Consider the following 130,589-nt stretch of genomic DNA (forward strand, 5'->3'; position numbering starts at 1 on the left):
AGGGAACTTAGGGGTATAAAGACAAGGAGGGCAGCTGGCCCTGATGGCATCAAACCCAGACTGCTTAAGGACTGTGCAGATCAGCTCTGTGGGGTACTCCTGCATCTTTTACCTGAGCCTCAGTCTGAGGAGAGTTCCACTTCTGTGGAAAACTTCATGTGTGGTTCCAGTTCCAAAGTGTGCGCACCCTAGGGAGCCTAAACACTTCAGGTCAGTAGCTCTAACCTCTCACCTAATGAAGACCATGGAGAGAATTGTCCTCATTCACCTTCGACACCTGGTAAATAGCTGGATCGAAGCCCTGCAGTTTACATATCGACCGGGCATTGGTGTGGAGGATGCTGTCATTTACCTGCTACACCGATCACTTTCACACTTAGAGGGCACAGGGAGCGCTGTAAAAGTATTGTTCTTTAACTTTTCCAGTGCTTTCAATACAATTCACCCATCACTGCTTATGGGGAAGTTGGAAGGAGCTGGTGTCGACTGTCATCTGGCTGCATTGATCACTGATTACCTCACCAACAGAGGTACGTGTGATGCTAATTGACTGCGTGTCTGATGTGGTGGTCTGCAGCACGGGGGCCCCCCAAGGTACAGTTCTCTCTCCTTTCCTATTTACACTCTACACATCAGACTTCAGTTATAACTTGGACAGCTGCCACCTCCAGAAGTTTTCTGATGATATGGCCATTATTGGACGTGTGTCAGAGGGGAACGATCTGGAGTATAGAGAGGTCATCATCAACTTTGTGGACTGGTGTGACATGAACAAACTGCCTATTAATGCCAGCAAGACAAAGGAGATGGTGATCGATTTCAGGAAGAAGGCTACTCAGATTGCACCAGGAGAATGTTAGCAAGACTGACATCAATTGTGGATAACCCATCTCACCCCCTATATGCAACAGTGGGGGCCTTGAGCAGCTCCTTTAGCAGACGACTCTTACACCCACAGTGTAGGAAGGAGAGATGCCGAAGGTCATTCATACCTACTGCTATTAGATTATACAATACTCACAATATGTAATATACCCTATTATCTTGCATATATTTTATTTATTTATCTTATGTCTTTATCTGTCTTAGCACTACCAGTGTTACTACCTCTGCCCTTTTCCCAACAATGTGAATAATCATGTGCAATAACTTAATCCCCTGATCTCTGTATGGGTTGTATGGGCTTATATGTTTGTGTGTATGTAAGTTTTTAAGTCTTTTCTCCATTGTTTTATTGTGTTACTGTTTTTTTTTTCTTTTTTTCTCCCACTTCTTGTCCAATGCTTAAGATTGTGTGCTGCTGTAACAAGTGAATTTCTCCGATGTGGGATCAATAAAGTCAAAGTCAAGTCAAATCAAATATGCCTCGCCACCCTGTCCATGAATATCAGGAACAGGGGTGGAGACAAGGCAGAGTCCAATGCCCACATTGAACAAGCTTGGCTTACTGCACAGGATGCGAAAACAACTCAAACTCAGAATACAAGGACTGTACTATGACCCCATACTCCTGGCGCACCTCTCACAGGATCTCTCGGGGAACATGGTCATACATCTTCTCCAAATCCACAAAGCATGTGTAAAGTGGAGTAGCAAACTCCCATGCCCCCTCAATCGCCTGTGATAAAGTAAAGAGAGCTCCACGGCCCTGAAAAAATGTGCATTGGCCCTCCAAAACCCTAGGTTTGACTATTGGGTGGATTCTCCTTTCCAGCACCCTGGCATAGACTTTCCCAGGGAGGCTGAGGAGTGTTATGCCCTGATAATTGGCACACATTCCCTGGTCCACTTTTTTAAAAGTGGGAACCACCACGCCAGTTTGCCAATCCAAAGGCAATGTTCCCGGGGTCCATGCAATATTGTAGAGACATGTCAGCCAAGACAGCCCCACAATATCGAGTGCATTCAGTAAGTCTGGGCAAATATCATCTACTTCAAGGGCTTTGCCACTGTTTAGCTTTTAACCACCTCTGTGACTTCAGCCAAGGAAATGGAAACTGACACTCCAGACCCTTCTGGCCCTACCTCCTGTCCAGGAGACACATCTCTTGGGTTAAGGTGTTCCTAAATATGCTTGACACTTCAGAGTTTAACCATCCTTACTGAGCACAGCTTGGAGCACATTGTCCCCCTCTTTAGCTGTCCAAGTGTTTCCCAGAACCTCTGAGGCCTCCCAGAAGTCATTCTCCCTGGCTTCTCCAAACTCATCCCATGATCTGCATTTTGCCTCTGCAACTGCCACAGCTGCAGCTTTTTTCACCTGCTGGTACCCATCCGCAGAATCAGGAGTTCCCTGAGCCAGCCAAGCTTGAAAAGCCTCCTTCTTCAGCTTGACAGCTTCTCTCACCCCTGGTGTCCACCAATATGTTCTCGAGTTGCTGCCATAATAGGCAAGCTTTTTGACCACAGCTATATGCAGCCACTTCCACAATGGAAGTCCGAAATTGGGCCCAGACTCCATTCCCCTACCTCCCCCAGAACATGTGAGAAGTTCTCTCGGAGGTGAGAGTTGAAATCCCTCTGGACAGAATCCTCTGTCAGCCTTTCCCAGCACACCCTCACTATACATTTGGGCTTACCAAATGTCTGGCAGCTTTCCCCACCATCAGATCCAACTCACCACCAGATGGTGATCAGTTGACAGCTCAGCCCCTCTCTTTACCCGGGTGTCCAACATATATGGCCTCAGGTCAGACCACAAAGTCGATCATTGACATTTAGCCCAGGGTGCTATGAGCATAACATCACACTGCTCAGGTTTAGATCAGGCAGGACGTTCCTCCCAATCAGGTTTTTGTTGTTGCTCCAGGTTTCCCTATTGAGGAGTTTGGTTCTGGAGCCCACACTGTGTGTAGAGGTGAGCCCAATTATATCTTGCTGGTAACTCTCAACCTCACGCACCAGCTCTGCCCCCCCCCCCCCCCCTCTGTTTCTGCTGCCAAGCTCCATGATGCCAGGGGCTCCTTCACCCCCTCCCTGTGCCCAATGGGCATTGCACCACACCCCTACTCAGGAAGCTGCAGGTGGTTAAATTGAACATTTATAGATAAATGTGGTTGTTATGGAGGTGGAATTTGAGGCTGGTTCACCTGTGCATGTTTTGAAGAAGTCTGTGATTTACAAAGAGAAAATAGCGCTCAGGTGTGTGCCCCTGGAGAGCACAACAAATAACAGAACAGAAAATATGAACTGACAGAGATAATGAGTTATAGATAGTTATGAAGTTAAATCAAATATGGATGAAGATGCTAGAGGGAGGTGGAAGTGGTCAGAGATTTTGTGGAAGAGTAAAAGCAGGTGCAGTGTTCATGTGGGCTAGGGCTTGGCAATTAATCGGAAATGAATCGAATTTGACATGCAAAATTTCTAATCAACATAATCTTGTCTATATCGATTATATAGAGTTTTTATTCTGTTGTGTCCCCACTGTGTGTTAATGTACTGTCCCTTTAAAACCACACTGCCAAGCTGTAGTCACGTGATTCTGCCCCTATCTGCCACAAGGTAGAAACCTAAACGCAGAAGCAGACCAAGCAACTCGAGCAGCTCATAACAAAGAAAAACACAGCGTCTGTGGTTTGGACATGTTTGGATGTGTTTGACTATAATTAAGACAAAACTGAACAAAAAGAAGTCAAATGTAAATGCTGAGAAAAAAACAAAGCACAATCACACAGCCAAATATAAACAGTGTTCAAAAAACAAGAGAGGAACAAGCTCCCAACGACATTGGAAAACATATCCCAGCTTTAATACTGGAGCATATTTAAAGCACGAGACTCGTCACTGAGCTATTAGGGTCAAAAATGCAAAGATAAAATAATCGTTCATTAATCTTAATCAAGGTAATTAATCATGATATTGATTTGCGCTCATATCGCCCAGCACTAACGTGGGCTAAGACAGCATCCTTGCTTTGCCAAGCAGGGTAGGTAAGGCCAAGATCTCATACAGGATGAATAAGGACGAGCTGGATCAGGACAACATCAGGCACAGCAGCAGGAACAGGGCATCTTGAAACATGAGAGAGACTGGAGAAATAAGGTGGGGAGAAATAACTGGGATTAACAGGTTCACGGTAAAACAGGGGAGGAACTGCCCTGTAAGAAGCATTCAGGGGCAGGTCAAAGTAAAGAGGCAACAGACAGAGAGAGTTTATGATACAAAGTAGTGATTATTGTGATTATTCGTAAAACCAGCTATGATACCAATATTGATGTAATATCTTTAAAGTGGTAGATTAACCAAAAGCCTGTTTGAAAAGGTAGGTTTTTCAAACAGGATTTAAAGACTAAGAGTGTGTCTGAGCCCCAAACAGTAACAGGAAGACTATTCCAGAGTTAAGGAGCTTTGTGGGAAAAGGCAAGGGTAATAGAGGGTGAATAATAGAGGACCAAGCACTGATCTTTGCAGAACAACATATTTAATTAAAGTATTATGTGAGGATTATAATTAAGAGAAATCAGATGTGATTTGGGCTGATTTTGGATTCTCAGTCAAATGGAATCAAACATATCATTAAAAAAACTATTGATATCATTACTAAGGAAATCAGAGGAGACAATGGAGTTGATTTCATTTTTGTCTGCTGATTAGATTTGACACCGTGCTAGGAACAGAGTTGTTCTTGTTGTTTTCATCACCTTCATCTCATCACGTCTCCACAGAGACTCTGTAAACCACAGAGGTGCTGGAGAGGGAATAAACCGCTTGGTATGTGTTAGAGAGGAGACGTGGAGACGCCTGATCCATTCACCTTCACAGTCAGAAACCTGAGACTGTGATTCCAGGTGATTGTCCTCCACTGTCTTCCAGGACACTGACCAGCATTGTGTCCACTAACCACAAAAACACTGTCCAGTACTCAGTCTACTTTCAAGCGCTGTGCCCACCAGAACACTGTCCAGCGTTTCTCACAATCTCAGTGCACTTCCCCTTTAAGGAAGTATTGATACGCCGCTGGGACTGAGGAACAGCTCAGTGTAAACTCTCAGGAACTTGGGTTCCTCTTAAGGTGGACTGTTGTTTGTTGAGGTGGAACGGTTTTGGAAGTGAGAGTACACAAACAGCAGCTCATACAGCGCGTGTGACACTGGGGGAAAGTAGCTCGCGGTTATTACTATTGTTATTAACGTTCTCATAATTAAGAACACAAAAATAAATGGACAGGAGAGTTTATAAAGTTACAGCCTCCTTAAGAGGCGTTCAGGGGGAGGAGCAGTGTGGGCGGAGAGGGAGGGAGGGAAAAATGTTAAAAAAAAAAAAAAAAAATCACGTGTTTGAAGATCAAAGGAGATCCGGCGTTGGCTCGAGATAGAGAGTTGTGTGTGTGTGTGTGTGTGTGTGTGTGTGTGTGTGAGAGAGAGAGAGAGAGAGAGAGAGAGAGAGAGAGAGAGAGAGAATGTGTGTAGCTATGAATCTGATCGGCTGAAGTAAACAGAGCTGTGGAGGTTGTTTGGGAAATATTTTTGGGGTTTTTGTTGTTGTTGTCTGGGGGGGTGGGTTTAATCCCGTTTAGTCGAAACGTGCCTGTGCCCGGATTCTGGATGAACGGCTCGTGGCCCGGAGGCGCGCGGTGAGATTATGCTGATGTCCGCGCGGAGAAGATGATGCCGCATGCCCGGGCTCGGGGGCTGTTCGGCGGCGGCTGTTCCTCGCTACTCCCGCTGCTGGGGCCGGTTCTAACGTTGGTTCTGGTTCTGGCTCCGGACAATGTCTGCGCTAAAGACGTGGCCTTCGTGGAGGTGGTTCTTTTCGAGTCGAGCTCGAGCGGGGACTACACCACGTACACCACCGGCCTTCAGGGACGCTTCTCTCGGGCAGGAGCCACCATCAGCGCCGAGGGAGAGATCGTACAGGTGAGCACACATTTCTCCACTCACGCGCCGCTTTCTCTCTCTCCGAGCTTCGGCTCAGTGCCCCGTGTCTTTACCGCAGTGGCCTGGCTCCAACTCCGGCTCCGCGCAAAATGGCCTCGCGGCTCGGGCTCCTCTCTAAAGTTTCTGAAGTTGAGGAGGAGCAGAAGCCCAGCTCCTGCGGACCGCCCGGAGGCTCCAGCCGCGGTTATGGCCAGGGCTTGGTGCTGTTTCAACTTCAGACTCTGCTTTTGGAAATAAGGCAGAAAACAAAATTTAACCTTTACCTTCCAACTGCGCGAGAAACGAAGTCGCGCAGGAGGCAGCGCGAGGTGAAGCGGCTGGTTCCAGGCCTCTGTTCGTTGTAAAGCGGCTTTAGTGTGGAATTGGGCTGCTTTTGCTGGGACTTGTTTGTCGGGAGAGGTTCTGGACCAGGTTCCAGTTAGAGCTCGTGAACTGTGTGAATTGCTGGTTCTGATGAGGAACATAAACCTGAATGTTTAAAAAAAAAAAAAATTCCAAACGCTTCAAAATCATCAGAAACATAAAACGAGAAGAACTCTGCCTCGAGGCCACGGCAGATCTGAGCTTTGTGTTTCTTTTGAAGTCTGCGCAGGACAGAAACAGGACCATGTCACTGAAGAAAAAGGAGAAGGCGGAGGGAGATCTCTGCTCTCATTGTAAAAGTGTGTAAAATGAAGTTCCAGGAGAGGAAACGGAGCACAGCACAGTTTTAACTTCTACAATTAACATAGAACACGGCTGAGTTATGATCCTTAAATAAATAAATGTACTCTATGTTCCACTGAGGACACCTCCACAGTCACAGGTTTCCTGAGATCCACATATAAACACATTAAGATGTTTGAAATAAAATCAGGGCCATAAATATTTAGAGAAATGATGTTCACAAATAATCTCACAGCGACAGATCAATGTGAACGAAGGAAAAACTCTTAAGTTAAGGTTTGAGGTGGTAATAAATACTGAGCTGTAGAATTGTGAAGATGTGCAAAAGGGTTTCTTTAAATGGAAATTCTTTTCTGAGAGACACATATTTGTGTCCAACAGCAGAATTACAAACTGAGAAGTTAATTACTTTTAATGACTAATCAATCAGCTAATGCCCACTGACTAACCAATCGGAGCGCTGTCCACTGAGTAACCAATCAGAGCTCTGTCCACTGAGTAACCAATCGGAACGCTGTCCACTGAGTAACCAATCAGAGCTCTGTCCACTGAGTAACCAATCAGAGCGCTGTCCACTGAGTAACCAATGGGATCCCTGTCCACAGAGTAACCAATCAGAGCACCGTCCAGTCCAGTAGTTTGTTTATGTTTTGGTTTCTTTAAAGTACAGCGTTAAAGACTAGTATCGAGTCGAGGTCTAAACTTCTCACAGGTGTCTGTTCAGCTTCTTATTCACTAAATTTTCATTCAAACTTTCCAGATCCACATTCAATAGTGCCTTTATTTCTTTTTTTTTTATTTCTCAATACACACACACCTGCAATCACAGAAACACACACACACACCTGCAATCACAGAAACACACACACACACCTGCAATCACAGAAGCACACACACCTTCAATCACAGAAGCACAGACACCTTCAATCACAGAAACACACACACGCACCTGCAATCACAGAAGCACACACACCTTCAATCACAGAAGCACAGACACCTTCAATCACAGAAACACACACACACCTGCAATCACAGAAGCACACACACCTTCAATCACAGAAGCACAGACACCTTCAATCACAGAAACACACACACGCACCTGCAATCACAGAAGCACACACACCTTCAATCACAGAAACACACACGCACCTGCAATCACAGAAACACACACGCACGCACACACACCTGAAATCACAGAAACACACACACGCGCGCACACATCTGCAATCACAGAAACACACACACCTGCAATCACAGAAACACACACACACACACCTGCAATCACAGAAACACACACACACACAACTGCAATCACAGAAACACACACACACACACACACAACTGCAATCACAGAAACACACACACACACAACTGCAATCACAGAAACACACACACACACACACACACCTGCAATCACAGAAACACACACACACACAACTGCAATCACAGAAACACACACACACACACACACACCTGCAATCACAGAAACACACACACGCGCACACACACCTGCAATCACAGAAACACACACACGCGCGCACACACCTGCAATCAGAGAAACACACACACGCGCGCACACACCTGCAATCAGAGAAACACACACACGCGCGCACACACCTGCAATCACAGAAACACACACACGCGCGCACACACCTGCAATCACAGAAACACACACGCGCGCACACACACCTGCAATCACAGAAACACACGCGCGCACACACACCTGCAATCACAGAAACACGCACACACACCTGCAATCACAGAAACGCACACACACCTGCAATCACAGAAACGCACACAAACACACACACCTGCAAACACAGAAACACACACAAACACACACACCTGCAATCACAGAAACACACACACACACACACCTGCAATCACAGAAACACACACACACCTGCAATCACAGAAACACACACGCGCGCACACACACCTGCAATCACAGAAACACAAACCCGCGCACACCTTCAATCACAGAAACACACGCACGCACACACACCTGCAATCACAGAAACACACACGCACGCGCACACACCTGAAATCACAGAAACACACACACACGCGCACACATCTGCAATCACAGAAACACGCACACACACCTGCAATCACAGAAACGCACACACACCTGCAATCACAGAAACGCACACAAACACACACACCTGCAAACACAGAAACACACACAAACACACACACCTGCAATCACAGAAACACACACACACACACACCTGCAATCACAGAAACACACACGCGCGCACACACACCTGCAATCACAGAAACACAAACCCGCGCACACCTTCAATCACAGAAACACACGCACGCACACACACCTGCAATCACAGAAACACACACGCACGCACACACACCTGAAATCACAGAAACACACACACGCGCGCACACATCTGCAATCACAGAAACACACACACCTGCAATCAGAGAAACACACACACACACACACACACACACACCTGCAATCACAGAAACACACACAACTGCAATCACAGAAACACACACACACACAACTGCAATCACAGAAACACACACACACACACACACACCTGCAATCACAGAAACACACACACACACAACTGCAATCACAGAAACACACACACACACACACACACCTGCAATCACAGAAACACACACACACACAACTGCAATCACAGAAACACACACACACACACACACACCTGCAATCACAGAAACACACACACGCGCGCACACACCTGCAATCAGAGAAACACACACACGCGCGCACACACCTGCAATCAGAGAAACACACACACGCGCGCACACACCTGCAATCACAGAAACACACACACGCGCGCACACACCTGCAATCACAGAAACACACACGCGCGCACACACACCTGCAATCACAGAAACACAAACCCGCGCACACCTTCAATCACAGAAACACACACACACACACACACCTGCAATCACAGAAACACACACACCTGCAATCACAGAAACACAAACACGCGCGCACACACACCTGAAATCAGAGAAACACACACACACACCTGCAATCACAGAAACACACACACGCGCGCACACACACCTGCAATCACAGAAACACAAACACGCGCACACACCTGCAATCACAGAAACACGCACACACACCTGCAATCACAGAAACACGCACACGCACCTGCAATCACAGAAACACACACACCTGCAATCACAAAAACACACACACACACACACCTGCAATCACAGAAACACACACACACCTGCAATCACAGAAACACACGCACGCACACGCACCTGCAATCACAGAAACACACACACACACCTGCAATCACAGAAACACACACATGCGCACACACACCTGCAATCAGAGAAACACACACACGCGCGCACACACCTGCAATCACAGAAACACACACGCGCGCACACACACCTGCAATCACAGAAACACACACACACACGCACACCTGCAATCACAAAAACACGCACACACACCTGCAATCACAGAAACACACACACCTGCAATCACAGAAACACACACACCTGCAATCACAGAAACACAAACACGCGCGCACACACACCTGAAATCAGAGAAACACACACACACACCTGCAATCACAGAAACACACACACGCGCGCACACCTGCAATCACAGAAACACGCACACACACCTGCAATCACAGAAACACGCACACACACCTGCAATCACAGAAACACGCACACACACCTGCAATCACAGAAACACGCACACACACCTGCAATCACAGAAACACAAACACGCGCACACACCTGCAATCACAGAAACACGCACACACACCTGCAATCACAGAAACACGCACACACACCTGCAATCACAGAAACACGCACACACACCTGCAATCACAGAAACACAAACCCGCGCACACCTTCAATCACAGAAACACACACACACACACACACCTGCAATCACAGAAACACGCACACACACCTGCAATCACAGAAACACGCACACACACCTGCAATCACAGAAACACACACACTTGCAATCACGGAAACACACACACCTGCAATCACAGAAACACACACACGCGCGCACACACCTGCAATCACAGAAACACACACACGCGCGCACACACCTGCAATCAGAGAAACACACACACGCGCGCACACACCTGCAATCACAGAAACACACACACGCGCGCACACACCTGCAATCACAGAAACACACACACCTGCAATCACAGAAACACACACACCTGCAATCACAGAAACACAAACCCGCGCACACCTTCAATCACAGAAACACACACACACACACACACCTGCAATCACAAAAACACAAACACGCGCGCACACACACCTGAAATCAGAGAAACACACACACACACCTGCAATCACAGAAACACACACACGCGCGCACACCTGCAATCACAGAAACACGCACACGCGCGCACACACCTGCAATCAGAGAAACACACACACGCGCGCACACACCTGCAATCACAGAAACACACACACGCGCGCACACACCTGCAATCACAGAAACACACACGCGCGCACACACACCTGCAATCACAGAAACACACACACCTGCAATCACAGAAACACAAACCCGCGCACACCTTCAATCACAGAAACACACACACACACACACACCTGCAATCACAAAAACACGCACACACACCTGCAATCACAGAAACACACACACCTGCAATCACAGAAACACACACACCTGCAATCACAGAAACACAAACACGCGCGCACACACACCTGAAATCAGAGAAACACACACACACACCTGCAATCACAGAAACACACACACGCGCGCACACCTGCAATCACAGAAACACGCACACACACCTGCAATCACAGAAACACGCACACACACCTGCAATCACAGAAACACGCACACACACCTGCAATCACACAAACACGCGCACACACCTGCAATCACAGAAACACGCACACACACCTGCAATCACAGAAACACGCACACACCTGCAATCACAGAAACACGCACACACACCTGCAATCACAGAAACACGCACACACACCTGCAATCACAGAAACACGCACACACACCTGCAATCACAGAAACACAAACACGCGCACACACCTGCAATCACAGAAACACGCACACACACCTGCAATCACAGAAACACGCACACACACCTGCAATCACAGAAACACGCACACACACCTGCAATCACAGAAACACGCACACACACCTGCAATCACAGAAACGCACACACACCTGCAATCACAGAAACACACACACCTGCAATCACAGAAACACACACAAACACACACACCTGCAATCACAGACACACACACACACACTGCAATCACAGAAACACACACACACCTGCAATCACAGAAGCACGCACACGCACCTGCAATCACAGAAACACACACACACACGCACACACCTGCAATCACAGAAACACAAACCCGCGCACACCTTCAATCACAGAAACACACACACACACACACACCTGCAATCACAAAAACACGCACACACACCTGCAATCACAGAAACACGCACACACCTGCAATCACAGAAACACGCACACACACCTTCAATCACAGAAACACACGCACACACACCTGCAATCACAGAAACACGCACACACACCTGCAATCACAGAAACACAAACACGCGCACACACCTGCAATCACAGAAACACGCACACACACCTGCAATCACAGAAACACGCACACACCTGCAATCACAGAAACACGCACACACACCTGCAATCACAGAAACACACACACACACCTGCAATCACAGAAACACACACATGCGCACACACACCTGCAATCAGAGAAACACACACACGCGCGCACACACCTGCAATCACAGAAACACACACGCGCGCACACACACCTGCAATCACAGAAACACACACACACACGCACACACCCCTGCAATCACAGAAACACACACACACCTGCAATCACAGACACACACACACACACACACCTGCAATCACAGAAACACACACACACCTGCAATCACAGAAACACACGCACGCACACGCACCTGCAATCACAGAAACACACACACACACCTGCAATCACAGAAACACACACACACCTGCAATCACAGAAACACACGCACGCACACGCACCTGCAATCACAGAAACACACACACACACCTGCAATCACAGAAACACACACATGCGCACACACACCTGCAATCAGAGAAACACACACGCGCGCACACACCTGCAATCACAGAAACACACACGCGCGCACACACACCTGCAATCACAGAAACACACACACACACGCACACACCTGCAATCACAGAAACACAAACCCGCGCACACCTTCAATCACAGAAACACACACGCACACACCTTCAATCACAGAAACACACGCACGCACACACACCTGCAATCACAGAAACACACACACCTGCAGTCACAGAAACACACAAATGCGCGCACACACCTGCAATCACGGAAACACACACGCGCGCACACACACCTGAAATCACAGAAACACACACACGCGCGCACACATCTGCAATCACAGAAACACACACACACACCTGCAATCACAGAAACACACACACACACCTGCAATCACAGAAACACACACACACACCTGCAATCACAGAAACACACACACACACCTGCAATCACAGAAACACGCACACACACCTGCAATCACAGAAACACGCACACACACCTGCAATCACAGAAACACGCACACACACCTGCAATCACAGAAACACACACACCTGCAGTCACAGAAACACACAAATGCGAGCACACACCTGCAGTCACAGAAACACACACACGCGCACACACCTGCAATCACAGAAACACACACACGCGCACACACCTGCAATCACAGAAACACACACACGCGCACACACCTGCAATCACAGAAACACACACACGCGCACACACCTGCAACCACAGAAACACGCGCACACACCTGCAATCACAGAAACACACACACGCGCACACACCTGCAACCACAGAAACACGCACACACACCTGCAATCACAGAAACACGCACACACACCTGCAATCACAGAATTACGCACACACACCTGCAATCACAGAAACACGCACACACACCTGCAATCACATAAACACGCACACACACCTGCAATCACAGAAACACGCACACACACCTGCAATCACAGAAACACGCACACCTGCAATCACAGAAACACGCACACACACCTGCAATCACAGAAACACACGCGCGCACACACACCTGAAATCACAGAAACACACACACGCGCGCACACACCTGCAATCACAGAAACACACACACGCACACACACCTGCAACCACAGAAACACACACACGCACACACACCTGCAACCACAGAAACACACACACGCGCACACACCTGCAACCACAGAAACACACACGCGCGCACACACCTGCAACCACAGAAACACACACGCGTGCACACACCTGCAATCACAGAAACACACACGCGCGCATACACCTACAATCACAGAAACACACACGCGCGTACACACCTGAAATCACAGAAACACACGCGCATACACATCTGAAATCACAGAAACACACACACACACCTGCAATCATAGAAACACGCACACACACACACCTGCAATCACAGAATGACACACACACCTGCAATCACGGAAAGACACACACACACCTGCAATCACAGAAAGACACACACACCTGCAATCACAGAAAGACACACACGTGCGCACACACACCTGAAATCACAGAAACACACACACACACCTGCAATCACAGAAACACACACCTGCAATCACAGAAACACACACACCTGCAATCACAGAAACACACACACGCACGCACACGCACCTGCAATCACAGAAACACACACACGCGCGCACACACACACCTGAAATCAGAGAAACACACACACACATACCTGCAATCACAGAAATATGGGAAACCGTTCAGGAAATAATTATAATGTACTTTGTACATATATATTGGTTTATGGAGAAACTACTTGGTTTAATGGCACATACATTGGTTTTAAACTGTTGGTTTGTATATATCGGTTTGTGAGTATATATTGGATTATCAGTTTATACATTGATTTCCTAGCATATATATTGGTTTGTATATATTGGTTTGTTGGTATATATATTGGACTCTCAGTACATACATTGGTTTATTAGCATATACATTGGTTTCTTGGCATATAAATTGGTTTGTGGGTATATATATTGGTTTGTGGGTATATATATTGGTTTGTGGGTATATATATCGGATTACCAGTACATACATTGGTTTTCCAGCGTATATATTGGTTTGTTTATATCGGTTTGTGGGCATATATCGGTTTGTGGGCGCATATATTGGTTTGTTTATATCGGTTTGTGGGCGCATATATTGGTTTGTGTATATCGGTTTGTGGGCGCGTATATTGGCTTGTTTATATCGGTTTCTGGGCATATATCGGTTTGTGGGCACATATATCGGTTTGTGGGCGCGTATATTGGCTTGTTTATATCGGTTTGTGGGCATATATCGGTTTGTGGGCGCATATATTGGTTTGTGTATATCGGTTTGTGGGCATATATCGGTTTGTGGGCGCATATATTGGTTTGTTTATATCGGTTTGTGGGCATATATATTGGTTTGTGTATATCGGTTTGTGGGCATATATTGGTTTGTGGGCGCGTATTGGTTTGTGGGCGTGTATAATGGTTTGTGGGCGCGTATTGGTTTGTGGGCGTGTATAATGGTTTGTGGGCGCGTATTGGTTTGTGGGCGTGTATAATGGTTTGTGGGCGCGTATTGGTTTGTGGGCGTGTATAATGGTTTGTGGGCGCGTATTGGTTTGTGGGCGTGTATAATGGTTTGTGGGCGTGTATAATGGTTTGTGGGCGCGTATTGGTTTGTGGGCGTGTATAATGGTTTGTGGGCGTGTAATTTGGTTTGTTTATATCGGTTTTTGGGCGCATATTTATAGGTTTGTTTATATCGGTTTGTGGGAGCATATATTGGTTTGTTTATACCGGTTTGTGGGCATATATATTGGATTCTGTGCTGCATGGTAGAAATTTGCCGCTCAGTGCTGTTCAGCGAGTAGCCTGTTTTGATTGTGCTGCGCGATTTTAATGAACCTCAGTTTGGACAAACTTTTGACATATTCCAGATAAAACCGAGTGGCCCGGTGACCGAGCTCCGCGATTATAAATACTAAATAAAGGTCATAATAAAGATAACAAAGCTCAGACTAGCCGATTGGATTACGTTCTACAACAATGTATTATGTACACATCGAACAGTCCCTTTCGTTCACCGCGGCTCTGCGAATCAGGAGCTAACTTCAGCGTCGTAGAAAACACATTGTTGTAGAACGTAATCCAATCGGCTAGTCTGAGCTTTGTTATCTTTATTATGACCTTTATTTAGTATTTATAATAGCGGAGCTCGGTCACCGGGCCACTCGGTTTTATCTGGAATATGTCAAAAGTTTGTCCAAACTGAGGTTCATTAAAATCGCGCAGCACAATCAAAACAGGCTACTCGCTGAACAGCACTGAGCGGCAAATTTCTACCATGCAGCACAGAATCCAATATATATGCCCACAAACCGGTATAAACAAACCAATATATGCTCCCAAAAACCGATATAAACAAACCTATAAATATGCGCCCAAAAACCGATATAAACAAACCAAATTACACGCCCACAAACCATTATACACGCCCACAAACCAATACGCGCCCACAAACCAATATATGCCCACAAACCGATATACACAAACCAATATATATGCCCACAAACCGATATAAACAAACCAATATATGCGCCCACAAACCGATATATGCCCACAAACCGATATAAACAAACCAATATATGCGCCCACAAACCGATATATGCCCACAAACCGATATAAACAAGCCAATATACGCGCCCACAAACCAATATATGCGCCCACAAACCGATATATGCCCACAAACCGATATACACAAGCCAATATACGCGCCCACAAACCAATATATGCGCCCACAAACCTATATATGCCCACAAACCGATATACACAAACCAATATATGCGCCCACAAACCGATATATGCCCACAAACCGATATAAACAAACCAATATATGCGCCCACAAACCGATATATGCCCACAAACCGATATAAACAAGCCAATATACGCGCCCACAAACCAATATATGCGCCCACAAACCGATATATGCCCACAAACCGATATACACAAGCCAATATACGCGCCCACAAACCAATATATGCGCCCACAAACCGATATATGCCCACAAACCGATATACACAAACCAATATATGCGCCCACAAACCGATATATGCCCACAAACCGATATAAACAAACCAATATATGCGCCCACAAACCGATATATGCCCACAAACCGATATAAACAAACCAATATATGCGCCCACAAACCGATATATGCCCACAAACCGATATAAACAAGCCAATATACGCGCCCACAAACCAATATATGCGCCCACAAACCGATATACACAAGCCAATATACGCGCCCACAAACCAATATATGCGCCCACAAACCTATATATGCCCACAAACCGATATACACAAACCAATATATGCGCCCACAAACCGATATATGCCCACAAACCGATATAAACAAACCAATATATGCGCCCACAAACCGATATATGCCCACAAACCGATATAAACAAGCCAATATACGCGCCCACAAACCAATATATGCGCCCACAAACCGATATACACAAGCCAATATACGCGCCCACAAACCAATATATGCGCCCACAAACCTATATATGCCCACAAACCGATATACACAAACCAATATATGCGCCCACAAACCGATATACACAAACCAATATATGCGCCCACAAACCGATATATGCCCACAAACCGATATAAACAAGCCAATATATGCGCCCACAAACCGATATATGTGCCCACAAACCGATATATGCCCAGAAACCGATATAAACAAGCCAATATACGCGCCCACAAACCGATATACACAAACCAATATATGCGCCCACAAACCGATATATGCCCACAAACCGATATAAACAAACCAATATATGCGCCCACAAACCGATATATGCCCACAAACCGATATAAACAAGCCAATATACGCGCCCACAAACCGATATATGTGCCCACAAACCGATATATGCCCAGAAACCGATATAAACAAGCCAATATACGCGCCCACAAACCGATATACACAAACCAATATATGCGCCCACAAACCGATATAAACAAGCCAATATACGCGCCCACAAACCGATATATGCCCACAAACCGATATAAACAAACCAATATATGCGCCCACAAACCGATATATGCCCACAAACCGATATACACAAACCAATATATACGCTGGAAAACCAATGTATGTACTGGTAATCCGATATATATACCCACAAACCAATATATATACCCACAAACCAATATATATACCCACAAACCAATTTATATGCCAAGAAACCAATGTATATGCTAATAAACCAATGTATGTACTGAGAGTCCAATATATATACCAACAAACCAATATATACAAACCAATATATATGCTAGGAAATCAATGTATAAACTGATAATCCAATATATACTCACAAACCGATATATACAAACCAACAGTTTAAAACCAATGTATGTGCCATTAAACCAAGTAGTTTCTCCATAAACCAATATATATGTACAAAGTACATTATAATTATTTCCTGAACGGCTTCCCATACACCTGCAATCACAGAAACACACACGCGCGCACACACACCTGAAATCACACAAACACACACACGCGCGCACACATCTGCAATCACAGAAACACACACACACACCTGCAATCACAGAAACACGCACACACACCTGCAATCACAGAAACACGCACACACACCTGCAATCACAGAAACACACACACCTGCAGTCACAGAAACACACAAATGCGAGCACACACCTGCAATCACAGAAACACACACGCGCGCACACACACCTGAAATCACAGAAACACACACACCTGCAATCACAGAAACACACACACGCGCACACACCTGCAATCACAGAAACACACACACGCGCACACACCTGCAACCACAGAAACACACACACACACCTGCAATCACAGAAACACGCACAATCACCTGCAATCACAGAAACACGCACACACACCTGCAATCACATAAACACGTACACACACCTGCAATCACAGAAACACGCACACACACCTGCAATCACAGAAACACGCACACCTGCAGTCACAGAAACACACAAATGCGCACACACACCTGCAATCACAGAAACACACACGCGCGCACACGCACCTGAAATCACAGAAACACACACACGCGCGCACACACCTGCAATCACAGAAACACACACACGCGCACACACCTGCAACCACAGAAACACACACACGCGCACACACCTGCAACCACAGAAACACACACGCGCGCACACACCTGCAACCACAGAAACACACACGCGCGCATACACCTACAATCACAGAAAAACACACACGCGCATACACCTGAAATCACAGAAACACACACGCGCGTACACACCTGAAATCACAGAAACACACACGCGCATACACATCTGAAATCACAGAAACACACACACACACCTGCAATCATAGAAACACGCACACACACACACCTGCAATCACAGAATGACACACACACCTGCAATCACAGAAAGACACACACACACCTGCAATCACAGAACGACACACACACCTGCAATCACAGAAAGACACACACACCTGCAATCACAGAAAGACACACACACCTGCAATCACAGAAAGACACACACACCTGCAATCACAGAAACACACGCACGCACAAACACCTGAAATCACAGAAACACACACACGCACACACACACCTGCAATCACAGAAACACACACGCGCGCACACACACCTGCAATCACAGATACACACACACGCGCACACACCTGCAACCACAGAAACACACACGCGCACACACCTGCAATCACAGAAACACACACACGCGCACACACCTGCAATCACAGAAACACACACAACTGCAATCACAGAAACACACACACGCACAAACACCTGAAATCACAGAAACACACACAACTGCAATCACAGAAACACACACACGCACAAACACCTGCAATCACAGAAACACACACGCGCGCACACACACCTGCAATCACAGAAACACACACGCGCGCACACACACCTGCAATCACAGAAACGCACACGCGCGCATACACCTGCAATCACAGAAACACACACGCGCACACCTTCAATCACAGAAACACATACACGCGCACACCTTCAATCACAGAAACACACACACGCGCACACACCTGCAATCACAGAAACAGACACACGCGCACACACCTGCAACCACAGAAACAGACACACAAGCATACACCTGCAACCACAGAAACACACACGCGCGCACACACCTGCAATCACAGAAACACACACGCGCGCACACACATCTGCAATCACAGAAACACACACACGCGCACACACCTGCAACCACAGAAACACACACGCGCACACATCTGCAATCACAGAAACACACACACGCGCACACACCTGCAACCACAGAAACAGACACACAAGCATACACCTGCAACCACAGAAACACACACACGCGTACACACCTGAAATCACAGAAACACACACGCGCATACACATCTGAAATCACAGAAACACACACACACACCTGCAATCATAGAAACACGCACACACACACACCTGCAATCACAGAATGACACACACACCTGCAATCACGGAAAGACACACACACACCTGCAATCACAGAACGACACACACACCTGCAATCACAGAACGACACACACACCTGCAATCACAGAAAGACACACACACCTGCAATCACAGAAACACACACACACACCTGCAATCACAGAAACACACACCTGCAATCACAGAAACACACACACCTGCAATCACAGAAACACACACACGCGCGCACACACACACCTGAAATCAGAGAAACACACACACACATACCTGCAATCACAGAAACACACACACCTGCAATCACAGAAACACAAACACGCGCGCACACACACCTGCAATCACAGAAACACAAACACGCGCACACACCTGCAATCACAGAAACACGCACACACACCTGCAATCACAGAAATCAAATCAAATCAAATCAAATTTATTTATATAGCGCTTTTCACAACTGATGTTGTCACAAAGCAGCTTCACAGAATTCCAGTAAGACAAGATTTGACATGAAATGTAAAGACAAATGTAAAACCCTCAAGTGAGCAAGCCAGGGGCGACAGTGGCAAGGAAAAACTCCCCCAGCTGAGGAAGAAACCTTGGGAGGAACCAAGGCTCACAAGGGGTGACCCATCCTCCTCTGGTCAATCTACTGGTGATGAAACACGCACACACACCTGCAATCACAGAAACACGCACACACACCTGCAATCACAGAAACACGCACACACACCTGCAATCACAGAAACACGCACACACACCTGCAATCACAGAAACGCACACACACCTGCAATCACAGAAATGCACACACACCTGCAATCACAGAAACGCACACACACCTGCAATCACAGAAACACACACACCTGCAATCACAGAAACACACACACACACACACAAACCTGCAATCACAGAAACACACACACACACAAACCTGCAATCACAGAAACACACACACACACACACCTGCAATCACAGAAATGCACACACACCTGCAATCACAGAAACACACACGCACGCACACACACCTGAAATCACAGAAACACACACACGCGCGCACACATCTGCAATCACAGAAACACACAAACCTGCAATCACAGAAACACACACACACACACACACCTGCAATCACAGAAACACACACACACACCTGCAATCACAGAAACACACACACACACCTGCAATCACAGAAACACACGCACGCACATGCACCTGCAATCACAGAAACACACGCACGCACAGGCACCTGCAATCACAGAAACACACACACACACACACCTGCAATCACAGAATGACACACACACCTGCAATCACGGAAAGACACACACACACCTGCAATCACAGAACGACACACACACCTGCAATCACAGAACGACACACACACCTGCAATCACAGAAAGACACACACACCTGCAATCACAGAAACACAAACACGTGCGCACACACACCTGAAATCACAGAAACACACACATACACCTGCAATCACAGAAACACACACCTGCAATCACAGAAACACACACACCTGCAATCACAGAAACACACACACGCGCGCACACACACACACCTGAAATCAGAGAAACACACACACACATACCTGCAATCACAGAAACACACACACCTGCAATCACAGAAACACAAACACGCGCGCACACACACCTGCAATCACAGAAACACAAACACGCGCACACACCTGCAATCACAGAAACACGCACATACACCTGCAATCACAGAAACACGCACACACACCTGCAATCACAGAAACACGCACACACACCTGCAATCACAGAAACGCACACACACCTGCAGTCACAGAAACGCACACACACCTGCAATCACAGAAACACACACACCTGCAATCACAGAAACACACACACACACAAACCTGCAATCACAGAAACACACACACACACACACCTGCAATCACAGAAATGCACACACACCTGCAATCACAGAAACACACACGCACGCACACACACCTGAAATCACAGAAACACACACACGCGCGCACACATCTGCAATCACAGAAACACACACACCTGCAATCACAGAAACACACACACACACACACACCTGCAATCACAGAAACACACACACACACCTGCAATCACAGAAACACACACACACACCTGCAATCACAGAAACACACACACACACCTGCAATCACAGAAACACACGCACGCACATGCACCTGCAATCACAGAAACACACGCACGCACAGGCACCTGCAATCACAGAAACACACACACACACCTGCAATCACAGAAACACACACACACACACACCTGCAATCACAGAAACACGCACACACACCTGCAATCACAGAAACACACACACGCGCACACACACCTGCAATCACAGAAACACACACACGCGCACACACACCTGCAATCAGAGAAACACACACACGCGCGCACACACCTGCAATCACAGAAACACACACGCGCGCACACACACCTGCAATCAGAGAAACACACACACACACGCACACACCTGCAATCACAGAAACACAAACCCGCGCACACTTTCAATCACAGAAACACACACGCACACCTTCAATCACAGAAACACACGCACGCACACACACCTGCAATCACAGAAACACACACACCTGCAGTCACAGAAACACACAAATGCGCGCACACACCTGCAATCACAGAAACACACACGCGCGCACACACACCTGAAATCACACAAACACACACACGCGCGCACACATCTGCAATCACAGAAACACACACACACACCTGCAATCACAGAAACACACACACACACCTGCAATCACAGAAACACGCACACACACCTGCAATCACAGAAACACGCACACACACCTGCAATCACAGAAACACACACACCTGCAGTCACAGAAACACACAAATGCGAGCACACACCTGCAATCACAGAAACACACACGCGCGCACACACACCTGAAATCACAGAAACACACACACCTGCAATCACAGAAACACACACACGCGCACACACCTGCAACCACAGAAACACGCACAATCACCTGCAATCACAGAAACACGCACACACACCTGCAATCACATAAACACGTACACACACCTGCAATCACAGAAACACGCACACACACCTGCAATCACAGAAACACGCACACCTGCAGTCACAGAAACACACAAATGCGCACACACACCTGCAATCACAGAAACACACACGCGCGCACACACACCTGAAATCACAGAAACACACACACGCGCGCACACACCTGCAATCACAGAAACACACACACGCGCACACACCTGCAACCACAGAAACACACACGCGCGCACACACCTGCAACCACAGAAACACACACGCGCGCATACACCTACAATCACAGAAAAACACACACGCGCATACACCTGAAATCACAGAAACACACACGCGCGTACACACCTGAAATCACAGAAACACACACGCGCATACACATCTGAAATCACAGAAACACGCACAATCACCTGCAATCACAGAAACACACACACACACCTGCAATCATAGAAACACGCACACACACACACCTGCAATCACAGAATGACACACACACCTGCAATCACAGAAAGACACACACACACCTGCAATCACAGAACGACACACACACCTGCAATCACAGAAAGACACACACACCTGCAATCACAGAAAGACACACACACCTGCAATCACAGAAAGACACACACACCTGCAATCACAGAAACACACGCACGCACAAACACCTGAAATCACAGAAACACACACACGCACACACACACCTGCAATCACAGAAACACACACGCGCGCACACACACCTGCAATCACAGATACACACACACGCGCACACACCTGCAACAACAGAAACACACACGCGCACACACCTGCAATCACAGAAACACACACACGCGCGCACACACCTGCAATCACAGAAACACACACACGCGCACACACCTGCAATCACAGAAACACACACACGCGCACACACCTGCAATCACAGAAACACGCGCACACACACCTGCAATCACAGAAACACATACGCGCGCATACACCTGCAACCACAGAAACACACACACACGCGCACACACCTGCAATCACAAAAACACACACGCGCGCACACACACCTGCAATCACAGAAACACACACGCGCGCACACACACCTGCAATCACAGAAACGCACACGCGCGCATACACCTGCAATCACAGAAACACACACGCGCACACCTTCAATCACAGAAACACATACACGCGCACACCTTCAATCACAGAAACACACACACGCGCACACACCTGCAATCACAGAAACAGACACACGCGCACACACCTGCAATCACAGAAACAGACACACGCGCACACACCTGCAACCACAGAAACAGACACACACACCTGCAATCACAGAAACACACACACACACACACCTGCAATCACAGAAACACGCACACACACCTGCAATCACAGAAACACACACACGCGCACACACCTGCAATCACAGAAAAACACACACGCGCACACACCTGCAACCACAGAAACACACACGCGCACACATCTGCAATCACAGAAACACACACACGCGCACACACCTGCAACCACAGAAACAGACACACAAGCATACACCTGCAACCACAGAAACACACACACGCGTACACACCTGAAATCACAGAAACACACACGCGCATACACATCTGAAATCACAGAAACACACACACACACCTGCAATCATAGAAACACGCACACACACACACCTGCAATCACAGAATGACACACACACCTGCAATCACGGAAAGACACACACACACCTGCAATCACAGAACGACACACACACCTGCAATCACAGAAAGACACACACACCTGCAATCACAGAAAGACACACACACCTGCAATCACAGAAAGACACACACACCTGCAATCACAGAAACACAAACACGTGCGCACACACACCTGAAATCACAGAAACACACACACACACCTGCAATCACAGAAACACACACCTGCAATCACAGAAACACACACACCTGCAATCACAGAAACACACACACGCGCGCACACACACACCTGAAATCAGAGAAACACACACACACATACCTGCAATCACAGAAACACACACACACACCTGCAATCACAGAAACACGCACACACACCTGCAATCACAGAAATGCACACACACCTGCAATCATAGAAACGCACACACACCTGCAATCACAGAAACACACACACCTGCAATCACAGAAACACACACACACACACACACACACCTGCAATCACAGAAACACACACACACCTGCAATCACAGAAACACACACAAACCTGCAATCACAGAAACACACACACACACAAACCTGCAATCACAGAAACACACACACACACACACCTGCAAACACAGAAACACACACACACCCACACCTGCAATCACAGAAACACACACACACCCACACCTTCAATCACAGAAACAAACACACCTGCAATCAAAGAAACACAAACACCTGCAATCAGAGAAACACACACACGCACGCACCTGCAAACACAGAAACACACACGCGCGCACGCACCTGCAATCACAGAAACACACACACCTGCAATCACAGAAACACACACACACACACACACACACCTGCAATCACAGAAACACACACACACCTGCAATCACAGAAACACACACACACACAAACCTGCAATCACAGAAACACACACACACACAAACCTGCAATCACAGAAACACACACACACACACACCTGCAAACACAGAAACACACACACACCCACACCTGCAATCACAGAAACACACACACACCCACACCTTCAATCACAGAAACAAACACACCTGCAATCAAAGAAACACACACACGCACGCACCTGCAAACACAGAAACACACACGCGCGCACGCACCTGCAATCACAGAAACACACGCACGCACACACACCTGCAATCACAGAAACACACACACCTGCAGTCACAGAAACACACAAATGCGCGCACACACCTGCAATCACAGAAACACACACGCACGCACACACACCTGAAATCACAGAAACACACACACGCGCGCGCACACATCTGCAATCACAGAAATACACACACACACCTGCAATCACAGAAACACACACACCTGCAATCAGAGAAACACACACACACACACACACCTGCAATCACAGAAACACACACACACACCTGCAATCACAGAAACACACACACACACAACTGCAATAACAGAAACACACACACACACACACACACACCTGCAATCACAGAAACACGCACACACACCTGCAATCACAGAAACACACACACGTGCACACACACCTGCAATCACAGAAACACACACACGCGCACACACACCTGCAATCAGAGAAACACACACACGCGCGCACACACCTGCAATCACAGAAACACACACGCGCGTACACCTTCAATCACAGAAACACACACACACACACCTGCAATCACAAAAACACGCACACACACCTGCAATCACAAAAACACACACACACACACACCTGCAATCACAGAAACACACACACACACACCTGCAATCACAAAAACACGCACACACACCTGCAATCACAAAAACACACACACACACACACCTGCAATCACAGAAACACACACACACACACACCTGCAATCACAGAAACACGTACACACACCTGCAATCACAGAAACACACACACGCGCACACACACCTGAAATCACAGAAACACACACACGCGCACACACACCTGCAATCACAGAAACACACACACGCGCACACACCTGCAACCACAGAAACACACACGCGCACACATCTGCAATCACAGAAACACACACACGCGCACACACCTGCAACCACAGAAACAGACACACAAGCATACACCTGCAACCACAGAAACACACACACGCGTACACACCTGAAATCACAGAAACACACACGCGCATACACATCTGAAATCACAGAAACACACACACACCTGCAATCATAGAAACACGCACACACACACACCTGCAATCACAGAATGACACACACACCTGCAATCACGGAAAGACACACACACACCTGCAATCACAGAACGACACACACACCTGCAATCACAGAAAGACACACACACCTGCAATCACAGAAAGACACACACACCTGCAATCACAGAAAGACACACACACCTGCAATCACAGAAACACACACACACACAAACCTGCAATCACAGAAACACACACACACACAAACCTGCAATCACAGAAACACACACACACACACACCTGCAAACACAGAAACACACACACACCCACACCTGCAATCACAGAAACACACACACACCCACACCTTCAATCACAGAAACAAACACACCTGCAATCAAAGAAACACAAACACCTGCAATCAGAGAAACACACACACGCACGCACCTGCAAACACAGAAACACACACGCGCGCACGCACCTGCAATCACAGAAACACACGCACGCACACACACCTGCAATCACAGAAACACACACACCTGCAGTCACAGAAACACACAAATGCGCGCACACACCTGCAATCACAGAAACACACACGCACGCACACACACCTGAAATCACAGAAACACACACACGCGCGCGCACACATCTGCAATCACAGAAATACACACACACACCTGCAATCACAGAAACACACACACCTGCAATCAGAGAAACACACACACACACCTGCAATCACAGAAACACACACACACACCTGCAATCACAGAAACACACACACACACAACTGCAATAACAGAAACACACACACACACACACACACACCTGCAATCACAGAAACACGCACACACACCTGCAATCACAGAAACACACACACCTGCAATCACAGAAACACACACACGTGCACACACACCTGCAATCACAGAAACACACACACGCGCACACACACCTGCAATCAGAGAAACACACACACGTGCGCACACACCTTCAATCACAGAAACACACACGCGCGTACACACACCTGCAATCACAGAAACACAAACCCGCGCACACCTTCAATCACAGAAACACACACACACACACCTGCAATCACAAAAACACGCACACACACCTGCAATCACAAAAACACACACACACACACACCTGCAATCACAGAAACACACACACACACACACCTGCAATCACAGAAACACGCACACACACCTGCAATCACAGAAACACACACACGCGCACACACACCTGAAATCACAGAAACACACACACGCGCACACACACCTGCAATCACAGAAACACACACACGCGCACACACCTGCAACCACAGAAACACACACGCGCACACATCTGCAATCACAGAAACACACACACGCGCACACACCTGCAACCACAGAAACAGACACACAAGCATACACCTGCAACCACAGAAACACACACACGCGTACACACCTGAAATCACAGAAACACACACGCGCATACACATCTGAAATCACAGAAACACACACACACACCTGCAATCATAGAAACACGCACACACACACACCTGCAATCACAGAATGACACACACACCTGCAATCACGGAAAGACACACACACACCTGCAATCACAGAACGACACACACACCTGCAATCACAGAAAGACACACACACCTGCAATCACAGAAAGACACACACACCTGCAATCACAGAAACACAAACACGTGCGCACACACACCTGAAATCACAGAAACACACACACACACCTGCAATCACAGAAACACACACCTGCAATCACAGAAACACACACACCTGCAATCACAGAAACACACACACGCGCGCACACACACACCTGAAATCAGAGAAACACACACACACATACCTGCAATCACAGAAACACACACACACACCTGCAATCACAGAAACACGCACACACACCTGCAATCACAGAAACACGCACACACACCTGCAATCACAGAAATGCACACACACCTGCAATCATAGAAACGCACACACACCTGCAATCACAGAAACACACACACCTGCAATCACAGAAACACACACACACACACACACACACCTGCAATCACAGAAACACACACACACCTGCAATCACAGAAACACACACACACACAAACCTGCAATCACAGAAACACACACACACACAAACCTGCAATCACAGAAACACACACACACACACACCTGCAAACACAGAAACACACACACACCCACACCTGCAATCACAGAAACACACACACACCCACACCTTCAATCACAGAAACAAACACACCTGCAATCAAAGAAACACAAACACCTGCAATCAGAGAAACACACACATGCACGCACCTGCAAACACAGAAACACACACGCGCGCACGCACCTGCAATCACAGAAACACACACACCTGCAATCACAGAAACACACACACACACACACACACACCTGCAATCACAGAAACACACACACACCTGCAATCACAGAAACACACACACACACAAACCTGCAATCACAGAAACACACACACACACAAACCTGCAATCACAGAAACACACACACACACACACCTGCAAACACAGAAACACACACACACACCCACACCTGCAATCATAGAAACACACACACACCCACACCTTCAATCACAGAAACAAACACACCTGCAATCAAAGAAACACAAACACCTGCAATCAGAGAAACACACACACGCACGCACCTGCAAACACAGAAACACACACGCGCGCACGCACCTGCAATCACAGAAACACACGCACGCACACACACCTGCAATCACAGAAACACACACACCTGCAGTCACAGAAACACACAAATGCACGCACACACCTGCAATCACAGAAACACACACGCACGCACACACACCTGAAATCACAGAAACACACACACGCGCGCGCACACATCTGCAATCACAGAAATACACACACACACCTGCAATCACAGAAACACACACACCTGCAATCAGAGAAACACACACACACACACACCTGCAATCACAGAAACACACACACACACCTGCAATCACAGAAACACACACACACACAACTGCAATAACAGAAACACACACACACACACACACACACCTGCAATCACAGAAACACACACACGTGCACACACACCTGCAATCACAGAAACACACACACGCGCACACACACCTGCAATCAGAGAAACACACACACGCGCGCACACACCTGCAATCACAGAAACACACACGCGCGTACACACACCTGCAATCACAGAAACACAAACCCGCGCACACCTTCAATCACAGAAACACACACACACACACCTGCAATCACAAAAACACGCACACACACCTGCAATCACAAAAACACACACACACACACACCTGCAATCACAGAAACACACACACACACACACCTGCAATCACAGAAACACGTACACACACCTGCAATCACAGAAACACACACACGCGCACACACACCTGAAATCACAGAAACACACACACGCGCACACACACCTGCAATCACAGAAACACACACACGCGCACACACCTGCAACCACAGAAACACACACGCGCACACATCTGCAATCACAGAAACACACACACGCGCACACACCTGCAACCACAGAAACAGACACACAAGCATACACCTGCAACCACAGAAACACACACACGCGTACACACCTGAAATCACAGAAACACACACGCGCATACACATCTGAAATCACAGAAACACACACACACACACCTGCAATCATAGAAACACGCACACACACACACCTGCAATCACAGAATGACACACACACCTGCAATCACGGAAAGACACACACACACCTGCAATCACAGAACGACACACACACCTGCAATCACAGAAAGACACACACACCTGCAATCACAGAAAGACACACACACCTGCAATCACAGAAAGACACACACACCTGCAATCACAGAAAGACACACACACCTGCAATCACAGAAACACACACACACCTGCAATCACAGAAACACACACACACACAAACCTGCAATCACAGAAACACACACACACACAAACCTGCAATCACAGAAACACACACACACACACACCTGCAAACACAGAAACACACACACACCCACACCTGCAATCACAGAAACACACACACACCCACACCTTCAATCACAGAAACAAACACACCTGCAATCAAAGAAACACAAACACCTGCAATCAGAGAAACACACACACGCACGCACCTGCAAACACAGAAACACACACGCGCGCACGCACCTGCAATCACAGAAACACACGCACGCACACACACCTGCAATCACAGAAACACACACACCTGCAGTCACAGAAACACACAAATGCGCGCACACACCTGCAATCACAGAAACACACACGCACGCACACACACCTGAAATCACAGAAACACACACACGCGCGCGCACACATCTGCAATCACAGAAATACACACACACACCTGCAATCACAGAAACACACACACCTGCAATCAGAGAAACACACACACACACACACCTGCAATCACAGAAACACACACACACACCTGCAATCACAGAAACACACACACACACAACTGCAATAACAGAAACACACACACACACACACACACACACACACCTGCAATCACAGAAACACGCACACACACCTGCAATCACAGAAACACACACACCTGCAATCACAGAAACACACACACGTGCACACACACCTGCAATCACAGAAACACACACACGCGCACACACACCTGCAATCAGAGAAACACACACACGTGCGCACACACCTGCAATCACAGAAACACACACGCGCGTACACACACCTGCAATCACAGAAACACAAACCCGCGCACACCTTCAATCACAGAAACACACACACACACACCTGCAATCACAAAAACACGCACACACACCTGCAATCACAAAAACACACACACACACACACCTGCAATCACAGAAACACACACACACACACACCTGCAATCACAGAAACACGCACACACACCTGCAATCACAGAAACACACACACGCGCACACACACCTGAAATCACAGAAACACACACACGCGCACACACACCTGCAATCACAGAAACACACACACGCGCACACACCTGCAACCACAGAAACACACACGCGCACACATCTGCAATCACAGAAACACACACACGCGCACACACCTGCAACCACAGAAACAGACACACAAGCATACACCTGCAACCACAGAAACACACACGCGCATACACATCTGAAATCACAGAAACACACACACACACCTGCAATCATAGAAACACGCACACACACACACCTGCAATCACAGAATGACACACACACCTGCAATCACGGAAAGACACACACACACCTGCAATCACAGAACGACACACACACCTGCAATCACAGAAAGACACACACACCTGCAATCACAGAAACACACACACGCGCACACACCTGCAACCACAGAAACACACACGCGCACACATCTGCAATCACAGAAACACACACACGCGCACACACCTGCAACCACAGAAACAGACACACAAGCATACACCTGCAACCACAGAAACACACACACGCGTACACACCTGAAATCACAGAAACACACACGCGCATACACATCTGAAATCACAGAAACACACACACACACCTGCAATCATAGAAACACGCACACACACACACCTGCAATCACAGAATGACACACACACCTGCAATCACGGAAAGACACACACACACCTGCAATCACAGAACGACACACACACCTGCAATCACAGAAAGACACACACACCTGCAATCACAGAAAGACACACACACCTGCAATCACAGAAAGACACACACACCTGCAATCACAGAAACACAAACACGTGCGCACACACACCTGAAATCACAGAAACACACACACACACCTGCAATCACAGAAACACACACCTGCAATCACAGAAACACACACACCTGCAATCACAGAAACACACACACGCGCGCACACACACACCTGAAATCAGAGAAACACACACACACATACCTGCAATCACAGAAACACACACACACACCTGCAATCACAGAAACACGCACACACACCTGCAATCACAGAAACACGCACACACACCTGCAATCACAGAAATGCACACACACCTGCAATCATAGAAACGCACACACACCTGCAATCACAGAAACACACACACCTGCAATCACAGAAACACACACACACACACACACACACCTGCAATCACAGAAACACACACACACCTGCAATCACAGAAACACACACACACACAAACCTGCAATCACAGAAACACACACACACACAAACCTGCAATCACAGAAACACACACACACACACACCTGCAAACACAGAAACACACACACACCCACACCTGCAATCACAGAAACACACACACACCCACACCTTCAATCACAGAAACAAACACACCTGCAATCAAAGAAACACAAACACCTGCAATCAGAGAAACACACACATGCACGCACCTGCAAACACAGAAACACACACGCGCGCACGCACCTGCAATCACAGAAACACACACACCTGCAATCACAGAAACACACACACACACACACACACACCTGCAATCACAGAAACACACACACACCTGCAATCACAGAAACACACACACACACAAACCTGCAATCACAGAAACACACACACACACACAAACCTGCAATCACAGAAACACACACACACACACACCTGCAAACACAGAAACACACACACACACCCACACCTGCAATCACAGAAACACACACACACCCACACCTTCAATCACAGAAACAAACACACCTGCAATCAAAGAAACACAAACACCTGCAATCAGAGAAACACACACACGCACGCACCTGCAAACACAGAAACACACACGCGCGCACGCACCTGCAATCACAGAAACACACGCACGCACACACACCTGCAATCACAGAAACACACACACCTGCAGTCACAGAAACACACAAATGCACGCACACACCTGCAATCACAGAAACACACACGCACGCACACACACCTGAAATCACAGAAACACACACACGCGCGCGCACACATCTGCAATCACAGAAATACACACACACACCTGCAATCACAGAAACACACACACCTGCAATCAGAGAAACACACACACACACACACCTGCAATCACAGAAACACACACACACACCTGCAATCACAGAAACACACACACACACAACTGCAATAACAGAAACACACACACACACACACACACACCTGCAATCACAGAAACACACACACGTGCACACACACCTGCAATCACAGAAACACACACACGCGCACACACACCTGCAATCAGAGAAACACACACACGCGCGCACACACCTGCAATCACAGAAACACACACGCGCGTACACACACCTGCAATCACAGAAACACAAACCCGCGCACACCTTCAATCACAGAAACACACACACACACACCTGCAATCACAAAAACACGCACACACACCTGCAATCACAAAAACACACACACACACACACCTGCAATCACAGAAACACACACACACACACACCTGCAATCACAGAAACACGTACACACACCTGCAATCACAGAAACACACACACGCGCACACACACCTGAAATCACAGAAACACACACACGCGCACACACACCTGCAATCACAGAAACACACACACGCGCACACACCTGCAACCACAGAAACACACACGCGCACACATCTGCAATCACAGAAACACACACACGCGCACACACCTGCAACCACAGAAACAGACACACAAGCATACACCTGCAACCACAGAAACACACACACGCGTACACACCTGAAATCACAGAAACACACACGCGCATACACATCTGAAATCACAGAAACACACACACACACCTGCAATCATAGAAACACGCACACACACACACCTGCAATCACAGAATGACACACACACCTGCAATCACGGAAAGACACACACACACCTGCAATCACAGAACGACACACACACCTGCAATCACAGAAAGACACACACACCTGCAATCACAGAAAGACACACACACCTGCAATCACAGAAAGACACACACACCTGCAATCACAGAAACACACACACACCTGCAATCACAGAAACACACACACACACAAACCTGCAATCACAGAAACACACACACACACAAACCTGCAATCACAGAAACACACACACACACACACCTGCAAACACAGAAACACACACACACCCACACCTGCAATCACAGAAACACACACACACCCACACCTTCAATCACAGAAACAAACACACCTGCAATCAAAGAAACACAAACACCTGCAATCAGAGAAACGCACGCACCTGCAAACACAGAAACACACACGCGCGCACGCACCTGCAATCACAGAAACACACGCACGCACACACACCTGCAATCACAGAAACACACACACCTGCAGTCACAGAAACACACAAATGCGCGCACACACCTGCAATCACAGAAACACACACGCACGCACACACACCTGAAATCACAGAAACACACACACGCGCGCGCACACATCTGCAATCACAGAAATACACACACACACCTGCAATCACAGAAACACACACACCTGCAATCAGAGAAACACACACACACACACACACACACACACCTGCAATCACAGAAACACACACACACACCTGCAATCACAGAAACACACACACACACAACTGCAATAACAGAAACACACACACACACACACACACACACCTGCAATCACAGAAACACGCACACACACCTGCAATCACAGAAACACACACACGTGCACACACACCTGCAATCACAGAAACACACACACGCGCACACACACCTGCAATCAGAGAAACACACACACGTGCGCACACACCTGCAATCACAGAAACACACACGCGCGTACACACACCTGCAATCACAGAAACACAAACCCGCGCACACCTTCAATCACAGAAACACACACACACACACCTGCAATCACAAAAACACGCACACACACCTGCAATCACAAAAACACACACACACACACACCTGCAATCACAGAAACACACACACACACACACCTGCAATCACAGAAACACGCACACACACCTGCAATCACAGAAACACACACACGCGCACACACACCTGAAATCACAGAAACACACACACGCGCACACACACCTGCAATCACAGAAACACACACACGCGCACACACCTGCAACCACAGAAACACACACGCGCACACATCTGCAATCACAGAAACACACACACGCGCACACACCTGCAACCACAGAAACAGACACACAAGCATACACCTGCAACCACAGAAACACACACACGCGTACACACCTGAAATCACAGAAACACACACGCGCATACACATCTGAAATCACAGAAACACACACACACACCTGCAATCATAGAAACACGCACACACACACACCTGCAATCACAGAATGACACACACACCTGCAATCACAGAAAGACACACACACCTGCAATCACAGAAACACAAACACGTGCGCACACACACCTGAAATCACAGAAACACACACACACACCTGCAATCACAGAAACACACACCTGCAATCACAGAAACACACACACCTGCAATCACAGAAACACACACACGCGCGCACACACACACCTGAAATCAGAGAAACACACACACACATACCTGCAATCACAGAAACACACACACACACCTGCAATCACAGAAACACGCACACACACCTGCAATCACAGAAACACGCACACACACCTGCAATCACAGAAATGCACACACACCTGCAATCATAGAAACGCACACACACCTGCAATCACAGAAACACACACACCTGCAATCACAGAAACACACACACACACACACACACACCTGCAATCACAGAAACACACACACACCTGCAATCACAGAAACACACACACACACAAACCTGCAATCACAGAAACACACACACACACAAACCTGCAATCACAGAAACACACACACACACACACCTGCAAACACAGAAACACACACACACCCACACCTGCAATCACAGAAACACACACACACCCACACCTTCAATCACAGAAACAAACACACCTGCAATCAAAGAAACACAAACACCTGCAATCAGAGAAACACGCACGCACCTGCAAACACAGAAACACACACGCGCGCACGCACCTGCAATCACAGAAACACACACACCTGCAATCACAGAAACACACACACACACACACACACACCTGCAATCACAGAAACACACACACACCTGCAATCACAGAAACACACACACACACAAACCTGCAATCACAGAAACACACACACACACAAACCTGCAATCACAGAAACACACACACCTGCAATCACAGAAACACACACACACACACACACACACCTGCAATCACAGAAACACACACACACCTGCAATCACAGAAACACACACACACACAAACCTGCAATCACAGAAACACACACACACACAAACCTGCAATCACAGAAACACACACACACACACACCTGCAAACACAGAAACACACACACACACCCACACCTGCAATCACAGAAACACACACACACCCACACCTTCAATCACAGAAACAAACACACCTGCAATCAAAGAAACACAAACACCTGCAATCAGAGAAACACACACACGCACGCACCTGCAAACACAGAAACACACACGCGCGCACGCACCTGCAATCACAGAAACACACGCACGCACACACACCTGCAATCACAGAAACACACACACCTGCAGTCACAGAAACACACAAATGCACGCACACACCTGCAATCACAGAAACACACACGCACGCACACACACCTGAAATCACAGAAACACACACACGCGCGCGCACACATCTGCAATCACAGAAATACACACACACACCTGCAATCACAGAAACACACACACCTGCAATCAGAGAAACACACACACACACACACCTGCAATCACAGAAACACACACACACACCTGCAATCACAGAAACACACACACACACAACTGCAATAACAGAAACACACACACACCTGCAATCACAGAAACACGCACACACACCTGCAATCACAGAAACACACACACCTGCAATCACAGAAACACACACGCGCGTACACCTTCAATCACAGAAACACACACACACACACCTGCAATCACAAAAACACGCACACACACCTGCAATCACAAAAACACGCACACACACCTGCAATCACAGAAACACACACACCTGCAATCACAGAAACCCACACACGCGCGCACACACACCTGCAATCACAGAAACACAAACACGCGCACACACCTGCAATCACAGAAACACGCACACACACCTGCAATCACAGAAACACGCACACACACCTGCAATCACAGAAACACGCACACACACCTGCAATCACAGAAACGCACACACACCTGCAATCACAGAAACACAAACACGCGCACACACCTGCAATCACAGAAACACGCACACACACCTGCAATCACAGAAACGCACACACACCTGCAATCACAGAAACGCACACACACCTGCAATCATAGAAATGCACACACACCTGCAATCACAGAAACACACACACCTGCAATCACAGAAACACACACAAACACACACACCTGCAATCACAGAAACACACACACACACACACACCTGCAATCACAGAAACAAACACACACACACACACACCTGCAATCACAGAAACACACGCACGCACACGCACCTGCAATCACAGAAACACACACACACACCTGCAATCACAGAAACACACCTGCAATCACAGAAGCACACACACACAAACCTGCAATCACAGAAACACACACACACACACACCTGCAATCACAGAAACACACACACACACACACCTGCAATCACAGAAACACACACACACACACACCTGCAATCACAGAAACACACACACACACACACCTGCAATCAGAGAAACACACACACGCGCGCACACACCTGCAATCACAGAAACACACACGCGCGCACACACACCTGCAATCACAGAAACACAAACCCGCGCACACCTTCAATCACAGAAACACACACGCACACACCTTCAATCACAGAAACACACGCACGCACACACACCTGCAATCACAGAAACACACACACCTGCAGTCACAGAAACACACAAATGCGCGCACACACCTGCAATCACAGAAACACTCACGCACGCACACACACCTGAAATCACAGAAACACACACACGCGCGCACACATCTGCAATCACAGAAACACACACACCTGCAATCACAGAAACACACACACACACACACACCTGCAATCACAGAAACACACACACACACCTGCAATCACAGAAACACACGCACGCACATGCACCTGCAATCACAGAAACACACGCACGCACATGCACCTGCAATCACAGAAACACACACACACACCTGCAATCACAGAAACACGCACACCTGAAATCACAGAAACACACACACGCGCACACACACCTGAAATCACAGAAACACACACACGCGCACACACACCTGCAATCACAGAAACACACACACGCGCACACACACCTGCAATCAGAGAAACACACACACGCGCGCACACACCTGCAAGCACAGAAACACACACGCGCGCACACACACCTGCAATCACAGAAACACACACACACACGCACACACCTGCAATCACAGAAACACAAACCCGCGCACACCTGCAATCACAGAAACACACACGCACACACCTTCAATCACAGAAACACACGCACGCACACACACCTGCAATCACAGAAACACACACACCTGCAGTCACAGAAACACACAAATGCGCGCACACACCTGCAATCAAAGAAACACACACGCGCGCACACACACCTGAAATCACACAAACACACACACGCGCGCACACATCTGCAATCACAGAAACACACACACACACCTGCAATCACAGAAACACACACACACACCTGCAATCACAGAAACACGCACACACACCTGCAATCACAGAAACACGCACACACACCTGCAATCACAGAAACACACACACCTGCAGTCACAGAAACACACAAATGCGAGCACACACCTGCAATCACAGAAACACACACGCGCGCACACACACCTGAAATCACAGAAACACACACACCTGCAATCACAGAAACACACACGCGCGCACACACACCTGAAATCACAGAAACACACACACCTGCAATCACAGAAACACACACACGCGCACACACCTGCAATCACAGAAACACACACACGCGCACACACCTGCAACCACAGAAACACACACACACACCTGCAATCACAGAAACACGCACACACACCTGCAATCACAGAAACACGCACACACACCTGCAATCACATAAACACGTACACACACCTGCAATCACAGAAACACGCACACACACCTGCAATCACAGAAACACGCACACCTGCAGTCACAGAAACACACAAATGCGCACACACACCTGCAATCACAGAAACACACGCGCGCACACACACCTGAAATCACAGAAACACACACGCGCGCATACACCTACAATCACAGAAACACACACGCGCATACACATCTGAAATCACAGAAACACACACACACACCTGCAATCATAGAAACACGCACACACACACACCTGCAATCACAGAATGACACACAAGCATACACCTGCAACCACAGAAACACACACACGCGCACACACCTGCAACCACAGAAACACACACGCGCACACACCTGCAATCACAGAAACACACACACGCGCACACACCTGCAATCACAGAAACACGCGCACACACACCTGCAATCACAGAAACACATACGCGCGCATACACCTGCAACCACAGAAACAGACACACAAGCATACACCTGCAACCACAGAAACACACACGCGCGCACACACCTGCAATCACAGAAACACACAAATGCGCACACACACCTGCAACCACAGAAACACACACGCATGCACACACCTGCAATCACAGAAACACACACGCGCGCATACACCTACAATCACAGAAAAACACAAACGCGCATACACCTGAAATCACAGAAACACACACGCGCATACACATCTGAAATCACAGAAACACACACACACACCTGCAATCATAAAAACACGCACACACACACACCTGCAATCACAGAATGACACACAAGCATACACCTGCAACCACAGAAACACACACACGTGCACACACCTGCAACCACAGAAACACACACGCGCACACACCTGCAATCACAGAAACACACACACGCGCACACACCTGCAATCACAGAAACACGCGCACACACACCTGCAATCACAGAAACACATACGCGCGCATACACCTGCAACCACAGAAACAGACACACAAGCATACACCTGCAACCACAGAAACACACACGCGCGCACACACCTGCAATCACAGAAACACACACACGCGCACACACACCTGCAATCACAGAAACACACAGGCGCGCACACACACCTGCAATCACAGAAACACACACACGCGCACACACCTGCAACCACAGAAACACACACGCGCACACACCTGCAATCACAGACACATGCGCACACACACCTGCAATCACAGAAACACACACGCGTGCACACACCTGCAATCACAGAAACACACACGCGTGCACACACCTGCAATCACAGAAACACACACGCGCGCATACACCTACAATCACAGAAAAACACACACGCGCATACACCTGAAATCACAGAAACACACACGCGCGTACACACCTGAAATCACAGAAACACACACGCGCATACACACCTGAAATCACAGAAACACACACGCGCGCATACACCTGCAATCACAGAAACACACACGCGTGCACACACCTGCAATCACAGAAACACACACGCGCGCATACACCTGCAATCACAGAAACACACACACGCGCACACACCTGCAATCACAGAAACACACACGCGCGCATACACCTGCAATCACAGAAACACACACACGCGCACACACCTGAAATCACAGAAACACACACGCGCGTACACACCTGAAATCACAGAAACACACACGCGCATACACACCTGAAATCACAGAAACACACACACACACACCTGCAATCATAGAAACACGCACACACACACACCTGCAATCACAGAATGACACACACACCTGCAATCACAGAATGACACACACACCTGCAATCACAGAAACACACACACGCGCACACACCTGCAATCACAGAAACACACACACGCGCACACACCTGCAATCACAGAAACACACGCGCGCGCACACACACCTGCAATCACAGAAACACACGCGCGCGCACACACACCTGCAATCACAGAAACACACGCACGCACACCTGCAATCACAGAAACACACACACGCACACATACACCTGCAATCACAGAAACACACACACGCACACATACACCTGCAATCACAGAAACACACACACGCACATACACCTGCAATCACAGAAACACACACACGCGCACATACACCTGCAATCACGGAAACACACACACGCGCACATACACCTGCAATCACAGAAACACACACACGCGCACATACACCTGCAATCACAGAAACACACACACGCACATACACCTGCAATCACAGAAACACACACACGCGCACATACACCTGCAATCACAGAAACACACACACGCGCACATACACCTGCAATCACAGAAACACACACACGCGCACACACACCTGCAATCACAGAAACACACACGCGCACACACACACCTGCATTCACAGAAACACACACGCGCGCACACACACCTGCAATCACAGAAACACGCGCACATACACCTGCAATCACAGAAACACACGCACGCACACACCTGCAATCACAGAAACACACGCACGCACACCTGCAATCACAGAAACACACACACGCACGCACACCTGCAATCACAGAAACACACACACGCACACATACACCTGCAATCACAGAAACACACACACGCACACATACACCTGCAATCACAGAAACACACACACGCACACATACACCTGCAATCACAGAAACACACACACGCACACATACACCTGCAATCACAGAAACACACACACGCGCACATACACCTGCAATCACAGAAACACAAACGCGCACACACACACCTGCAATCACAGAAACACACGCACGCACACCTGCAATCACAGAAACACACACACGCACGCACACCTGCAATCACAGAAGCACACGCGCGCACACCTGCAATCACAGAAGCACACGCGCACACACCTGCAATCACAGAAGCACACGCGCAGTCACCTGCAATCACAGAAACACACACACACTCACCTGCAATCACAGAAACACACACACCTGCAATCACAGAAACCCACACACGCGCGCACACACACCTGCAATCACAGAAACACAAACACGCGCACACACCTGCAATCACAGAAACACGCACACACACCTGCAATCACAGAAACACGCACACACACCTGCAATCACAGAAACACGCACACACACCTGCAATCACAGAAACGCACACACCTGCAATCACAGAAACACAAACACGCGCACACACCTGCAATCACAGAAACACGCACACACACCTGCAATCACAGAAACGCACACACACCTGCAATCACAGAAACGCACACACACCTGCAATCATAGAAATGCACACACACCTGCAATCACAGAAACACACACACCTGCAATCACAGAAACACACACAAACACACACACCTGCAATCACAGAAACACACACACACACACACACCTGCAATCACAGAAACAAACACACACACACACACACCTGCAATCACAGAAACACACACACACCTGCAATCACAGAAACACACGCACGCACACGCACCTGCAATCACAGAAACACACACACACACCTGCAATCACAGAAACACACCTGCAATCACAGAAGCACACACACACAAACCTGCAATCACAGAAACACACACACACACACACCTGCAATCACAGAAACACACACACACACACACCTGCAATCACAGAAACACACACACACACACACCTGCAATCAGAGAAACACACACACGCGCGCACACACCTGCAATCACAGAAACACACACGCGCGCACACACACCTGCAATCACAGAAACACAAACCCGCGCACACCTTCAATCACAGAAACACACACGCACACACCTTCAATCACAGAAACACACGCACGCACACACACCTGCAATCACAGAAACACACACACCTGCAGTCACAGAAACACACAAATGCGCGCACACACCTGCAATCACAGAAACACACACGCACGCACACACACCTGAAATCACAGAAACACACACACGCGCGCACACATCTGCAATCACAGAAACACACACACCTGCAATCACAGAAACACACACACACACACACACCTGCAATCACAGAAACACACACACACACCTGCAATCACAGAAACACACGCACGCACATGCACCTGCAATCACAGAAACACACGCACGCACATGCACCTGCAATCACAGAAACACACACACACCTGCAATCACAGAAACACGCACACCTGAAATCACAGAAACACACACACGCGCACACACACCTGAAATCACAGAAACACACACACGCGCACACACACCTGCAATCACAGAAACACACACGCGCGCACACACACCTGCAATCACAGAAACACAAACCCGCGCACACCTGCAATCACAGAAACACACACGCACACACCTTCAATCACAGAAACACACGCACGCACACACACCTGCAATCACAGAAACACACACACCTGCAGTCACAGAAACACACAAATGCGCGCACACACCTGCAATCAAAGAAACACACACGCGCGCACACACACCTGAAATCACACAAACACACACACGCGCGCACACATCTGCAATCACAGAAACACACACACACACCTGCAATCACAGAAACACACACACACACCTGCAATCACAGAAACACGCACACACACCTGCAATCACAGAAACACGCACACACACCTGCAATCACAGAAACACGCACACACACCTGCTATCACAGAAACACACACACCTGCAGTCACAGAAACACACAAATGCGAGCACACACCTGCAATCACAGAAACACACACGCGCGCACACACACCTGAAATCACAGAAACACACACACCTGCAATCACAGAAACACACACGCGCGCACACACACCTGAAATCACAGAAACACACACACCTGCAATCACAGAAACACACACACGCGCACACACCTGCAATCACAGAAAAACACAAACGCGCATACACCTGAAATCACAGAAACACACACGCGCATACACATCTGAAATCACAGAAACACACACACACACCTGCAATCATAGAAACACGCACACACACACCTGCAATCACAGAATGACACACAAGCATACACCTGCAACCACAGAAACACACACACGCGCACACACCTGCAACCACAGAAACACACACGCGCACACACCTGCAATCACAGAAACACACACACGTGCACACACCTGCAATCACAGAAACACGCGCACACACACCTGCAATCACAGAAACACATACGCGCGCATACACCTGCAACCACAGAAACAGACACACAAGCATACACCTGCAACCACAGAAACACACACGCGCGCACACACCTGCAATCACAGAAACACACAAATGCGCACACACACCTGCAACCACAGAAACACACACGCATGCACACACCTGCAATCACAGAAACACACACGCGCGCATACACCTACAATCACAGAAAAACACAAACGCGCATACACCTGAAATCACAGAAACACACACGCGCATACACATCTGAAATCACAGAAACACACACACACACCTGCAATCATAGAAACACGCACACACACACACCTGCAATCACAGAATGACACACAAGCATACACCTGCAACCACAGAAACACACACACGTGCACACACCTGCAACCACAGAAACACACACGCGCACACACCTGCAATCACAGAAACACACACACGCGCACACACCTGCAATCACAGAAACACGCGCACACACACCTGCAATCACAGAAACACATACGCGCGCATACACCTGCAACCACAGAAACAGACACACAAGCATACACCTGCAACCACAGAAACACACACGCGCGCACACACCTGCAATCACAGAAACACACACACGCGCACACACACCTGCAATCACAGAAACACACAGGCGCGCACACACACCTGCAATCACAGAAACACACACACGCGCACACACCTGCAACCACAGAAACACACACGCGCACACACCTGCAATCACAGACACATGCGCACACACACCTGCAATCACAGAAACACACACGCGTGCACACACCTGCAATCACAGAAACACACACGCGTGCACACACCTGCAATCACAGAAACACACACGCGCGCATACACCTACAATCACAGAAAAACACACACGCGCATACACCTGAAATCACAGAAACACACACGCGCGTACACACCTGAAATCACAGAAACACACACGCGCATACACACCTGAAATCACAGAAACACACACGCGCGCATACACCTGCAATCACAGAAACACACACGCGTGCACACACCTGCAATCACAGAAACACACACGCGCGCATACACCTGCAATCACAGAAACACACACGCGCACACACCTGCAATCACAGAAACACACACGCGCGCATACACCTGCAATCACAGAAACACACACACGCGCACACACCTGAAATCACAGAAACACACACGCGCGTACACACCTGAAATCACAGAAACACACACGCGCATACACACCTGAAATCACAGAAACACACACACACACACCTGCAATCATAGAAACACGCACACACACACACCTGCAATCACAGAATGACACACACACCTGCAATCACAGAATGACACACACACCTGCAATCACAGAAACACACACACGCGCACACACCTGCAATCACAGAAACACACACACGCGCACACACCTGCAATCACAGAAACACACGCGCGCGCACACACACCTGCAATCACAGAAACACACGCGCGCGCACACACACCTGCAATCACAGAAACACACGCACGCACACCTGCAATCACAGAAACACACACACGCACACATACACCTGCAATCACAGAAACACACACACGCACACATACACCTGCAATCACAGAAACACACACACGCACATACACCTGCAATCACAGAAACACACACACGCGCACATACACCTGCAATCACGGAAACACACACACGCGCACATACACCTGCAATCACAGAAACACACACACGCGCACATACACCTGCAATCACAGAAACACACACACGCACATACACCTGCAATCACAGAAACACACACACGCGCACATACACCTGCAATCACAGAAACACACACACGCGCACATACACCTGCAATCACAGAAACACACACACGCGCACACACACCTGCAATCACAGAAACACACACGCGCACACACACACCTGCATTCACAGAAACACACACGCGCGCACACACACCTGCAATCACAGAAACACGCGCACATACACCTGCAATCACAGAAACACACGCACGCACACACCTGCAATCACAGAAACACACGCACGCACACCTGCAATCACAGAAACACACACACGCACGCACACCTGCAATCACAGAAACACACACACGCACACATACACCTGCAATCACAGAAACACACACACGCACACATACACCTGCAATCACAGAAACACACACACGCACACATACACCTGCAATCACAGAAACACACACACGCACACATACACCTGCAATCACAGAAACACACACACGCGCACATACACCTGCAATCACAGAAACACAAACGCGCACACACACACCTGCAATCACAGAAACACACGCACGCACACCTGCAATCACAGAAACACACACACGCACGCACACCTGCAATCACAGAAGCACACGCGCGCACACCTGCAATCACAGAAGCACACGCGCACACACCTGCAATCACAGAAGCACACGCGCAGTCACCTGCAATCACAGAAACACACAAACACTCACCTGCAATCACAGAAACACACGCGCACTCACCTGCAATCACAGAAACACACACACACTCACCTGCAATCACAGAAACACACACACACTCACCTGCAATCACAGAAACACACACACACTCACCTGCAATCACAGAAACACACACACCTGCAATCACAGAAACACACACACACACCTGCAATCACAGAGGCACACACACCTGCAGTCACAGAAGCACACACACACACACACACACCTGAAGTCACAGAAGCACACACACCTGCAATCACAGAAACACACACACACACACACACACACACCTGCAATCACAGAAACACACACACCTGCAATCACAGAAACACACACGCGCACACACACACCTGCAATCACAGAAACACACACATGCGCACACCTGCAACCACAGAAACACACACTCACCTGCAATCACAGAAACACACACACACTCACCTGCAATCACAGAAACACACACACCTGCAATCACAGAAACACACACACCTGCAATCACAGAAACACACACACACACCTGCAATCACAGAGGCACACACACCTGCAGTCACAGAAGCACACACACACACACACACACACCTGAAGTCACAGAAGCACACACACCTGCAATCACAGAAACACACACACACACACACACCTGCAATCACAGAAACACACGCACGCACACCTGCAATCACAGAAACACACACACGCACGCACACCTGCAATCACAGAAACACACACACGCACACATACACCTGCAATCACAGAAACACACACACGCACACATACACCTGCAATCACAGAAACACACACACGCACACATACACCTGCAATCACAGAAACACACACACGCACACATACACCTGCAATCACAGAAACACACACACGCGCACATACACCTGCAATCACAGAAACACAAACGCGCACACACACACCTGCAATCACAGAAACACACGCACGCACACCTGCAATCACAGAAACACACACACGCACGCACACCTGCAATCACAGAAGCACACGCGCGCACACCTGCAATCACAGAAGCACACGCGCACACACCTGCAATCACAGAAGCACACGCGCAGTCACCTGCAATCACAGAAACACACACACACTCACCTGCAATCACAGAAACACACGCGCACTCACCTGCAATCACAGAAACACACACACACTCACCTGCAATCACAGAAACACACACACACTCACCTGCAATCACAGAAACACACACACACTCACCTGCAATCACAGAGGCACACACACCTGCAGTCATAGAAGCACACACACACACACACACACCTGAAGTCACAGAAGCACACACACCTGCAATCACAGAAACACACACACACACACACACACCTGCAATCACAGAAACACACACACCTGCAATCACAGAAACACACACGCGCACACACACACCTGCAATCACAGAAACACACACATGCGCACACCTGCAACCACAGAAACACACACTCACCTGCAATCACAGAAACACACACACACTCACCTGCAATCACAGAAACACAAACACCTGCAATCACAGAAACACACACACCTGCAATCACAGAAACACACACACACACCTGCAATCACAGAGGCACACACACCTGCAGTCACAGAAGCACACACACACACACACACACACCTGAAGTCACAGAAGCACACACACCTGCAATCACAGAAACACACACACACACACACACCTGCAATCACAGAAACACACACTCACCTGCAATCACAGAAACACACACACACTCACCTGCAATCACAGAAACACACACACACTCACCTGCAATCACAGAAACACACACACACACCTGCAATCACAGAGGCACACACACCTGCAGTCACAGAAGCACACACACGCACACACACCTGCAGTCACAGAAGCACACACACCTGCAATCACAGAAACACACACACACACACACACCTGCAATCACAGAAACAAACACACCTGCAATCACAGAAACATACACACACCTGCCATCACAGAAACAAACACACACACACACACACACACACAATCACAGAGACACACACACACACCTGCAATTGCAGAAACACACACACGCAATTTCAGAAACACACACACACACACACACCTGCAATCACAGAAACACACACTCACAATCACAGAAACACACACTCACCTGCAATCACAGAAAAATACACTCGCAATCACAGAAACACACACTCAACTGCAATCACAGAAACACACACACACACCTACCTGTAATCTCTCACACACACACCTGCAATCACAGAAACATACACACACCTGCAATCACAGAAACAAACACACACACACCTGCAATTGCAGAAACACACACACACACACCTGCAATTGCAGAAACACACACACACACACCTACCTGCAATCTCTTTCACACACACACACACACACACACACACACACACCTGCAATCACAGAAACACACACTCACAATCACAGAAACACACACTCACCTGCAATCACAGAAACACACACTCACCTGCAATCACAGAAACTCACACACACCTGCAGTCACAAAAGTACACACACCTGCAATCTCTCACACACACACACACTCACACACACCTGCAATTGCAGAAACACACACACACACACACACACACACACACACCTGCAATCACAGAAACACACACACGCGCACACACCTGCAATCACAGAAACACACGCACACACCTGCAATCACAGAAACACACACACGCGCACACACCTGCAATCACAGAAACACGCGCACACACCTGCAATCACAGAAACACACGCACGCACAACTGCAATCACAAAAACACACGCGCACACACCTGCAATCACAGAAACACACACAAACACACACACACACACACACACACACACTCACTCACTCACCTGCAATCACAGAAACACACACACGCACACACACCTGCAATCACAGAAACAAACACGCACACCTGCAATCACAGAAGCACACGCGCACACACCTGCAATCACAGAAACACACGCGCACACACCTGCAATCACAGAAGCACATGCGCACACACCTGCAATCACAGAAACACACGCACACACACCTGCAATCACAGAAACACACACGCACACACACCTGTAATCACAGAAACACACACGCACACACCTGCAATCACAGAAACACACACGCGCGCACACACACCTGCAATCACAGAAACACACACACACATGCAATAACAAAAAACACACACACACACCTGCAATCACAGAAACACACAAACACCTGCAATCAGAGAAACACACACACGCGCACGCACCTGCAATCACAGAAACACACGCACGCGCACCTGCAATTACAGAAACACACGCACGCGCACCTGCAATTACAGAAACACACGCACACACACCTGCAATTACAGAAACACACGCACACACACCTGCAATCACAGAAACACACACACACAGCTGCAATCACAGAAACACACACACACACCCACTAACTCAACTGCAATCACAGAAACACACACGCGCACACACACACCTGCAATCACAGAAACACACGCGCACACACACACCTGCAATCACAGAAACACACACATGCGCACACCTGCAACCACAGAAACACACACTCACCTGCAATCACAGAAACACACACACACTCACCTGCAATCACAGAAACACACACACCTGCAATCACAGAAACACACACACACACCTGCAATCACAGAAACACACACACACACCTGCAATCACAGAGGCACACACACCTGCAATCACAGAAACACACACACACACACACACACACACACCTGCAATCACAGAAACAAACACACCTGCAACCACAGAAACACACACGCGCACACACCTGCAATCACAGAAACACACACACGCGCACACACCTGCAATCACAGAAACACGCGCACACACCTGCAATCACAGAAACACATACGCGCGCATACACCTGCAATCACAGAAACACACACACGCGCACACCTTCAATCACAGAAACACATACACGCGCACACACCTGCAATCACAGAAACACGCGCACACACCTGCAATCACAGAAACAGACACACGCGCACACACCTGCAACCACAGAAACAGACACACACGCATACACCTGCAATCACAGAAACACACACGCGCTCACACACCTGCAATCACAGAAACACACACACGCGCACACACACGCAATCACAGAAACACACACGCGCGCATACACCTGCAATCACAGAAACACACACACCTGCAATCACAGAAACACACACACGCACACACCTGCAATCACAGAAACACACACACGCGCACACACCTGCAATCACAGAAACACACACGCGCACACCTGCAATCACAGAAACACACACGCGCACACCTGCAATCACAGAAACACACACACGCGCACACCTGCAATCACAGAAACACACGCGCGCACACCTGCAATCACAGAAACACACGCGCGCGCACACACCTGCAATCACAGAAACACACACACGCACACACCTGCAATCACAGAAACACACACACGCGCACACACCTGCAATCACAGAAACACACACGCGCGCGCACACACACCTGCAATCACAGAAACACACGCGCGCGCACACACACCTGCAATCACAGAAACACACGCCCGCGCATACATCTGCAATCACAGAAACACACACACGCACACACCTGCAATCACAGAAACACACACACGCGCACACACCTGCAATCACAGAAACACACACGCGCACACACCTGCAATCACAGAAACACACACGCGCACACCTGCAATCACAGAAACACACACGCGCGCGCACACCTGCAATCACAGAAACACCCACACGTGCGCACACCTGCAATCACAGAAACACCCACACGCGCGCACCCCTGCAATCACAGAAACACACACACACGCGCGCACACCTGCAATCACAGAAACACACACCTGCAACCACAGAAACACACACGCACACACCTGCAACCACAGAAACACATACACGCGCACATACACCTGCAATCACAGAAACACACACACGCACATACACCTGCAATCACAGAAACACACACACGCACACATACACCTGCAATCACAGAAACACACACACGCACATACACCTGCAATCACAGAAACACACACACGCACATACACCTGCAATCACAGAAACACACACACGCACACATACACCTGCAATCACAGAAACACACACACGCACATACACCTGCAATCACAGAAACACACACGTGCGCACACACCTGCAATCACAGAAACACACACGCGCGCACACACACGCAATCACAGAAACACACGCGCGCATACACCTGCAATCACAGAAACACACACACCTGCAATCACAGAAACACACACGCGCGCATACACCTGCAATCACAGAAACACACACACCTGCAATCACAGAAACACGCACAAACACCTGCAATCATAGAAACATGCACACACACACCTGCAATCACAGAAACACGCACACACACACACCTGCAATCACAGAAACACACACACACACCTGCAATCACAGAAAGACACACACACCTGCAATCGCAGAAAGACACACACACCTGCAATCACAGAAACACACACACACACCTGCAATCACAGAAAGACACACACACCTGCAAACACAGAAAGACACACACACCTGCAATCATAGAAACACACACGCAAACACACCTGCAATCACAGAAACACACAAACGCACATACACCTGCAATCACAGAAAAACACGCACGCGCACACACACCTGCAATCACAGAAACACACGCGCGCGCACACACCTGCAATCACAGAAACACACACACACGCACACACCTGCAATCACAGAAACACACACACGCGCACACACCTGCAATCACAGAAACACACACGCGCACACCTGCAATTACAGAAACACACACGCGCACACCTGCAATCACAGAAACACACACACGCGCGCACACCTGCAATCACAGAAACACACGCGCGTGCACACACCTGCAATCACAGAAACACACACACGCACACACCTGCAATCACAGAAACACACACACGCGCACACACCTGCAATTACAGAAACACACACGCGCACACCTGCAATCACAGAAACACACACGCGCACACCTGCAATCACAGAAACACACACACGCGCACACCTGCAATCACAGAAACACACGCGCGCACACCTGCAATCACAGAAACACACGCGCGCGCACACACCTGCAATCACAGAAACACACACACGCACACACCTGCAATCACAGAAACACACACACGCGCACACACCTGCAATCACAGAAACACACGCGCGCACACCTGCAATCACAGAAACACACGCGCGCGCACACACCTGCAATCACAGAAACACACACACGCACACACCTGCAATCACAGAAACACACACACGCGCACACACCTGCAATCACAGAAAAACACACACGCGCACACACCTGCAATCACAGAAACACACGCGCGCGCACACACCTGCAATCACAGAAACACACGCGCGCGCACACACACCTGCAATCACAGAAACACACGCGCGCGCATACACCTGCAATCACAGAAACACACACACGCACACACCTGCAATCACAGAAACACACACACGCACACACACCTGCAATCACAGAAACACACACGCGCACACACCTGCAATCACAGAAACACACACGCGCACACCTGCAATCACAGAAACACACACACGCGCACACCTGCAATCACAGAAACACACACCTGCAACCACAGAAACACACACGCACACACCTGCAACCACAGAAACACATACACCTGCAACCACAGAAACACACACACGCACATACACCTGCAATCACAGAAACACACACACGCACACATACACCTGCAATCACAGAAACACACACGTGCGCACACACCTGCAATCACAGAAACACACACGCGCGCGCACACACGCAATCACAGAAACACACACGCGCGCATACACCTGCAATCACAGAAACACACACAGACCTGCAATCACAGAAACACACACGCTCGCATACACCTGCAATCACAGAAACACACACACCTGCAATCACAGAAACACACACGCGCGTACACACCTGAAATCACAGAAACACGCACACACACCTGCAATCATAGAAACATGCACACACACACCTGCAATCACAGAAACACGCACACACACACACCTGCAATCACAGAAAGACACACACACCTGCAATCACAGAAAGACACACACACCTGCAATCACAGAAAGACACACACACCTGCAATCACAGAAACACACACACACACCTGCAATCACAGAAAGACACACACACCTGCAATCACAGAAAGACACACACACCTGCAATCACAGAACGACACACACACCTGCAATCACAGAAAGACACACACACACCTGCAATCACAGAAAGACACACACACCTGCAATCATAGAAACACACACGCAAACACACCTGCAATCACAGAAACACACGCACGCACACACACCTGCAATCACAGAAACACACACACGCACATACACCTGCAATCACAGAAACACACACGCGCGCGCACACCTGCAATCACAGAAACACCCACACGTGCGCACACCTGCAATCACAGAAACACCCACACGCGCGCACCCCTGCAATCACAGAAACACACACACGCGCGCACACACACCTGCAATCACAGAAACACACGCGCGCGCATACACCTGCAATCACAGAAACACACACACGCACACACCTGCAATCACAGAAACACACACACGCGCACACACCTGCAATCACAGAAACACACACGCGCACACACCTGCAATCACAGAAACACACACGCGCACACCTGCAATCACAGAAACACACACACGCGCGCACACCTGCAATCACAGAAACACCCACACGCGCGCACACCTGCAATCACAGAAACACCCACACGCGCGCACCTCTGCAATCACAGATACACACACACACGCGCGCACACCTGCAATCACAGAAACACACACCTGCAACCACAGAAACACACACGCACACACCTGCAACCACAGAAACACATACACCTGCAATCACAGAAACACACACACGCACATACACCTGCAATCACAGAAACACACACACGCACACATACACCTGCAATCACAGAAACACACACGTGCGCACACACCTGCAATCACAGAAACACACACGCGCGCACACACACGCAATCACAGAAACACACACGCGCGCATACACCTGCAATCACAGAAACACACACGCGCGCACACACACGCAATCACAGAAACACACACGCGCGCATACACCTGCAATCACAGAAACACACACAGACCTGCAATCACAGAAACACACACGCTCGCATACACCTGCAATCACAGAAACACACACACCTGCAATCACAGAAACACACACGCGCGTACACACCTGAAATCACAGAAACACGCACACACACCTGCAATCATAGAAACATGCACACACACACCTGCAATCACAGAAACACGCACACACACACACCTGCAATCACAGAAAGACACACACACCTGCAATCACAGAAAGACACACACACCTGCAATCACAGAAAGACACACACACCTGCAATCACAGAAACACACACACACACCTGCAATCACAGAAAGACACACACACCTGCAATCACAGAAAGACACACACACCTGCAATCACAGAAAGACACACACACCTGCAATCACAGAAACACACACACACACCTGCAATCACAGAAAGACACACACACCTGCAATCACAGAAAGACACACACACCTGCAATCACAGAAAGACACACACACCTGCAATCACAGAAACACACACACACACCTGCAATCACAGAAAGACACACACACCTGCAATCATAGAAACACACACGCAAACACACCTGCAATCACAGAAACACACGCACGCACACACACCTGCAATCACAGAAACACACACACGCACATACACCTGCAATCACAGAAAAACACGCGCGCGCGCGCACACACCTGCAATCACAGAAACACACGCGCGCGCACACACCTGCAATCACAAAAACACACGCGCACACACCTGCAATCACAGAAACACACACGCGCACACCTGCATTCACAGAAACACACACGCGCGCACCTGCAATCACAGAAACACACACACGCGCGCACACCTGCAATCACAGAAACACACGCGCGCGCACACACCTGCAATCACAGAAACACACACGCGCGCATACACCTGCAATCACAGAAACACACACACCTGCAATCACAGAAACACACACACGCACACACCTGCAATCACAGAAACACACACACGCGCACACACCTGCAATCACAGAAACACACACGCGCACACCTGCAATCACAGAAACACACACGCGCACACCTGCAATCACAGAAACACACACGCGCACACCTGCAATCACAGAAACACACACACGCGCACACCTGCAATCACAGAAACACACGCGCGCACACCTGCAATCACAGAAACGCACGCACGCGCACACACCTGCAATCACAGAAACACACACACATGCACACACCTGCAATCACAGAAACACACACACGCGCACACACCTGCAATCGCAGAAACACACACACGCGCACACACCTGCAATCGCAGAAACACACGCGCGCGCACACACCTGCAATCACAGAAACACACGCGCGCGCACACACACCTGCAATCACAGAAACATACGCGCGCGCATACACCTGCAATCACAGAAACACACACACCTGCAGTCACAGAAGCACACACACCTGCAGTCACAGAAGCACACACACCTGCAATCACAGAAACACCCACACGCGCGCACCCCTGAAATCACAGAAACACACACACACGCGCGCACACCTGCAATCACAGAAACACACACCTGCAACCACAGAAACACACACGCACACACCTGCAACCACAGAAACACATGCACGCGCACATACACCTGCAATCACAGAAACACACACACGCACATACACCTGCAATCACAGAAACACACACACGCACACATACACCTGCAATCACAGAAACACACACACGCACATACACCTGCAATCACAGAAACACACACACGCACATACACCTGCAATCACAGAAACACACACACGCACACATACACCTGCAATCACAGAAACACACACACACACATACACCTGCAATCACAGAAACACACACACGCACATACACCTGCAATCACAGAAACACAAACACGCACATACACCTGCAATCACAGAAACACACACGTGCGCACACACCTGCAATCACAGAAACACACACGCGCGGACACACACGCAATCACAGAAACACACACGCGCGCATACACCTGCAATCACAGAAACACACACACCTGCAATCACAGAAACACACACGCGCGCATACACCTGCAATCACAGAAACACACACACCTGCAATCACAGAAACACACACGCGCGTACACACCTGAAATCACAGAAACACGCACACACACCTGCAATCATAGAAACATGCACACACACACCTGCAATCACAGAAACACGCACACACACACACCGGCAATCACAGAAACACACACACACACCTGCAATCACAGAAAGACACACACACCTGCAATCACAGAAAGACACACACACCTGCAATCACAGAAAGACACACACACCTGCAATCACAGAAACACACACACACACCTGCAATCACAGAAAGACACACACACCTGCAATCACAGAAAGACACACACACCTGCAATCATAGAAACACACACGCAAACACACCTGCAATCACAGAAACACACGCACGCACACACACCTGCAATCACAGAAACACACACACGCACATACACCTGCAATCACAGAAAAACACGCGCGCGCACACACACCTGCAATCACAGAAACACACGCGCGCGCACACACCTGCAATCACAGAAACACGCACACACCTGCAATCACAGAAACACACACGCGCACACCTGCAATCACAGAAACACACACGCGCACACCTGCAATCACAGAAACACACACACGCGCGCACACCTGCAATCACAGAAACACACGCGCGCGCGCACACACCTGCAATCACAGAAACACACACGCGCGCATACACCTGCAATCACAGAAACACACACACCTGCAATCACAGAAACACACACACGCACACACCTGCAATCACAGAAACACACACACGCGCACACACCTGCAATCACAGAAACACACACGCGCACACCTGCAATCACAGAAACACACACGCGCACACCTGCAATCACAGAAACACACGCGCGCGCACACACCTGCAATCACAGAAACACACACGCGCGCACACACACGCAATCACAGAAACACACACGCGCGCACACACACGCAATCACAGAAACACACACGCGCACACCTGCAATCACAGAAACACACACGCGCGCACACACACGCAATCACAGAAACACACACGCGCACACCTGCAATCACAGAAACACACGCGCGCGCACACACCTGCAATCACAGAAACACACACGCGCGCACACACACGCAATCACAGAAACACACACACCTGCAATCACAGAAACACACGCGCGCATACACCTGCAATCACAGAAACACACACACCTGCAATCACAGAAACACACACGCGCGTACACACCTGAAATCACAGAAACACGCACAAACACCTGCAATCATAGAAACATGCACACACACACCTGCAATCACAGAAACACGCACACACACACACCTGCAATCACAGAAACACACACACACACCTGCAATCACAGAAAGACACACACACCTGCAATCACAGAAAGACACACACACCTGCAATCACAGAAAGACACACACACACCTGCAATCACAGAAAGACACACACACCTGCAATCACAGAAAGACACACACACCTGCAATCATAGAAACACACACGCAAACACACCTGCAATCACAGAAACACACGCACGCACACACACCTGCAATCACAGAAACACACACACGCACATACACCTGCAATCACAGAAAAACACGCGCGCGCACACACACCTGAAATCACAGAAACACACGCGCGCGCACACACCTGCAATCACAGAAACACACACGCGCACACCTGCAATCACAGAAACACACACACGCGCGCACACCTGCAATCACAGAAACACGCGCGCGCACACACCTGCAATCACAGAAACACACACGCGCGCATACACCTGCAATCACAGAAACACACACACCTGCAATCACAGAAACACACACACGCACACACCTGCAATCACAGAAACACACACACGCGCACACACCTGCAATCACAGAAACACACACGCGCACACCTGCAATCACAGAAACACACACGCGCACACCTGCAATCACAGAAACACACACACGCGCACACCTGCAATCACAGAAACACACGCGCGCACACCTGCAATCACAGAAACACACGCGCGCACACCTGCAATCACAGAAACACACGCGCGCGCACACACCTGCAATCACAGAAACACACACACGCACACACCTGCAATCACAGAAACACACACACGCGCACACACCTGCAATCACAGAAACACACACACGCGCACACACCTGCAATCACAGAAACACACACGCGCGCGCACACACACCTGCAATCACAGAAACACACGCGCGCGCACACACACCTGCAATCACAGAAACACGCGCGCGCATACACCTGCAATCACAGAAACACACACACGCACACACCTGCAATCACAGAAACACACACGCGCACACACCTGCAATCACAGAAACACACACGCGCACACCTGCAATCACAGAAACACACACACGCGCGCACACCTGCAATCACAGAAACACACACACGCGCGCACACCTGCAATCACAGAAACACCCACGCGCGCACCCCTGCAATCACAGAAACACACACACACGCGCGCACACCTGCAATCACAGAAACACACACCTGCAACCACAGAAACACACACTCACACACCTGCAACCACAGAAACACATACACGCGCACATACACCTGCAATCACAGAAACACACACACGCACATACACCTGCAATCACAGAAACACACACACGCACACATACACCTGCAATCACAGAAACACACACACGCACACATACACCTGCAATCACAGAAACACACACGTGCGCACACACCTGCAATCACAGAAACACACACGCGCGCACACACACGCAATCACAGAAACACACACGCGCGCATACACCTGCAATCACAGAAACACACACACCTGCAATCACAGAAACACACGCGCGCGCATACACCTGCAATCACAGAAACACACACACCTGCAATCACAGAAACACACACGCGCGTACACACCTGAAATCACAGAAACACGCACACACACCTGCAATCATAGAAACATGCACACACACACCTGCAATCACAGAAACACGCACACACACACATCTGCAATCACAGAAACACACACACACACCTGCAATCACAGAAAGACACACACACCTGCAATCACAGAAAGACACACACACCTGCAATCACAGAAAGACACACACACCTGCAATCACAGAAACACACACACACACCTGCAATCACAGAAAGACACACACACACCTGCAATCACAGAAAGACACACACACCTGCAATCACAGAAACACACACACACACCTGCAATCACAGAAAGACACACACCTGCAATCACAGAAAGACACACACACCTGCAATCATAGAAACACACACGCAAACACACCTGCAATCACAGAAACACACGCACGCACACACACCTGCAATCACAGAAACACACACACGCACATACACCTGCAATCACAGAAAAACACGCGCGCGCGCACACACACCTGCAATCACAGAAACACACGCGCGCGCACACACCTGCAATCACAGAAACACACACACACGCACACACCTGCAATCACAGAAACACACACACGCGCACACACCTGCAATCACAGAAACACACACGCGCACACCTGCATTCACAGAAACACACACGCGCACACCTGCAATCACAGAAACACACACACGCGCGCACACCTGCAATCACAGAAACACACGCGCGCGCACACACCTGCAATCACAGAAACACACACGCGCGCATACACCTGCAATCACAGAAACACACACGCACGCACACCTGCAATCACAGAAACACACACACGCACGCACACCTGCAATCACAGAAGCACACGCGCACACACCTGCAATCACAGAAGCACACGCGCACACACCTGCAATCACAGAAACACACGCGCACACACCTGCAATCACAGAAACACACGTGCACACACCTGCAATCACAGAAACACACACGCGCGCACACACACCTGAAATCACAGAAACACACACACGCACACACACCTGCAACACACACACACACCTGCAATCACAGAAACACGCACCTGCAATCACAGAAACACACACACGCAGACACACCTGCAATCACAGAAACACATATACGCGCACACCTGCAATCACAGAAACATACACACGCGCACACACCTGCAATCACAGAAACACACACACGCGCACACACCTGCAACACACACACAACACACCTGCAACACACACACACACCTGCAATCACAGAAACACACGCACGCACACACACCTGCAATCACAGAAACACACACGCGCACTCACCTGCAATCACAGAAACACACACATGCACACACCTGCAATCACAGAAACACACACACACACACACACACACACACACACACACCTGCAATCACAGAAACACACACACCCACGAACTCACTCACCTGCAATCACAGAAACACACACACACACCTGCAATCACAGAAACACACACACACACACCTGCAATCACAGAAACACACACACCCACAAACTCACTCACCTGCAATCACAGAAACACACACACACACCTGCAATCACAGAAACACACACACACACACACCTGCAATCACAGAAACACACACACACCTGCAATCACAGAAACACACACACACACACACACACACCTGCAATCACAGAAACACACACACCCACAAACTCACTCACCTGCAATCACAGAAACACACACACACACCTGCAATCACAGAAACACACACGCGCACACACACACCTGCAATCACAGAAACACACGCGCACACACACACCTGCAATCACAGAAACACACACACACACACCTGCAATCACGGAAACACACACACACACCTGCAATCACAGAAACACACACACACACACACACACACCTGCAATCACAGAAACACACACACCCACAAACTCACTCACCTGCAATCACAGAAACACACACACACACCTGCAATCACAGAAACACACACGCGCACACACACACCTGCAATCACAGAAACACACACACACACCTACAATCACAGAGGCACACACACCTGCAATCACAGAGGCACACACACCTGCAATCACAGAAACACACACACGCGCGCACACCTGCAATCACAGAAACACCCACGCGCGCACCCCTGCAATCACAGAAACACACACACACGCGCGCACACCTGCAATCACAGAAACACACACCTGCAACCACAGAAACACACACTCACACACCTGCAACCACAGAAACACATACACGCGCACATACACCTGCAATCACAGAAACACACACACGCACATACACCTGCAATCACAGAAACACACACACGCACACATACACCTGCAATCACAGAAACACACACACGCACACATACACCTGCAATCACAGAAACACACACGTGCGCACACACCTGCAATCACAGAAACACACACGCGCGCACACACACGCAATCACAGAAACACACACGCGCGCATACACCTGCAATCACAGAAACACACACACCTGCAATCACAGAAACACACGCGCGCGCATACACCTGCAATCACAGAAACACACACACCTGCAATCACAGAAACACACACGCGCGTACACACCTGAAATCACAGAAACACGCACACACACCTGCAATCATAGAAACATGCACACACACACCTGCAATCACAGAAACACGCACACACACACATCTGCAATCACAGAAACACACACACACACCTGCAATCACAGAAAGACACACACACCTGCAATCACAGAAAGACACACACACCTGCAATCACAGAAAGACACACACACCTGCAATCACAGAAACACACACACACACCTGCAATCACAGAAAGACACACACACACCTGCAATCACAGAAAGACACACACACCTGCAATCACAGAAACACACACACACACCTGCAATCACAGAAAGACACACACCTGCAATCACAGAAAGACACACACACCTGCAATCATAGAAACACACACGCAAACACACCTGCAATCACAGAAACACACGCACGCACACACACCTGCAATCACAGAAACACACACACGCACATACACCTGCAATCACAGAAAAACACGCGCGCGCGCACACACACCTGCAATCACAGAAACACACGCGCGCGCACACACCTGCAATCACAGAAACACACACACACGCACACACCTGCAATCACAGAAACACACACACGCGCACACACCTGCAATCACAGAAACACACACGCGCACACCTGCATTCACAGAAACACACACGCGCACACCTGCAATCACAGAAACACACACACGCGCGCACACCTGCAATCACAGAAACACACGCGCGCGCACACACCTGCAATCACAGAAACACACACGCGCGCATACACCTGCAATCACAGAAACACACACGCACGCACACCTGCAATCACAGAAACACACACACGCACGCACACCTGCAATCACAGAAGCACACGCGCACACACCTGCAATCACAGAAGCACACGCGCACACACCTGCAATCACAGAAACACACGCGCACACACCTGCAATCACAGAAACACACGTGCACACACCTGCAATCACAGAAACACACACGCGCGCACACACACCTGAAATCACAGAAACACACACACGCACACACACCTGCAACACACACACACACCTGCAATCACAGAAACACGCACCTGCAATCACAGAAACACACACACGCAGACACACCTGCAATCACAGAAACACATATACGCGCACACCTGCAATCACAGAAACATACACACGCGCACACACCTGCAATCACAGAAACACACACACGCGCACACACCTGCAACACACACACAACACACCTGCAACACACACACACACCTGCAATCACAGAAACACACACGCGCACTCACCTGCAATCACAGAAACACACACATGCACACACCTGCAATCACAGAAACACACACACACACACACACACACACACACACACACCTGCAATCACAGAAACACACACACCCACGAACTCACTCACCTGCAATCACAGAAACACACACACACACCTGCAATCACAGAAACACACACACACACACCTGCAATCACAGAAACACACACACCCACAAACTCACTCACCTGCAATCACAGAAACACACACACACACCTGCAATCACAGAAACACACACACACACACACCTGCAATCACAGAAACACACACACACCTGCAATCACAGAAACACACACACACACACACCTGCAATCACAGAAACACACACACCCACAAACTCACTCACCTGCAATCACAGAAACACACACACACACCTGCAATCACAGAAACACACACGCGCACACACACACCTGCAATCACAGAAACACACGCGCACACACACACCTGCAATCACAGAAACACACACACACACACCTGCAATCACGGAAACACACACACACACCTGCAATCACAGAAACACACACACACACACACACACACCTGCAATCACAGAAACACACACACCCACAAACTCACTCACCTGCAATCACAGAAACACACACACACACCTGCAATCACAGAAACACACACGCGCACACACACACCTGCAATCACAGAAACACACACACACACCTACAATCACAGAGGCACACACACCTGCAATCACAGAGGCACACACACCTGCAGTCACAGAAGCACACACACCTGCAATCACAGAAACACACACCTGCAATCACAGAAACACACACACTCACCTGCAATCACAGAAACATACACACACCTGCAATCACAGAAACAAACACACACACACACACACACACACCTGCAATCACAGAGACACACACACACACCTGCAATTGCAGAAACACACACACACACCTGCAATTGCAGAAACACACACACACACACCTACCTGCAATCTCTCAAACACACACACACACACACACACCTGCAATCACAGAAACACACACTCACAATCACAGAAACACACACTCACCTGCAATCACAGAAACACACACACTCACCTGCAATCACAGAAACTCACACTCACCTGCAATCACAGAAACACACACACACAACTGCAATCACAGAAACACGCACCTGCAATCACAGAAACACACGCACGCACACACACCTGCAATCACAGAATCACACGCACGCACAACTGCAATCACAGAAACACACGCACACACCTGCAACACACACACAACACACCTGCAACACACACACACACCTGCAATCATAGAAACACGCACCTGCAATCACAGAAACACACACACCTGCAATCACAGAAACACACACACACACACACCTGCAATCACAGAAACACACACACACTCACCTGCAATCACAGAAACACACACACACACACACACACCTGCAATCACAGAAACACACACACCTGCAGTCACAGAAGCACACACACCTGCAATCAAAGAAACACACACACTCACCTGCAATCACAGAAACACACACTCACCTGCAATCACAGAAACACACACACTCACCTGCAATCACAGAAACACACACACCTGCAATCACAGAAACAAACACACACACACCTGCAATTGCAGAAACACACACACACACCTGCAATCACAGAAACACACGCGCACACACCTGCAATCACAGAAACACACACACACACTCACTCACCTGCAATCACAGAAACACACACACCTGCAATCACAGAAACAAACACGCACACCTGCAATCACAGAAACACAAGCACGCACACACACCTGCAATCACAGAAACACACGCACACACCTGCAATCACAGAAACACACACACGCAAACCTGCAATCACAGAAACAAACACGCACACCTGCAATCACAGAAACACACGCACGCACAACTGCAATCACAGAAACACACGCGCACACACCTGCAATCACAGAAACACACACACACACTCACTCACCTGCAATCACAGAAACACAAACACCTGCAATCACAGAAACACACACACCTGCAATCACAGAAACAAACACACACACCTGCAATCACAGAAACACACGCACGCACACACACCTGCAATCACAGAAACACACGCACACACCTGCAATCACAGAAACACACACACGCAAACCTGCAATCACAGAAAAAAACACGCACACCTGCAATCACAGAAACACACGCACGCACAACTGCAATCACAGAAACACACGCGCACACACCTGCAATCACAGAAACACACACACACACACACACACACTCACTCACCTGCAATCACAGAAACACACACACCTGCAATCACAGAAACACACGCACGCACAACTGCAATCACAGAAACACACGCGCACACACCTGCAATCACAGAAACACACACACACACACACACACACACACTCACCTGCAATCACAGAAACACACACACGTACACACACCTGCAATCACAGAAACAAACACGCACACCTGCAATCACAGAAACAAACACGCACACCTGCAATCACAGAAACAAACACGCACACCTGCAATCACAGAAGCACACGCGCAAACACCTGCAATCACAGAAGCACACGCGCACACACCTGCAATCACAGAAGCACACGCGCACACACCTGCAATCACAGAAGCACACGCGCACACACCTGCAATCACAGAAACACACGCGCACACACCTGCAATCACAGAAACATACGCACACACACCTGCAATCACAGAAACACACACACACGCGCGCACACACACCTGAAATCACAGAAACACACACGCACACACACCTGCAATCACAGAAACACACACGCACACACACCTGCAATCACAGAAACACACACACGCACACACACCTGCAAACACAGAAACACACACACACCTGCAAACACAGAAACACACACACACCTGCAATCACAGAAACACACACACACACATGCAATAACAAAAAACACACACACACACGCACCTGCAATCACAGAAACACACAAACACCTGCAATCACAGAAACACACGCACGCACATCTGCAATCACAGAAACACACACACCCACAAACTCACTCACCTGCAATCACAGAAACACACACACACACACCTGCAATCACAGAAACACACACACACACACCTGCAATCACAGAAACACACACGCGCACACACACCTGCAATCACAGAAACACACGCGCACACACACACCTGCAATCACAGAAACACACACGCGCACACACACCTGCAATCACAGAAACACACGCGCACACACACACCTGCAATCACAGAAACACACACGCGCACACACACCTGCAATCACAGAGACACACACGCGCACACACACCTGCAATCACAGAAACACACACATGCGCACACCTGCAACCACAGAAACACATACACACTCACCTGCAATCACAGAAACACACACACACACCAGCAGTCACAGAGGCACACACACCTGCACTCACAGAAGCACACACACACACACACACCAGCAGTCACAGAGGCACACACACCTGCAATCACAGAAACACACACACTCACCTGCAATCACAGAAACACACACACACCTGCAATCACAGAAACACACACATACACAAATACACATACACACACCTGCAATCACAGAAACACACATACACATACACACGTGCAATCACAGAAACACACGCACGCACACAAATATACACACACACACTCACATGCAATCACAGAAACACACACACACACCTGCAATCACAGAAACACACACATACACAAATACACAGACACACACCTGCAATCACAGAAACACACACACACACACCTGGAATCGCAACACATGTTTTGTAAAGGCAGTTGTCCTTAATCTTGTGGCAGGTTGTTGTGCTGAAGGCAGAGAGCTGGACAGTGGATGAAGTTTCTCGGAGTTAAATCCGGAACATAATGAGCGTTTGGTTTGGTCTGAAAATCCAGCCACAGATGACAGAGGAACAGGCGGAAAGTCTGGAGACGCTCCGCAGCATTCTGGGTTTAAAGAGCCGCGAGGTTGTGCTCCGTCTCCGTCTGGTTTTGTGGCGACAGCTGAATGTTCCACAAACAACCACTGGCAGCCTTTCATTTCCAGCCAGAATCCCGGCGTTCCCGAGAAAACAAACTCTCTGGATTTGATCCTCATGTTCCTTCACTTCCTCCATTCTCTGACCAGTGTCCGTCTTAACTCAATCCTGTCTCTAATTTAATCTAATTTCAGGGGGTCCCCTTGCATTGTGCCCTTGTCGGGGGGAGGGGTGTGGTCACCCTGGTGCTGTGCCCGTGTCGGGGGGAGGGGTGTGGTCACCCTGGCGCTGTGCCCGTGTTGAAGGGAGGGGTGTGGTCACCCTGGCGCTGTGTCCGTGTTGAGGGGAGGGGTGTGGTCACCCTGGTGCTGTGCCCGTGTCGAGGAGAGGGGTGTGGTCACCCTGGCATTGCCCCCGTGTTGGGGGGGTTGGGGTGTGCTCGTACTGGCATTGTGCCTGTGTCCGGGGGGGGAGGGGTGTAGTCGCACTGGCGTTGTGCCCGTGTTGGGGGGAGGGCTATGGTCGCCCTGGCGTTGTGCCCGTGTCGGGGGCAGAGGTGTGTTCGCCCTGGCGTTGTGCCCGTGTCGGGGGCAGAGGTGTGTTCGCCCTGGCGTTGTGCCCGTGTCGGGGTGAAGGGTGTGGTCGCCCTGGCGTTGTGCCCGTGTCGGGGGCAGGGGTGTGGTCACCTGCGTTCACCTCTCAGCACTCGGATCTTGGGTTCAAGTCCCATCTGGGTCTCCATATTCTCCCAGTGTCTGTGTGGGTTTCCACTGAGGTCTTCACTTTCCTCCCACATTCCAAAGACAGGGAGGTTAGGTGAATTGGCTTCTGTAATAACTGCCCTGGTGTGTGTGTGAGAGACCACTCTCTTTTTCGTCCCACAACCAGAGCTTCTTTAGAGCATCTGTAGATGACTGTACTCTCCCAGCTCTGAGCAAAAATCAGAGACCATGATTCTCAAACATTAAATCAGAAACCTCCACAAACGCGAATTCAACAGTGAATTCAAAACATGACAAACACAAATTTACAAAACAGCTAATGTTTATTAAGCACTGAATTTCAGTAACTGCTGCAGGATGTCAGAAGTGTGGGAGCATATTGCTGCCACACACAATAAAATAAAATTCCTCATTGTCCTTATTATGAGACAAGCATCTCGTTATGAGTAAAACCGACATATCTTTTGTGATAAGTATTTTGTTCGTATCAGACGTCTGTCTCCTTTCTGTGGACAACACCAATAGTGTTCAGACACCAGCCACTAAGCCGTGTTTCACTGGGTCACTCCACAGTGACCAGCGATGATCTGTTGGTCCAACTGTGTCTAGCACGACGTCCAAGTAATGTGTTGTGTGTTTGGGTTTATTTTTTTGAAAAGTGGCCGAATCGCAGCACCTCTTTCACCGATAACTAATCAGTGGCTCATTAGAGTTTCACCAACTCACAGCGCTCCTCTGTGCTCAAAAGATCTCTGTGGCGATTCGGCCACTTTCCAGAAACACAAACACACAACACATTACTCGGACGTCGTACTAGACACAGTTGGATCAACGGATCATCGCTGGTCACTGTGGAGTGACCCAGTGAAACACGGCTCAGTGGCTCGTGTCCACAGAAAGGAGACAGACGTCTCTCATGCTTATCTCATAATAACGACATACTGAAGATATTTTTTGTTGTGTGGCAGCAATACTCTTCCGTACAAAAGAGAGTAAAATCCAACATTTTCCTGCACCTACTCTCTCTTGAAATTGCCAGTTCTCACTGTCAACTTTTGAGTCTCCAATCCACCTACCAACGTGTGTTTTTGAAACGATGGAGGAAACCGGAGCACACGGAGGAAACCCACGCAAACACAGGGAGAACACACCACACTCCTCACAGACAGTCACCCGGAGGAAACCCACGCGGACACAGGGAGAACACACCACACTCCTCACAGACAGTCACCCAGAGGAAACCCACGCAGACACAGGGAGAACACACCACACTCCTCACAGACAGTCACCCGGAGAAAACCCACACAGACACAGAGAGAACACACCACACTCCTCACAGACAGTCACCCGGAGGAAACCCACACAGACACGGAGAACACACCACACTCCTCACAGACAGTCACCCGGAGGAAACCCACGCGGACACAGGGAGAACACACCACACTCCTCACAGACAGTCACCCGGAGGAAACCCACACAGACACAGGGAGAACACACCACACTCCTCACAGACAGTCACCCGGAGGAAACCCACGCGGACACAGGAAGAACACACCACACTCCTCACAGACAGTCACCCGGAGGAAACCCACGCAGATACAGGGAGAACACACCACACTCCTCACAGACAGTCACCCAGAGCGGGACTTGAACCCACAACCTCCAGGACCCTGCAGCAGGCCAATTAAAATCTTACAGCGGGCCGCTGTTAGGCCGGGAGCTGGAATTTGGACACCTCTGCTGTGGGGTTTTTCTCTTCCACACGTAACATTTCTGCAGTTTTGGATGGGAACCCAGTCTCTGTCTTTTTTTTCCTCTGTTTCTCTTGTTCTTTTCCTCCCTCAGTTTCTCTTTGCTGTATCACACTCTTCCTTTCAGTTTCTCATTCTTTCTCACAGTTTCTCTTCTATTTGTCCTTCTATTTCTCATCTCTTTTTTCTTTTCTCCCCATTTCTGTTTCTCTGGCCCTTTTTTCTCCTCTATTTCTCTCTCTCTCTCTCTCTCGTCTCCTATTTCTATTTCTGTTTTCTCTTCATTATTCAGCTCTTTTACCTCAGCTACTCCCTGTTTCTCGTTTCTCCTCTGTTGCTTTTTTCTCTCCCTCTGTTTCTTCTGTGCCGCTGTCTCCCTCCTTCATCTCCTCTCCATTTCTGTGCTCAGCTTGTTCCTCTCTTGTTTCATTATGGAGCTGAAACTCTTGTCCTGGGAAAGAGGCGTCCGATACCATCAGCAGCTGCATTCAACATCAAAGGATGCGCTGAACTGTGCCCAGCTTTGAGCCAACAGAGCGGGGTAGAGGGCATGGTATCTCCCCCTCTCAACTAGCCGGAGATGAGGCTCTGATAAGTGGATGGAAAGAGGGAGTGGGAGGGGGAGAGTTCTGAGTCAGAACTCAGACTGTTCTGGAGTTCCTGAGCTCATGGCCTCCTCACAACTTCTGTCTGTTTGTCCACCTTGTGTCACACCAAACCATTTACAACTCAAAACAAAAGCAAACAAAATCCACACAAAGTTAAGGGCCTCCGAGAGTCAGACTGGAGAGAGACAGATGGAGGGAGAGCAGGGCAGGAAGGGTGTACAGAAGAGTGTAGGCGGCGGGGGAGAGCTGGAATCGAGGAAGGTCAGCGTACTGCGGACGCCTGGAATGGTGGCTCTGTGTTGGAGGCTCCGAATGGACTTGATTTGAAGGTCATCACAGGAGACGGCAGAGTCTGGGACACAGTGCCATACCCCTTGTGCAGAACGGGGCGGCGATGTCCTCCTCCTCCTCCTGTGGACAATAAGAAAATGTCTGCATAGCGTCACTGGAAATGTGCAGTTAGGTCATGTATGAATTATAGATTAAATAAAACAGCAGATATATGGAAAGTTTGAAATTAAACAACCGGCCTGTTTTAATAGGGAAAAGGCCCATCTGCCGAACCTCTGTTTCTTAAAGTTGAGCTTTAAAGGCAGATTTTTTTTCACACAGAGTAACATTGCAGCTTTCTGTGATGACAGTCTGTTCCTCTTTTCATAGTCACTATATTTGAAGCGACGCTAAACAGTCTTTCACTATCCACGCTTTTGTGCAAGGCGCAGCGAGGTAGGCTCGAGCGACTTTGGCAAGAACGGGAAAATGAGCCTCATTGCTTTTCCTGTACGCTAGTGCTCAAGCGCTCTGTGGGATGGTGGGCTCTGACTGATAGCTGCGCCCTTGAGATGCGATCGGACTGTTGCTCTCCTGAACCTCCAGTATTTCACTGAACATGGTAGACAAGGAATCTATTCGTGATTTTTCTGTTGGCTTCTCTGTGTTCATCTGACATGGCATTCCTTCACCAGAACACGGCTCCCGTTTTGTTTGCGCGCTCAACACATGAGCTGCTCCCTTGCTTGCGTTTTGAATTCACCGGAGAAATAGCGGTTCTTGTATCTGGCATTTAAAAAGAACACATGGTCAACGTTAAATCTGGCTAATAAAATCAATTACATTATCTCTTATGTAAAAAGGCATAATTTAGTTCAAAATGTTCACCTCGGATCAAGGTGTAGCCACACTGTACAGGGTCTCTGTCTCTGGTGCTGAACCACTGCTCGGTTGCTTCCAAAAGGATATCTTTTAGCTTTTGATGTTTTGCCGCCATGATCCTTTTCAGAACAGTTCTGTAGAAAACGTTTTGGAGAAACGCCTCTGATGGAGGGTACTACGTCAGCAGTGGCAGTGGAGTAGGCGCTGATTTCTTTAGTTAGCTCCTCGACTGGTGAGAGCAACGACAACATGTTTTCAACCAGCCCCCACTGATTGGCAGTGAAGGCATCCGGCAGATCATATTCGACTCCGTAAGCACCCAACACACGTTTTTGTTCCAGTAGACTCTGTAACATGTAAAAGGTGCTGTTCCATCTTGTCGGAACATCCTGTTGAAGCCTCTTTACAGACTGGCTCAGCTGAGTTTGGATACTCTGAAGGCGTGAATAAGCCAGAGGTAAGTGTTTGATGTGGCCAACAATCCGTCTTCCAGTTGCCACAATATCATTGATGCTGCGTTGTGACAAAACCCCTTCATTCACTACTAGCTGTATTGAATGCGCCATACACGGCAAACTTGGTAATTCTGCATCTTGCAGTGCTTTGTTGATGTTTCGTGCATTGTCTCTCAAGATGACATGTATTTTACTCTTTCGAATTGACCACAACTTAAACATGCTGTCGAACTCTGCCATCAGAGCACTAGCCGTGTGAGAGCCTGTAAACTCTCGTGACTGCAGAACGCAATGTAACTCAAAGTCTGGATCAATCCACTGAGGTGTTAGACTTAACATGGAGGTCGGGCTGACGTCGGAACTCCATATATCACTTCTAAAGCTCAGTGATGTAATGTTATTTTGCAGGAGATGATCTATGTGTGTGTAAACCGCTTGATACAGCTCGGGAAGAGCAACATCTGAAAAGTATTTCCTACTTGGAATGGCATAGCGTGGGATATTAAGTGGCAGAATCCCTTGTCTTCTACAACCGAAAAGGGCTGGTTATCTAGCGCTACAAATTCCATCACTTTGGCTGTGATTACTTTAGCCTTTTGGCTGTTGCTGCTGTACTTTTTGTACCGGTTAAATGTGGTCTGCACGGTTTTCTGGGTTATTTGTTTTGTGCTAGCTGCCAATGCTAGCTCTGCTGTTGTACCGCGTGGTGTACTCTTAAGTGCCGTATCAGATTAGTAGTGTTAAATGACTTTGCTTTGGTTCCCCCAGGAGACACATTGATTTTACAAAACGCACTGGATGAGTCTGTGTCACATAAGGAAAATAACTGCCAGACTGACGACATGTTTTCTAACAGTTCAGATAGGAATTGCAGGGTCTTGGCTGATGGGGTTTTAAGGAGGCTCCTCCTGGATGAAACGCTATCTCGGGATTGGCTAAATTTGAGAAATATCGGCCGATTGCTGATCTCATATTTTGATTAAAAATCGGCCGATGCCGATACATAGCCGATCGTTACTTCCATCTCTATTGCATAACGCGGCATACATATTAATATATAAAATATTAATATTCTAAATATTTTTATAGGATGTCAGAATCTTCATAATTTACGTTTGTTTACAAAATAAGCAAGTGTTTACACATTTATTTGTTGTTTTTTTCTGAATGTTTGAACTTGTTAGATGTATACTAAAATAGAATTTAAATAAGAAATTAAATATGTTATTAATTTAATATAATCAATACTAATATAATATTTATTTTGTTATAATATTGTGTTTTTTCATATTGCCTAAAATATTGTTATCGTTAATATTGTGATATTATTTTAGGGCCATATCGCCCACCCCTAATCCATACAAAAAATAAAATAAATCCTCCTAGGATTTTAAAGAGGTTTCTGAAACTTTTAAGTTTAACTTTTAAAGAAATTCCACTCAAAAACCTGCAGTGCTGAGTCTCCTCAGTTCCCAAACGCTCCCACAACGTCAGTAAAGGAAAGGGTATGGGGCTCAAACTCACCTCTGTCTCCACCTTTCTGGAGCGAACTGCAGGCGTCAGACTCTAACTGTGTTTATATTTACAGAGTACAGTCGAGATTCAGGAGAATGAACCATTTTTACTGCACTTTATGAAATGACCTTCTTTCCCCGCAAACAGGGATCAGTAAATCTTCATCTATTTAACATTAAACCTGTCACCTACTGCTCTGAGTGTGAGTGTGGGTCTGTGTATGGGTTCAGGCGAGGTGTTGTGGGAAGAGTGTGTGTGTGTCTGCATTTGTGAGTGTCTGCATTGTGGGAGATGTGTGTGTCTAAGGGGAGGTTTGTGTTTGTTTATTTTGGGGGAGGGGTGTGTGTGTGTTGGAGGAGGGGTGTGTTTTGGGGGAGATGTGTTTGTGTGTTGGAGGAGGTGTGTGTGTGTATGTGCGTTGGAGGAGGTGTGTGTGTGTTGGAGGAGGTGTGTGTGTGTGTGTGTTGGGGAGGTGTGTGTGTGTGTTGGGGAGGTGTGTCTCTTGGGGGAAGTGCGTAGCACTGTACTCAGTGAACACTTGGAAATCATTAAATAAATTTAAAGTGAAATCATTAATATTCTGCCCTTTTTAATGTTAATTGTTTCTAATTGTCATTAAAGACAATTCTTAGGGAATTGAAATTAGTTTTTCCAGATGTTTGTGGAACAGCTGAAACTTTGGTTCCAGAGTGACTCCCGTTCCCTGTGTGTGTTTGTGTGGAGGGGGCTGTTGGTGTTTGCTGTGGATGTTTGTGATTCCAGGGAGCGGAGCCTGGTGTTAATCGCATTCCTTTTGGCCGGGCAGCGGCTTGCTCTGCATTCCTCGGCTCTGAAGCTTTTCCAAGAGCTTGACTTGCCGCAGCCTTCAAAGCGTAGGAGGAACTTCAAAGGCTTCTCTGGGCCTGGTGTTGAAGAATTTGATCTGAGCTCGGTTCACATTTAGATGCTTCTTGAAGCAGAGAAGGTCCCAGACACAGACTTCCTGAGTAAATCACCTCCCGTTAAACCAAGTGTGGGTCTTTAGTTCGGCCGCGAGGGGTGTTTCAGGAAGTGTTTTATTTACAGAACTGTAGTTTGATGGAATTAATGACCTTTCTCCTGGTGCCTTCAGTTCTGATGTCTCTGATGTTGTAGATAAAATATTGATGTTTAGATAAAAGTGTTTTTTTTTTCTGGAATGTTTTCTTGTTCCTGCCGTTCTCTTAACTTAGATCTGCAGCTCTCCCAGTTCTGTGCAGTGTATTGGCTGGTTCTGGACTCTGGTTCTGTAGTTTGTGGGAGGGAGAGTGTGAAAGGTAACCTCTGTGGAGCTGCTGATGGTGTGAGTGGGGTGGTGTTTACTCGCGCCACGTGTTTGAATATTTCTGGGATATTAAATGTCGGACTGTATGTTTATGCCGTTTCCCGGGAAACAACATGTGGCCCAGTTTATGTGAATGGTGCTGACGGGGGTCTCTGAGTTACCGAGCTGACGCTTCTCTCTGTTCCTTCATTTCCTCCCCCCACTGCCCCTACACTTCTGGTGTGGTTCAGCTCTTTGAGGTGTCACTGCACTGCTTCCACTGAGGTCCGGGCCGCCGTGGGGTTTGGGTTCGGGGCCTTGGCTGAGGTCCGGGCCACCGTGGGATTTGGGTTCGGGGCATTGGCTGAGGTCCGAGCCGGCGTGGGTTTTGGGTTCGGGGCCTTGGCTGAGGTCTGGGCCGCCGTGGGGTTTGGGTTTGGGGCATTGGCTGAGGTCCGAGCCGGCATGGGTTTTGGGTTCGGGGCCTTGGCTGAGGTCCGGGCCGCCGTGGGGTTTGGGTTTGGGGCATTGGCTGAGGTCCGGGCCGCCGTGGGGTTTGGGTTTGGGGCATTGGCTGAGGTCCGGGCCGCCGTGGGGTTTGGGTTCAGGGCCTTGGCTGAGGTTCCGGGCCGCCGTGGGGTTTGGGTTCGGGGCCTTGGCTGAGGTCCAGGCCGCCGTGGGGTTTGGGTTCGGGGCATTGGCTGAGGTCCGGGCCGCCGTGGGGTTTGGGTTCGGAGCATTGGCTGAGGTCCGGGCCGCCGTGGGATTTGGGTTCGGGGCCTTGGCTGAGGTCCGGGCCGCCGTGGGGTTTGGGTTCGGGGCCTTGGCTGAGGTCCGGGCCGCCGTGGGGTTTGGGTTCGGGGCCTTGGCTGAGGTCCGGGCCGCCGTGGGGTTTGGGTTCGGGGCCTTGGCTGAGGTCCGGGCCGCCGTGGGGTTTGGGTTCGGGGCCTTGGCTGAGGTCCGGGCCGCCGTGGGGTTTGGGTTCGGGGCCTTCGCTGAGGGTTCTGCACCTGTGCCTCAATGGGTTTTGTCTCGAGGAAAAAGGACAGGAAGTTGTCTCTGTGAGAAAGAGATAGCTCCTATTCTGAGATAAAATTACAGTCAGGACTGGCCCCACCTGCAGCTCCCCCAGCTGCCGCACTGTAACTCTATCTCTCTCTACATTTCTCTCTCTCTCTCTCTGTCTAGAGTTTTTTTCTCTGTCACTCTACAATTCTCTCTCTCTCTCTTAGCAGTTGTTCCTTTTGAAGTTATTTCCAGCACTTGGGAAATGAGAAGGCACAGGGCAAACTCCTCCTTTTTCTTCTTTTTCCTCCTCTCTTGCCCCTCCCTCTCCTCCCATTTTTTGGGGTATGGTGGGTGGGGGTTTCGAGGGCTGTGTGTGTTAGTTAAAGGGTGAGGGACATGTAGAGGTTTTTTTTTTTTTTTTGGGTGGGGGGGGGGGTTGTTTTAGTTTTGGGGGTGTGCTGATTAGGTTTCCTGGGGGTTATAATTGGTGGGGGTGTCAGTGAGGGTGGGGCTTTATAAAACCTGTGTGCAGCTGGTGTGTAGCATAGTGTAGCGGTGTTGGGTTAAGCCCAGTGGAGCGCAGAGCTCTTGGCCTGGTGTGAAAGACTCTGAGCAATGTTTGAAAAGCTCCAAGAGCTGCAAGGTCAAAGCACCGTAAGTGTCCAAGGCCTCAGGGGTGTGGGTGTGTGTGTGTGTGTGGAGGGGGAGGGGGTCTCCCTTTCCCATTCCCTTTGATCAGATACTCCACCACCCCCATCTCCTGGCAGAACTGTTTGTTATTCCAGGAAATCCTCCACTCATTTTGTGGTGGGGAGGGTTGATGAGTACTGGGTTAGATTTGGGGGGGGAATTGAGGGGAAGCATGTTTGGCCGGGGCTGGGGGGTGTTTAGGGATCTAGGGGCAGGGTAATTGTTGTATCTAAGCATCAGGAAGAAACACGGGTCAGGGCGAGAGGTTTGTAACTCAGGTTCATTTATTCATTGTCTGTAGCCCTTATCCAGTTTAGGGCAACGGTGGGTCTGGAGTCTACCTGGAATCACTTTGGCACAAGGCGGTAACACACCCTGTATGGGGCGCCAGTAACACACCCTGGAGGGGGCACCAGTCCTTCACAGGACTACACACACTCACACATTCACTCAAACCTGCGGACACTTTTGAGTCTCCAATCCACCTACCAACGTGTGTTTTTGGAGCATGGGAGGAAACCGGAACACCCGGAGGAAACCCACGCAGACACAGAGAGAACACACCACACTCCTCACAGAGAGTCACCCGGAGGAAACCCACGCAGACACAGAGAGAACACACCACACTCCTCACAGACAGTCACCCAGAGTTAACCCACGCAGACACAGGGAGAACACACCACACTCCTCACAGACAGTCACCCGGAGGAAACCCACGCAGACACAGGGAGAACACACCACACTCCTCACAGACAGTCACCCGGAGGAAACCCACGCGGACACAGTGGGAACAAACCACACTCCTCACAGACAGTCACCCGGAGGAAACCCACGCAGACACAGGGAGAACACACCACACTCCTCACAGACAGTCACCCGGAGGAAACCCACGCAGACACAGGGAGAACACACCACACTCCTCATAGACAGTCACCCGGAGGAAACCCACGCGGACACAGGGAGAACACACCACATTCCTCACAGACAGTCACCAGGAGGAAACCCACACAGACACAGGGAGAACACACCACACTCCTCATAGACAGTCACCCGGAGGAAACCCACGCGGACACAGGGAGAACACACCACATTCCTCACAGACAGTCACCAGGAGGAAACCCACACAGACACAGGGAGAACACACCACACTCCTCACAGACAGGTCTCTGCTGTTAATTCTTCAGTTCTGGGTGGTCAGCTGTTGATTAGTGTGTCCAGCAGCGGGTTTAGTTTTGTGTTCTGTGTCTTGATGGTGGGTTCTATGTGTGTGTGTGTATTGGTGAGTGAATGGTGGTGTGTTTGTGTGTTGGACTGTGCTGTATAATGGTACGATACATAACAGTACAATACATAATGGAACGGTACAATACAACAAATCAAATCAAGTTTATTTGTATAGCGCATTTTACAGCTGATGTTGGTAAATGTAGAGGGATGGAGTTAGTAGTGATCTGTTTGGGTGAATGTAGAGCAGAGTATGTGAACATTTCCAGAGTGTGACTAATGACTCCGGCAGATCTGACTATGACAGCTTTAACTAAAAGGAGTGGAACCAGAAGGACACACAGACACAGGAGCTTCCTGAAACACTGGCATCCCTCCGCTCCGCCGTCAACAAACCTGAGTGATCGCGTGAAGCAGTGGACGACACCAGCGTCTCAGTTTACTATAATTCCCTGTGTCCATGGAAGCCCTGGATCTACCGCCTTTATCTATGGGGGAGCATTAACTACCAAAAGATAAACTAAACTAATGAGTTTTTAGCTTCTTGCTAGCTTCTTGACGTTTAGTTGCCATCTCATTAAGCATTTGTGAAAAGATCTTAGAGATGAAAATGGAACCCTCATCTATTTGAATAAACCAAATGTAGAGCAGAAGTTTCACCAAAGCTTTAACCACTGCCTTAGAGTTTATGGTGCGTAATGGAATGGCCTCAGAATAACGAGTAGCAGAACACATTATTGTTAACAGATATTTGTGTCCTGCTTTTGTTCTTGGCAATAGATCCACACAATCCAGATTTGATTTTCTCAAAAGGTTTGCCCCAATTTGCTGGTATTGGATGAAGGGGAGCTGGTGGGATTAATTGACTGGGTTTACCTACATGTTGGCAAACGTAACAACATCACTCTTGAGTCTCGGCCAGAAGAAATGTCTCAAAATACGTTTGTAGTTTCTTAGTAACCCCCAAATGCCCAGAAAATGTATTTTTATGTGCCAGGCTCAAAACAGGACTTATGTAAGCCTCTGGAATAATGATCTGATGAATGGTGTTCCAACCCAAATCAGAGGTTCCTCTAGGTGCCCACTTTCCCTTTAGAACTCCATCACTCACAGAGTAGGCAACAGCCGATTTATTTATATCCCCTCTGAAATACTTTTAGCAAAACACAAGGCTAAAGATGCATCACCCTGCTGATTTTTAACCCCATCTTACTCACTTTTCCAAATACTTGAGTTACAACTTGTGTTTGTCTCCCTCACAGCTGATGGACCTTAAGGTGCCATAAATGTCCCTAAAAGGGGCTAACCCTCTGGATTTTTACGAGCTTGAGCCCGTGTTACCACACAGACAGGGCACAACTCGGGGTCTGTGCAACCCGTTTCAGGCATCACACTCACTTCTGGTAAAGGAAACGCTTTTCCTCCATCCAAATCAATCCCAAGGATGAGGGCGACACCTGCAACTGGCAACTCAGCTCGCACAGCGATCTTTACAAGACCTGCAACTAAACTAGACTTCAAATAAATTGCGTGCAAGGGAGCTTGAAAGATGACCCATTTCAATGCCCCGTACTAAAAAAGAAGACTCACAAAACGGCTTTCCTGAGAATGGCAAGCAGCCCCAGTATCTCGTAATGTTTTAACAGGTTGCAAATCAAGGTCCTGCTCTACGATAGAATCCCACCAATAAGAAAGTCTTATACCCTTCATCCAGACATCATCAATCCAAGCTCTGACCTAAAGTTAACGCTGCACATACCTCTTGAGCTTGCATTGCAACAACAGTGGCCAGACTTCCTTAGACCAATGCAAAACAGGGGCAATGCATTCAAAAGCAGAAAAATAAGAATTCACATCTGATTCTCTAAATTGAGGTACTAACTTAATACGCTTACTCACATCAAATGCAGCAACCGGTTCTGGTGAAGTCACAGAAGAATTAGCAGCAGCGGGCAAAGGAATAAACAGAGTAGAAGGTGAGGAAGCAGAGCCAGAAGGAGTAGAAATAGGGCCAGAAGATATGGAAACAGGGCCAGAAGCTCTCCTTTCAGCAGACACCGAAGAAGCACCCAGCTGTAGTGACAAAGGGTCACCTACTGCAGTGCCTGCACCTGAAGGCTCAGTCTGCAGTGGGTATAACCTCAGAGACTTCTCAGCTTCAATCTTCAGAGCCCTCACCTTAAGTAACTGTATCTCAGGCTCCTGCCACCGTGTCTCCAAATCCAACTCCTTAAGGCGCACTGCTATCAGAGGATCAGGAAGTTTGGATCCTATGCTGGGTAGTGCAGAACTGATAGTAGACTCCTCCACAACCAGTGAGAAAGCACCTGCACCCTCCGCAACCTCCGAACTGACTGCCTCCTCTCCATCTGGCAACACCCTAAAAGCAACCAACTGATGAAGTAAAGCAGTTTTAATCTAATCTCTCTTACCATGATGAGGAACAGACACCTGATAAGTCTCAGCAATTAAAACTAGATCCTTCCTAAGGCAATTATCCAACTTTACACAGGAAGGAGATCTTACAAAGTCAGCAACAAGAAAATCAGAAACACCCCAAAATGAACAAGCACCCAATTTGTTACAGCCTGTCTCTCACACACACACTTCACGCAGTAACACGCACACACACAATTTTAACACCAGTGTGAGATGTTAAATTGTGTGTGTGTGTGTCGGTGTGTTGTTTTACTGTTTCTCTGTAAAATGTGAGATGTCAAGGTGTGAGTGTGTGTCATTGTGTTGTGTTTTTTCCCTGTAAATTGTGAGAGGTTAAGGGGTGTGTGTGTGTGTGTTGTGTTTTGTTGTTTCCCTATAAAGTGTGAGATGTTAAGGAGTGTGTGTGTGTGTGTGTGTTGTTGTTGTGTTGTGTTGTGTTGTGTTGTTTCCCTATAAAGTGTGAGATGTTAAGGGGTGTGTGTGTCGGTGTGTTGTGTTTTGTTGTTTCCCTGTAAAATGTCTCACAATACGCTGGAGGGTTCTACGGCAGGATGCTGTGGGGCCCCGTACCACGCAGTGAAACAGCTAGTCAGGATACTCTCCATGGCTCCCTTGTAGAAGGTGATCATGATGGGGGTGGGAGCTCTTGCTCTTCTTAGCTTGCGGAGAAAGTAGAGCCGTTGGTGAGCCTTCTTGGCCAGTGATGCTGTGTTGATGGGACCAGGAGAGGTCCTCTGTGACGTGCACACCCAGGAACTTGGTGCTGCTCACCCTCTCCACAGCAGCCCCGTTGATGGATAGAGGGGCATGTTGTGTGCGAGTTCTCCTGAAGTCCACAACAATCTCCTTGATCTTCTCAGTGTTCAGAGAGAGATTGTTGTGTTTGCACCAAGCGGCCAGCCAGCTCACCTCGCTGCTGTAGTGGGACTCATCGTTGTTGCTGATGAGGCCTACCACAGTTGTGTTATCCGCACACTTGATGAAGAGGTTGGAGGTGTGTGATGGAGAGCAGTCGTGGGTTAGCAGAGTAAACAGAAAAGGGCTCAGCACACATCCTTGGGGAGCCCCCGTGTTCAGAGTGATGGTGCTAGGCGAGTTACTGCCAACCCGTACTGCCTGTGGTCTTCCAGCCAGGAAGTCAAGCAGCTAGTTGCACAGTGATGTGTTCAGTCCCAGACTGTCCAGTTTCTGAATGAGTTGTTGGGGCATGATTGTGTTGAACACAACTGAAATCAATAAAAAGCATTCTGACATAGGTGTTTTTCTTGTCCAGATGAGTAAGGGCTGAATGGAGAGCAGTGGAGACAGCATCATCAGTCGAACGATTTGATCAGTATGCAAACTGGTATGGGTCCAAGGAGGGGGGGAGGGAAGACCTGATGTGTTGCATGACTAGCCGATTGAAGCACTTCATGAGGATGGAGGTAAGTGCAACCAGGCGGTAGTCGTTGAAACAGGAGAGTGATGACTTTTTGGAACAGGGATTATAGTGGTGGCTTTGAAGCATACAGGGACCACAGCCTGACTCACTGAGGTGTTGAAGATATCAGAATACACCTCTGCAAGTTCGCCAGCACAGTCCTTCAGCACACGGCCAGGTATGTTGTTAGGTCCAGGAGCTTTCCGAGCGTTAATCCTGCTGAATACACTCTTCACCTTGTCTGAGGATTTATGTGCTGGGGTGTGGTTTAGTGCCTCAAACCGAGCGAAGAACCCATTCAGGTCGTTCAGCAGAGAGGAGGTGCTGTCACAGGTCTGTGGCAGGGGTTTGTAATCCGTAATGGACTGAATTCCTTGCCACAGGCTCTGAGTGTTTCTGCTGTCGCTAAAGCGTTGGGCTAGCCTTTCCAAGGTGTGTGTGGGGGGGTTGTGTTGTGCTGTTTCCCTGTAAAGTGTGAGATGTTAAGAGGTATGTCTGCGTGTCTGTCTGCAGATGCATCCTCTGGGTCTGTGTAATAATAACGATGATGAGGACCTGTACGAGTACGGCTGGGTCGGTGTGGTGAAGCTGGAGCAGCCGGAGCTGGACCCCAGCTGTCTCACTGTTCTGGGGAAGGTAAGACCCCCGTTGAGTCATGCTCAAGGGCCAATGCTTTACTGATTTAGCTTTTACTGTAGCTCTGAAGCTAACGTGGCTAAGGGTTGATGCAGCCTGGTGCTAGCCTTCAGAGCGCTAACACCAGTGCTGGTTAGTAACAGAGGGTCCGAGTGACAACCCACTGCACTTTAAAATATTCAACATTTCACTCCAATCAACTTCGCTTTCAGATCATTACAACAGTCACGTTATTGATCCCCTAAAGAAACTGATTCTCTGAATTTATTCTCCAAGTAAACACACACACACACTATTACTCACACACACTAAGGGAAACGAACACACACACTAAACCGTAGCATGGGGCTGCACCCCCTTCAGCAGCAGGGGCAGTTTGGGGTTAGTGACTCCTGCCTGTTCTGGAAATTGAACCAGCGTCCCTCTGGCCTCAAGCTCACTTTCAAACCTCCACCGCTTCTAACTGCAACACCACCATTCCAGAAGTGAATCAGTCAAAATGGTTCATCACCTGAATCAGTATCAATAGCTGCACTGTCTCTGAATTCATATCTGTATTAATAATAATATCAGTATTTATATATCAATATAAATATTTATATACAGGGTGGGCCATTTATATGGATACACCTTAATAAAATGGGAATGGTTGGTGATATTAAATTCCTGTTTGTGGCACATTAGTATATGGGAGGGGGGAAACTTCAAGATGGGTGATGACCATGGCAGCCATTTTGAAGTCGACCATTTTGGATCCAACTTTTGTTTTTTCAATGGGAAAAGGGTCATGTGACACATCAAACGTATTGGGAATTTCACAAGAAAAACAATGGTGTGCACATCTTGATGGTATGGTGGGTGAGGTGTTTGTGTGTGTGTGTGTTACTGGGTGAGGTGTGTGTGTATGAGTGTTACTGGGTTAGGTGTGTGTATGAGTGTTACTGGGTGAGGTGTGTGCGAGTGTTACTGGGTGAGGTGTGTGCGAGTGTTACTGGGTGAGGTGTGTGCGAGTGTTACAGGTTTAGGTGTGTGTATGAGTTTTACTGGGTTAGGTGTGTGTTTGAGTGTTACTGGGTTAGGTGTGTGTATGAGTGTTACTGGGTTAGGTGTGTGTATGAGTGTTACTGGGTGAGGTGTGTGCGAGTGTTACTGGGTGAGGTGTGTGTGCGAGTGTTACTGGGTGAGGTGTGTGCGAGTGTTACTGGGTGAGGTGTGTGTATGAGTGTTACTGGGTGAGGTGTGTGCGAGTGTTACTGGGTGAGGTGTGTGTGTGTGAGTGTTACTGGGTGAGGTGTGTTTGTGTGAGTGTTACTGGGTGAGGTGTGTTTGTGCGAGTGTTACTGGGTGAGGTGTTTGTGCGAGTGTTACTGAGTGAGGTGTGTGTATGAGCGTTACTAGGTGAGGTGTGTGTGTGAGCGTTACTGGGTGAGGTGTGTGTATGAGTGTTACTGGGTGAGGTGTTTGTGCGAGTGTTACTGAGTGAGGTGTGTGTATGAGCGTTACTAGGTGAGGTGTGTGTGTGAGCGTTACTGGGTGAGGTGTGTGTATGAGTGTTACTGGGTGAGGTGTGTGCGAGTGTTACAGGGTTAGGTGTGTGTATGAGTGTTACTGGGTAAGGTGTGTGCGAGTGTTACTGGGTGAGGTGTGTGCGAGTGTTACTGGGTGAGGTGTGAGTGTTACTGGGTGAGGTGTTTGTGCGAGTGTTACTGGGTGAGGTGTTTGTGCGAGTGTTACTGGGTGAGGTGTGTGTGGGTGTTACTGGGTGAGGTGTGTGCGAGTGTTACTGGGTGAGGTGTGTGCGTGAGTGTTACTGGGTGAGGTGTGTGTGTGAGTGTTACTGGGTGAGGTGTGTGTATGGGTGTTACTGAGTGAGGTGTGTGTATGAGTTTTACTGGGTGAGGTTTGTGTATGAATGTTACTGGGTGAGGTGTGTGTATGAGTGTTACTGGGTGAGGTGTATGTTACTTGGTGAGTAGTGTGTGTGTGTGAGTGTTACTGGGTGATGTGTGTGTTACTGTGTGAGGTGTGTGTATGTGTGTTACTTGGTGAGGTGTGTGTGTATGAGTGTTACTGAGTGAGGTGTGTGTGAGTGTTACTGGGTGAGGTGCGTGGGTGTGTTACTGTGTGAGTGTGTGTGTGTGTGTGTGTGTGTCTGGGAGAGGAGTGTGTGTGTTACTGGGTGAGGTGTGTGTGTGTGTGTGTGTTACTGGGTGAGGTGTGTGTGTGTGTCTGGGTGAGGAGTGTGTGTGTCTGGGTGAGGAGTGTATGTGTCTGGGTGAGGAGTGTATGTGTCTGGGTGAGGAGTGTGTGTGAGTGTTACTGGGTGAGGTGTGTGTGAGTGTTACTGGGTGAGGTGCGTGGGTGTGTTACTGTGTGAGGTGTGTGTGTCTGGATAAGGAGTGTGTGTGTGTGTGTCTGGGAGAGGAGTGTGTGTGTGTCTGGGAGAGGAGTGTGTGTGTGTGTTACTGGGTGAGGTGTGTGTGTCTGGGTGAGGTGTGTGTATGGGTGTTACTGAGTGAGGTGTGTGTATGAGCGTTACTAGGTGAGGTGTGTGTGTGAGCGTTACTGGGTGAGGTGTGTGCGAGTGTTACAGGGTTAGGGATGTGTAGGAGTGTTACTGGGTGAGGTGTGTGTGTGAGTGTTACTGGGTGAGGTGTGTGTGTGAGTGTTACTGGGTGAGGTGTGTGTGTGAGTGTTACTGGGTGAGGTGTGTGTGTGAGAGTGTTACTGGGTGAGGTGTGTGTATGGGTGTTACTGAGTGAGGTGTGAGTGTTACTGGGTGAGGTGTTTGTGTGAGTGTTACTGGGTGAGGTGTGTGCGGGTGTTACTGGGTGAGGTGTGTGCGAGTGTTACTGGGTGAGGTGTGTGTGAGTGTTACTGGGTGAGGTGTGTGTGTGAGTGTTACTGGGTGAGGTGTGAGTGTTACTGGGTGAGGTGTGTGTGTGAGAGTGTTACTGGGTGAGGTGTGTGTGTGAGAGTGTTACTGGGTGAGGTGTGAGTGTTACTGGGTGAGGTGTGTGTGTGAGAGTGTTACTGGGTGAGGTGTGTGTATGGGTGTTACTGAGTGAGGTGTGAGTGTTACTGGGTGAGGTGTGAGTGTTACTGGGTGAGGTGTGTGTGTGAGAGTGTTACTGGGTGAGGTGTGTGTATGGGTGTTACTGAGTGAGGTGTGAGTGTTACTGGGTGAGGTGTGAGTGTTACTGGGTGAGGTGTGTGTGTGAGAGTGTTACTGGGTGAGGTGTGTGTATGGGTGTTACTGAGTGAGGTGTGAGTGTTACTGGGTGAGGTGTGAGTGTTACTGGGTGAGGTGTGTGCGAGTGTTACTGGGTAAGGTGTGTGCGAGTGTTACTGGGTGAGGTGTGTGCGAGTGTTACTGGGTGGGGTGCATGGGTGTGTTACTGTGTGAGGTGTGTGTGTGTCTGGGAGAGGAGTGTGTGTGTGTGTGTTACTGGGTGAGGTGTGTGTGTGTGTTACTGGGTGAGGTGTGTGTGTGTGTGTCTGGGTGAGGAGTGTGTGTGAGTGTTACTGGGTGAGGTGTGTGTGTGAGTGTTACTGGGTGAGGTGCGTGGGTGTGTTACTGTGTGAGGTGTGTGTGTGTGTGTCTGGATAAGGAGTGTGTGTGTGTGTGTGTCTGGGAGAGGAGTGTGTGTGTGTGTTACTGGGTGGTGTGTGTGTGTGTGTGTGTCTGGGTGAGGAGTGTATGTGTCTGGGTGAGGAGTGTGTGTGTGTTACTGGATGAGGAGTGTGTGAGTGTTACTGGATGAGGAGTGTGTGCGAGTGTTACTGGGTGAGGTGTTTGTGCGAGTGTTACTGGGTGAGGTGTGTGCGCGTGTGTTACTGGGTGAGGTGTGTGTGCGAGTGTTACTGGGTGAGGTGTGTGTGCGAGTGTTACTGGGTGAGGTGTGTGCGAGTGTTACTGGGTGAGGTGTGTGGGGGTGTTACTGGGTGAGGTGTGTGCGAGTGTTACTGGGTGAGGTGTGTGCGAGTGTTACTGGGTGAGGTGTGTGTGTGTGAGTGTTACTGGGTGAGGTGTGTGTGTGAGTGTTACTGGGTGAGGTGTGTGTATGGGTGTTACTGAGTGAGGTGTGTGTATGAGTGTTACTGGGTGAGGTTTGTGTATGAATGTTACTGGGTGAGGTGTGTGTATGAGTGTTACTGGGTGAGGTGTATGTTACTTGGTGAGGTGTGTGTGTGTGAGAGTGTTACTGGGTGAGGTGTGTGTTACTATGTGAGGTGTGTGTGTGTGTATGTGTGTTACTTGGTGAGGTGTGTGTGTATGAGTGTTACTGGGTGAGGTGTGTGTAAGTGTTACTGGGTGAGGTGCGTGGGTGTGTTACTGTGTGAGGTGTGTGTGAGTGTGTGTGTGTGTGTGTGTGTGTGTGTCTGGGTGAGGAGTGTATGTGTGTGTTACTGGGTGAGGTGCGTGGGTGTGTTACTGTGTGAGGTGTGTGTGAGTGTGTGTGTGTGTCTGGGAGAGGAGTGTGTGTGTTACTGGGTGAGGTGTGTGTGTGTGTGTCTGGGTGAGGAGTGTATGTGTCTGGGTGAGGAGTGTGTGTGAGTGTTACTGGGTGAGGTGCGTGTGTGTTACTGTGTGAGGTGTGTGTGTGTTTGGATAAGGAGTGTGTGTGTGTGTCTGGGAGAGGAGTGTGTGTGTGTGTTACTGGGTGAGGTGTGTGTGTGTGTGTCTGGGTGAGGTTTGTGTATGAATGTTACTGGGTGAGGTGTGTGTATGAGTGTTACTGGGTGAGGTGTATGTTACTTGGTGAGGTGTGTGTGTGTGAGAGTGTTACTGGGTGAGGTGTGTGTTACTATGTGAGGTGTGTGTGTGTGTATGTGTGTTACTTGGTGAGGTGTGTGTGTATGAGTGTTACTGGGTGAGGTGTGTGTAAGTGTTACTGGGTGAGGTGCGTGGGTGTGTTACTGTGTGAGGTGTGTGTGAGTGTGTGTGTGTGTGTGTGTGTGTGTCTGGGTGAGGAGTGTATGTGTGTGTTACTGGGTGAGGTGCGTGGGTGTGTTACTGTGTGAGGTGTGTGTGAGTGTGTGTGTGTGTCTGGGAGAGGAGTGTGTGTGTTACTGGGTGAGGTGTGTGTGTGTGTGTCTGGGTGAGGAGTGTATGTGTCTGGGTGAGGAGTGTGTGTGAGTGTTACTGGGTGAGGTGCGTGTGTGTTACTGTGTGAGGTGTGTGTGTGTTTGGATAAGGAGTGTGTGTGTGTGTCTGGGAGAGGAGTGTGTGTGTGTGTTACTGGGTGAGGTGTGTGTGTGTGTGTCTGGGTGAGGTGTGTGTATGGGTGTTACTGAGTGAGGTGTGTGTATGAGCGTTACTAGGTGAGGTGTGTGTGTGTGTGAGCGTTACTGGGTGAGGTGTGTGTATGAGTGTTACTGGGTGAGGTGTGTGTGTGAGTGTTACTGGGTGAGGTGTGAGTGTTACTGGGTGAGGTGTGTGTGTGAATGTTACTGGGTGAGGTGTGTGTGTGAGAGTGTTACTGGGTGAGGTGTGTGTGTGAGAGTGTTACTGGGTGAGGTGTGAGTGTTACTGGGTGAGGTGTGTGCGGGTGTTACTGGGTGAGGTGTGTTCGAGTGTTACTGGGTGAGGTGTGTGTGTGTGAGTGTTACTGGGTGAGGTGTGTTTGTGGGAGTGTTACTGGGTGAGGTGTGTGTATGAGTGTTACTGGGTGAGGTGTATGTTACTTGGTGAGTTGTGTGTGTGAGTGTTACTGGGTGAAGTGTGTGTTACTGTGTGAGGTGTGTGTGTATGTGTGTTACTGGGTGAGGTGTGTGTGAGTGTTACTGGGTGAGGTGCGTGGGTGTGTTACTGTGTGAGGTGTGTGTGTGTGTGTCTGGATAAGGAGTGTGTGAGGTGTGTGTGTATGAGTGTTACTGGGTGAGGTGTGTGTGAGTGTTACTGGGTGAGGTGTGTGTGAGTGTTACTGGGTGAGGTGTGTGGGTGTGTTACTGTGTGAGGTGTGTGTGTGTGTGTCTGGGAGAGGAGTGTGTGTGTGTGTTACTGGGTGAGGTGTGTGTGAGTGTTACTGGGTGAGGTGCGTGGGTGTGTTACTGTGTGAGGTGTGTGTGTGTGTGTGTCTGGGAGAGGAGTGTGTGTGTGTGTGTGTGTGTCTGGGTGAGGAGTGTATGTGTCTGGGTGAGAACATGGTTAAAAAGCCCAAGAATATTAATTTCTCTACACTACACTCCCTTAATAGTGCACCTTAGAGATTCGTAGTTAACCCCACTACACTATGTACTACATAGGGTTAAAGAAGATATTTGAACCTCAACCCCTAGTGGTTTAGAGGTGTAAGTGCAGAGTTGCAGTATAAACTTTCACAATGGTGTAGGACTCTTGTGTATATCATAGTTTTTCACTCATTGTGTTTTCCCTGCACCTGGTGCAATTACCTTTTACAGCACTGTGCTGAAATTGTAGAGGGGTAGGAAAGGGGTGGTTTTCTACCCTTCTCTACCCTTACTTTACTGAAGTATGTCCATTTTTGTGCGACAATTCTTCAGTAAAGTACAGATACATGAAAAAAGTCCTTAGAGTAACGCATTATATTTTCATTGTTACTAGCCACCACTGCATTTACCCCATCTGTGGCAGTGAACACACACACACACACTCCCACACCCACACAAGTGCACAAGGGGCTGTGAACACACACCCAGAGCAGGGGGAGACATTCCCGGCGCCAGGGAGCAGTTGTGGGTTTGGTGCCTTGCTCAAGGGCCCCTCAGCCATGGATTGAGGAGGAGGACAGACAGTGCACTGAGACGCAGCTGTGTGTTTTTATTTAAGGTGGAACGTAGAGATGTCTGTAGCCACACTATTTAAGGGGGATCTGTTGCATGTGTTTTGAGGCGTACTGTTTAAGGTGGAATGTGAAGTTGCTAGGGCGGTTTGGAGTAGAGCGGTTATGAAGTGTGAGAGCATTTTAAAGCTGGGGCCCGAGCTCTGGGGGTCTGCTTTCATCTGTGTTTGTGCTGATATTATCTCAGTGGGTTTTTCTTTGCTCTGTGTCAAAGGTTTTCTCTCAGCAGGCAGGGCTCCACACACACACACACACACACACACACACTTCACCCCAAAGTATGAAATCATGGTTGTAGCCCCTTCCATCCACCCACCCCCCACTGCGCTGGTTGTCATGGACACTGGGAAGCTCCTTCTGTGATGTTTGAACGCCCTGGAGGAACCTCTCTTCAATAAGAGAGAGAGAGCATTATTATACTCCACAACACTTGATCACCCAGTTACTGAGCGAGGGCGTAAATAAGAGACCCAATGGGGCCTTAGAGAAAGAGAGAGTGGGGAGAGGGAAAGAGAGAAAAGGAAGAGAAGGCAAGGGGGGGGAGGCTTAAGACAAAAAATGAGAAAATGAACAGGAATCAGGAAAGAAGCAAAAATGAATGGAAACATAAAAAGAAAAAGAATAAGACAAGAGTAGAGACATTAGGGGGTAGAGAGGTATGGGAGGAGGGAGAGAAAAAAGGGAATGAGTATTTAGTTCAAAGGGTTTATAAGAATAAAAGGAAGGAAATCTCTCTGGGTGATTATTAAAGGGAAGAAAATCAAAGGCTTTCTCCTCTGCACTCGTTTAATGCTCCTCCAGTCAGAGAGAGGGAAAGAGAGGGACTGGGAGAACAGAGAGAGAGAGAGAGACATTTGTTTGTCAGCGCTGCTCCAGCAGGTGCAGGTTCTCCGAGTGGTGTAGAGAGACGAGGTGCTGCAGAACGCTACAGAACTGTGGCCAATTTGTTTTTAATGATGTTAAATAGTGTTGGGCTTAAAGGCGTAGCTCACGATTTTAATCTAAAAACCCTGTGTATAAAGCTCTGAGTGTGTGTCCTCTCCATGTGCTGCTCTGCAGTGGGTTTGCTCTGGAAACCGCTCTAATGTGTTTACGAAGCCCCAGTGTCTGGGTCCGGTGCTAGGCTTTCTCTCTCTCTGCTCACGGCAGAGAAACGCCATCTGGAGGTTTTTAGACAACGGAGAGACTCCAAACGCTGAAAAGCACCAACCGAGATGAGGATGTTGCTCTATTCCTGCTCCATAGGGGGGTCACACTGACTTATTTTGGCTGTTTCTGATCACTTAAGGTGGAAGTGTCTCCAAACTCAGGAGACCGCTAACTGCATTAGCGACAATACTACAAAACTAAACAACTTGAGTTACAAACACTTACAGACGAAAAGTTACGCTTCAGACACCAACAAGATTCAGTCGCTTCTTACTCACACACACTGCTCCACCTTAAAAGATAGTCGCTTCTTACTTACACACACTGCTCCACATTAAAAGATACAGTCGCTTCTTACTCACACACACCGCTCCACCTTAAAAGATACAGTCGCTTCTCTCACACACACCGCTCCACATTAAAAGATACAGTCGCTTCTTACTCACACACACCACTCCACATTAAAAGATACAGTCGCTTCTTACTCACACACACCGCTCCACCTTAAAAGATACAGTCGCTTCTTACTCACACACACCGCTCCACATTAAAAGATAGTCGCTTCTTACTCACACACACCGCTCCACATTAAAAGATACAGTCGCTTCTTACTCACACACACCGCTCCACATTAAAAGATAGTCGCTTCTTACTCACACACACCGCTCCACCTTAAAAGATACAGTCGCTTCTTACTCACACACACCGCTCCACCTTAAAAGATAGTCGCTTCTTACTCACACACACTGCTCCACATTAAAAGATACAGTCGCTTCTTACTCACACACACCGCTCCACCTTAAAAGATACAGTCGCTTCTTACTCACACACACCGCTCCACCTTAAAAGATAGTCGCTTCTTCCTCACACACACTGCTCCACATTTAAAGATACAGTCGCTTCTTACTCACACACACCGCTCCACCTTAAAAGATACAGTCGCTTCTTACTCACACACACCGCTCCACCTTAAAAGATACAGTCGCTTCTTACTCACACACACTGCTCCACATTAAAAGATAGTCGCTTCTTACTCACACACACCGCTCCTCCTTAAAAGATACAGTCTCTTCTTACTCACACACACCGCTCCTCCTTAAAAGATACAGTCGCTTCTTACTCACACACACTGCTCCACCTTAAAAGATACAGTCTCTTCTTACTCACACACACCGCTCCTCCTTAAAAGATACAGTCTCTTCTTACTCACACACACCGCTCCTCCTTAAAAGATACAGTCACTTCTTACTCACACACCGCTCCACCTTAAAAGATACAGTCGCTTCTTACTCACCCACACCGCTCCACCTTAAAAGATACAGTCTCTTCTTACTCACACACACCGCTCCTCCTTAAAAGATACAGTCTCTTCTTACTCACACACACCGCTCCTCCTTAAAAGATACAGTCGCTTCTTACTCACACACACCGCTCCACCTTAAAAGATACAGTCGCTTCTTACTCACACGCACCGCTCCACATTAAAAGATGGTCGCTTCTTACTCACACGCACCGCTCCACGTTAAAAGATACAGTCACTTCTTACTCACACGCACCGCTCCACGTTAAAAGATACAGTCACTTCTTACTCACACGCACCGCTCCACGTTAAAAGATACAGTCACTTCTTACTCACACACACCGCTCCACCTTAAAAGATACAGTCGCTTCTTACTCACACACACCGCTCCACATTAAAAGATACAGTCGCTTCTTACTCACACACACCGCTCCACATTAAAAGATACAGTCGCTTCTTACTCACACACACCGCTCCACATTAAAAGATAGTCGCTTCTTACTCACACACACCGCTCCACCTTAAAAGATACAGTCGCTTCTTACTCACACACACCGCTCCACCTTAAAAGATAGTCGCTTCTTACTCACACACACTGCTCCACATTAAAAGATACAGTCGCTTCTTACTCACACACACCGCTCCACCTTAAAAGATACAGTCGCTTCTTACTCACACACACCGCTCCACCTTAAAAGATAGTCGCTTCTTCCTCACACACACTGCTCCACATTTAAAGATACAGTCGCTTCTTACTCACACACACCGCTCCACCTTAAAAGATACAGTCGCTTCTTACTCACACACACCGCTCCACCTTAAAAGATACAGTCGCTTCTTACTCACACACACTGCTCCACATTAAAAGATAGTCGCTTCTTACTCACACACACCGCTCCTCCTTAAAAGATACAGTCGCTTCTTACTCACACACACCGCTCCACCTTAAAAGATACAGTCGCTTCTTACTCACACACACCGCTCCACCTTAAAAGATACAGTCTCTTCTTACTCACACACACCGCTCCTCCTTAAAAGATACAGTCTCTTCTTACTCACACACACCGCTCCTCCTTAAAAGATACAGTCACTTCTTACTCACACACCGCTCCACCTTAAAAGATACAGTCGCTTCTTACTCACACACACCGCTCCTCCTTAAAAGATACAGTCTCTTCTTACTCACACACACCGCTCCTCCTTAAAAGATACAGTCTCTTCTTACTCACACACACCGCTCCTCCTTAAAAGATACAGTCTCTTCTTACTCACACACACCGCTCCTCCTTAAAAGATACAGTCTCTTCTTACTCACACACACCGCTCCTCCTTAAAAGATACAGTCTCTTCTTACTCACACACACCGCTCCTCCTTAAAAGATACAGTCGCTTCTTACTCACACACACCGCTCCACCTTAAAAGATACAGTCGCTTCTTACTCACACGCACCGCTCCACATTAAAAGATACAGTCTCTTCTTACTCACACACACCGCTCCTCCTTAAAAGATACAGTCGCTTCTTACTCACACACACCGCTCCACCTTAAAAGATACAGTCGCTTCTTACTCACACACCGCTCCACCTTAAAAGATACAGTCACTTCTTACTCACACCGCTCCACCTTAAAAGATACAGTCTCTTCTTACTCACACACACCGCTCCTCCTTAAAAGATACAGTCTCTTCTTACTCACACACACCGCTCCACCTTAAAAGATACAGTCTCTTCTTACTCACACACACCGCTCCACCTTAAAAGATACAGTCACTTCTTACTCACACGCACCGCTCCACGTTAAAAGATACAGTCACTTCTTACTCACACACACCGCTCCTCCTTAAAAGATAGGGAACTGGTGCATTTTAGCGTCTCCTTTAAGACGTCGTCGGGTTCAGATTCTTTGCCGGGTTTTAGTTTTTTATTTGATCTTTAAACCTCTGTTCAGTAAAACTGTGAAGTGTAAAACTTTTTTTTTATGTATTCTTCAAGTTTTGTGTTTGTTTTGTTCAGAATTTGGATGTAATTCTACTTTTTTTGAAAAGTGTTTAGAAATGGATTGTTTTTGTCTTTTTTCAGCTTTGTTCTGATGGACTCCACGCAGGTTGCTTTGTGGCGTGCTGAGCTTTTTTGGTTCTGAGCGTATGTTTTTACTGCTCTAGTGTTTCACAGTAAAGAGTCCCTCTCTCTCCTCCCCCCTCTCTCTCCTCCCTCTCTCTCACTTTCTCTCCCCCTTCCCCTCTCTCTCTCCCTTCCCCTCTTCTCCCTCTCTCGCTCTCAGGCTAAGAGAGCTGTACAGAGAGGAGCTACAGCGGTGATCTTTGATGTGTCTGAAAATCCAGATGCCATTGATGAAGTGAGTAAACTCTCTCTCTATCTCAGTTCAGCTTGGCTTTATTTATAAAATAAATATCATCAATATTAACCTAAAATCTTAATATAAAATACAACTAATAGATAAAATCAATAACAGTAATAGTAATGATAATAGGGCAATTAATCAATCAATTAGAGAAGAAAAAAGATAAAATATTGAATAAACAGAATAAGGTACAATAGTCAATAAGTGTTTACATTCTTATTTATAGTGTTTGAGGTGGGGCATCAGTAGTGTCTCTCTTTCTCTCCTCTCTCTCTCTCTCTCTGTCTGTCTCTCTCTCCTCTCTGTCTTTCTCTCTCTCTCTCTCTCGCTCCCTCTGTCCCTCTGTGTGTCTCTCTCTCTCTCTCTGTAGTTGAATCAGGTTGTTGAAGACCCCTTGAAGAGGCCGGTGGTCTACGTAAAAGGAGCTGACGCTGTGAAATTGATGAATATTGTAAATAAGCAGAAAGTGGCCCGAGCCAGAATTCAGCACCGTCCTCCACGGGTGAGTTTCTCTTTCCAGGATCTCAGTGGTTCTCCTGTGACGTATGACGTTCCGCGGTTCTCCTGTGTGAATGACGTTTCGCGGTTCTCCTGTGTGTATGAATTCTGTGGTTCTCCTGTGTGTATGAATTCTGTGGTTCTCCTGTGTGAATGACGTTCTGCGGTTCTCCTGTGTGTATGACGTTCTGCGGTTCTCCTGTGTGTATGGCGTTCTGTGGTTCTCCTTTGTGAATGGTATTCCATGGTTCTCCTGTGTTTGATCTTGTTCCTCCAGCCAACGGAGTATTTCGACATGGGGATTTTCCTGGCGTTCTTCGTGGTGGTGTCCCTAGTTTGCCTGGTTTTGCTGATCAAGATCAAACTGAAGCAGAGACGCAGTCAGGTACCGTTTACCATAACAAAGTGGGTTCCTTAGTGTTCCTTAGCATTCCTCAGAGCACATAGTGGGTATTTTAGCATTCCTCAGAGAACATCGTGGGTTCCTTAGCGTTCCTCAGAGAACAGACTGGATATTTTAGCATTCCTCAGAGTACGGAGTGGGTTCCTTAACGTGCATCAAACAACACAGTGGGTTCCTTAGCGTTCTTCAGAGAACAGAGAGGATATTTTAGCATTCCTCAGAGAACAGATTGGGTTACTTAGCATTCATCACATAACAAAGTGGATATTTTAGCATTCCTCAGAGAACAGTGTGGGTTCCTTATAACTCCTTACAGATCAGAGTGGGTTCTTTAGCATTCCTCAGAGAACAGAGTGGGTCCTTGAGGTGGTTAAAAGTCTCACGTTTTCCTCTGTGTCCAGAGCTCCATGAATAGAATGGCCGCCCAGGCGCTGGAGAAAATGGAGACGAGAAAGTTTAAGGCAAAAATGAAGGGTCAGCGCGAGAGCAGCTGCACAGCCTCAGATTCTCTGAGCAGCAGCTCCACATCCGACTGTGCCATCTGCCTTGAAAAATACACAGACGGAGAGGTGAGTAAACAACACACAACTGACCCCAAAACCGATCTGGTAGTTTTGTACAGCCCACGTTTGTACTGTTCTGAGGAGAGCTGTGACCTGTACTGACTGCTGTGACCCATACCGTACTGACCATTGTGACCTTGTATTGTTCCTAACAGAACAGAGTGGGTTTTTTAGTGTTCCTCCGAGAACAGAATGTGTTACTTAGTGTTCTTAAGGTTTGACCTTGTATTGACCACTGTGAGCCATACTGTGCTGACCACTGTGACCCTTTACTGACTGCTCTGACCCATACTGTAGTGAGTTCTGTGACACTGACTGTGACCCTGTAGTGACTTTGGTGATCCTCTAATGAAGAAATGTGACCCTTACTGTACTGACTGCTTTGACCCTGTACCCTACTGACCACTGTGACGGTACTCTACTGACAACTGTGACACTGTATTCTACTAACCACTGTGACACATACTGTACTGTCCGCTTTGTCGCTGTACCCTACTGACCACTGTGACCCTGTACTGTACTGACCACAGTGACCCATACAGTACTAACCACTTTGACCTTGTACTGTAGTGATCACTGTGACCCTTACTGTGCTGACCACTGTGACACGTACTGACCGTACAGACTGCTGTACTGAGCGCTATGACGCGTATGGTACTGACCACTGTTACCTGTACTGACCACTGTGCCCCTTTACCCTACTGACCACTGTGACCAATACTGTACTGACCACAGTGATGGTACTCTACTGACCACTTTGACCCTGTAATCTACTGACCACTGTGACACATACTGTACTGTCCGCTTTGTCGCTGTACCCTACTGACCACTGTGACCCTGTACTGTACTGACCACAGTGACCCATACAGTACTAACCACTTTGACCTTGTACTGTAGTGATCACTGTGACCCTTACTGTGCTGACCACTGTGACACGTACTGACCGTACAGACTGCTGTACTGAGCGCTATGACGCGTATGGTACTGACCACTGTTACCTCTACTGACCACTGTGCCCCTTTACCCTACTGACCACTGTGACCAATACTGTACTGACCACAGTGATGGTACTCTACTGACCACTGTGACCCTGTAATCTACTGACCACTGTGATGGTACTCTACTGACCACTGTGACACATACTGTACTGTCCGCTTTGTCGCTGTACCCTACTGACCACTGTGACCCTGTACTGTACTGACCACAGTGACCCATACAGTACTAACCACTTTGACCTTGTACTGTAGTGATCACTGTGACCCTTACTGTGCTGACCACTGTGACACGTACTGACCGTACAGACTGCTGTACTGAGCGCTATGACGCGTATGGTACTGACCACTGTTACCTCTACTGACCACTGTGCCCCTTTACCCTACTGACCACTGTGACCAATACTGTACTGACCACAGTGATGGTACTCTACTGACCACTGTGACCCTGTAATCTACTGACCACTGTGATGGTACTCTACTGACCACTGTGACACATACTGTACTGACTGCTTTGACCCTGTACCCTACTGACCACTGTGATGGTACTCTACTGACCGCTGTGACACATACTGTACTGACTGCTTTGACCCTGTACCCTACTGACCTCTGACACATACAGTAGTGACCGCTGTGACCCGTGCTGTACTGACCGCTGTGACCCGTGCTGTACTGACCGCTGTGACCTGTACTGTGTTGACCACTGTGACCTGTACTGTGCTGGCCCTGTAACCGTGTACCATACTGACCACTGTGACCCTGTACTATACTGATCATTGTGACCCTGTACCCTACTGACCACTGTGACCCTGTACTATACGGACCATTGTGACCCTGTACCCTACTGACCACTGTGACCCTGTACTATACTGATCATTGTGACCATGTACCCTACTGACCACTGTGACCATGTACTATACTGACCATTGTGACCCTGTACCCTACTGACCACTGTACTGACCATAGTGACACTGTACTGTACTGACCACTGTGACCGTGTACCCTACTGACCACTGTGACGGTACTCTACTGACTGCTGTGACCTGTACTGTACTGATCACTGTGACACATACTGTACTGACCGCTGTGACCCTGTACCATACTGATCACTGTGACCCTGTACCCTATTGATCACTGTGACACATACTGTACTGATCACTGTGACTCTGTACTATACTGACCACTGTGACCCATACTGTACTGACCATAGTGACACTGTATTGTACTGACCACTGTGACCCTGTACTATACTGACCACTGTGACCCATACTGTACTGACCATAGTGACCCTGTACCCTACTGACCACTGTGACCCATACTGTACTGACCACTGTGACAGTACTCTACTGACCGCTGTGACCTGTACTGTACTGATCACTGTGACACATACTGTACTGACCACTGTGGCCCTGTACTATACTGATCACTGTGGCCCTGTACTATACTGATCACTGTGGCACATACTGTACTGACCGCTTTGACCCTGTACTGTACTGATCACTGTGACCCTTATTGTGCTGACCACTGTGACCCGTGCTTCACTGATCGCTGTGACCCATACTGTGGTGACCACTGTTACCCGTGCTTTACTCATCGCTGTGACCTGAACGGTGACCCTTATTGTGCTGACCACTGTGACCCGTGCTTCACTGATCGCTGTGACCCATACTGTGGTGACCACTGTTACCCATGCTTTACTGATTGCTGTGACCCATACTGTACTGACCGTTGTGATCTGAACGGTGACCCTTATTGTGCTGACCACTGTGACCCTTATTGTGCTGACCACTGTGACCATGTACTGTGCTGACCGTTGTGACCGTTTACTGACCACTGTGAGCTGTACTGTGCTGACCGCTGGCTGTGTTCTGTGTGTGTTGATCAGGAGCTGCGAGTGATTCCTTGCGCTCATCGTTTTCACAAGAAATGTGTCGACCCCTGGCTGCTCCAACACCACACTTGTCCCCACTGCAGACACAATATCATTGGTAAAACACACACACACGTACACACACACACACCTGCCCCCACTGCAGACACAACACCACTGCTAAAACACACACACACACACCTGCCCCCACTGCAGACACAACACCATTGCAAAAACACACACACACACACACACATATATCTGCCCCCACTGCAGACACAACACCATTACTAAAAGACACACACACACACACATATATCTGCCCCCACTGCAGACACAACACCATTACTAAAACACACACGTGTACATACACACCTGCCCCCACTGCAGACACAACACCATTACTAAAACACACACACACACACCTGCCCCCACTGCAGACACAACACTATTACTAAAACACACACACACACACCTGTCCCCACTGCAGACACAACACCATTACTAAAACACACACACACACGTACACACACACCTGCCCCCACTGCAGACACAACACGATTACTAAAACACACACACACACCTGCCCCCACTGCAGAAACAACACCATTACTAAAACACACACACCTGCCCCCACTGCTGACACAACACCATTACTAAAACACACACACACACACACCTGCCCCCCACTGCAGACACAACACCATTACTAAAACACACACACACGTACACACACACCTGTCCCCACTGCAGACACAACACCATTACTAAAACACACACACACGTACACACACACCTGTCCCCACTGCAGACACAACACCATTACTAAAACACACACACACATACACACACACCTGCCCCCACTGCAGACACAACACCATTACTAAAACACACACACACACCTGCCCCCACTGCAGACACAACACCATTACTAACACACACACACCTGTCCCCACTGCAGACACAACACCATTACTAAAACACACACACACGTACACACACACCTGTCCCCACTGCAGACACAACACCATTACTAAAACACACACACACATACACACACACCTGCCCCCACTGCAGACACAACACCATTACTAAAACACACACACACACACACCTGACCCCCACTGCAGACACAACACCATTACTAACACACACACACCTGACCCCCACTGCAGACACAACACCATTACTAACACACACACACCTGCCCCCCACTGCAGACACAACACCATTACTAACACACACACACACACCTGCTCCCCACTGCAGACACAACACCATTACTAACACACACACACACACACACCTGCCCCCCACTGCAGACACAACACCATTACTAAAACACACACACACACCTGCCCCCACTGCAGAAACTACACCATTACTAACACACACACACACACCTGCCCCCACTCCAGACACAACACCATTACTAAAACACACACACACACATCTGCCCCCCACTGCAGACACAACACCATTACTAACACACACACACACAACTGCTCCCCACTGCAGACACAACACCATTACTAACACACACACACACACATCTGCCCCCCACTGCAGACACAACAACATTACTAACACACACACACCTGCCCCCCACTGCAGACACAACACCATTACTAACACACACACACCTGCCCCCCACTGCAGACACAACACCATTACTAACACACACACACCTGCCCCCCACTGCAGACACAACACCATTACTAACACACACACACACACATCTGCCCCCCACTGCAGACACAACACCATTACTAACACACACACACATCTGCCCCCACTGCAGACACAACACCATTACTAACACACACACACACACCTGCCCCCCACTGCAGACACAATACCATTACTAACACACACACACACACACATCTGCCCCCCACTGCAGACACAACACCATTACTAACACACACACACACATCTGCCCTCACTGCAGACACAACACCATTACTAACACACACACACACACCTGCCCCCCACTGCAGACACAACACCATTACTAACACACACACACACCTGCCCCCACTGCAGACACAACATCATCTGTAACACACACACACACACACACACACACAAACACACACCTGCCTGAGATTTTGTGTGTGTAGATGGGTTTTTTTTAACTGTTTTTTTTCTGTCCAGATCAAAGGAAGGGCAGTCCCGGTGCCGTGTGTGTGGAGGCGGGGAATACCGTTCTGGGGCGGCAGCAGAGGGTGGTCCTCCCTGTGCACTATCCCGGACGAGTTCACCGCGCTGTTCCCGTTACAGCATTCCCCACTCGCACCAGCATGGACCCCCATGGGAACACCATCACGGTCCTGACGGTGGAGCAGCACCCTGAGCAGAACCTCTTTTCCCCACAGTCCACCTTCCTCCGGTACCCATTCCACCTGGATCCACACCACTGCACCCTGGAGCATCGCGTCCCACCGTACTCTCAGCCCCATGCCTTCAAGCGGCGCTTCCACGGGCGGAACTTCTCCCGCTCTGTGTGTTTCCCTCCGTATGACACCATGTACCAGCACTACTTCCTTCAGGGCTTGAGCTTCCCCCAGAGCGAGGTCCCCCCCGGCTCCACTCATCATAAAGCGAGAATGTTCCCCCCAGGCCTGCTGTACCCTGCCATGGTGCACGTTGCGCCCGCACCGTCCACCCGTCCTGGTGAGTCAGGGCGCTCGACAGTGCCTGGCTGCTACCACGGCGACGGCTGGCCAGACTGTCCTGGCAGCGACAGCAGCAGCAGCAGCGGCTCGGCACAGTGCCGGTGTTCCTCCAGCGACTCTGTTCTGGATGTCAGTAACCAGGGTGTCTATGGCAGCTGCTCTACCTTCCGAAGCTCACTCAGCAGCGACTACGACCCGTTTGTCTACCGCAGCCGGAGTCCTTGCCACTCCGCTGAAGACACTCTGCCACCAGGCTGCTCCGGAATGGAGTTCCTGCATCCCCCCGCCCGCTACAGCTCCAGGGAGCGACTCTCAGACTGCAGCAGCCAATCCTCACTGGAAACCAGGGACTTTACTAGCACTACCTCAGCTGGGCCCCTAATGGGCCCTCATTTGGCCTCGGCAGGACCCCTAGGGAGTCCCCCCTCAAACTCATCTGGGCCCCTAAATTGCCCTTATTTGGCAGGACCCCCAGGGAGCACTTCATCAGCCAAGCCAGTAGGGGGTGCTCATGAACACTGTGTGGCGGCTTGTAACTGTTGCTGTGAGGTTCTGACCATGAGTCTCGAATCTAAATCACAGAACCAATGCTGCAGACGAGCAGCAGAACCTCCGACCAGTCCTCCACAGAACTTTTACGGTGAGAGGCTGTCCCCTGGGGAGCGGCGTTCCTGCGAGGGTCCACCCTGCTGTTTCTACACAGAGCACCGCGTGGGTCGCTGCGGCGAGGACTACACCATTAACATTCAGTACTCGGACAGTGACGGCTGCTCGGGACAGAGCTGCTGCGAACACAACCACAGAATTCCCATCATCCCAGAGGACTCGGACTGCGATCTGGGCCTCCGAACCAATCCACAGCTAAACATTCTGCCACCTCGACTAACAGGGGAACGCGAGAATGGAGTTCCAGGGTTTTTCAGCTCGGGTCCAAGTCGAGGTCAAACTCATGAACGGCTGGAGGAGGGGCCGGCACCGTTCTCTCAGTGCAGCGATGCACCCCAGACTCAAGAGGGCGCCACTCTCTGAACTCGGAGCAAAGGCTCAGATTCTTATTTTGTGTTGAAGTGAGGTTTGGAATTCTCTTCATTCCTGTGGCGTTTGGAGCAAACACAGCACAAACTCATCTTTAATTCTAGCACGTTGCCTGCTTGAGGCATGAGGAAGCGCGCGTGTGCTGAAATGACTTGAGGTTCCAGATACTGACCTCACCGACGACTCACGTTTCGACAGAAAACTGTCCTGTAACCAGCCTCTCAGCCATGTGCGGAATTCCAGGGATGAGCTGGATTTCTCTGTGGGAAAAATGAAGGAAATGGTTCAGAGACTGAGGTGTTTGGTCAGGGTGGGGTCATTAAGGCCTAGACATGCTAGCAGCTAACTCTCTGAGCTGACCGTGCAGCTGTGGTTGACAGCGCTGACCAGTGCCCCCTAGAAATCACTCCAACACTGTCCACCCATAGCTCACTGACCTCACTGCTGTCCACCCATAGCGCACCACTGTCCACCCACAACTCACTACTCTCCACCCACAGCACACTGACCTCACCACTGTCCACCCACAGCATACTGACTTCACCACTGTCCACCCATAGCTCACTACTGTCCACCCACAGCACACTGACCTCACCACTGTCCACCCACAGCACACTGATCTCACCACTGTCCACCCATAGCTCACTACTGTCCACCCACAGCACACTGAGCTCAGAGAAGTCCAGCGTTTCCCACGGTTCCTGATGTAGGTCCAGTTATGCTCAGACCCAGAACTTTTCACATGAGCGTTACGGGCGCTGCAGCATCAGCAGCTCATTACAGTGCGTTCTGATAGAGTCTCTCTCTCTCTTCCCCTCATTTCTTTTCACCCTCCCTTTTCTTTCTCTCTCTCTCAGGGTTGCCATATCATTAGTTCTGAAACAGACCAAGTAAACCTTAATTTTTGTTTCCGTTTGTGTGAGAGGATGCAGAGTGGTTTGTATTTCACACCAAAGTTATATTCCTCCTTTGATTAACTTGAGAATTAGCAAAAATCTCCAGAAACAGTTCACAGCTGAATTTTATTTTGCTTCAGTGAAACAGGCTTTTAAAATTTTTATTTCAGTTTTATATCCTGGTCTTGTTTTCTGAGCACTTGTTTCTTAAATGTAAAATGGAAGCTATGGGTCTGTTCTGAAGACACCAAAGTGAACGATATTTAAAAAGATTGTAATCGGGTGGGGAAAAATAGAAAATAATAATAATCGCACCACCATCCTCATGCCTTTAACTCTTTTCAGCTGTTTCTGTGAAATCTTCCCCCGATACCTTTAAATATGTTTATTTTCCTGTAAACTCAAGCAGGCGGTGCATTCGTTCTTCACTGTTTGTAGCACTTACCAAGATTCTATCAAAATATGTACAAAATTGTTTTTTTAAGGTGAAATCTTCTGTGGTCGGATCAGCTTCACTTTCACTTTATTTCTGTTTATTTTTGTGTAAACTGCACATTTCACAAATGGAAATGTTCTCTGAATATTTATTGACTAATATATTTAAGAGTAAGCCATGTGTCTCCCTCAGTTTCTGCAGAAGGCTGAGATTTGGTCGGGGAACCTTTGTAAATTCGAGGTCCTCTGACCAAACGCAGCGCGACTCCTCAGTCACAACGTGTAAAAACATCTGAGAATTAAAAGCTTTTATTCCGCTGCGAGGCTCTTGAGTGTTTACTGATTCTCTGCAGCAGCCAGTGCACTTCCTGTGCTCAGAAACCCCAGATTAAACCAGAAGCGGAGGGGCGGGGGTGAATGGAGTTGTGTGCTCCCAGAATCCTATAGGACAGTCCAGATCCCAGACTCAAAATGTACCCTCTGCAGCTGTAATGGAGGCTTCTGGGGGGCAGTGGTAGCATCTGAAACTCTTTGGGCTCATGAGCAGTGTGTTACACAAAAAAAGAGACTTTAACTTATTTATTTCTAATAAAGAAAGTATTCCCATCGAACTGGAGCTGGAATCACTGCCCCTGCAAAAGACACACCTCTCCTCCTCCTCCATTAGTGGCCTTCTATCCACTGTCAATAAATTATTAAAAATGCTCCAGTTGTGTGTTACTGGGGCTGTGCTTCTCCGCTGTTTACAAGCTCAGCAGGATGCCTCTGAACGCTGCAGTGTTTACATAGTGTTATATCTCTGAAGCCGTATCCTTCGTTCCCCTCTAAACGTGTAGAAACACGGCCCGTTCACAGGAACCATGGTTCCAAGAGTCGGATTCAGAGTTCTTTTAGGAGAAAAGCTCGTAGAGGTTTTCCGTCATTTCAGAGTTCACTTTTATGTCCCTTAAATAATTCAAAGGGACAGTCAAGGTTTTTACAGCTTTAGTGGCTACAAAACTCTAAGTGAAAAGTTTACCTTAAATCACTGCATCCACAGAGACCATGGGCACCAGCATCAATCTAATACAGTACACCACCACCACCTCACTTCTCCAAACACAGCTCAGAAACAGAGTAACCTGCTTCTTTCTGATGAAAATCAGTCAGTGGTTATCCTTCTGAACAAACGACAAACAACGAATTGAAACGGTCTCAGAAACAACTTTCATTCGTTTAATTCTACACTTTTTAATAAGAATGTTCACTTTATCTGCGTCCGAGGCAGACCCCTCAAACAACACAAAAGAACTCCGCTGAAGATGAATTCAGTAGAAAAATGCCTCTGTGGCGCCCCCTGGGGCTGTGTGGGTCCTATTCTCTTCGGTAATTAGACAGCCTAGACTCGACTCTTCATTAGAACTTCTGTGGCACCCCCTGGTGGTGCTCTGTGTTGATTTGTATGGGAACAGTCAGCAGTTCAGCACTTGCTTTCTCTCAAAGTTTAAATCCTGAGTGGATGGCCACCACTCCTCCAGTCAGATTCATGTACTGGACCCGAAAGAAACCAGCATCCTCCATCATCTCCTTAAACGTCTCCTAAAAAGCAGAGAACGCAAACATTAATCTCTTCGTCTCTGAACCAGAGCTGCAGCTAGTGACAGACCCATTAGCACCTTTGATTTCAGGTCATTCCTAATTACATTAAATAATTGATAAGTTTAAAATGGCAATGTAGAATATTGTTCTGCATTTATATATGTCTTCATCATCCAGTGGAAAACCCTGTAGCTCTGTGGATGTTTGAACACAGCAGTGTGTAAATCTCAGGAAGAATGAACAAAAAGAAATGCTCCAAAATGACTCTGAATTCTATCTTTTTTTACTTCTGTGAAGGTACTGTTTCTGAGATGAATGTTTTTCTTTGGGCAGTGATGATATCATTTAAAAGACATTAATGTTTAACGAAATGATTAACGTGAAGTCCACCAACCCACACACTGTGCAACAATCCTAATGCTAACAATAAACTATACGACTTTTAACTAAATTAAATTCTTAGATCATCACACACTTTAGCCCCAAACTATGATTTTACAAAGTCTGAGAATCTCAGAATAGAATAGAGCTTTATGATTCTGACAAAGCACAACACACACACACACACAATAGTAAAAATAAAATAACAACAATAATAATAATCTTGCAGTGTCATTGATTACAGGCTGCAACTAGACTCCTCCAACTCAGAAAAACTGTCACTGAACATGCTCTACGTTAAAGTTGATTTAAACCCCATCTCATCTCCAGGACTTATTTTGCATTAACTGTAACAAAAGTTTAGATATTCATCGCTCCTGCAGAAGAGGCTGCGTTTATGTGAGAGCGCAAAGATGAGGTTAAACACAGCAAATAAGATGAGTGCGGAGACATAAGGGCATTGAGTAAAAATGGCACAAACACACAGAGGGCTGTGAGGCTTGTGTGAGGAGGGGTTCCTCTGTAAAACAGTGACGGTATTGAAGACTGTTACCTGGTCAGGAAACCTGCGGATACTCTCCACCAGGTACTGATAGGACATCCAGTCTCCAGCAATCACCTCCCCCAGCACCGGAATCACCTGGAAACTGTACGCATCGTAGAGCCTGAAAAACACCATCATCACCGTCACATTCATCGTTAGTATCTCGTTCTCTCTGATGTGAGACACGTCTCAGTTCTTACTTTGAAAGCAGGGGGTTAGAGACTTTACTGAACTCCAGACACAGGAAACGGCCGCCAGGCTTCAGAACACGTACAGCTTCCTGTAGAGCCTGAAAACACACACAAACAGCATTTTAAACAACAGAAATCTGTCTTCCCTTAACGAACAGTGTCCTGAGTAAGGGTCAAATCTGCTTCATTCCAAATTTCAGAACTACAGACCACATCTACACTTTACACCCCCTGATCCGCCAACACCTTCACCAAACCCAACACAGGAAAGTCCTCGCCTATTCTGTAGATTTCAGGAAGGTGTTTAACTCTATTTGGCCGAGGGGCTGTACTTCACTCTCCTACAGAGCGGAGTCAAGGGTAATCATCAGATCATCATGAGTAAATATCATCAGATCAATGTGTTCTGAAAAACAATGTGCCGTACAAACTGGAAACGAGGAGTGAGGCAGGGCTGCAGCCTGAGCCCAACAATGTTTAACATCTACATTAATGAGTTAGCGGGGCAGCTGGAGCAGTCTGCAGCCCCCGGTCTCACTCTGCAGGACGGGGAAGTAAAGTTCCTGCTCTACACAGACTACCTGGTGCTGCTGTCCCCGACAGATACAACAATAAAGCTGTTAGAATGTGAATCTGAGAGAGAGAAAACTGACGGAAAGAGAGAGAGAACAGAGGGAGCGAAAGGACAGATGGAGAGAGAGAGATTCAGGACGTGTACATTTCTGAACCACCAGGATCCACCAAATGCCCTCAGAACACAAATCAGAACTGATGAACGAGACAGCCAGAGTGAGTGAGTGTGTTTGTTTGTTTACTTGCTGGATGTGTGTTACGTTGCGAATGCCAAAGGCGATGGTATAAACATCAAACTGATTATCATCAAACGGCAGCTCCTCCGCATCCCCGACAACCCAGTGAACACCTGTAAACATAAACAAACATCCTGTAAACAAAATGTCCAGTAAACACCCGCAAACATAAACATCCTGTAATATGTCCAGTAAACACCTTTAAACAAAATGTCCAGTAAACACCCATAAAAAAACATCCAGTAAACACCCGTAAACATCCAGTAAACATAAACAAACATCCAGTAAAATATCCAGTAAATAACGGTAAACATAAATAAACATCAAGTAAACAAATGTCCAGTAATCTCCTGTAAAAAAATAAACATCAGTAAAAAAAAGTCCAGTAAACACTTGTAAACATTAATAAACATCCAGTAAATTCCTGTAAACATAAATATCCAGCAAACACCTATAAACATAAACATCCAGTAAACAAAATGTCCAGTAAACACCTGTAAAAATAAACAACACTTAAACTTCCAGTGAACAAACATCTAGTAAACACCTGTAAAAACCAGTAAACATAAACAAACAACATCCAGTAAAAACCTCTAAATATAAACACCCAGTAAAAACATGTCAATATAAACAATGAACACCCAATATACCAATGTAAAAAGAAAACAATAAACACCCATCAAACACCTGTAAAGATAAACAATAAACACGTGTAAAGATAAGCCATAAACACTCAGTAAACACTTTATTATAAAAACAAACCCCCAGCAAACACATGTAAACATAAATAAATACCCAGTAAACGTATGTAAATTACCAGAGGTAATTCCTGCTCTTTCCGCACGCTCCTTTCCCACCTTCAGCATTTCCTTGTTTATGTCACACACCATGGCCCGGGACTCCATAGGCTCTGCCTCCTTGCCATAGTCTGCAGCGACCTCCACCCACGAAGGCGTCTGATTGGCTCTTGCTCTCTGCCGCAGCTGCCGCTGTCTGACGGATTGAGCGTACTCCAGGAAGCGGAAGGAGATGTCTCCTGGAAAATTACCAACTTTACACCTCATCTCCTCAGAACAGCTGATTCCTATCTAGCTCTGTGTGTGTGTGCATAGTGAGAGATTGTGTGTGTAGTGAGAGAGGGTGCATAGTAAGAGAGAGAATACATAGTGAGAGAGAGAGAGTGTGCGTAGTGAGAGAGTGTGAGTGTGCGTAGTGAGAGAGAGAGTGTGCGTAGTAAGAGAGAGCGTGTGCATAGTGAGAGAGAGTGCGTTGAGAGAGAGTGTGCGTAGTGAGAGAGTGTGCATAGTGAGAGAGTGCATACTGAAAGTGTGTAGTGAGAGTGAGAGAGAGAGTATGCGTAGTTGAGAGAGTGTGCATAGTGAGACAGAGAGAGAGAGCACGCAGTGAGAGTGTGTGTATAGTGAGAGAGAGATTGTGCATAGTGAAAGAGAGTGTGAGTGTGTGTGTGTAGTGAGAGAGTGTGCGTAGTGAGAGAGACTGTGCAAAGTGAGAGAGTGCATAGTGAAAGAGAGTGTGTGTGTAGTGAGAGACTGTGCATAGTGAGAGAGAGTGTGCAAAGTGAGAGAGTGTGTGTGTAGTGAGAGTGTGCGTAGTGAGAGTGTGCATAGTGAGAGAGAGTGTGCGTAGTGAGAGTGTGCATAGTGAGAGTGCAAAGTGGGAGAGAGTGTGTGCGTAGTGAGAGAGTGTGCATAGTGAGAGAGAGTGTGTTTCAATCTGTGAGTGTGTAGTGAGAGAGAGAGTGTGCATAGTGAGAGAGAGAGTGTGCAAAGTGAGAGTGTGTGTGTAGTGAGAGTGTGCATAGTGAGAGAGAGTGTGTGTAGTGAGAGAGAGTGCATAGTGAGAGAGTGTGTGTAGTGAGAGAGTGCATAGTGAGAGAGAGTGTGTGTGTAGTGAGAGAGAGTGTGTGCGTAGAGAGAGAGAGTGTGTGCGTAGAGAGAGAGAGTGTGTGTGTGTGTTTCAATCTGTGAGTGTGTGAGAGAGTGTGTGTGTAGTGAGAGAGAGTGTGCGTAGTGAGAGAGTGTGTGTAGTGAGTGTGTGCAAAGTGAGAGAGAGTGTGCGTAGTGAGAGAGTGTGTGTAGTGAGTGTGTGCAAAGTGAGAGAGAGAGTGTGTGCAAAGTGAGAGAGAGAGTGTGTGCAAAGTGAGAGAGTGTGCGTAGTGAGAGAGAGAGTGTGTGTTTCAATCTGTGAGAGTGTGAGAGAGTGTGTGTGTAGTGAGAGACTGTGTAGTGAGAGTGTGCAAAGTGAGAGAGAGTGTGCGCGTAGTGAGAGAGAGTGTGCGCGTAGTGAGAGAGAGTGTGCGCGTAGTGAGAGAGAGTGTGCGTAGTGAGAGAGAGAGTGTGCGTAGTGAGAGAGAGTGTGTTTCAATCTGTGAGTGTGTGAGAGTGTGTGTTTCAATCTGTGAGTGTGTGAGAGAGAGTGTGTGTTTCAATCTGTGAGTGTGTGAGAGAGAGTGTGTGTTTCAATCTGTGAGTGTGTGAGAGAGAGTGTGTGTTTCAATCTGTGAGTGTGTTAGAGAGAGTGTGTGTTTCAATCTGTGAGTGTGTGAGAGAGAGTGTGTGTTTCAATCTGTGAGTGTGTGAGAGAGAGTGTGTGTGTAGTGAGAGAGTGTGCGTACTGAGAGAGAGAGTGTGTAGTGAATGTGTGTGTTTCAATCTGTGAGTGTGTGAGGGAGAGTGTATGTGTAGTGTGTTTGAGTCTGTGAGAAAGTTTGTGTGTAGTGTACAGTGCGTTTATAGCATGAAGTGTGTGTGCATAGTGTTTGTGTATAGTGTAGAGTGTGTGTTTTACCGGTTCCTCCAGCTGTGTCGAGCAGCTGTAAACCTGGCTGTGGGTTCATGACGTGAAGCAGTGTGTCCTTCCACAGACGGTGAATCCCCAAACTCATCGCATCATTCATTACGTCATATTTTTGCGCCACACTCTCAAACACCTTATAGACTGATACACAAACAAATAAAAAAGGAAAACAGAAACATATGAGTGTAAAATCACAGGTGGCAGTGATTGTTGCTCTGGAGCAGCTGAAAATCACTTAACAAGGAGACTCAGGGGTGTTTAAGGCGGAGAGTCTCTGTGTGGAGGCTATATGTGTACTGAGAGAGTAGTGTGTGTGTGTGTGTGTGAGTGTGAGAGAGTGAGAGAATGCGAGTATGTATGAGCGAGTGTGGTGTGAGAATGTCTAAATTGTGTGGAGATTAATAAATGTATTTAATGTGGAACTGCGGTACCAGGACAATGTTTCTGACCTCTCTCCGCCTTCTCGTGCTCGGGGACCGTTTGGAAGCCGAAGTGTGTGTCTTTGGGCTCGGATTCCGCGCTGAAGTTGCGGGCCGTAGGGGGCTCTCTCCGGTTCAGAGGGACTCCCGCTGTAGGGGCTGTTCTGGAGGTTATTCTCCTGTTTGTGAACCTCAACACTTTCTTTGGGATCCCTCTTAAGGACGCGGCCATCTTCGGTTTAAAATTAATATGGACGTCACAAAACTGCGACGGAGTTCTTTTGTAGTTCACGGAGCAATAAAGGACTACAACTCCCCTACCCTTCGATTCAACGTTGTTTACACACACACACACACGCACGCACGTACGTACGTAGCCACGACATGATTTGTTTGTTTTATTTAAGTGTTGGCATTAAGGGAAATAAATGTGAACCTCCTTAGACAGACAGGCTAAACCGTCTGAGAACTGCCTAGAGGCATCACCTAGGCTCAACTTTACAACTGTGACTTTGCCCTGAATTAAATGTAAACGTAGAAAAATCAATGTGGAAAACGATTATGTAGAAAAACGTATAAAATTTGACGTAAATGAAGCCGCCCCACCCCCACCACCAGACTGCAATTATGTAAATAGCCCTAGATTATCAGGCAAAGGAGGTGGAGTATGTGTAATTTATCAAAATACCCCAGACATCAGTCTTAAACAGTGTGACACCTTCACTTCTTTTGAAGTCCAGTCACAAAAAAGGACGCATTTTTATTATGTAACATTTACAGACCACCACGTCCTTACTCATAATTATCCATTTTGAGAAGGCAGATGACCCACTAAAAAGGCATTCACTTCAACCCTAGACTCTGTTGGTGTAACAGAGTTATATATATATATTAAAAAAAAATAATATATATATAAAAAATCATTATTTCCTATAAAATGACCTGTTCCACAATTATTGGCACCCTTAACAATTTCTTGAAAATAAAAGTATTTGAACCATTTATGTCATTTCTACTGCAGTGTATAAAGTGGATCAAAGTATCTTGAATTACTTTAATTAGTAATTCATCACTTCCTGTTTCCCTGGGGTATAAATATGGCATTACACAGAGGCCTATTTCTCTTACTCACTCTTAAACATGGGAAAGAGAAGAGCACACACTATTCAAGTAAAGTAGATGTGTGTCAACCTTCATAAATCAGGTAATGGCTACAAGAAAATAGCCACTCACCTGCAGATGTTCTTATGTACAGTCAGAGTAATCATCAAAAACATCTGGACCTGTGACAAACATCTGGGACTGTGACAAACAAGCCTGGAAGAGGACGCAAGTGTATCTTGCCACCACACACAGTGAGAAGGATGGTAAGAGAAGTAGTAAGTTATCCAAAGCTCACTGTAAGAGAATTGAACATTGGACATTTTTTAATCAGAATCTGGGGGCCTCGGCCCGAAAGCTGAAGATGGGTCGTCACTGGGTCTTTCAGCAGGATAATGACCCTAAACATGGCCAAATCTACTCAAAAATGGTTCACAAGGCACAAAATGAAGCTTATGGAGGGTGATATATATATATATATATATATTGTTCTCCCCGTGTCGGCGTGGGTTTCCTCCGGGTGCTCCGCTTTCCTCCCACAGTCCAAAAACACACGTTGGTAGGTGGATTGACGACTCAAAAGTGTCCGTAGGTGTGAGTGTGTGAGTGAATGTGTGTCTGTGTTACCCTGTGAAGGACTGGCGCCCCCTCCAGGGTGTATTGCTGCCTTGCGCCCAATGATTCCAGTTAGGCTCTGGACCCACCCCGACCCTGAACTGGATAAGGGTTACAGATAGTGAATGATTGAATGAATGTATGTGTGTGTTTAAGACTGAATTGAAATCTAACAGAGCATTTGCAATCAGATAGTAGTTTATTAACCTTAAGGTGGTCGACACACAATAGCACGGAGTACTATGTGAATGTGGACAAAGAAAATGTTTTCACAGAGAGTTTATAAAGGTAGTTTATACGTCATAAACATAAGATAATCACTATAAGTTTCTGCAAGCTTAGTTTTCTTAGAAACGTCCCAGTTTGATAAACAAGCTGAGGGACAGAAGGTTTGGTTCTGATAAAGCTCTGACCTCGAACTGACCTTGAATACAGTTAATTTGTGAGTTCTGTTGAAAATTAGAAATGAAAATACAGACAAAACAAGCAGACAGGGTCTTAAACAGAGACATATAAACATTTCCATTACACACGCTTTCCCTACTCTCAGTAGTGTTTGTGCATTGCTGGAAGTAAGTCGTGTCAGAGAAGCTCTGCGTAAAATCTCATATTTTAACTAACTATATTACAGCATTTACTTGCTGTGTTTTGATGAATATTAAAGCATTTTGTATACATTTTTACTTGAATTCCTCTACAGAGCTGTAAGTGGGTGGCGGCATTTTTTATTTTGGCGCCAGTTGCACTCTGCTGAACAATGAGCTCTGCAGAGTGCAACTATGAAAACATAACCTGAGAAAGAGATTGTGTATGTGTGTATGCAGGCACAATAAAGTCACAGAGAGCGAGAAAGATATCCTGAGCCGGCCCAATCCACAGTGTTAAACCCGACCTGGCTGCCACCCGATGTGAATGATATAAAACATAATGTAATTGTAAAAGAAAAACTTGAAGCCTTTTACCCACTCCCACAGTTAGAACTAGAGAAGATTATCCCCTCCGCAAACTGTCCAACTTGCACACTTGATGCAATTCCCACAAAGTTGCTCAAAGAAGTACTACCAGTTATTATTAATCCTCTTTTAACTATAGTAAACTCATCCCTTAGTCTGGGCCATGTACCCAAAGCTTTTAAACTAGCAGTTATTAAACCTATGATCAAGAAACCAAACCTTGATGCTAGTACACTGTCTAATTACAGGCCTATTTCAAATCTGCCATTTCTGTCCAAGATCTTAGAAAAAGCCGTGGCCCAACAACAAGTTCATATCTACATAAGAATCATATATATGAAAAATTCCAATCTGGATTCAGGCCACATCATAGCACTGAGACAGCTCTAGTCAAGATCACAAATGATCTTCTTCTTCTTGCCTCTGATCAAGGCCACGTATCCCTGTTGGTGCTTCTTGACCTAAGTGCAGCCTTCGATACAATAGACCACAATATTCTTATAGAAAGGTTAGAAAACATGGTTGGAATCACAGGGACAGCCCTATTATGGTTCAAATCTTACTTAACGGAACGTTATCAATTTGTAAAAGTAAACGATTTATCTTCAAATTATTCTAAAGTAAGATTTGGAATTCCACAAGGCTCTATTTTAGGACCATTATTATTTACATTATACATGTTACCGCTAGGCACAGTTATAAGAAACCATGACATTAACTTTCACTGTTACGCAGACGACACACAATTGTATATTTCAGCCAAGCCCGATGACAAACACAGATTAAAGAAAATAGAGGACTGTGTAAAAGACGTGAAAGGCTGGATGTTGCGTAACTTCCTCCTTCTAAACAGCAACAAAACAGAGGTCCTGCTTTTGGGTCCAAAGGTGGCAAGAAATAAATGATCAGATTTAATTTTAAATCTCTCTGACTTTCCAGTTAAACCTGGTTCAGCAGCAAAAAATCTTGGTGTCATAATTGATCCTCATTTGATCAACACATGAGCAGTGATCACTAGGACAGCTGTTTTACATCTTCACAGCATCGCCACGATTAGAAATGCCTTATCCCTGCAGGAGCAGACACATTAGTACATGCCTTTATTACTTCAAGACTTCACTATTGTAACCCATTACTATCAGGATGCACCAGCAGAACTTCAACTAGTTCAAAACACTGCAGCCACTCACTCCTCACTAAAACTAGAGAATTTGAACATATCAGCCCAGGTCTATCATCACTTCATTGGCTGCCTGTTAAATTCCGCATCGACTACAAAACACGTTATTAACGTATAAAGCTCTACATGGGCTCGCTCCTGAATACTTTCAATATACTATTTCCTATTATGAGCCTCCACAATTCCTCAGATCACAGAGTACTGGACTTTTAATTGTTTCCAGAATTCAGAAGGCCTCAGCTGGGGGAAGAGCTTTTTCTTATAAAGCCCCCAACTCTGGAATGATTTTCCAGAAAATGTTTGGGACTCAGACACAGTCGCAATCTTCAAATCGAGGCTAAAAACTCATTAGTTTAGTTAATCAAGACAAGATTGTTGCTAAGTCCAATTTCTATTTCAGTGTAACTGATGGTGGTTGGTTAATGGTGAGGGGTCTGAGGCTGGCAACAATTGTCAAGTACTACATTAATAAAGTGAGATGTACTTTATTGGCAGGTATGCCATGATGGTGCCTTTCCAATGGCATAGAGGGAATTAAGAATGGAAGAGTGATTTTGAGGGATGACAGATGAGGCCAAATAAGAAGCCCAAAAAGGGTCAGCACCACAGGAACGTCGAGACAGAGAAAAGGCACATAAGAAACTGTGGATGAGCCTTTTAACAAGAAGACATTTTGAAGACAGTTCAAACCCATTCTTTGCCTCCTTTCCGTTCACACAGCAAAAAAAGTGGCCCAAATCCGATCTGTTTTGTCATATGTGACATAGATGTATAGTTTTTGTGGCTGCGTGAACAGCACAAATCACATTGAATCGGACTATTTAAAATCAGATTTGTGCCACTTTCATATGTGGTACTGAGATCCAATCCATATTGAATCTGTGGTCATTCGACAATCTGAAAAGCCAGATCTGATTTCATGTGATTTTTACATCACTCCGGCCGTTGAGAATTATCTCCAGACTACGGTCCAAAGCACTTTCGTCTTAATTTGAGGTGTTTCGTCATTATCATCATTATCTGTAACTGCTTATCCAGTTCAAGGTCGCGGTGGGTCCAGAGCCTACCTGGAATCATTGGGCGCAAGGCGGGAATACACCCTGGAGGGGGCGCCAGTCCTTCACAGGGCAACACAGACACACACACTCACACCTACGGACACTTTTGAGTCGCCAATCCACCTACCAACGTGTGTTTTTGGACTGTGGGATGAAATCGGAGCACCCAGAGGAAACCCACGGTTCTTTGTTCATTTTGGAATGAAACTGTATAAATGTGGGTCATGGAAATATTCAACTCATGTCAGCGCTCGTCTGCTACACTTTGGGGATGATGTGTTCGTGAGAGACCCAGGAAATTTGGTCCCATTCCTTCATTTACAAAACAAATGTAGTTTTCTGGTAAGCGCCTGAAGCCTCGTACTTTGCACCTGCGGGTTCAGGGAGTTCAGGAGCGTGATGTCTTCAGACTGATGTCAGATAAAGACAGAACAAAAAGAACAGATTTGGGCCACTTTTACCTGCTGAGCGAACGTAACCTCAGTTGTAGTGTTGTGTCTGGATACAGGCGACTGATTATTCCTTCCTGTCCTCCTTTTGAATATCTCCAGCAGGGGGCGCCACATGATTAAATATCCTTCCGTTCTAATTCTGAATAAAGTCCTCAGCTTACTGTAAAAGTGAAAATCCCAGCAGAAGTGAAACACAAAGAAATTTACACAGAAATCATAAAGCTGAGAGCCGCAGGGTTGCTTTCTGCTGAGCAGAGGGGGAAGTTTGTGTTGTGATTGATTCATGGAAACATGGCCAGAGTCATTTGTGTGATGACAATATAATGTGGTTTATATGTGCATGAAGAAAGCAGACGAGACTGGAGTGTAAGAAACATGCATAGTTATTTATTCATTCATTCATTCAAGAACAAATTAAATAAAAACTAGAAATGTACCTCTGTCGTAGAAAAGATAGATTATGTTCCACTTGAAGTAACAATAATTTACTGTATAAATTAAAATCACTATTTTATTTACAATTTCATGAAAACATCTTTCCCCAATGTTTCCATTAATTTGTCCCTGAAGTGCCCTTTTTAAGATGGGGATTTTTCAGAGAAACTCATGATTCTCAAGTCGTGTAAGGTGCTGTAAAGTCATGTAGAGAGCTGTAGAGTTGTGCTGAGAGCTGTAGAGTCGTGTAAGGTGCTGTAAAGTCGTGTAAGGTGCTGTAGAGTCGTGTCTAGAGCTGTAGAGTCGTGCTGAGAGCTGTAGAGTCAGGTAGAGAGCTGTAGAGTCGTGCTGAGAGCTGTAGAGTCAGGTAGAGAGCTGTAAAGTCATGCTGAGAGCTGTAGAGTCATGCTGAGAGCTGTAGAGTCATGCTGAGAGCTGTAGAGTCAGGTAGAGAGCTGTAAAGTCGTGTACGGAGCTGTAAAGTCGTGTAAGGTGCTGTAAAGTCATGTAGAGAGCTGTAGAGTCAGGTAGAGAGCTGTAGAGTCGTGCTGAGAGCTGTAGAGTCAGGTAGAGAGCTGTAGAGTCATGCTGAGAGCTGTAGAGTCAGGTAGAGAGCTGTAAAGTCGTGTACGGAGCTGTAAAGTCGTGTAAGGTGCTGTAAAGTCATGTAGAGAGCTGTAGAGTCAGGTAGAGAGCTGTAGAGTCGTGCTGAGAGCTGTAGAGTCAGGTAGAGGGCTGTAGAGTCGTCTATGGAGCTGTAAAGTCATGCTGAGAGCTGTAGAGTCAGGTAGAGAGCTGTAGAGTCGTGTCCAGAGCTGTAGAGTCAGGTAGAGAGCTGTAGAGTCGTGCTGAGAGCTGTAGAGTCAGGTAGAGAGCTGTAAAGTCATGCTGAGAGCTGTAGAGTCAGGTAGAGAGCTGTAGAGTCATGCTGAGAGCTGTAGAGTCAGGTAGAGAGCTGTAAAGTCGTGTACGGAGCTGTAAAGTCGTGTAAGGTGCTGTAAAGTCATGTAGAGAGCTGTAGAGTCGTGCTGAGAGCTGTAGAGTCAGGTAGAGGGCTGTAGAGTCGTCTATGGAGCTGTAAAGTCATGCTGAGAGCTGTAGAGTCAGGTAGAGAGCTGTAGAGTCGTGTCCAGAGCTGTAGAGTCAGGTAGAGAGTTGTAGAGTCGTGTCCAGAGCTGTAGAGTCGTGCTGAGAGCTGTCTGCTCGTCTGCTACACTTTGGGGATGATGTGTTCGTGAGAGACCCAGGAAATTTGGTCCCATTCCTTCATTTACAAAACAAATGTAGTTTTCTGGTAAGCGCCTGAAGCCTCGTACTTTGCACCTGCGGGTTCAGGGAGTTCAGGAGCGTGATGTCTTCAGACTGATGTCAGATAAAGACAGAACAAAAAGAACAGATTTGGGCCACTTTTACCTGCTGAGCGAACGTAACCTCAGTTGTAGTGTTGTGTCTGGATACAGGCGACTGATTATTCCTTCCTGTCCTCCTTTTGAATATCTCCAGCAGGGGGCGCCACATGATTAAATATCCTTCCGTTCTAATTCTGAATAAAGTCCTCAGCTTACTGTAAAAGTGAAAATCCCAGCAGAAGTGAAACACAAAGAAATTTACACAGAAATCATAAAGCTGAGAGCCGCAGGGTTGCTTTCTGCTGAGCAGAGGGGGAAGTTTGTGTTGTGATTGATTCATGGAAACATGGCCAGAGTCATTTGTGTGATGACAATATAATGTGGTTTATATGTGCATGAAGAAAGCAGACGAGACTGGAGTGTAAGAAACATGCATAGTTATTTATTCATTCATTCATTCAAGAACAAATTAAATAAAAACTAGAAATGTACCTCTGTCGTAGAAAAGATAGATTATGTTCCACTTGAAGTAACAATAATTTACTGTATAAATTAAAATCACTATTTTATTTACAATTTCATGAAAACATCTTTCCCCAATGTTTCCATTAATTTGTCCCTGAAGTGCCCTTTTTAAGATGGGGATTTTTCAGAGAAACTCATGATGTACAGTTGTTTACAAAGGTCTACAGTAATTATGGAGAGGTACAGTCATTTATGGAAATGTAGAGTCCTTTATGAGGACACAAAGTTGTTGATGGAGATCTGGAGACATTTACAATGAATTACATTTGTTTTTGTGGCTGTAGAGACTTTTATGGAGTTCTACACTCATAGATGGGAATGCTGAGTCCTTTACTGAGATGTAAAGTTGTGTATGACATTGTAGAGTCGTGTATGGAATTGTAGAGTTGTTTACAGGGTTGTAGAGCTATGTAAGGGTAGTAGAGTTATTTATGGGGTTATAGAGTCATGTAGGAAATTGTAGCGTCATGTACGGAGTTCTAGAGTCGTGTCCAGAGCTGTAGAGTCGTGTTGAGAGCTGGAGAGTTGTGTACAGAGCTGTAGAGTCGTGTATGGAGCTGTAGAGTCGTGCTGAGAGCTGTAGAGTCGTGTCCAGAGCTGTAGAGTCGTGCTGAGAGCTGGAGAGTCAGGTAGAGAGCTGTAGAGTCGTGTAAGGTGCTGTAAAGTCATGTAGAGACCTGTAGAGTCGTGTCCAGAGCTGTAGAGTCAGGTAGAGAGCTGTAGAGTCAGGTAGAGAGTTGTAGAGTCGTGTATGGAGTTGTAGAGTCGTGTCCAGAGCTGTAGAGTCGTGTCCAGAGCTGTAGAGTCGTGCTGAGAGCTGTAGAGTCAGGTAGAGAGCTGTAGAGTCGTGTCCAGAGCTGTAGAGTTGTGCTGAGAGCTGGAGAGTCAGGTAGAGAGCTGTAGGGTTGTGTACGGAGCTGTAGAGTCGTGTCCAGAGCTGTAGAGTCGTGCTGAGAGCTGTAGAGTCAGGTAGAGAGCTGTAGAGTCGTGTAGGGAGCTGTAGAGTCGTGTAAGGTGCTGTAAAGTCATGTAGAGAGCTGTAGAGTCATGCTGAGAGCTATAGAATCAGGTAGAGAGCTGTAGAGTCGTCTATGGAGCTGTAAAGTCATGCTGAGAGCTGTAGAGTCAAGTAGAGAGCTGTAGAGTCGTGTATGGAGCTGTAAAGTTGCGTAAGGTGCTGTAGAGTCGTGTCTAGAGCTGTAGAGTCATGCTGAGAGCTGTAGAGTCAGGTAGAGAGCTGTAAAGTCGTGTACGGAGCTGTAAAGTCGTGTAAGGTGCTGTAAAGTCATGTAGAGAGCTGTAGAGTCAGGTAGAGAGCTGTAGAGTCATGCTGAGAGCTGTAGAGTCAGGTAGAGAGCTGTAAAGTCGTGTACGGAGCTGTAAAGTCGTGTAAGGTGCTGTAAAGTCATGTAGAGAGCTGTAGAGTCAGGTAGAGAGCTGTAGAGTCGTGCTGAGAGCTGTAGAGTCAGGTAGAGGGCTGTAGAGTCGTCTATGGAGCTGTAAAGTCATGCTGAGAGCTGTAGAGTCAGGTAGAGAGCTGTAGAGTCGTGTCCAGAGCTGTAGAGTCAGGTAGAGAGCTGTAGAGTCGTGCTGAGAGCTGTAGAGTCAGGTAGAGAGCTGTAAAGTCATGCTGAGAGCTGTAGAGTCAGGTAGAGAGCTGTAGAGTCATGCTGAGAGCTGTAGAGTCAGGTAGAGAGCTGTAAAGTCGTGTACGGAGCTGTAAAGTCGTGTAAGGTGCTGTAAAGTCATGTAGAGAGCTGTAGAGTCGTGCTGAGAGCTGTAGAGTCAGGTAGAGGGCTGTAGAGTCGTCTATGGAGCTGTAAAGTCATGCTGAGAGCTGTAGAGTCAGGTAGAGAGCTGTAGAGTCGTGTCCAGAGCTGTAGAGTCAGGTAGAGAGTTGTAGAGTCGTGTCCAGAGCTGTAGAGTCGTGCTGAGAGCTGTCTGCTCGTCTGCTACACTTTGGGGATGATGTGTTCGTGAGAGACCCAGGAAATTTGGTCCCATTCCTTCATTTACAAAACAAATGTAGTTTTCTGGTAAGCGCCTGAAGCCTCGTACTTTGCACCTGCGGGTTCAGGGAGTTCAGGAGCGTGATGTCTTCAGACTGATGTCAGATAAAGACAGAACAAAAAGAACAGATTTGGGCCACTTTTACCTGCTGAGCGAACGTAACCTCAGTTGTAGTGTTGTGTCTGGATACAGGCGACTGATTATTCCTTCCTGTCCTCCTTTTGAATATCTCCAGCAGGGGGCGCCACATGATTAAATATCCTTCCGTTCTAATTCTGAATAAAGTCCTCAGCTTACTGTAAAAGTGAAAATCCCAGCAGAAGTGAAACACAAAGAAATTTACACAGAAATCATAAAGCTGAGAGCCGCAGGGTTGCTTTCTGCTGAGCAGAGGGGGAAGTTTGTGTTGTGATTGATTCATGGAAACATGGCCAGAGTCATTTGTGTGATGACAATATAATGTGGTTTATATGTGCATGAAGAAAGCAGACGAGACTGGAGTGTAAGAAACATGCATAGTTATTTATTCATTCATTCATTCAAGAACAAATTAAATAAAAACTAGAAATGTACCTCTGTCGTAGAAAAGATAGATTATGTTCCACTTGAAGTAACAATAATTTACTGTATAAATTAAAATCACTATTTTATTTACAATTTCATGAAAACATCTTTCCCCAATGTTTCCATTAATTTGTCCCTGAAGTGCCCTTTTTAAGATGGGGATTTTTCAGAGAAACTCATGATGTACAGTTGTTTACAAAGGTCTACAGTAATTATGGAGAGGTACAGTCATTTATGGAAATGTAGAGTCCTTTATGAGGACACAAAGTTGTTGATGGAGATCTGGAGACATTTACAATGAATTACATTTGTTTTTGTGGCTGTAGAGACTTTTATGGAGTTCTACACTCATAGATGGGAATGCTGAGTCCTTTACTGAGATGTAAAGTTGTGTATGACATTGTAGAGTCGTGTATGGAATTGTAGAGTTGTTTACAGGGTTGTAGAGCTATGTAAGGGTAGTAGAGTTATTTATGGGGTTATAGAGTCATGTAGGAAATTGTAGCGTCATGTACGGAGTTCTAGAGTCGTGTCCAGAGCTGTAGAGTCGTGTTGAGAGCTGGAGAGTTGTGTACAGAGCTGTAGAGTCGTGTATGGAGCTGTAGAGTCGTGCTGAGAGCTGTAGAGTCGTGTCCAGAGCTGTAGAGTCGTGCTGAGAGCTGGAGAGTCAGGTAGAGAGCTGTAGAGTCGTGTAAGGTGCTGTAAAGTCATGTAGAGACCTGTAGAGTCGTGTCCAGAGCTGTAGAGTCAGGTAGAGAGCTGTAGAGTCAGGTAGAGAGTTGTAGAGTCGTGTATGGAGTTGTAGAGTCGTGTCCAGAGCTGTAGAGTCGTGTCCAGAGCTGTAGAGTCGTGCTGAGAGCTGTAGAGTCAGGTAGAGAGCTGTAGAGTCGTGTCCAGAGCTGTAGAGTTGTGCTGAGAGCTGGAGAGTCAGGTAGAGAGCTGTAGGGTTGTGTACGGAGCTGTAGAGTCGTGTCCAGAGCTGTAGAGTCGTGCTGAGAGCTGTAGAGTCAGGTAGAGAGCTGTAGAGTCGTGTAGGGAGCTGTAGAGTCGTGTAAGGTGCTGTAAAGTCATGTAGAGAGCTGTAGAGTCATGCTGAGAGCTATAGAATCAGGTAGAGAGCTGTAGAGTCGTCTATGGAGCTGTAAAGTCATGCTGAGAGCTGTAGAGTCAAGTAGAGAGCTGTAGAGTCGTGTATGGAGCTGTAAAGTTGCGTAAGGTGCTGTAGAGTCGTGTCTAGAGCTGTAGAGTCATGCTGAGAGCTGTAGAGTCAGGTAGAGAGCTGTAAAGTCGTGTACGGAGCTGTAAAGTCGTGTAAGGTGCTGTAAAGTCATGTAGAGAGCTGTAGAGTCAGGTAGAGAGCTGTAGAGTCATGCTGAGAGCTGTAGAGTCAGGTAGAGAGCTGTAAAGTCGTGTACGGAGCTGTAAAGTCGTGTAAGGTGCTGTAAAGTCATGTAGAGAGCTGTAGAGTCAGGTAGAGAGCTGTAGAGTCAGGTAGAGGGCTGTAGAGTCGTCTATGGAGCTGTAAAGTCATGCTGAGAGCTGTAGAGTCAGGTAGAGAGCTGTAGAGTCGTGTCCAGAGCTGTAGAGTCAGGTAGAGAGCTGTAGAGTCGTGCTGAGAGCTGTAGAGTCAGGTAGAGAGCTGTAGAGTCGTGCTGAGAGCTGTAGAGTCAGGTAGAGAGCTGTAGAGTCGTGCTGAGAGCTGTAGAGTCAGGTAGAGAGCTGTAGAGTCATGCTGAGAGCTGTAGAGTCAGGTAGAGAGCTGTAAAGTCGTGTACGGAGCTGTAAAGTCGTGTAAGGTGCTGTAAAGTCATGTAGAGAGCTGTAGAGTCGTGCTGAGAGCTGTAGAGTCAGGTAGAGGGCTGTAGAGTCGTCTATGGAGCTGTAAAGTCATGCTGAGAGCTGTAGAGTCAGGTAGAGAGCTGTAGAGTCGTGTCCAGAGCTGTAGAGTCAGGTAGAGAGTTGTAGAGTCGTGTCCAGAGCTGTAGAGTCGTGCTGAGAGCTGTCTGCTCGTCTGCTACACTTTGGGGATGATGTGTTCGTGAGAGACCCAGGAAATTTGGTCCCATTCCTTCATTTACAAAACAAATGTAGTTTTCTGGTAAGCGCCTGAAGCCTCGTACTTTGCACCTGCGGGTTCAGGGAGTTCAGGAGCGTGATGTCTTCAGACTGATGTCAGATAAAGACAGAACAAAAAGAACAGATTTGGGCCACTTTTACCTGCTGAGCGAACGTAACCTCAGTTGTAGTGTTGTGTCTGGATACAGGCGACTGATTATTCCTTCCTGTCCTCCTTTTGAATATCTCCAGCAGGGGGCGCCACATGATTAAATATCCTTCCGTTCTAATTCTGAATAAAGTCCTCAGCTTACTGTAAAAGTGAAAATCCCAGCAGAAGTGAAACACAAAGAAATTTACACAGAAATCATAAAGCTGAGAGCCGCAGGGTTGCTTTCTGCTGAGCAGAGGGGGAAGTTTGTGTTGTGATTGATTCATGGAAACATGGCCAGAGTCATTTGTGTGATGACAATATAATGTGGTTTATATGTGCATGAAGAAAGCAGACGAGACTGGAGTGTAAGAAACATGCATAGTTATTTATTCATTCATTCATTCAAGAACAAATTAAATAAAAACTAGAAATGTACCTCTGTCGTAGAAAAGATAGATTATGTTCCACTTGAAGTAACAATAATTTACTGTATAAATTAAAATCACTATTTTATTTACAATTTCATGAAAACATCTTTCCCCAATGTTTCCATTAATTTGTCCCTGAAGTGCCCTTTTTAAGATGGGGATTTTTCAGAGAAACTCATGATGTACAGTTGTTTACAAAGGTCTACAGTAATTATGGAGAGGTACAGTCATTTATGGAAATGTAGAGTCCTTTATGAGGACACAAAGTTGTTGATGGAGATCTGGAGACATTTACAATGAATTACATTTGTTTTTGTGGCTGTAGAGACTTTTATGGAGTTCTACACTCATAGATGGGAATGCTGAGTCCTTTACTGAGATGTAAAGTTGTGTATGACATTGTAGAGTCGTGTATGGAATTGTAGAGTTGTTTACAGGGTTGTAGAGCTATGTAAGGGTAGTAGAGTTATTTATGGGGTTATAGAGTCATGTAGGAAATTGTAGCGTCATGTACGGAGTTCTAGAGTCGTGTCCAGAGCTGTAGAGTCGTGTTGAGAGCTGGAGAGTTGTGTACAGAGCTGTAGAGTCGTGTATGGAGCTGTAGAGTCGTGCTGAGAGCTGTAGAGTCGTGTCCAGAGCTGTAGAGTCGTGCTGAGAGCTGGAGAGTCAGGTAGAGAGCTGTAGAGTCGTGTAAGGTGCTGTAAAGTCATGTAGAGACCTGTAGAGTCGTGTCCAGAGCTGTAGAGTCAGGTAGAGAGCTGTAGAGTCAGGTAGAGAGTTGTAGAGTCGTGTATGGAGTTGTAGAGTCGTGTCCAGAGCTGTAGAGTCGTGTCCAGAGCTGTAGAGTCGTGCTGAGAGCTGTAGAGTCAGGTAGAGAGCTGTAGAGTCGTGTCCAGAGCTGTAGAGTTGTGCTGAGAGCTGGAGAGTCAGGTAGAGAGCTGTAGGGTTGTGTACGGAGCTGTAGAGTCGTGTCCAGAGCTGTAGAGTCGTGCTGAGAGCTGTAGAGTCAGGTAGAGAGCTGTAGAGTCGTGTAGGGAGCTGTAGAGTCGTGTAAGGTGCTGTAAAGTCATGTAGAGAGCTGTAGAGTCATGCTGAGAGCTATAGAATCAGGTAGAGAGCTGTAGAGTCGTCTATGGAGCTGTAAAGTCATGCTGAGAGCTGTAGAGTCAAGTAGAGAGCTGTAGAGTCGTGTATGGAGCTGTAAAGTTGCGTAAGGTGCTGTAGAGTCGTGTCTAGAGCTGTAGAGTCATGCTGAGAGCTGTAGAGTCAGGTAGAGAGCTGTAAAGTCGTGTACGGAGCTGTAAAGTCGTGTAAGGTGCTGTAAAGTCATGTAGAGAGCTGTAGAGTCAGGTAGAGAGCTGTAGAGTCGTGCTGAGAGCTGTAGAGTCAGGTAGAGAGCTGTAGAGTCATGCTGAGAGCTGTAGAGTCAGGTAGAGAGCTGTAAAGTCGTGTACGGAACTGTAAAGTCGTGTAAGGTGCTGTAAAGTCATGTAGAGAGCTGTAGAGTCAGGTAGAGAGCTGTAGAGTCGTGCTGAGAGCTGTAGAGTCAGGTAGAGGGCTGTAGAGTCGTCTATGGAGCTGTAAAGTCATGCTGAGAGCTGTAGAGTCAGGTAGAGAGCTGTAGAGTCGTGTCCAGAGCTGTAGAGTCAGGTAGAGAGCTGTAGAGTCGTGCTGAGAGCTGTAGAGTCAGGTAGAGAGCTGTAAAGTCATGCTGAGAGCTGTAGAGTCAGGTAGAGAGCTGTAGAGTCATGCTGAGAGCTGTAGAGTCAGGTAGAGAGCTGTAAAGTCGTGTACGGAGCTGTAAAGTCGTGTAAGGTGCTGTAAAGTCATGTAGAGAGCTGTAGAGTCGTGCTGAGAGCTGTAGAGTCAGGTAGAGGGCTGTAGAGTCGTCTATGGAGCTGTAAAGTCATGCTGAGAGCTGTAGAGTCAGGTAGAGAGCTGTAGAGTCGTGTCCAGAGCTGTAGAGTCAGGTAGAGAGTTGTAGAGTCGTGTCCAGAGCTGTAGAGTCGTGCTGAGAGCTGTCTGCTCGTCTGCTACACTTTGGGGATGATGTGTTCGTGAGAGACCCAGGAAATTTGGTCCCATTCCTTCATTTACAAAACAAATGTAGTTTTCTGGTAAGCGCCTGAAGCCTCGTACTTTGCACCTGCGGGTTCAGGGAGTTCAGGAGCGTGATGTCTTCAGACTGATGTCAGATAAAGACAGAACAAAAAGAACAGATTTGGGCCACTTTTACCTGCTGAGCGAACGTAACCTCAGTTGTAGTGTTGTGTCTGGATACAGGCGACTGATTATTCCTTCCTGTCCTCCTTTTGAATATCTCCAGCAGGGGGCGCCACATGATTAAATATCCTTCCGTTCTAATTCTGAATAAAGTCCTCAGCTTACTGTAAAAGTGAAAATCCCAGCAGAAGTGAAACACAAAGAAATTTACACAGAAATCATAAAGCTGAGAGCCGCAGGGTTGCTTTCTGCTGAGCAGAGGGGGAAGTTTGTGTTGTGATTGATTCATGGAAACATGGCCAGAGTCATTTGTGTGATGACAATATAATGTGGTTTATATGTGCATGAAGAAAGCAGACGAGACTGGAGTGTAAGAAACATGCATAGTTATTTATTCATTCATTCATTCAAGAACAAATTAAATAAAAACTAGAAATGTACCTCTGTCGTAGAAAAGATAGATTATGTTCCACTTGAAGTAACAATAATTTACTGTATAAATTAAAATCACTATTTTATTTACAATTTCATGAAAACATCTTTCCCCAATGTTTCCATTAATTTGTCCCTGAAGTGCCCTTTTTAAGATGGGGATTTTTCAGAGAAACTCATGATGTACAGTTGTTTACAAAGGTCTACAGTAATTATGGAGAGGTACAGTCATTTATGGAAATGTAGAGTCCTTTATGAGGACACAAAGTTGTTGATGGAGATCTGGAGACATTTACAATGAATTACATTTGTTTTTGTGGCTGTAGAGACTTTTATGGAGTTCTACACTCATAGATGGGAATGCTGAGTCCTTTACTGAGATGTAAAGTTGTGTATGACATTGTAGAGTCGTGTATGGAATTGTAGAGTTGTTTACAGGGTTGTAGAGCTATGTAAGGGTAGTAGAGTTATTTATGGGGTTATAGAGTCATGTAGGAAATTGTAGCGTCATGTACGGAGTTCTAGAGTCGTGTCCAGAGCTGTAGAGTCGTGTTGAGAGCTGGAGAGTTGTGTACAGAGCTGTAGAGTCGTGTATGGAGCTGTAGAGTCGTGCTGAGAGCTGTAGAGTCGTGTCCAGAGCTGTAGAGTCGTGCTGAGAGCTGGAGAGTCAGGTAGAGAGCTGTAGAGTCGTGTAAGGTGCTGTAAAGTCATGTAGAGACCTGTAGAGTCGTGTCCAGAGCTGTAGAGTCAGGTAGAGAGCTGTAGAGTCAGGTAGAGAGTTGTAGAGTCGTGTATGGAGTTGTAGAGTCGTGTCCAGAGCTGTAGAGTCGTGTCCAGAGCTGTAGAGTCGTGCTGAGAGCTGTAGAGTCAGGTAGAGAGCTGTAGAGTCGTGTCCAGAGCTGTAGAGTTGTGCTGAGAGCTGGAGAGTCAGGTAGAGAGCTGTAGGGTTGTGTACGGAGCTGTAGAGTCGTGTCCAGAGCTGTAGAGTCGTGCTGAGAGCTGTAGAGTCAGGTAGAGAGCTGTAGAGTCGTGTAGGGAGCTGTAGAGTCGTGTAAGGTGCTGTAAAGTCATGTAGAGAGCTGTAGAGTCATGCTGAGAGCTATAGAATCAGGTAGAGAGCTGTAGAGTCGTCTATGGAGCTGTAAAGTCATGCTGAGAGCTGTAGAGTCAAGTAGAGAGCTGTAGAGTCGTGTATGGAGCTGTAAAGTTGCGTAAGGTGCTGTAGAGTCGTGTCTAGAGCTGTAGAGTCATGCTGAGAGCTGTAGAGTCAGGTAGAGAGCTGTAAAGTCGTGTACGGAGCTGTAAAGTCGTGTAAGGTGCTGTAAAGTCATGTAGAGAGCTGTAGAGTCAGGTAGAGAGCTGTAGAGTCGTGCTGAGAGCTGTAGAGTCAGGTAGAGAGCTGTAGAGTCATGCTGAGAGCTGTAGAGTCAGGTAGAGAGCTGTAAAGTCGTGTACGGAGCTGTAAAGTCGTGTAAGGTGCTGTAAAGTCATGTAGAGAGCTGTAGAGTCAGGTAGAGAGCTGTAGAGTCGTGCTGAGAGCTGTAGAGTCAGGTAGAGGGCTGTAGAGTCGTCTATGGAGCTGTAAAGTCATGCTGAGAGCTGTAGAGTCAGGTAGAGAGCTGTAGAGTCGTGTCCAGAGCTGTAGAGTCAGGTAGAGAGCTGTAGAGTCGTGCTGAGAGCTGTAGAGTCAGGTAGAGAGCTGTAAAGTCATGCTGAGAGCTGTAGAGTCAGGTAGAGAGCTGTAGAGTCATGCTGAGAGCTGTAGAGTCAGGTAGAGAGCTGTAAAGTCGTGTACGGAGCTGTAAAGTCGTGTAAGGTGCTGTAAAGTCATGTAGAGAGCTGTAGAGTCGTGCTGAGAGCTGTAGAGTCAGGTAGAGGGCTGTAGAGTCGTCTATGGAGCTGTAAAGTCATGCTGAGAGCTGTAGAGTCAGGTAGAGAGCTGTAGAGTCGTGTCCAGAGCTGTAGAGTCAGGTAGAGAGTTGTAGAGTCGTGTCCAGAGCTGTAGAGTCGTGCTGAGAGCTGTCTGCTCGTCTGCTACACTTTGGGGATGATGTGTTCGTGAGAGACCCAGGAAATTTGGTCCCATTCCTTCATTTACAAAACAAATGTAGTTTTCTGGTAAGCGCCTGAAGCCTCGTACTTTGCACCTGCGGGTTCAGGGAGTTCAGGAGCGTGATGTCTTCAGACTGATGTCAGATAAAGACAGAACAAAAAGAACAGATTTGGGCCACTTTTACCTGCTGAGCGAACGTAACCTCAGTTGTAGTGTTGTGTCTGGATACAGGCGACTGATTATTCCTTCCTGTCCTCCTTTTGAATATCTCCAGCAGGGGGCGCCACATGATTAAATATCCTTCCGTTCTAATTCTGAATAAAGTCCTCAGCTTACTGTAAAAGTGAAAATCCCAGCAGAAGTGAAACACAAAGAAATTTACACAGAAATCATAAAGCTGAGAGCCGCAGGGTTGCTTTCTGCTGAGCAGAGGGGGAAGTTTGTGTTGTGATTGATTCATGGAAACATGGCCAGAGTCATTTGTGTGATGACAATATAATGTGGTTTATATGTGCATGAAGAAAGCAGACGAGACTGGAGTGTAAGAAACATGCATAGTTATTTATTCATTCATTCATTCAAGAACAAATTAAATAAAAACTAGAAATGTACCTCTGTCGTAGAAAAGATAGATTATGTTCCACTTGAAGTAACAATAATTTACTGTATAAATTAAAATCACTATTTTATTTACAATTTCATGAAAACATCTTTCCCCAATGTTTCCATTAATTTGTCCCTGAAGTGCCCTTTTTAAGATGGGGATTTTTCAGAGAAACTCATGATGTACAGTTGTTTACAAAGGTCTACAGTAATTATGGAGAGGTACAGTCATTTATGGAAATGTAGAGTCCTTTATGAGGACACAAAGTTGTTGATGGAGATCTGGAGACATTTACAATGAATTACATTTGTTTTTGTGGCTGTAGAGACTTTTATGGAGTTCTACACTCATAGATGGGAATGCTGAGTCCTTTACTGAGATGTAAAGTTGTGTATGACATTGTAGAGTCGTGTATGGAATTGTAGAGTTGTTTACAGGGTTGTAGAGCTATGTAAGGGTAGTAGAGTTATTTATGGGGTTATAGAGTCATGTAGGAAATTGTAGCGTCATGTACGGAGTTCTAGAGTCGTGTCCAGAGCTGTAGAGTCGTGTTGAGAGCTGGAGAGTTGTGTACAGAGCTGTAGAGTCGTGTATGGAGCTGTAGAGTCGTGCTGAGAGCTGTAGAGTCGTGTCCAGAGCTGTAGAGTCGTGCTGAGAGCTGGAGAGTCAGGTAGAGAGCTGTAGAGTCGTGTAAGGTGCTGTAAAGTCATGTAGAGACCTGTAGAGTCGTGTCCAGAGCTGTAGAGTCAGGTAGAGAGCTGTAGAGTCAGGTAGAGAGTTGTAGAGTCGTGTATGGAGTTGTAGAGTCGTGTCCAGAGCTGTAGAGTCGTGTCCAGAGCTGTAGAGTCGTGCTGAGAGCTGTAGAGTCAGGTAGAGAGCTGTAGAGTCGTGTCCAGAGCTGTAGAGTTGTGCTGAG

General features: G+C 47.6%; 2 protein-coding genes across 4 annotated transcripts; one reads left to right on the forward strand and one right to left on the reverse strand.

Moving 5' to 3' along the window:
- Nucleotides 1–5,432: 5,432 nt before the first annotated feature.
- Nucleotides 5,433–105,034, forward strand: LOC136677516 (E3 ubiquitin-protein ligase znrf3-like). 2 transcript variants are annotated; one of them, XM_066655084.1, is made up of 8 exons: nucleotides 5,433–5,858; nucleotides 83,634–83,756; nucleotides 95,293–95,367; nucleotides 95,744–95,875; nucleotides 96,149–96,256; nucleotides 96,676–96,843; nucleotides 99,715–99,817; nucleotides 101,857–105,034. In XM_066655084.1, the coding sequence occupies exons 1-8, from the start codon at nucleotides 5,607–5,609 to the stop codon at nucleotides 103,404–103,406; spliced, it is 2,511 nt and encodes an 836-aa protein (XP_066511181.1). In that variant the 5' UTR covers nucleotides 5,433–5,606; the 3' UTR covers nucleotides 103,407–105,034. The 2 variants fall into 2 exon arrangements, with proteins under 2 accessions (XP_066511181.1, XP_066511182.1); XM_066655085.1 differs by lacking the exon at nucleotides 83,634–83,756.
- Nucleotides 105,035–105,927: 893 nt separating this feature from the next.
- On the reverse strand, nucleotides 105,928–111,823 carry LOC136677132 (2-methoxy-6-polyprenyl-1,4-benzoquinol methylase, mitochondrial-like). 2 transcript variants are annotated; one of them, XM_066654555.1, is made up of 7 exons: nucleotides 111,495–111,823; nucleotides 111,055–111,204; nucleotides 109,064–109,282; nucleotides 108,253–108,359; nucleotides 107,447–107,535; nucleotides 107,256–107,367; nucleotides 105,928–106,321 (listed from the first exon to the last, which is right to left on the reverse strand). In XM_066654555.1, the coding sequence occupies exons 1-7, from the start codon at nucleotides 111,712–111,714 to the stop codon at nucleotides 106,220–106,222; spliced, it is 999 nt and encodes a 332-aa protein (XP_066510652.1). In that variant the 5' UTR covers nucleotides 111,715–111,823; the 3' UTR covers nucleotides 105,928–106,219. The 2 variants fall into 2 exon arrangements, with proteins under 2 accessions (XP_066510652.1, XP_066510653.1); XM_066654556.1 differs by having other exon boundaries at nucleotides 105,931–106,321; nucleotides 111,513–111,808.
- Nucleotides 111,824–130,589: the final 18,766 nt, after the last annotated feature.

Source organism: Hoplias malabaricus, chromosome X2, assembly GCF_029633855.1.
Source record: "Hoplias malabaricus isolate fHopMal1 chromosome X2, fHopMal1.hap1, whole genome shotgun sequence".
Taxonomy (NCBI): domain Eukaryota; kingdom Metazoa; phylum Chordata; class Actinopteri; order Characiformes; family Erythrinidae; genus Hoplias; species Hoplias malabaricus.

Excerpts from the sequence above, each read along its gene's own strand:
- LOC136677516 (XM_066655084.1), top strand. The coding sequence starts at position 5,607 with ATGATGCCGCATGCCCGGGCTCGGGGGCTGTTCGGCGGCGGCTGTTCC. Across the intron at positions 83,757-95,292 it reads GTCTCACTGTTCTGGGGAAG|GCTAAGAGAGCTGTACAGAG; the intron begins GTAAGACCCCCG and ends TCTCGCTCTCAG. Across the intron at positions 96,844-99,714 it reads AAAAATACACAGACGGAGAG|GAGCTGCGAGTGATTCCTTG; the intron begins GTGAGTAAACAA and ends TGTGTTGATCAG.
- LOC136677132 (XM_066654555.1), bottom strand. The coding sequence starts at position 111,714 with ATGGCCGCGTCCTTAAGAGGGATCCCAAAGAAAGTGTTGAGGTTCACA. Across the intron at positions 109,283-111,054 it reads CGACACAGCTGGAGGAACCG|GAGACATCTCCTTCCGCTTC; the intron begins GTAAAACACACA and ends GTAATTTTCCAG. Across the intron at positions 106,322-107,255 it reads TCCGCAGGTTTCCTGACCAG|GAGACGTTTAAGGAGATGAT; the intron begins GTAACAGTCTTC and ends TCTGCTTTTTAG.